The sequence below is a fragment of the Canis lupus genome, chromosome 17, assembly GCF_003254725.2.
Source record: "Canis lupus dingo isolate Sandy chromosome 17, ASM325472v2, whole genome shotgun sequence".
In the NCBI taxonomy this organism is placed as follows: Eukaryota; Metazoa; Chordata; class Mammalia; order Carnivora; family Canidae; genus Canis; species Canis lupus.
Genome location: NC_064259.1, coordinates 59,504,063 through 59,636,347, shown reverse-complemented (window position 1 = coordinate 59,636,347; position 132,285 = coordinate 59,504,063). Strand labels below are relative to the sequence as shown.

The following is a 132,285-nucleotide window of genomic DNA, read 5'->3' as shown; positions in this document are numbered from 1 at the left end:
AATGGATTTGTGTCTCCTGTCTCTACGACCTGTGCGTTTTTGGGTTTTCTTCTCCTCTACTCTTTTCTGTCTCCTCTGTGGTTGCACCCGACCAGCTACCTTATAAAACCCACAAAATATGTAATCTTGATATCAAAACCTGATCAAGACACTGTGAGGAAGGAAAATTACAGGGACAATTCATTCATGAACAGTGACGCAAAAATTCTAAAGAATATACCAGGAAGTTGAATTTAGGAATATGTAAAAAAGAATGTCATGCCCAGGTTGTGTTTATTATTATTTTATTGATGCAAGCTCAGTTTAATTTTTTTAAAAATCAGTTAATGAATTCACCATATCAACAAACCAAACAAGAAAAATCATAGGTCATCTCCATAGTTGCAAGAAAAATATTTAATAAAAAAACGGACATATATTTATGATACAAAACTCTTAGTGAGGGCACCTGGCTGACTCAATTGGTAGAGCACGTGACTGTATCTCGGGGTTGTGAGTCCAAGCCCCATGTTGGGGGTAGAGATTACTTAAAACAAACCAAAACAAAACTCTTATGAACTAGAGCTAGAAGGAGACTTTGTTAATATGATGAAGGATACTACAAGGTACCAGTAGCAAACATCATGTTAATGGTGAAATGTTGAAAGCTTTTCCTTTGAGATCAGTGATTTATTGCTGTGTGATTAATTACCTCAACACTTAGTGGATTAAAACAACACATATATATTATCTTATGGATTCTGTGCATTAGGAATTTGGAAGTGGCTTAACTGAGTGGCTCTGGCTCAGGGTCTCTCATGAGGTCACAGTTCCAAAGTGAACTGGGGCTATAGTCATCTGAAGACTTGACTGGGGTCGGAGGATCCCTTCAAGGCCACTCACATGACTGTTAGCAGGAGGCCACAGTTCTTTACTTGTTGGCTAGAGTCCTCAGTTTCTCACCACGTGGACCTGACCTCTCCTCACAAGATCATAGCTGGCTTCCCACAGAATCTCTAGTTTCCGGGTGAGAGAGGCAAATTCCCCCCATGTCTTTTATGTCCTAGTCTCAGGAATGATGTACCCTTCCATCTATTATGCTCCATTGGTCACACAAACAATATGAAAGGGGACTATGCTAGGGTGTGAATACCAGTAGGAGGTGTTTACATTGAGGTCCATTTGGAGGCTGCCTACTATACTCAGGAACAAGACAAGGTCAGGATGCCCTCTATCTCTACTTCCTGCCTCCCATTACTTGGAAGTCTGTCCAGGGTAGCCAAAAAGAAAAAGGAATAAAAGGCAAAATTATTGGGATACCTGGATGGCTCAGTCAGCAGAACATGTGATTCTTGATCTCAGAGTCCTGAGTCAAGTCCCACATTGGGCATGGAGCCTACTAAAAAGAAAAAAAAAAAAAAAAAAAAAAAGAAAGAAAAGAAAGAAAGAAAGAAAGAAAGAAAGAAAGAAAGAAAGAAAGAAAGGCAAAGGAATTTGAAGAAACAAAACTGTTGATATTTACAGAGATTGTGTGCCTAGAAAATCCCAAAGACTCTATAGCTAAGATGTACCTTCCCCTCTCACAACCAACCCAGGACGCCCAAGCATGAGTTCCCTTGTAGTTCTTCACAAGCCAATTCCATTGAAAGCATGTTCCACTGAGGGGGAGAGCAAGGTTGCTTTGAAAAAGTTGAAGCGAAGTCAAAAAAGACAGGAAAGGAGACGCCTGGGTGGCTCAGTGGTTGCGTGTCTGCCTTTGGCTCAGGTTGTGATCCTGGGGCCCCTGGGATAGATGCCGCATTGGGCTCCCTGCATGGAGCCTGCTTCTCCCTCTGCCTGTGTCTCTGCTTCTCTCTGTGTCTCTCATGAGTAAATAAGTAAAATCTTAAAAAAAAAAAAAAAAGAGGAAAAGATAAGTCTTCGGATTAAATAAAACGTCTTAAAATAAAAAAGAAGTAAAAGTAAAAGAGACAGTTAAATAAGAAAAAAACAAAACAAAACCAAGAATGGTGTGTGAAGACCACGTCAGAGGAAAGGAAGGAGGAGGGAAGGAAGACCCACTAGGGAACAGAGACACTGAAAATGAGGTACACAGGAAGTGGTACACAGGAGACAGGAAGCCAAATCTGGGGCATTTTGCATCAGTTTTTGATGGTCCTTCAACATAGTTTATAAACTGCTTTGTCAACGTACATTTTAGTAGCCCCAGAAATGGAAATTTTAGGGTCTTTTAGTAGCTAAAAACAAAGTTTTCAAGAAGGAGGAAATTCTAACTCATGATTTTCTTACCAATCTAGATAAATGTAAACTTCGTTTTTTATGAGGCTATTGATTTGTTCTGTATATAAATTAGGGGCATATTGGGAAGCTTGTGTGGCTCAGTGGATAAGTGCCTGCCTTCGGCCCAGGGTGTGATCCTAGAGTCCCAAGATCGAGTTCCACATCAGGCTCCTTTCATGGAGCCTGCCTCTCTCTCTCTACCTATGTCTCTGCCTCTGTGTGTCTCTCGTGAATAAATAAATACATAAATAAATAAACAAACAAATAAATTAGGGGCATATTGAATTAAGGGAGACTTTTGCCTTTTCTGTGTACTTTATATACACAGAATCATGACATACGGTCTCTTGACTTCTTTCATTGAGCAGAATGGCTTTGATGCTCATTCATACCATGGCATGTATCTGTATTTTATCCTTTTAATTGTAGTTCATTGTATGGACATACCACATTTGTCTATCTGTTCTCCAGTTAATGGGCATTTACAATGTTTTCAATTTGGTTCCCATTTTGGTTATTATGAATACGGTTGCTAAGAACATTTGTGTGGAAGGCCTTATGTGGATATGTTTTTATTTCTCTTGGGTAGATACCAGAGTAGAATTGCTAGGTCCTATGCTAAATGCATGTTAACCTTTTAAAAAACTGCCAGTTTTCCAAAGTGACCATCATTTTTCATTCCTGCCAGCAATGTCCAAGGCTTTCCATTTCTTCACACCTTGACAACATTTGTTATTGTCTGTTTTTGTGATTATAGTCACTTTGGTGGGTGTGACAAGGTTTGCATGTGGTTTTGATTTGTATGTCCCTATCATTAAGGATATTGAGTATCTCATAGTATGCCTATTAGCAATTTTTATATCTTTTTAGGTGAAGTGTCTATTTAAACCTCTTGCCCATTTTCTTGATTGGACTGTTTCTTTTTTTTTTTTTAATTTTCATTTATTTATGATAGGCACACAGTGAGAGAGAGAGAGGCAGAGACACAGGGAGAGGGAGAAGCAGGCTCCATGCACCGGGAGCCCGATGTGGGATTCGATCCCGAGTCTCCAGGAACGCGCCCTGGGCCAAGGCAGGCGCTAAACCGCTGCGCCACCCAGGGATCCCGGACTGTTTCATTTTTATTGAGATGTAAGAGTTCTGGTATTCTTTTCTGGATATACACCTATGTTGTTTTTCAGTAGAACTATCTCTCTCTTTTTTTGAGAGAGAGACAGAGAGAGAGAGCAAGCACAGGGGGAGGGGCAGAGAGAGAATCATAAGCAAAATCTATGCCCAGCGTGGAGTGCAATTTGGGGCTGGATTTATAACCCTAAGAACATAACCTGAGCTGAAATCAAGAATCAGATGCTTAACCGACTGAACCACCCAGTTGCCCCTAGAATTGTCTCTAAACACAACTACATTCTGGTCTCAGATCTCTCTCTCAGAATGATGTGTTATCCTTGACATCTTTGACAGTGGTAGATTAGTTTTTCCTAATACCTTTGGAAATGTGCTATGAAAGCCTGGAAATTTTTGAGTAGATGGTGTGTATATAATTACAATTTAAATTAAAATTTAGAGATGTTCCTGGGTGGCACAGTTGGTTAACCATTAGACTCTTGGTTTCAGCTCAAGTCGTGATCTCAAGGTTGTGAGATTGAGCCCCAGGTCAGGTTTGATGGTTAGTGCAGAGTCTGCTTAAGAATCTCTTTCCCTCTTCCTTTACCCCTCCCCATTATGCTCTCTATCGCTCTAAAATAAATTTAAAATATACTTTTTTAAAAAAAGATTTTATTGGGATCCCTGGGTGGCTCAGCGGTTTGGTGCCTGCCTTCAGCCCGGGGCATGATCCCGAGGACCCGGGATCGAGTCCCACATCAAGCTCCTGCATGGAGCCTGCTTCTCCCTCTGCCTGTGTCTCTGCCTCTCTCTCTGTGTCTCTCATGAATAAATAAATAAAAATAAAAAGATTTTATTTATTTATTCATGAGAAACAGAGAGAGAGAGAGGCAGAGACAGAGGCAGAGGTAGAAGCAGGCTTCATGCAGGAGCCTGATGTGGGACTCAATCCTCAGTCTCCAGGATCACAACCTCGGCTGAGTGCAGCACTAAACTGCTGAGCCATTCAGGCTGCCCTAAAATATACGTTTTTTAAAATTTAGACCAATGCTATCTGTATTCACTTGCTATGGCTGCTGTAACAAATTACTGTAAACTTAGTGGCTAAAAGGGGTGCCTGGGTGGCTCACTCAGTTAAGTGTCCAACTCATGATTTTGGCTCAATTCACGATTTCAGGGGCCTAGGACTGATGCATTGGGCTCCACTCAGCAAGGAGTCTGCTTAGGTTTCTCTCCCTCTGCTCATTCTGCCACTTGCACTCTCTCTCTCTCTCTCAAATAAATAAATTAAATCTTTTTAAAATTTTTAGTGGCTTAAAGCAATAGAAATTTATTTTGTTATAGTTTGAGGCCAGAAATCTGGAAGCCTGGAAGCCAAAATCTTACAGAACTAAAACCGAGGTGTCAGCAGGCCTGGTTCCTTCTGGAGGCTCCCGGGAAGAATCTTTTGTTTGTTTCTTCCAGTTTCTGGTAGCTGCTCACATTGCTCCAATCTCAGCTTCTATAGTCAAATACATTTGCCCTTTGGTTGACATATCTCACCCTGCCCTGCCTTCTTCTTATGAGGACCTTTGTGATTTACATTTAGTGTCTATTCAGATAATCCAATATAATCTTGTCTCAAAGTCCATACCCTTGGGACGCCCAGGTGGCTCAGTGGTTGAGCGGCTGCCTTTGGCTCAGGGCGTGATCCTCGAGTCCCACATCAGGCTCCCTGCAGGAAGCCTGCTTCTCCCTCTGCCTGTATCTCTGCCTCTCTCTCTGTCTCTATGAATAAATAAAATCTTTAAACACACAGAGAAAACAAAGTCCATACCCTTAATCACATCTGCAAAGTCCCTTCTGCCATGTAAAGGTAACACAGGTTTCAGAGATTAGGACTTGGATATCTCTGAGGGCTATTCTTCAGCCTACCACACTGTCCAATACAAATACAGTATCATGTGAGTCACAAATATAACCCACATTCATAATTCCAAATTTTTTGTAGTCATACTAAAACAAGTCAAACAAACCCACAGAATAAGAAAAAACACTAATTCAAAAAGATATATCCACTACTATGTGTATTGCAGCATTATTTATAACAACCACATTATGGAAGTAGCCCAAGTGTCCATCAGCAGATGAATGAATAAAGATGTACGTGTATGTACACACATACACACACACAGAGGACTATTTACCCTGACATAAAAACAGAATGAAATCTTGCCATTTAAAACAAGAAGGATGGGTCTATAGAGTATAATGCTAAAGAAATAAATCAGTCAGAGAAAGACAAACACCATGTAATTTCACTCATATGTAAAGTTTAAGAAACAAAACAAAGAAAAAAGAAACAAACCAAAAAACAGACTCTTTTTTCAAAAAATATTATTTTGGGGGGGTAGGGGCAGGAGGAGAGAGAATCTTTTTTTAATATTAAGCACCTTTTATTTTATTTATTTATTTAAAATATTTTATTTATTTATTCATGACACACACACAGAGAGAGAGAGAGGGGCAGAGACACAGGCAGAGGGAGAAGCAGGCTCCATGCAGGGAGCCCGACATGGGACTCGATCCCAGGTCTCCAGGATCAGGCCCTGGGCCGAAGGCGGCCCTAAACCGCTAAGCCACCGGGGCTGCCCTATTTCTATTTTTTTGTATATTTTTTAATTGGAGTTCGATTTGCCAACATATAGCATAACACCCAGTGCTCATCCCGTCAAATGCCCCCCTCAGTGCCCGTCACCCAGTCACCCCATCCTTCCGCCCACCTCCCCTTCCACTACCCCTTGTTCGTTTCCCAGAGTTAGGAGTCTCTCATGTTCTGTCACCCAGAGAGCGAGAATCTTAAGCAGGCTCCGCGCTCAGCACAAAGCCCAACACAGGGCTCAATCTCATGACCCTGACATCATGACCTGAGCTGAAATCAAATGAGACACTTAACAAACTAAGCCACCCAGGCGCACCCCCAAAAACCAGACTCTTAACTAACTATAGAGGACAAACTGATGGTTACCAGAGGGAAGATGTATGGGGATGGATAAAATAGTATACTTATCATGATAAGCAGTGAGTAATGTATAGAGTTGTTGAATCACTATATTGTACACCTGAAACTAATGTAACACCGTATGTTAAATACACTGGAATTTTTTTAAAAAAAAGTCAAATGAGACAGGTGAAAAGAATTTTAATAATCTACTTCATTTAACACAATATACCCAAAATATCATATCAACATGTAATCAACACAAAAATTATTTTTTAAAAAACTTTATTTATTTATTCATGAGAAACACAGAGAGAGAGAGAGAGAGAGAGAGAGGCAGAAACATAGGCAGAGGGAGAAACAGGCTCCATGCAGGAAGCCCGATGTAGGACTCGATCCCGGGACTCTGGGATCACGCCCTGAGCCAAAGGCAGACGCTCAACCACTGAGCTACCCAGTTGCCCCAACACAAAAATTATTAACAAGATATCTGAGATACCTTGCATTCTCTTTTTTCATACAGAGTCTTTGAAATCTGGTGTTCTTTACACTTACAAGACATTGCAATTCAGACCAGCCACATGTCAAGTACTCAATAACCACAGTGACTGGTGGCTATTCTATTGGACAGCATGACCAGCTACTAAATTAAAAAGTCACTGGAATAACTATTCAGAAAAAGATGACAACAACCTACGCTATTTTTATTTTTTTATCATTATTTTATTTTATTTATTTATTCATGAGAGACACAGAGAGGCAGACATAGGCAGAGGGAAAAGCAGGCTTCCTATGGGAAGCCTAATGTAGAACTCGATCCCATGACTCCAGGATCATGACCTGAGCCAAAGGCAGATGCTCAACCACTGAGACACCCAGGTGCCCTGGGCTTTCTATTTTTAATATTTATATAAAATAATTTGTACAGGCTATTCCTTTTTTTAAATTATTTATTTATTTATTTATTCATGAGAGACACAGAGAGAGAGAGGCAGAGGGAGAAGCAGGCTCCCTGCGGGGAACCCGACACAGGACTCGATCCCGGGACTCCAGGATCACACTCCACAAGCTGAAGGCAGGCACTAAACCACTGAGCCACCCAGGGATCCCCTGTACAGGCTATTCCTAACATTTAATACTGATCATTTACACAATAGCCAGGACACTCTTGAAAAAGAACTCAGTGGGAGGACTTGCCTTAGATAACAAAATTTGTTGTAAAGCTACACACTGGGGGGCGCCTGGGTGGCTCAGTGGGTTAAGTGTCTGATTTCAGCCCAGGTCATGCATGATCTCAGTGTCCTGGGATCAAGCCCTGCTTGTGCGTGCTCTGTCTCAAGTAAATACATAGTCTTAAAAAAAAAAAAAAAAGCTACAGACTGTGGAGGCTCTGGGATGGCTGAGTTGGTTAAGCATCTGACTCTTGATCTCAGGGTCATGAGTTCAAGCCCCCCACCATGTTAGGCTCCAGTGTGGAGCCTACCTAAAAATAAAAAAAGCAAAGCTACAGGCTGTGTAATATTGTGCAAGGATGAACAAGTAATATAACAGAGGGTCCAGAATTAACCCCTGCAAATATGACACTTGATTTATCACAGATATGGCTCTGTAGAGCAGGGGGGAAAAAACAGTTCCTCAACAAATGGTGTTAGGAAAGTGAATCTCTAAATGGAATGATATGTGAATCATGATCCTTATCTCCTAGTATAAATAAAAATCAACTCCAGGTGAATACTAGTTTTTTTTTAATAATAAATTTATTTTTTATTGGTGTTCAATTTGTCAACATATAGAATAACACCCAGTGTTCATCCCGTCAAGTGCCCCCCTCAGTGCCTGTCACCCAGTCACCCCCACCCTCCACCCCCCTCCCCTTCCACCACCCCTAGTTCTTTTCCCAGAGTTAGGAGTCTTCCATGTTCCGTCTCCCTTTCTAATATTTCCCACTTATTTTTTCTTTCCCCTTTATTCCCTTTCACTATTTTTTATATTCCCCAAATAAATAAGACCATATAATGTTTGTCCTTCTCCGATTGACTCATTTCACTCAGCATAATACCCTCCAGTTCCATCCACGTCGAAGCAAATGGTGGGTATTTGTCGTTTCTTTTTTCTTTTTTCTTTTTTTTTTGTATTTGTCGTTTCTAATGGCTGAGTAATCAGGTGAATACTAGTCTTAAGTGAGATAGGATGAAGGTGAGAGAAGATTTTTAAAAAAAATAGAGGGGTGCTCGGGTGGCTAAATCAGTTAAGCATCTGACTCTGGATCTTGATCTCAGAGCTCAGATCTTGATCTCAGAGTCGTGAGTTTGAGTCCTGAGTTGAGCTAGGACTCAGTGTGGAGCCTACTTTAAAAAAATAGAAAAAGGGATCCCTGGGTGGCGCAGCGGTTTGGCGCCTGCCTTTGGCCCAGGGCGCGATCCTGGAGTCCCGGGATCGAATCCCACGTCGGGCTCCCGGTGCATGGAGCCTGCTTCTCCCTCTGCCTGTGTCTCTGCCTCTCTCTCCCTCTCTCTGTGTGACTATCATAAATAAATAAAAATTTTAAAAAAATAGAAAAAGCACTAAACATAATTACAATGACATTCAACTAAAAAACATCTTTTCATCAAAGATACTGTTAACAGCATGAACAGGCAAGCCAAAAAGTGGGTAAGATATATATATTTCTAATATATTATCTGCCAAAGAGTTCTGTTTTTTTTTTTTTTAAGATTTTATTTATTTATTTATGAGAGACACAGAAAGAGGCAGGCAGAGACATAGGCAGAGGGAGAAGCAGGCTCCATGCAGGGAGCCTGATGTGGGATTCGATCCTGGGTCTCCAGGATCACGCCCTGGGCTGAAGGCAGATGCTCAACCGCTGAGCCACCCAGGCATCCCTACCAAAGAGTTCTTATCTGGAATAGAGAACTAAAAATCAGTAAGGAGAAGTCTAGTAGAAAAATATGCAAAAGATTCAAGGAGACATCTCACAGAAGATACCCAAATGGCCAATCAACATATAAAAAGGTGTTCAACTTAATCTATAGACATGGAAATGCAAATTTTAATCTTTTATTTATTCATGAGAGATGAAGAGAAAGAGGCAGACACATAGGCAGAGGGAGAAGTAGGCTCCCTGCAGGGAGCCGGATGCGGACTCTATCCCAGGACCCAGGGATCACATCCTTAGTCATCCTTGGCTGAAGGCAGACGCTCAACCACTGAGCCACCCAGATGTCCCTGGAAATGCAAATTAAACTCAATACAAATTCACCAGAATAGCTAAACAGACAACTGGAAGAGTTGGTAAGGATATGTAACAAAAACACTCAAACCCCAGTGATAGAAGTAAAAATTAGTACAACCACTTTGGCTTTATTTTGTTAGGCTGAAGAGACTCTATGACCCAGGCATTCAACTCCTAGCTGTACTGTATACACAACAGAATACATGCATTTTAAAAAAAATTTTTAGCGTATTTGAAATCGTCTAAAATTGGAAGCAAGCCAAATATCCAATAACGATAGAATGGATACTTGTGGTATATTTCTAAGATGGAATTCTATATGAAAATGAATGAACTATGGTATATGGAATAACATGAATGCATGCTTTAAAAGCCAGACATAGGGACGCCTGGGTGGCTCAGCGGTTGAGTGTCTGCCTTCAGCCCGCGGTGTGATCCCGGGACTCTAGGATCACACCGCGGGCTGAAGGTGGCGCCAAACCGCTGGACCACAGGGGCTGCCCTAAATAAACAAAATCTTAAAAAAAAAAAAGAAAAAAAAATGTTGCCTAATTCCATTCTTATAAAGTTAAAAAAAAAAAGGGTAAAATTAAGTGTCTACACATTCTCCATAATAGCCAAAAAGTGGAAACATCCCGAATGTCCATCAGCGGATGAATGGATAAACAAAATGTAGTATAGCAATACAACAATATTATTCAGTCTGATACATGCTACAACATGGATGGACCTTGAAAACATTATGCTAAAAGAAATAAGCAAGACACAGAAGTACTTCCAATTATTGAAGTACTTACATCAAGTTCCTAAAACAAGCAAATTTACAGAGACAGAAAGTGGATGAGAGGTTACTAGGGGCTGGGGGGAGGTGGGCAAGAGCTTTTTTTAAAAAAAAAAACAAACCTAAATGGTTGCTACATTTGTGGTGAGCACAGCAAAATGCATAAACTTGTCAAATCACTATGCTGTACACCTGAAACTAAAGTAACTTTGTGCATTAACTATTTAAAAAAGAAAGAAAAAGGTTTTTTTTAAAAGTTTTTTTAAAACCCTAAATGATTATTGAAAAAAACCCTAAAACCCTAAATGACTGTTTTTAGGATTCATATTTAGGTGGTAAAAATATAAAGAGAAAACAAGTAAACCTGAAGTATTTTAAAGCAGTGAAGTGGCCTGATAACATCAGTTAGCAGGTCATTCTGCCTGGAGAATGGATTGTACAGCACTAGGAAACTAGGGTTGGTAGAAGTTTGAAGTAAGTGGAGACTCTAGAGAGGTGAGGAATACTGTGTCCTTGGGCCTTGTGTTCATTTAACAACTCTGTTCAACTATATGCAGCACTATCTTTTTTTATGAAGTTAAAAATATCTTAACGTCCTACTGTTTATCCTGTTACATCCTGCAACCTACCATATACATATAAACTTGTACATACATTTTTTTTGTACAGAGTTATGTACACAAGACTATGGCCACTGTCTTTTCTGGATACTTTAAGAGATTTCCAAAGGTTATGTTAACTATGTAACTTTTGTCTTATGTACTGACTTTAGAACCTAACCTTGGGGGAAAAAAAAAGAACCTAACCTTGGTGTAAGGTACAACTCCACTGTTGATGGTTTTAAGAGATATTTAGGAGATTTGGTGACTCACTGGAATAGAAGGAAGAGGGAGAAAGATTAATTGAAGAATGATATCCTCATATCTCTTGCCTAAACAACTGAGTAGATGGTGGGTCAGTTTATTGAGATGGGGCCCACTGAGGTAGGAACAGATGGAGGGTAGAGATGATTCCTTATTTTTCTCAATATTTTATGAAAAATTTCAAAAATGCAGAGAAATTGACAGATTATATAGTGGACACCCACATACCTACCATCAAATTTCTACAACTCACTTACTGTTATATTTTCTTTTTTCATATCTTCCCACTTACCCAGAGGAATTCATTTTTGAATAAGTTGAATTTGTGGTATCTAAGAGGCTTCCAAGTATCATGTCTAGTAGGCTACTGATCTAGATAGAGTACAGAAGTACATTTAGAGAGCAGGCTGGGGTCACCTAGGTGGCTTGGTCGATTAAGCAACTCTCTTCAGCTAAGGTCACAGACCCTATGGATCTGGGATTGCGTCCACAAGGAGCTCCGGCTGAGGAGGGAGTCTGCTTCTCCCTCTTCCTCTCCCCTTCCCCATGCTTGTGCTCTCTGTCAAATAAATAAAATCTTTTAAAAAATAATAAAGAGGCTGCACAAGCTGCCATCTCTTCTTCACCTCCCATTCATATTCAATTCCCTAGAATTGGGTCTTAAAAAAAAAAAACGGTACTTATTTTTAAAGTAATCCCTACACCTAACATAGGGTTTAAACTCTTAAACTCCTGAGATCAAGAATCACATGCTTTTCTGACTGAGCGAGCCAGGGGCCCATAGAATGCGGCGCTTTTTTTTTTTTTTTTTAAGATTTTATTTATTTGCGAGAGAGACAAAGAGCACAAGCAGGGGAGAGAGGGAAAGGGCAGAGGGAGATGGAGATGGAGGGGTTCAGGCAGACTACCCCGCCCAGGAAGCCGGACATGGGGCTCGATCCCAGGACATAGAGATCATGACCCAAGTCCAAATCAGAGGCCCATCTGACTGAGCCACCCGGGCACTCCTAGAAGGTGGCTTTAATCTTCCTTCTTAAGGTGCTTTCACTAAAGACACCAGCTCCTGAAGATCCAAAACTGAACTCATTATCATCCTCCTGTTAAAACCTGCTCCTCCTTTCGTTCATTCTACCCAAGCCCTGATCCCTGGAACGAATTACTTCTTTGAACTCTCAGCTCACGAGGCTCACAGTCTAAGCGCCCAATACTCTTTCATGACCGCTGCTTCTGCCGCTCCCCCGGCTCCCTCTCAGTCCGTCCCTAGACTGACACCACTTAGGAGCTGGGAACATGGCCCTACCTTTCCGACCCCCCCTTCCCCCCCCGCCACGCAGCTCTTGGCACTGCGCCTTGCAAGTGCCGCCGTAAAGCATCTCCGAGAAGCTCCCGAAGGGAACGAGCCCTTTAGAGACTTCCCTGCCGGCAGCGCCGCCCTCTCCCCGCCAGCGCCAGTCGGACCCCCGGCCCGGTGCGCAGGCGTACCCGAGAGGTGAGGGGAGCAGGGGCCTGCCTCTCGTGCCTGGTCCCGGGTCCCGGAGGAGGCCGGAAGATCGCGAGACTTCCACGGACATCTGCGCAGGCGCAGTGACGCTGTTCCAGCGCGTGACCCCCCAGCGCTAAGGCCGCAGGGGCGGGACCCAGCGCGGCTCTCGCTCGCTGATTGGGCCTCGTGCCGACGGACAAGGCCACGGAGCGGCTGAGGCGCAGCGTGCCTAGAAGCAGTGTTCCGGCAAAGTATAAATAAAGTAGCTGAGAGGCTCGGAGGGAGCGGCGGGCGCCTGGGAGCCGTTGGGTTTCTGCCTGTTTCAGGGTGGGTCGGGACGGCGGTCTCTGCCTCACCCTCCTCCGCCGTGACTGGGGCCGGGAAAGCCCCACTTTCTGGAGTCTTCATTTCGATCCTTTCAGCTCTGGTTTCTTGGGGACAGCCTCCAGGGGCTGAAGAGTCCTGCCACCCTGTGGCCCAGCCCCCTCCCCTCAGGCAGGGGCCCGATACTTTCCGAGCTGGAGAGTTGGCTGGCTGTCCACTAGAGGTTGGAAAAGGCAAATCTGCTTGAAACCACCAGTGCTTCTGTGGGCGCCAAGATCCACTTTAAACCCTTGCAGATGAGGCATTCGTAATTACATCCTGCTTACGATGCCAGCTACATCTCCAGAGGAGGCCACCAAAGCCTCAGGTCCTCTCAGGCTTTGTGCTTCTCTGCCTGAATGGTCCTTCGGCCTGGACTGTCTCTGCCATTTGCACTTTGTACTTCTGGAGAAGCTCCGACCTCAATCCCACAGCTTTCCCCAGTGTACTCCTATTGCCCTCAGCCCTGCTCCCACTTCTGGACCATCTTATCTGGTGCCCCGAGAATACTGGCAATCTGACAGCCCTATACAACACACCTGCTAGGCTCCTGGGATTTGAGCAACTTGACAGAAGGAGCTGTTTTCTGGATGTATATCCTTTGGTCTAGCACAGTGCACACTAGATGTTCAATAAATGGATATCAAATGAATCAAGGCATGGACTATAAGGATCAAAAATGGAGATTTTAAAATGTTAGGCTTGGGGGTGCCTGGGTGGCTCAGTCCGTTAACCACTGGACTCTTGATTTCATAATCTCAGGGTTATGAGATCTAGCCCCACAACCAGCCTTGCTCTCAGCAGAGTCTGCTTAAGATTCTCTCTCTCTCTCTCTGCTCCTCCTCCCCCCAAGTAAAACAAAGTAAAAAATATTAGGCTGGGCTGTGGTACTTTTGGAGCTCACCAAAGACACAAAACCATATGTTTTTCTTTAAATGATGATAGCTAGCTAACAAGGTGGCTCTCCTTTTGAAGTATGTGAATAAGTTCAAGATGACAAATAGTGAAGTTAAGCCGTTTAGTTATGGTACCATCATAGCCTATGGAATGGTTCTGCTCAGTCAGTAGGGGCAGGGCAGTGGGCCTCAGGGGCCAGTCACTGAAGAAAATCCAAGCAGGCTTAGGAGGGTGTGTTTGTATGTGAGATGTTAAAGACAATGAGGATGCCAAATCCAAGAGGTGTTTACTGTAATGAGTGTTCAAGGAGGGTGGGGTTCCCCCAATCTGATCCTCCAAGGCTCTGGGGTGACTCATTCTTCTTTGGGCTCAGGGGTGGGGCTGATATTTCTTCCCCGAGTTGGCCCTTCTCCCCCTGACCCTTGGCATCCCCATTGTCTCCAGCCACTAGAGCCACATTCCTCAGATAATAAGTGTTGAAGCAGTTGGTCTGTTCATCTCCAGGATTCAGGTTACAGCAGAGGGCAGAGTCTCGCCAGAAGTTACGTCGGGAACCACACAAGTCTGCAATGAAGGCCGATTTCTGAAAGAGAAAAGTAAAGCAGAGATGATGGGGTGGGAGGTGTCTGAGGTCAAGCATCAATACTTCGGTGTTCAAAGTTCCCCTTCCCTCAACTTCTAGTGCTGCCTCCTTGGAGCCCAGAGAGAGTGCAAGGCTGCCTTGCACAGCTAGATTCCTTGTGACAGATATAAGGGCACATCTGGAAATGCCTGAAGCTTGAGGCCCAGAAAAAGTGTAATAAGAACCCAGAGGTGGGGAGCAGATCAGGTCAGGAATGAAGATTTCTGGAATCAAGAAAAGATCTTCTCCACTAGTTCTTTCTGTGGGCAGGTCTGAGGTATTAAAGAGAAGGGGTAGCCTGCAGTTCTAGCCTTCTCTCCCCACTCCTCTGCCTTTCTTTGGAAACTATGACCTCCTGCTGCCCCCACTCACCTCCTCCTCAGCACAGCAGGCCTGCTCTGGAAATGGCAGGTCACAGCAGTGGGCAGTCATGTTCCGGATCAGCCCAGGAATCTGTTTACTATATTGATGGGAAAGAGGAAGGGGTCAGGGTCTTTAGGCATTCCTAGGCATCAAAATGGTGGAGATTATGGTTTTGCTCCTAACAAGAATGCCCCAGAGGGTGCCCCAGAGGAGAGGTTTGGGGGAAGGGAAGAGAGTTGAGGAAGAATTGGGCAAGACTCACTGCTTGGTGAGAAGTCTTCCATTTCCACAGAGATGTTGCATGAGGTTGGGGGTAACCTGGCTGAAATCAAGGGTCAGGATGTCCCGGTCATAGTTGGGATATGGCGCCTGACGGGCAAAGCACTCATCACGGGCAGGGCTAGGAGGGTGGTGGCAACAGGAGTGGTGGTGGGTCTTTATAGCCTGTTCCCGATCACAGTATCCATCAAGGGCTTCCTCCCACTGTGGGCCAGAGAAAGGGAAGTCAGATGCCTGCACGCTTGGTTCCTTCTCTTCTGACCCTCTGCTCCCCTTACTGCCCTATGCTATGAGATGAGGGACCTGGCCACAGGTGCCTAAAGGGAAGGGCAAAGAACCAGAGGGCAAGGATTTGGCAGCTGTGGATGTATGGTGTTGGGGAGGCAGAAGGATGGAAGCACAAATGAGGCTTGGAGCTGACCACAGGAGATGAGCTGGGATGGTAGACAAGGGGGTCAGATAAACCAGAGCTGGATGGATGGGTGACACATGGGTACATGTGTAGGATCACGGGTGGATGAGGCCAGGAGTACAGGATGAAGGCTCAAGATGAACAGACTTAGATGACCAATACAATGGATGGACGGACACTTGCAAGAAGATGAACGGGCAGACGTGCTCACATGGGGAGGCGCATGGATGAACGGACCAGCAGGATCAGAAGTCGGAGACAGGCAGGCAGGCAGACAGGCTCTTGGGACTGGGACACCCACTTACAGCCTTCCATGTACAGGTGTGGTTGTTTCCCTGCCGACAGCAGCGCTGAAACTCCCCCTCTAGCTGGATCAATGTCTGCAGCTGTCTTTGGATGGGGTCAGTAGCTGGGAGGTTGCGTGGCACAGAACGGAAGCGTCTTAGGTGGCAGATGTTCTTGATGTTGTCCAGTGTGGGTACCCCCGGGGGGAAAGGCAGCTCAGGGCCCGAGGAAATACCAGGCTGGTGGCTGGGGCAGGCCCGGAGCTGGTAGTGTGGCCGGGGGGCTTCCTCCTGGAAGCAGGAGAATCGAGCCTCCCCCTGCTGTTTGCAGCACCGGTGGGGTCGGGTCTTGACCGAGAACTCGGCCTCACAGAATCGGGTCATTGCGTCCTCCCACTAGAGCAAGAGGGATGGATCAGCCCAGCAGCCCATTGTCCACATTCCTGTCTTCCTCCCAGGTTCCAGAAAAGGACCCTGGACAGGTAGATAAGAAAGACACAGAGGCTGTCCTCTGCCCTCCCAGCACACTGGGGAGGCCCAAGGGAGGGCCAAGAAAAGGGACCTGAGTTTCCTACATACCCAGGCCTAGGCCTCTAGTCCTTCAAACACACACATACCGTCTGGAGGTTAAAAGACACCCCTGGCATCAACAGCCCAATCCTTACCACGAGTTTTGCACAGTCCAAGCGGTTTGTGTGGCTGTGACAGCGGCAGCAGCGGGAATATCTAGTCTCCAGCAAATTGAGGGTTTCACCCTGGCGAGTAAGGTGGGAGAAGCCAGACTGTGGCAGGTTCCAGGGGCCATATACCACACGCTGACGATTAGGAAGGCAGATCTGGTCCACGTTGTCTGGAGATGGCTGCCCAGGGGGGAAGCCATCCAGCCGGTGGCCCCAGCCCCCTCGGGGTCGGCCCTGTTGGCAGTGTTGGGCTGGATTCCAAGACTCAGGCTCAGGAGAGCTCCAGTCCATGGGAGGAGCTGGCTTTTCTAGAACGGGAAAAACACCATGGAAAAGGGAATGAAAAAAAAAAAGAAAAGAAAAAAAAAGAAAAGGGAATGAGTAGGGAGGCAGAGAAAGTCTGAATGAGCTGGTAGGATTAAAGGAAATTGGGGTTAATGAGAAAGGGTTGGGAAGATATGGGGGAGAAAGACATAGAAATGAACTGGTGGCTTTAACCTTCAGAATGACTGATGGAAAGGAAAGAGAACTGGGGCAAGAAACATGTTACCTTTATAGCCCCTACAAGACACACCAGCTCCTGCCCTCCCTCCCCAGGATCCTGAGCACTAAAGCAGAGGGATGGACAGACCAGACAGGAGCTGTCACTCACCCTCTCTCTGCTTAGATGGGAAGGTCATTTCCTCTTGAAGTGGGAAAGGTGGGTCTACTGGGATAGAAGGGGATGTGTAAGCAGAAGCCAAGTTGGGATGGGCTCGAAGAGGGGGACCTGGCCAGTTACCACTCATGAAGAGGAAGTCAGTACAGAAGCAAGTGAAAAATAAATGCTACTTTTATGCCATTTAATCTCATAACTTTATAAAATAGGTCGTATTTCCTCATTTTTACAGATGAGGAAATTAAGGCTTGGAGAGGTGACTTACCCAAACTTACACAGCTAGTGAGGGGCAGAGCCTACAAAGCCCATGCTCGACAGGCAGGAGGTAAAGAGGAGAGGGAGTCACTTACTTTCCTCCTGTTCAACAGGGACCTGGGGACGGGGCAGCTCTTCTTGGGGGATGGCTTCCTGAGGGAGAGGGGGATCCACTACAAGACAGGAATGAAGGCACGAAGAAGCAAGGATCAGACTGAGGTCAGTAAGATGGTTGTGGGCTGAGAGGGAGGAAATGGGCAAGAACTCACCTTTCTTTTCCACAGGGAGCTGGCGAGGGGGCAGCTCCTCCTCTGGAGCACGGACAGCTTCTAGAGAGGGAAGGGGCTGCACTACAGAAGGGGAAGTGTGTGAGCAGACCACCCCTTCTTCTAATCAGGGCAAGGAGTGGGCAGGGCCTTCTCCCGCTCCCCACCTGGAGAATAGGAAGTGGTCCAGACTAGAAACCTGGGAGGGGTAACTGGAAAGGGTGTGAGGGTGCGTGCTGGACTTACCTTCACTCTGTCCCACAGAGTGAAAGTCATGCTGAGGGGTAGCAGGGTGATCCAAGGAGAGGGCTTGGGTCCGGGGTGGGGAGGGGGGTGCTGCATAGCCAACTAGAGGTAAGAGGGAGATGGTCAGAATTGAGCTTCTCCTGGTCCCCCATCCCATGCTCCCCCACACTCTTACCTTCTTGAATGTGATAGGCAAGGGGCTCAGGCCCCATCTCCCTCTTCCCTGGAGCCTTGGAGCCTGGGAGACGAAGGGTGAATCATGGGTGGTTTTGAGGAGCCCTTTCTTGGCTCCAAGCACAGGATACAAGGACAGTAGATGTCAAGAGTGTAGACAAGATGACTAAGACACCAGAAGCCCTTCTGTATTCCTCCTATCCCTTGTCTCCGGATGGATCCACTCCACCCAAACCGACCTAGGCATGACCAATCGGGTTCTGAGACAGCCTCACCTCCACCAGGCTCAAAGCCTTGGGTCTCCTGAGTCTAGACTAAAGGGAATGGGACATATTGGGTTAAGGGTAGGGGGTGTGGGGTGGTGGAGGCCCCAATCTCCTGTCAGTGTCTCTCCCTCAGGGCTTCTGGGCTTGCTTCCTCTCAGCCTCTCTCTGGACTTTGAAGTGGTTGGGGCTTCCTTTGCTCACCTCCTTAGGCCCTTTAAACATCTGTGGGCCTCCTGATAAGAAGCCCACCCTGAACTTTGTGCCTCCCCTACAGCTGGTCTCAGATCCTCCTTAGCTTAGGTCTCAATTTAGGACCTGGAGAGTGGGAGGACTCAGAATTTCTGAGGCAAATCGCCCCATAGCCACAGGGAAAGGAATCGTCTGTAGCTGATCTGTCATAGAAGACTAGCATGTAGGCGGGACAATGACACGGGTTTTACAGAGATACGGACCAAATATCAAGTTTCCCTTGGAAGCATTTTGTCCAGCATCCAGCAGAGGTGTCAGTGACTGCGTCTGATCCCCTGTGGATGGACACCCTCTCAACTCCTCTCCTAACCGGGCAAGGAGTCAGCCAAGGCTCTCTGGGTCAGTAAACCAGTTTTGAGCCGCCTGGGGGTCCCATTCCTTCTCCCTCCTCTGCCTGATGGCCCTGTATCTATCTTCCTGAGGCAGAACCTCCCTCACTCTGGGAATCCACCTGCCTACTGAAGAGCTGTCCATTTGACTTCAATTTCATGTCTCCCGGCAGCAATCTCTAGGAACTGCTCTCCTTTGGTGCACCTGCTCCCCTCCCTGGTTAAAGGCTCTAGGGCCCAGGCCCACCCTAAGTCTGCTCAGAAATGCAAGGCCAAGTATACAATCACCCTGCTGGTGATGAACCATTTAGGGGATGACTGGCCCCTGGCTCCAGGCCCACACTGGCCAGGGCCTCTTCCCAAGAGCTGGCTCCAACCCCAACTCACCTCCTGCAGAGGCTACAGAAGTAACAGCCAGACAGGCCAAGACCAAGGCTGCTCCGGACATGGTCCCCATCCTGGGGCAAAGACTGGCCAGTGGCACCCAGGAGGTGGGTCGTCTCAGGTAGATCTGGATTTGAAGGGCTGGGCTACTGGGAGCCTGCTTCTCCAGTTGCTGTTACGGCTGTTGTGAACCTTAGGGCTGGTTCCTTCTCCTTTTATACGGCTATCTGGGGATAACTCCCTCCCTCCTATTTCCTGCCATGACTCAGTCCCAGCTGCTCCTCCTCTGGCAGCCACTCCTCCCAAATTCACCCTGCAGCCTCCTAAGAGGACTGAGGAGAACAGAGCTGAGGGGAGGAGAGCATTCTTCTGATCCCCAGAGAAATGGATTCTGAAACTCATGGAGTAAGAGATGGTGAGACATGGGGCACCTGGGTGGCTCAGTTGGTTAGGTGTCTGTCTGCCTTTGGCTCAGGTCAGGATTTCAGCATGCTGGGATTGAGCTCAGAGTTGGGCTCCCTGCTCAGTGAGCAGTCTGCTTTCCCTCTGATCCTCCCCCTGGCTTGGGCACCCTCTCTCTCAAGTAAATAAATAAAATCTTAAAAAAAAAAAAAAAAAAAGATGTTGAGATGTCATTTTACGCCTCAGTTCCTCTGTGCATGCTGCCCGCTGTGGAGCAGTACAACCTGCTAGACTGGGGTTGAGGAAACAGGGTACGAAGGAGTCCAGGGTGGGGGACAGGACAGCTACCCCAAAAGCCCCCTACTGGTGAGAGGCCACGGCTACCTCCTCTCTGTTTCGCCAGGGCCCCTGGACAAAAGAGAGAGGCAGAGTTAAACTCCCTTTTATCCTCTGCTTAGGAGTCAGAGATGAAGATGAAGACACATACCTGAGAGCTTCAAGTTTATTCTTTATACTTTCACTCTCCCCACATCCAAACAGCTACAGCATTCCCCACATCAAATGACTTTCCAGGAGAGCAAACTCATGCCTCCACATGATTCTGAGGGGGTTTGGGGGGGGGGTGCCTCTAGATTCTGGCAGTGAGGTAGCTCTCCTGCATGGAGGGAGGCAGGCAGCTCCTGCCGCATCCATACACAAAAGCTCAGAACACTTCCTCAGCATCTGAGACCCTGGTGTTCTGGAGCTCCAGCAGCCGTTGCACAGCCTCAGTCAAGTCCCGCTCCCCGAGCTGGCGGTTATCTCGAGTCCGAATGTTCACTGTTTTCTTACTCTGCTCTTTCTGGCCAACCACTGCAGGAAGAGGGGAGGTTTGGGATTGTCAGGGTACACTTATCCACATGGAATATGCAAACATTCAAGAGACCTGAATCTTTAGGAAGAGTGAGAGCACAGCCCAGATATAGTTCAGGAAAAGGAGATACTTAGATGCCTCCTGCTCTCCAGTTCCCCGATCATCCTGATGAAATAAGGAAATGTTCCAGACATGCTCCACATGCCTTAGCACTTTTAGTAAGGAGCCTAGGGAGTACAGATAGTGGGGTAAGCCAGAGAAAGACAAACAGACCAAGAAGCAGACTCAGAAACTGTATGTTTGGACATTAGAGAGAGGGGAAGGTGGTAGGGGCACAAAGCTCAAGGCAAGTCCAGGGGGTAATGGGGCAACTTGCTCTAAGTGCCATTGGGTGAGTGAGAGTGTAAAACGAGAGAACTGAGTAACCTTAGTAAGAGGCGTTTCTGTTCCTTGTCTTCAAGACAGAGCTCTGAGTGGAGAAATGAAAAAAAGGAACAAGGTGGCCTGAGTTTACTCAAGGTCTTTCTCATCATTCCTTAGGGTTGACTCCCTCTGGGTGTAGAATAAACAAAGCTAACTAATTAACACCTTATTAATTTGTCCTGTCCCTTTCTCTGTAATGCTCCTTTGGTTAATTAACCTAACAGACATCAAAAGCTAGGATGAAAACTGTTTTCCTGGGATCCCTGGGTGGCGCAGCGGTTTAGCGCCTGCCTTTGGCCCAGGGCGCGATCCTGGAGACCCTGGATCGAATCCCACATCGGGCTCCCGGTGCATGGAGCCTGCTTCTCCCTCTCCCTGTGTCTCTGCCTCTCTCTCTCTGTGTGTGACTATCATAAATTAAAAAAAAAAATTAAAAGAAATCTTAAAAAAAAAAAGAAAACTGTTTTCCTGAAACCATAAAACTCCTAGAAGAAAACATAGGTGGTGATATCTTGGACACCGGCATTAGCAACTTTATTCTGGATGTGTCTCCTCAGGCAAGAGAAATAAAACCAAAAATAAATTACTGAGACCACATCAAGCTAAAAAAGCTTTGCATAGCAAAGGAAACTATCAACACAATGAAAAGGCAACCTATTGAATGGAGGAAGATATTGGCAAATGATATACCTGGTAAGAGGTTAATATTCAAAATATATAAAGAACTCCTACAATTCAACACCAAAAAACCCCCAACAGTCATAGTTGAAAATAGGCAGAGGGCCTAAATAGACATTTTTCCAAAGATGACATACAGATGGCCACCAGGCACTTAAAAAGATGCTTAACAACACTAATTATCACAGAAGTGCAAATCAAAACCACATGAGTTATCACCTCACACCAGTCAGAATGGCTAGTATCAAGAAGACAAGAGGGGCAGCCTGGGTGGCTCAACGGTTTAGTGCCGCCTTCAGCCCAGGGCATGATCCTGGAGACCCAAGATCAAGTCCCATGTTGAGTACCATGTCGGGCTCCCTGCAGGAAGCCTGCTTCTCCCTCTGCCTGCCTGAGTCTCTGCCTGCCTGCGCTGCTGCCTCTCTCTCTCTCTGTCTCTCCGTCATAAAGAAGACAAGAAATAACACGTGTTGGCAAGGATGGGGAGAAAAGGGACCCTTGGTGGGAATGCAAGCTGGTGCAGCTACTACAGAAAACAGGATGGAGGGTTCACAAATAAACAAATCTTAAAAATATATATTGCCAATATATGGAAGCAACCCCAAGTGGCCATCAACAGACACATGGATACAGCCAGGTACCCTGTATGATTTCACTTTTACATGGAATCTAAAACACAAAACAAATGAATACAAACACACTCTCTCCCAACAGAAACAGTCTCATAAATACAGAGAACCAAAAAAGTGATGGTTGCCAGAGGGGAGCAGGGTAGGAGCATGGGCAGAATAGGTGAAGGGGAATAGAGATATAAACTTCCAATTATAAAATAAGTAAACCACAGTGATGAAACATATAGCATAGAGATAGTCAATAATATAACATTATATGCAGATAGATGGTAGCTACATTTATTGTGATGAGCACCTAGTAATGTATAGACGCATCAAATCATTATGCTGCAAACCTGAAATTAACGTAACATTGTGTGTCAACTATACTACAATTAAAATTTTTTTAATTTAATTAAAAAAATAGATTAATGGGGCAGCCCCAGTGGCTCAGCGGTTTAGCGCCGACTTCAGCCAAGGGCGTGGTCCTGGAGACACGGGATGGGATGGAGTCCCACATCGGGCTCCCTGCATGGAGCCTGCTTCCCCCTCTGCCTGTGTCTCTGCCTCTCTCTATCTCTCAGGAATAAATAAAATCTTAAAAAAAAATAAGATTAATGTTAAAGTTACTATGTATATAATTAAGAATAACCAGCAAAATATACAAAAATTAAAAGGATAAAATGTGAGTCTAAAAAGAAATGCTATTTTTGCAGCAAAATGCTGATAGCTTTGGGCAATATCCCCAGAGCCAATGTGGTTCACACTATCCCAGCTCAAGATTAAGGGGCACTTTAGGGCAGTCCCAGTGGCGCAGCGGTTTAGCGCCGCCTGCAGCCTGGGGCGTGATCCTGGAGACTCGGGATCGAGTCCCACATCAGGCTCCCTGCATGGAGCCTACTTCTCCCTCTGCCTGTGTCTCTGCCTCTCTTTCTGTGTCTCTCATGAATAAATTAATAAAAAAAAGATCTTAAAAAAAAGGGGGGGGGCACTTTAGTGGAGATGTCTGAAAATATGGGCCCAGCAGGTAAAATTCAAATACTGGCTGGCTACATAAAAACCCCAGCCTTAGTCTTGAAGGTGCTCACTATTTACCATATGTTGTAATAACCTAAATCTCATCAAATGTTTTCTCAAATGTCTGTGATTTTATATATATTTTTTGTTCTGCTGAGAATATTCTATACTACGTGTTAGTAAAAAAGTGCTTTTCGTGCCTGTGACATAATTCTCTATGACTTGGCACAAATGCAAAGAATAAATCAGTAGTAGGAAAAAAGAAAAATTCTTCTGAGGATTAGAACTGGTTGCCAGGGCGGTGAAGGACCCTAGGGTCCAAATGGCTCAGGTGTCCTGAATCCAGTTCAGTAATTAACCCAAATATGCAGATGACCAAATTTAATAGGAAAGAGCAGTGCAAGAGGCCAGTGGGAGAGTGCAGGGCTCCGAGTGCATGTGCTGTTGGTTTCTTACCGAACTGAAAGTTGTAGTGGGCGAGCTGAGCCCGGCGGACTCGCCGGCTGAGGGTCAGTCCTGAGTCGGCGTCCAGGTCACAAACCAGTCCTGCAGCCTGTAGCCTCTGCTGTGCCTGGGGCAGAGAGGCAGAGGTTTGATGACAGGAACTGAAAGCTGAGGAGCTAGAATAGTCTAAAACCAATCTTCTCCATGCACTGGATCTGTTCCTCCGTCCTCTGCCTTAAGCCTCTCATTTCCTGTGGACAACCACTCCTTGTTCATCTCTACACCAAGGCCCCTCCCTAGCCCTGTAGTTTGGTCTGCCTCCTTCTGGAGGCAAGCTTGTCACCAATTCCCCAATTCTGCCTGCTGTAGCCACAGAGCCACCCAACCAGCTACTTGACTCTGGTACCATCCATATTCTTACTTCTCTCTAGAAAGCAAACACAAAACCAACATTTCTCTAAGCCCCTTTTGTGCCAAGTACTCTGCTGTCAGAGTTTAACATTTGTTAATTTGTTTAATTTTCACGGATCTCCACAGGCATCTCTCGATGTGGAATTTCTAGCATAAAGGCTGGCAACCATTTGAGCCCAGCCTTGGGCTCCAAGTGCTAGTCTGTGTGAATAGCCCACCCCGGCCTACCCATTGCTCAGCCCTGGACTACAGCTAGTCCTGCTTCAGCGCCTGTGCACACAGCCCTGCTTCCCCTCACCTCCCTGGCATATTCCTCTTGCTCAGCTCCCACGGGGATGACCACTACCTGGAACGGCGACAGCCACAATGGCCTGGTGGAGACAAGAGGAAGGCAAGCTATTTACTCTGGCTTTGACCATGAGTGTGGCTACAGAGTCGACTTGAGAGGAAAATGGAAGAGGGAGTCTGAGGAGACCAGGATCTGGAGCATGCACTAACAGAAATCTGGGGCCAGCGGTCTCACCATTTTCCCCCATAGCTTTCCGCCAGCACTCCCAACATCCTTTCCACAGAACCTAGCACTGCTCGGTGAATGAGGACTGGACGCTCCAGGACTCCCGCCTGCCTTGGAGGGAAAAAGGGAGATGAATGGAATAAAGAAAGTGCAGAAAATGTGCACCCAAAAGGTTTCCAAGAAATATTCAGGTTTCCAAGAAATATTCAGCTCCAGCAAAGGTGTAGAGGATTGGGGTTTCATTTTTGGGGAAAGTTGATTTCCACCTATTCTGTTGGCAGCCAAGGGAAAAGGAGATGGGGCAAGGTTCTGTACCCCTTGTACTGGAGGTCAAATCTCAGAGGCAGCTGGAAGTCAAGCTGGATTGTGCCACACTGATGAGGCCGGCCCAGGGCATCATGGAGGTGCACATCAATCTGGAAGAGACAGACGGGAGGGCAGAAGAGCAACCAGAAGCAGCATATACCCTCTACTGAATGTACCACCCACCCTCTACCTACCCACATCCCAGGCTGTTTAGGGAGACTTATCACACAGCTATAATATACTCTAATTCACTCATTGGGCACTCCAGCGGTGGCTCTTTCTACTCAGTAATGGCAGAACTTTAAGGGACATCAACACCGACATGAATGACCCACCCACACCCTGGCCTCTGAATTCCTTAAGCTTGTCATCTCAAAGATCTTCATGTGCACTCATGCATGGATACAGCCTTCATCTTGTCATTGCTCAGAATGGCTGCACCTCTGCAATAGTGCATCACACACCCTGCTCTGATTACTATCTTTTGGTCTTTTGGCTCTGACAATTATTCCTACCAATGGCTCTTCAATTTCTAGGTTCCTTAACTCCTCTTTTTCCTTCCCATTCACAGCCCCTACCCACCTTTCTTTCCGCATGCAGATGGAACCTGGTTCCCTTCTACCATTGTTCTCCTGTCACATCTCCATGGCAATACCCCAACCTGGTGGCACTCTTGCCTCCCACCTCCTTGGCCCTCCAACAGAACCCCTCAGAGCTGCCCAACATGTCCTATACCACACAAATGCATAAATGGGGACTGCTGCCACCATGCTAGTCCCTGTTTTGAACCTCAACTGGGCCCTCGCTATTGTTAGCAATCCTCTGCTGCCCAAGTCAGTTTTGTGTCCTGTTCTCAAGGATTTTCAAGCTTTCTCTTCTTCCTATTGTCATTGCCCTCACTGCCAACTCCCCCTCTGCCCTACTCCCATCTCAGCAAATGATCCTGTCTCCTATCTCACAGTGAAATCAGATAATGATGTCACGAGATGGAAAAATGTCTCCATTTCCTGTCACCACACCTAGACTTCCTTGCATGTACCCCCACCTTTCTTCCTGCCTCCGGAACAATGGCAAAGGTGGTCTCTTGAAGGCTCTCAATCCTACTCCTCAAGCCTCACCAGGAAATTCCCTCTACTGAAACCCCTCTACAACTTCTACTTCTCTTAGACCCAAACAGATTCTCTTTCATCTGAACACTTAAACATTCTCAAATTTCTCCCTTTATCAAAATCTCTTTTGACTACCCAGGCCCCTTTGGCTACTCTCCTTTGCTTTTTCAAGAGCCAAAATTCTCAAAAGAGTTAAGTTCATTTTTCACCTCTGACTCCCAACTCCAGCCTACTTTACCAAAAATGGTCCTTCAACATCTAACAGCCTTTTCACTGAACCTAGCAGACACTTTCCAGTCCTTTTTCCCCCTAACTTCTTCCAGCTTGCCCTGCAAGTTTTTACCCTGCCCTCAGCCTGCTCTGGAATTTCCCGTACCTGGCCAATAATGACCTTCCAGGTTATTATCCCGCAAGAAGCCTTTCCTGACCCTCCTGAGTGACATGCTTCCTTGATACCTATACAGTGTGGATTCGGTGGCCCCAAAATGCCTATTTACCTCCCACACCCTTCACAAGATCATAAGCTCCACGTGGGCAGGAGACATACTGCTCTTCTTTATATCCTAGACAAGTTTAAAAATACTCCTTTGTGCCTATTAAATATGTAATAAAACAAAACAAGAGATGAATAAATAAAACTCTTAGCAGGGTTCCCTACATACCTTAGGCCCATAAAATGCACCATCTCCAGGTTTGAGGTCCCAGGGTTCTCCAAATTCTTCCAGGGCCCGTTGAAGGACCTTTCAGAGGGAATGAGATAAGAGAGGAATGTGTCATCTTAGAGTTTATGAGCAATAGAGCCTTCCAGTCCCCAACAAATGACCTGCTTAGCATATGCCCCTAAGGAGGACCCTGATTACTATCTCCCCCACCCCTATGATAGAGTGGTTTATCTGCCTCTTCACCTGCTTACCTGCTCAGCCTGGTCCCAAAGGCAAGACTCTCCCAGGAAGCCAGACGGCCGGGTGGATAGTGCCAGGCGGAAGGAGAAGCCAAGGACAGCATAGACAGAACGCAGGAAATCAAGACAGCCTTGGATCTCTTCTTCAAGCTGGAGGCAGAAAAAACAGTGGGTGAGCTGTACACTACCAAGTGCAGGAATGATGGGAGTTTGGGGGAGGAAACACAAGGCAAAAACATAGAGAATGGTTAGGGCTCCCATGTAACCAAGTTGTAGTATACGAAGAGGGCGACTGGCAGTTGGGAATGTTGGCAGTTCGTACGGAACACAGAAAGTGGCTTAGAACTGCTCTGGTGGAGCTGGGGAAAGGTCACCTGATCTGGTGCACAGAAGATGTGAGCATCATCCTGCTGGAAGCACCGCAGCCGGGTCAGTCCCCCCAGACTACCAGAGGCCTCGGCCCGGTGCAGGACCCCAAAGTCTGCCAGTCGCAGAGGCAGCTCTCGCCAGGATCTGGGCCGGTGAGCGAACATCAGGCTAAAGATGGGGTATGGGAGGGTCAGGGCCACAGGAAAAAGTAGCCCCTGCAGACCGTCCCTCTATGTAATGTGCTTGCTTCCTCTCTCTGCCCCTTATTGAACAACCTCTCCAGCCTTGGCATGCCCTCCCACTGAGTCCTGTCCACCCCACTCAGCACAGTTTGAACCTGACCTGTTTGAAAGTTCATTTCTTAGAAACAACAGTAGCAGACCTCATTTACTGTGCTGCTATTCTGTTACAGCGACTGAGGTGAAAGAGGAACTTTGGACAGCAGTTCCAAACTCCAGACGTTACACAAAGGGACTAAGACTTAGGGAGGTAAGATGGTTTTCCCAACTCCACATGGTTAGCTGAAGGGCAGATTCAGAACACAAATCAGGTGTCCCAGGGCTCTGCCAAGGTGCTTCCTCTTACTTCATATTTGACAACTTGGTTGCCTATCCCAGCCCTGGGAGGACCTAGACCTCCTGACTCCTATCTCACCAATGTGCAGGGCAGTTCATGGGCTTGAGGGCAAGCGTGTCTGTGGAATGGCTGGTAGAGCAGACACTCAGGGAGCTGGCAAGCCTGTCAGAGCCTGGGGGCTGCAGGACAAACATATCTTCCTGATAATGTTCCCAGTGTCCTGACAGTTCCCAGAGTTTCGCCGAAAACAGTGTGGGGGTTTTCACTTCTGAGAAACCACGACGGGTGTACTCGGCCTGCAGAGGAGGATATAGACACAGGTCAGAGTGACTGGGGGAGGAGGCAGGGTGGCAGGGATATGATTCTCCTGAGATCTTAGCCACAATCTGTTAAGTACCATATTCTCTTTCTGCACTCCCATCCTGTGGACCACACATTCCTAGGACCTTGTTAAAGGTCACCTGCACTTTACAATGTTTATGTTTAATCTCGCTCTTTTAACACTTGCCTCTTCTGGGCCTCAATTTCCTCCCTGGACTTCCTTCTTCTCCACGTGGGTCCCCCTTACCCTGATAAAAGCCACCAGTGCATTATACACCCTTGTCCCTCGAGGCAGGAAGAAGCAGCTCCCGGGGCTCAGTTCATGAAAGAAGAAGAGCTCCTGTGCCTGTGCGCAGGAATGGCAGTGTCACTCAAGGGAGAAAGTGAGGACTTTGGAATCCAGAAGAAACTGATGGAGCTGCTCAATCTCTTGGATTTGGAATCTGCTCCCAACTTTGCCATCAGATTCCCTCACACCAACTCCCCTTCTCCCAATCTCTGTACCTTCCCAATGCGTCGGTGGTCCCGTAACTCCGCTTCCCCCTTCCATTCTTCCCAGGCCCTCAGCTCCTCTACTGTGGGAAAGGAGATCCCTGACACTCGTTGCAGTGTCTCTGGAGTACCCGAAGACCTCCACAGGGATGAGGAGTTCTATGAGAGGACACAGGGAGTCAAAGGGAAGATGGTGGGGGGGTGGGACTGCAGGCACCTAAGCTCTCCTTCAATGATGCTAATCTGATACTGAGCTTAAGCACAATTGTCCCGTCTCAGTGTTCACTCCGTTTCCCATTGCCTTCACCAGACTACTATCCCCCCAGACTCCCTGCCATGTTTATAGCCTTAGAGATGCTCCCGCATCCCCCAACTTCTAATCAGTGACTGCTCATGGGAGTAACTCTAAGCTCTGGTCAAATGTCCATCTATCCATCCACTTATCAATCTCCCACACTATGTCCTACTCTTCTTAGCCACATGAAATTCAAATGCCTCTGCTTGCTCTTTTCTTGAACAATTTAATAAGAAATTGCCTGTGTTTTATAGCACTTTTAGTTTTTCCTCACACTTTTTCCTGTGTTAACTGACTCTGTCTCAGTGATGTGGATTTATTGGCAGGAAAAGAATAACAATAACCTTATTTTGAGATGGGGAAAATGAGTAAGGAGATTCACCCAAGGCCATATACTTCACTGGTGGGAGAGCTAGGACTAAGCACAGATGGCTAGGTTTTCAGTCCAGGGCTTTTGGCTGTATATACCTGCCTCTCCCCTTGCTCCCAACTCCCATTCCACCTAATAAATAACTTGCCTGACCCAGGAACAGTATTTTCATAAAAAGCATGCCTTTAACTTACGGTATACTCCCTGCACCTTTCAAATGGTGTTGTATATACCCTCTCTCCACAGAAGCCTCCCCTATGTGACCTTGTCCAACTTGTTCACATATTCCCTCTCTATCTCCCTACCACCGAGGTCCAACTACAGAATGTGAATTGGCTTCTGGGCCCCAGCAGGGTGCCCAGCATCTGCCTTCAGACTGGGAGTTTGCAGAAGGTACGAATGAAAAATCTTTCTCCTTCTGGATTCCTCATTCAGCTATAAGAGGAAAGAGGGGCTAAGAGATCATCTTCCCTATTCCTCAGCTTATCCCAGTGAACACAGGAGTCTCAACCTAACCCTGCCCTCACAACTGACCGTTAGCAGCTTCAGTCCTCCAATCTGTCCAGTATGCCGAAGGTGGGGGCCCCGGCAAAGATCAACCAGCATGCCACACCTGGGAGAAAGAAGAGGCCACTTAGTGGTTCTCAAATTCTTGAGCTTCTAGTCTTCTCCCTCTCACGGCTTTTAGTAGACAGGAAAGAAAGTAAAGAACTATTCTACAGAGGGAGCAAGAACAATGGGAGATAAAATTATTTCTTGTTCCTATTCCTTTTCTGGAGGAACAGATTACTTTCTACCTTCTTTCCCTCATCCCATCTCTGGGCTTCTTTGGTGCATCCCGCCTCTCCCTCTTTCTGTCCATTTTGACAACTCTCACCCATATACTGTTGCTGTGGGACCTGTCACTTTCTCTTCAATCAGGCGAAGCTTAAAGGGGTTATCCTGGAAAGAGAGTGAGGATAAGTCTTTATTCCCATAAAGATGTCCTGGAAGAGAGCTACCTCTTCCCTCATGCTTCTGGATCTTCCTCCTAAATGTGTGCCCCTCTACCCTACCTTGAATAGCTGGCGAAGCTGATCCTGGGACACCTCTAACCTCCGGAAGGGGTGAGCAGCAGCTACAAGTTCTTGGCAAATCTGCTCCAGAGCAGGCAGCTCTGAGCCCCGGACTGTCCTGAAAAGAAGATAGTTGGTTGGCCTGCATCTGCTGAAAAGCATCACCTGGTGCCAAACCTGCTGATCGGAGGTGAAATCCTGCTCTCCAGAGACATTCAGAATTATTGGCAAAGAGAGACAAACTGAGAGAAAACATAATTAGGAAATCAGGTATAAATTTTCCAGCAGGAGCAAAAGCTCTATGTATGAAATTAAAAGCTGGACGCAGGCAATATGAATGGACAAAAATGGAGCCACAGTAATGAAGGATGAAGTAAAATTAAAGAATTCATAAAGACTAGAGAATTTCAAGCAGAGCTAGACAGGAAAAGAAAGGCACAGACCAGTGGAGAAAATGGCACCAATGTCACAGCTGAGGCCTTTAGAAGCCTTTCCCCAAACGTTCTCCTCCAAACTGAACATGCCTGACACCCCAGAAAAAGGGGGCAGAAACCACCCCTGTGAAAGGGTACACACTCAGTTATAAAATGAATCAGGTTTGAGGAGTTAATGTATAGTATGGTGACTATAACTGATAATTCTGTTTTGTTTATATATTAAAATTTATAAGAGTAAACCTTAAGCATTTATACATACACACACTTAATCAACCCAATTGTGAGAATCCTTTCACAATGTATACAAACATCAAATTATCAGGTTGTACACTTTTTTATATTTAAAATTTTGTTTGTTTGTTTGTTTGTTTATGTCATTTCTACACCCAACATGGGGCTTGAACTCACAACCCCAAAATGAAGTTACATGCTCTTCTGACTGAGCCAGCCAGGTTCCCCTCACATTGCACACTCTAGTATAGGTGCTATCAAAGTGAGCACTATACACTTTAAATATATTACTTTATGAATTATACTCTAAAAAGTTGAAAAATTAAATAAAACACAGTTAAATATCTAAAAAAGAAACCACCCCAGAATCATTCTCTTTTCTTGCACTACTCACCGCTCCTTTCCCAGGAAGAAATCATGGTAGAAGCCACATTCTGTACTTGGACCTCGGCAGAGGACAGCACCAAGGAGTTGTTCAGCTGCTGCCCCAAGGACGTGGGTGCTGGAGTGCCAGAACACCTGGGTTCACAAGTAAGGAATTCATACCCTCCTCCCTCAAGCCCTCAGAGAAGCTGGTGTGAAATCAGTATGGCTCTTCTACAGAAAACCCCCAGCGCCACTCCTTGGTGCTTCCCAGTCCTGGAGCTCAAAAGCACAAGCCGAATCTTCTTTTGTTGGTCCTATAACAACCCCCTTTAGGGCTTCAGAGTAAACTACCTTCTTAAGATAGGGCTCTGTTTGGTCTTTGAGTTCTATTTTTTTCTATCCCAGGAATCAGGTGTGATGCAACCCCTTTTCTATGGTTTGTCACCACTTGTAGGTGACAAAATTCCATTTTTCTGGATCCTAATAGATGAGGTCCATATTACCTAAGCTGACCTGAAGAAGACAAAGTGGGAAGGAGGTCAGCGGTGGAAGCCAAGTTAGAATTAAAAAATATATGCTACAGATAACTTATAATGTTTATGTCTATAAAATCAAATGGACTGAACTGGCATTATATCCTTCTATTTTCAGCTTATGATCCCTCCTCTCTACTAGCACAAATGATGTCTACTTAATAGACCCAGTCTGAAAACTTTCATCATAAGCTGTTTTTTAAGATTTTACGTTTTTATTTGACAGAGAGAGAGCGTGAGCAGAAGCAGGCAGAGTGGGGAAGGGGAGAGTAGGCTCCCTGCTGAGCATGGAGCCTGACTTGAGTCCTCAATCCCAGGACCCCGGGATCATGACTTGAGCTGAAGGCAGACACTTAACTGACTGAGCCACCCAGGCGTCCCTCATAAGTTTCTAGCTTAGGCAGGGCTAGTCAAGACAAGCTATCTGTGGTATGTCTCCCTCCTAATTGCAAATGGAGAAACTGAGGCAAAAGAAATACTAGAAATATGTCTACTTAAATATCACTTAGTTTAGGTACTCCTGAGTGATGCAGTTTGTTAAGTGTCCTATTCATGGTTTGGGCTCAGGTTGTGATCTCAGGGTCCTGAAATGGAGCCCTGTGTCAGACTCTGTGCTCTGCGCAGAGACTGCTTGGGATTCTCTCTTTCTCCCTCTGCCCCTCTGTACCTCCCCACATCTCTTTCTCTTTTTAAAATAAGTAAACCTTTAAATTAAAAAATACATATTGGGGCGCTTGAGCGGCTCAGTTAAGCATCTGCCTTCGGCTAAGGTCATGATCCCAGGGTCCTGGGATCAAGTCCTGCATCAGGCTTCCTGCTCAGCAGGGAGCCTGCTTCTCCCTCTCCCTCTGCCTGCCACTCTCCCTGCTTGTGCATGCTGTCAAATAAATAAGATCTTTAAAATATACACATATCCCTTAGTTTGGTTGTTATGGCATTCCCAAAAACAAAGAAACTTACTGCTTTGCCCTCTGCAGAACTAAATGTCAGAAATTTGAGGTCAGAATCTGTCTCCAAGGGTCGCTCCAGATCATAAAGCTCTCCATTCACCTGAGCAGCCACTACAGTATCTGCCACTGTTGAACTTGGTGGAAGGGAGGGGTGAGGATAAAGAAAAAGACATGGTTACAATCCACAGGGGAAGAGAGGGACTAATCTCTCAACAACTCCAAATTTGCAAATGGGGAAAGGTGTAACCAGAGCAACAAAATCTATAATTGCTTTTCCTGATGGATAATAAATGAAGGGTAGGCACTCTGAAACTAATGCAGATAAAAATGAAAACTCAGGAAAAGGCGATCTTGAGAAGAATGGAAGAGAAACAAACAGAATTTTCATTCCCCACTCAAGTCCTGCGAAGTACAGAGACAGGATACTCCTGGTGGGTCTGGTACCTCATCTGCTGGGCTAGTTGGTAAGGAGTCGTGTTCCATGCCACAGCGTCCACCTTTTGGCCTCCAGGGAGGGTTATCTTAATAGTCTGCCGTTCTTTCTGTGACCTGCTCGCTAACCTCTTCACCTGAGCAGTCCATAGCTCCTCAAAAAGGCCAAGCCGCTCTGCCAACCAATGTGGAGGGTTCGGCACCGTTGCCTGGAGGGAAAGATGCTAGGAGGTAACAGGGTCCATCATTCCTTTTTGGGCTTGGGGCTGGTGGGAGATGAGGGCATGGAAGTGGTCTTGGTCCCGATCCCTCGTCTGAAAGAGGACTGGGTGACACAGGGCTGGGAGCCCTTGTTCCGCCACCCGTTGACCCTAGGGAAAAGATGGCTGCACCTAAGGACTTGGGAAGCCCGTCCAGGGGTAGGGGTGTCCGGCTGGGCTGAGAGCCTACATCTCCAGCTGGGCTGGATTCGAGCGGTTCGTAACTTTTGGGTACCTCACGCACCGTGCGTAGCCCGCAGATCTGCAAGACCGGGAGCCGGAGCTGCCGCCACCTGCGATACAACCCCATGTTCCTTCAGACCGGTGCCTACATCCTTAAACAAATTGTCGCCGTTTCTCCTTCACCGGATTCCTCATTGGCTGCTGGCCCAACACCGCCCATGCCTATGGGCTCCTGAGGCTGCCACTCTAGTCTGGGCCCGCCTTCAGGAAATCCGCAGAGGTACGCCCCACACAGCGCGAGCCGCGGTGCGGGTGGTTCCGGGTGAGCGGAAGACCTAAACTGTTACACACACCCGCAATCCCGAAACCTGAAATCCCAGCCCAAAGTAGCAATAACGTATTCTGCAACTTTGAGGACAGGGGCAGGAAAACGCCTGAGAAATGACAGTGGGAGAAAAACGGACGGGAAAGAGGAGCTAGTCATTTCCTTTTAACCATAGGTTTTTACATAGTCTTTACTGGCAGGTAGAAAAGAGGTAAGAGCATAGTCCTTGGAACCTGACACTGTAAATCTTAGATCTGTCTGCCATTCACTGTGGAATTTTGGGTGGATTGTTTAATTTATTCTAAGCTTCAATTTCCTCATCTATAAAATGGGAATAATAATAAAACTTCCAACTGCTGAGGTTAACTTTATGGAAACCGTGCCTCGCCACAATGGTGACAAGCAATTAGAATAAATGAATTCAACGACTTTGGGGCTGGGGCAGAGAATCTGCGGGGGGCACTTGTTGGAATCTCTTCACAGTCCTAGTGTTTATGAGGGACCTTAAAGACCTCTTAATCTTACAGATGGGAGACTTTAAGGTCAGAGAAGATAAGTGACTTAAGGTCAAAGAGTAAGTGCTGGTTCAAGATTTTGAATCCAATTCGTACACCCTTCTATCACACCATGCTTTCTCTAACAGTAGGGTTGATTTCCAATGTACTCCCCATCACTTCAGAAAGAGATGCCTGACCCCAGAACCTCAGCTGTCTGCTTCCTGCACAAGACCTTGCCTCTCATTTCCATCCTAGCTCTCCACTTCCTTGATCTCTTCTCTTCCCACTCCCTGCAATATCTAGCACAGAGGACTAGGCATGTTTGATTTATTTTGCAAAGTAAAAACTGAAACACGGTCACATTTGTGGTAAAGTAGGAGGGGAAATGGACTTGGGGGGCAGCTGTAATGTTCTCAATAACTCCCCTTCATCCCCTCACCTGGGGGTGGGGATGGTTAGAGATGGTTCTCAAGTTTCCAGTGCTGATAGAATCAAGGATTGTGTTGGAAGAGCTGTCAGAGAAAGCTGTTTAATCTAGGCTTCCAGAGGCCAGAGGTTCTTTCTGGTGAAGGCAGCAGTTGACTTGAATCACAGGCACCACTCTGGATCTGGTTCCATCTGCTGACACCCTGTAATACAAAAAGAAATAGACAAGACTGTGGAAGAGGAAGATTACTTGTGTGTGGGAGGGGTGGTCTGGAGGGTTGGTAAAAGGCAGACAGGATTTAAAATGACATTCAGAAAGTGTAACAACAGGTAGAACTTTTCCGATGGCTTTGCACCCAAAAGAATGGGAATGTTATATTGCAGGTAACAAAGTGATAGGTTCTCAATAATTATTGAATTAAGAATGTAACAATAACTGTATTGACCTAAAACTCCAAAGGATACATTTACTGACACATACATTCTTTAATCATTGTCCTCTTTTAGGATAGTAGAAAGATGGTAGAATAAATAGGCTACACAATCATGGCAGCTCCCTGTACTCATCCCTCAAACATGTACTGACTTACTGTGTGCAATGTCCTGAACTGAGGGCTCATAGGATGCCCATCAATCAATGACTAACATCATCACCTATGTAACTTGTGTGGCAGTGGAGGAAGGAATGTTAGGAGTTATTTTATTCTTCTTGTAGCAACAAGCCAGCCAGCCATCAAGGAATAGCAAGCTAGCTACAGCCTATTCATTAATCACCAGTTCTTTTACAATTTCTGACTTCTCACTGACTATCATGTGTCAGCCTCAGGAATTTTAACCCATTAGTCTGTCTGGAAAACGTCTATCCCTAAAATTGCTCTTACCTTCCACCCAGAATATCACTGAACACCTACTATGTGCCAAGTGCTACACCTATCATATTTAATTTCAAGAACAACCCTGACAATAGCTCCTCCTATGTTCCCTTTAAAACATGGAAAATGATCCTCAGAGAAGTCAAATCCTAGCCCTAGCTCTAGCCCATCTGAATCCAAAACCTGCGTTATGCCATGCCACCTTTCAGCAACTGGAATAGTCCTAATGCATCGCAGAGCTCTTTTTCTGCAAGGTACGTCACTTGGAGGGCCAAAGAGGCCTTAAATATACAGGGAGAAGATAAGCCAAGAAAAGCATCTAACTAGATTTTCTCTAATCAAAGTTAAGGGAAAGTAAGTATGAGAAAATAATGCCAGCAGATTTCAGAGTCCAGAGAAAAGGCAATCCTCAGTTAAGGGTATCCAAGACCACTGGTCACATTTTTAAAAATTCTCAGCTTTACTCTTAGAATCAGCATCACAAATTAGCTAAAGCTTTGGTTGAACAAGTATTATTTTTGTATACCTAAACTATATGTAAGAATACTCTCCATTGAAGGTAAAGTCCAATTCCTCTTGTCATCGGCATATACCTCCAAGTCTATCTTAGCTCTTCGCAAAATTTCCCTGCACCCAAGAAAAGATACCAGAAGTGTAAAAAAAAAAAAAAAAAAAAAGGAAATGTAAGAGAGTCGAATATATAAAGAAAGGTTTATGTCATTGTCACTAAATACTTTTGAAGCCCAGAGAACTAGCCAAGTGGCTAAAAGTGCAGTAGGTGGTGTAGAGAGGTTAGATTTATTTAAAAGCAAAAAACACCCCCCCACACACACACACAAATTCCTTAGTGATGAGATGTAGGATGGGGACAAACTTTTAACTTTGCTTTAAGACGCCAAAAACAAACAAACAAACAAACAAACAAACAAAAGATGCCAAAAACAGTAAGTCCAGCCACATTTGCTGATAAAAAAGGAGGGTGAAGCTTCCTACCAAGGCACAGGGATGAGCCTTTGGCTTACCTAGAATCTCTACTACACCTTCCCTTCTCCAAGACAACTCTATTTGTCTGGCACCAGTGCAGGGATGTCAGCTTAGGTTGATGTTGAGATAAAAAGGCAAGCACAAAGTAATGTGAAAGGTCTTAGATACAACTCTATAAGGCAATGTACAACTAAGGCCCATTACCCAATAAAGTTTCAGATTAATCCTTTACTAATCTCTAGTGCCCATGACAATGATTGGCTATCTGGAAGATAGAGGATCTTAAGTGTAAAGGATTCCTAGCCAGGGAAGAAACAAGGAACTGGATGCTGCATCTCATTTCTTTCTACCCACTGCAACCAAAATACAGCTAGTAAAATGTAGAATGTTTCAAGTTCTCTGAGCTCCTTTTTCCCACAAATTATGCAGCAAAGGATTTGAGTAATTCACAAAAATAAAGGGGACAGAATGGGGATGAGGAAGTAAAGTTGCTGGAACATCGAATTTGCTATGACCCCAACAGACCCAGGGCCGACTGGTTTAGCCAGCACGCTTTTGAATCAAACAGAAACCTGCAGCCTGCACTTGTGTTTTCTGTTGGCCACTGCTCACTAGTCCCTCCACCCACATCTGTATTTTCAACTTTTGACTCTTGTTACAGTATGAACAAAGGGAGATAGAAAAAAGAAATAAAGGTATACGATAAAGTGCCATAAAGTAATTGCAGTATCAATTCCTAAATAGATCCCAGGCTTCTTACCGGCTTTCCTGCAGACTCTTAAGCATAAAATGTTTTCCTCTCCCCCTAACAGCCAGATGTAATTAGCACTTTGCTCCTTTCCTTTAAAGAGTGTGTGCTTCTCCTTACTTGTACAAGGGGGAAGGGAGAACAGGATGTTTACTTAAGAGCTGCTATCTCACTTGCAGGTGAATCTCTTGTGGCTTTGTCTATGAAGCCTTAATGAGTTATTACTCAGCAATTGTGAACAGCAGGGGATGGGACTCGTCTATACAGTTACTCATAAGCAAGTATGAGAAACGCCCCAATACCCCAACACCCATTTGGATGGTGTTTGTTACTGTCTACATACATGAGGGGTAACTCATCCCTCTTATGTAAGATTGGCTTAAATAAGACAATTTAGGGGGATGAAATTAGGCATTTTCAACACGCCCAGAAAGACCACTATAGAAGTCTAAAAGCTGTGGCTTCCTTGGAGATGGAGAAAGAAATCAGTTGGGCAAGTCAAGGTTCCAAGTGGGGACAAGAAAAAGGGTGAGCCAGATTCCAGAAGCAGCCAGTACAATTGTACACCCTATATATTGGGCGTGTTCCTAGGCTATTTCCTAAGTGTCTGGTGACACACACATGTAGCTTCATGTAACGAAGGCTGCTATTTAAAGCCTTCTACCCTGCCACTGACCCAGGTGGGCTCTAGATGTGGTGACTCTTTCTTTATCCTTTAACACCAACATTCCATTTATTAAACCTCACTGGGGTATGAAAAAGGGATGGGGCAAGAGAGGGGTTAAGTGTGGCTTATGTATGACAGATTGCCAACATACAGCAAGATGGGTAGATGTGGGCAAAGAATTGACCAGAAGGAACCCCTTACTACCACCACCCCTGCCAACTCTATGCGTGCTTTTAATCTTTTTTTTTTTTTTTTGAGGGAGGTGGGCAGAGAATCTTAAGCAGGCTCTACATCCAGTGTGGATCCCAATGTGCGGCTCAATCTCAAAACCCTGAAGATCATGACCTGAGCCAAAATCAAGAGTTGGACACTTAACCGAGTCACCCAGGCGCCCCTTCTATGCTTGCTTTAAAAATGCTTCTTTGCTGGCAATTGTACAACTTTTTGAAGACATACACAAATAATTATCCATACAGTATTATCCCGCCTCATTATCAACCACTCCTTGAACATGATTTCACCCCACCCACCATCCCTTTCCAAAAGTGAGTTACACAAAGGATCAAACAGAAAACCCACAAGGTCATGGAGATCTGAGAGGCTCAAATTGCCTTCAGGAACACTGAATGCTGAAGTCAAAGGGGACACCTGGATGAGATCAATGTGTGTGTGTGTGGGGAAGCCAACCACACAACAAAGGAAACCATACTTTATTAAACTGGAGAACAAAAACATAGTATTGGGGACAAAGATAAAAAAGAAAAAAGGAAGAACGGCTGGAAGAGAGGCAAGGTCACAAAGAAGGGACAAGGGTGGTCTGTGGTATCTGTGTGCCTCAGAAATGTGCAGGCACACACATGGTCCCCTTGATACCCCTCGCATTTAGATCAAAAAGCTAATACAATCAGATCTTCAGAGATCTATCCAGGCTTTCTTTCTGCATCCTGTTGTTGGTTTCACCTTCAGCCCTGGACAGTCATGTAGTAGGGTCTTTGCCGTAGAAAATTTAAATTTTCCAACCATAGGCCCGCTCCGCAAAGCAGCAGTTTCAGCTTCCGGAGAAGTTCCGTTCTAGTTGCACTCACCACAGGAGCCAGGAGCCCTTGGTCAAAGCCCCAAATCTCAAAGAAAAATGTCAAACCTTCAGAACTAGTTATTTTATTAAATGATATTAATACACATTTCAAAAGGATTTCATTGTTGTTGCCTCTAAAGCATGTACTTGTTTTGTTTTCCACACTGAACACGTCGAGAGTATCATCCAACATATCTAATTTTAATCTTAACAGGCATTCCCGCCCATTCAAAAAAGGGGGGAAGGGAGGAAAAGGGGGAAAAAGCAGTAATTTACAGCGGCTTCAAAACAATTAACAGCTGAAGCTTAATTCTGCATGAACCGGTAACTTCAGGCTTGATAGTGAATATTCTGCAATTAGGAAGTTTAGCATATTCACATTATCTAGATAGGTTAGCTGTACCATATATATATCACAAACATTGTATTCCTGGGATCGGAAAGGATCAAAGTCCTACTCTCTGATCATTTTACCTTCCCTGGCATCAAACCAAATTCTATTTATGCTCACCTTTTGGGAGGGGAAAAGGGAGCAGGGAGAGAGGGCTCTCATCTAAGCTGACTTAAGAGTAAACTCTTATACAATACTTAAGGACTTGATTTCTGATAGTATCACTGAGCTTTAAGTGGTACCAGTGTATTCACGACCCCCCGACCAATTCTCTGTCTGTGATTTTACAGTGAGCACCAAGGACCTTAGTAACAACTTTGCATATTCTGCTTTCATATATATCATGTCCTTGCCAAGACACACTATATTATGCTTTCTTTAAAAAAATCTTATTTATTACATTTTTAAATTCAGGTTGAAATACAAAAGTCAGAGCATGGGCATGGAGTTTTAAATCACAGACACAGAAAGGATAAAACCCCTTTGTTTCATGTTATGAATACCAGAATTGTCTTTTTTGTTTCACTATATCACATATATACATTGTCGTCTTCATTTACTGCTGTAGACAGACTTAAAGTTAACAGCTGACAGTCACATACAAATCCTCACTTCCATCCCGAAACAAACTCAATGAGGATTTTGTAGCTTAAAAAACAAAACACCTTGCAAAAAAACACCAACCCTTTAAAGTCCATCTTTTAAACTGTACAAGGTCTTCCTTTCCATGTATTAGTCATCATGCTTTTGAGGACAATTACCCTGCCCCAACATTCAGGAAGCCACTTTCCTGACATCCCCACATTTTCTGATAAAATCAAATAGAGAGCCTTTTCAAGTAAACACTACTTTTAGCTTAAACAAGAGCAGCAGAAGGAATTCACATTCTTTTATTCTAGAATGAAAAACATCCCACTTAATTTCTGCAAAAAAAGTTTCAGTTTTGAGTCAATTAGAACTCCCCTCCCCTCCCCCAACCTTTACCCTTATTCTCAATCACACTTTCCCCTAAACAAATGTCTCAGGACTCAAGATAACTATATTGTTTCTTTGCTTTGCTACACTATATACCCCATCCCACACATAAAGTCATGGTATCATGCATTTTTGTGGGGAGAGCTAAAGGGCAGAGAGGCTGGAGAGGGTCAAAGACAGAACAGTTGACTTAAGACCAGAAATGCCATCAGGAAGATGAAGGACTTGCAGCCTCCTGACCACAGAACACATGGCAAGCCCAAATAAATAACATGGAATAAATTACACAAAAACTCCCAAACTAGGACCCACAACTGGTTTAAGCTGCTATCTGAAACCAGGTTTATTCTGACACAAAGAATCATCTTCTGTTGCTGTATTGTCCACTCTCCCCCATCTTTAAATATTTCACTAGAGGAATCCAAAACAATCCTCATACTTCCTACAGTTAGTTCTATGCTCCCTTGGAAGAAAATATGAAACTTGCTAGGATTCCCTAAAAAACCCCACCACATACGGTTTTATTTATCTAGTTGGAGATTACCAGTGTGTATACCCTGGGGTAAGACAGTAAATAATACAAAATAATAGTAAAGCAATCTTTGCTTTTCAGTGTTCTTAAAGTTAACAGACACTAAAAGCATACTGATTGTCTTTTTTCCCAGTTTTAGTTGTAGAAATACAAAGAAGCCTTTCTGTTTGGGGAGAAGGAAAGCACACCCTTCTCGTGTAAAATGACTAAGGGCAGAAACATTATTTCCTATTGGGAGTGGAAGGTGAGGACAAGCCTTGAGCCTTAAAATGTGACAGATTGCTAGCTGTAGAATGGGGTAGTCTGGGTTTCTCAGGCCCTCCTGGTTCTCTGTAAAGATATGCATAGTAATACCCACTTGTCATTAAGACACACCTAAAGAGGTGTAAAGCACTGGAAGAGGCTATTGAACCTCCTCCTTTGAAATACGAAGAACAGGAGTAAATCCAGGACTAGGGCAAGGAGGAAAGATACAGACCAATAGTTCCTTTCCCCTAGTAGTTAACCTTTGCTAAAAATCACCAACAAATATCACATTAGGGAGGCACCATGATAAAAATGTCTACTTATTACATTAATAAAAAAATTAAGAATAATTTCAGTTGTGCCTCTGTATCAGTTGTCAACTTACATGGCTTTCTTTCTGGCCAAAGCAGAAATGAAAACTGAGAAAAAGTCATTCACAAAAAAAAAAAAAAAAAAGCAAAAAAACAAACAAACAAACAAAAAAAGCAGGAAGCAAGAGCTTGGTGCAAGACATGTCAAACTAACTCAGAGTTTCCCATTCTCATTTATGAGGGATGGGCAGGTCACATCACACGGTTGATGGTTCCTTTCTGTAACTCTGTATTGGAGTTACACCTTATTTTAACCTGGAGATTATATCCAGCCACCGCTCTTTCATTCCAAGGATAAAGAGGAATAATTTTTACCAGGATAGAATGAAATCTGTATCTCCTCAAAGTTAGTCACTGATGGTTCTTTAGAAGAAGAGGCTGATTTTTTTTTTTTTAATTGGGATTTTAGGAGAAAGGTAAAGAATCCAATTTCAATGTCTTTAAAAACAAAACAAACTTGACAGGTCTATGGTTTCCCACCTATCCTCCCTTGCAACATCTTTTGGCTTGTCAGCAGGGCACAGAGCATACAGGAAAAGGAGCCACACTGGTCACAGTAGTTACTTAATGGGAGAGAGAAGGGGACAGGAATCCTTCTATTGGCTACTTGATAAGCCAAGCCCAAAATAACATCCCAACATAGCACATGTTATTCTCTGTACTGATGGAAATTTTATTTCAAATGTAGTAATACTCTTCAATAAATGGGGCAAAATAAGATTTGTTCCCCCACCCCCACCCCTCAAACCCCCAGCCAATGAAGTGGCTTTGGTTGTGTTTCTTTGCCCGCCCCCCATCCCTTTAAAATACAAGTAGCTTGGGGAAGGTTGGTAAGTGCAGTGGGAGGGAGGACTGAATGGAATAGTGAAATGTAAGCATGTATGACTTTTTAATTTGGAAGGGAGGCCCTTTGTCATTAAAAAAAAAAAAAATCAAAGGTAGGAAAACAAAAACAACAATAAACCAAACTCCTACTTCCAATGCTCTCTAGACTGTTCAAAATGCTTTTCCCTTGGTTTCCATCAGTACCTGGGAGGGAAGAATGGGCGTTTTGGTGCAAAGAACGGAGGGCCCCTAGCAAAAGGTGGCCTGGGTCTCTTTAGACTGTGGAACGGGTCTCTGCTGAGAAAAGGTTCCCTAGGCCGAAAGTCTGGCCGGGGATTCCGCAAAATCATACCACTCCGGTTGATAGCGTCTCTGTGTGAGGGACCCAAGTGGGGGCCACTGCTGTTGTTGCTGCCTCCCCCACCTCCTCCTCCATGGGCTGGGCCCAGGTGTTCCAGAGAATGGGAGGGTAGGCTGAGGCTCTCTCGTACACGGCTAAGGCCAGGGCCGTTGAGGTCCCGTTGGGTGGGGCCCCCATGGTCCCTAGGTCCTGGGAGCACCCCAAAATGCTCAGCCAGGGTCCCTTGAAGGAGGGAACTATGGTCCTTGGGAAATACTGCCACAGCTCCCGCCACTCCGTGCTCTGCCAGTGGTGGGGCTGGGAAGGGTACAACCCCAGAGTGGTCAACAGGGGGTGGAGGAGGAGGTGGAGTAGAAAAGGGAACACCACTCCCACCGCTGCTGCTAAGTTCCCCAGGGGGTGGAGGAGGGGGTGGGGTGGGGAAAGGAACTCCGCTGTGTTCTCCAGGAGGAGGGGGTGGGGCAGCATGGGCCAGGGCCGCCTCCTTTGTGAAGGGATTCGAAAGATCCACAGTGGGTAGATGAGTGGGTGCATCTCGAGAGAAGATACCACCATGATCCTTAGGAGGGGCAGGTGGGGCAGATGACGGCCCCACTGGCTCTCTCTGGAAGGGTGTCCCATGTTCCAAGGGGGATGGGGGGAGATGATGCTCAAATGTTGAGTTGAAACTGTTGGAACGGAAGCTGCCGACACTTTCCTGAAATTGGGATGCCCGTTCCTTGTATGGTGCCGCTTTAAAGCCAGTGAGGCCTCCGCTGCCCCCACCCCCAAGGGATGCCAACTCAGAGGCACTTGAGGGGCCATTGTCAAAGGAGCTGCCTGAGGTGCTCAGATCAAACCAACCCACCCTTGAAGCCTCGCGCCCGTGTCCTCTATTTCCCTTCCCAGGAACTCGGACGGACTCTACGGTCTGTATGGGCTCCCCTGACATCCTCCTATTGGCTGCATTATGATAACCCAAGGTTTCTATAGGGGCCCCCTTCTCTTCGGTGCTATCAGGCAAGTCTAAGCAGGAGGACGAGACTCGGGTTTCTATGCGGTAGTGCTCTTCTTGTTGCTGCTGATCAGTGGCTGTCAAGCTGGGCTGGGTGAGGTTTGAGAGACCGCTACCGTCACTTGAAGTGCCCTTGCTGGGGGCCTGGCCAAAATGCTTATCATCTGAGGGCTTTCGGGAGGCGTTTTTAAGCATATTCTTAAACTCAATCGTCGACGTGGTGGAAATGGTGGGGGCCAGGACTTTCTCCACGCCTGGTGTGGGTGGGTGGCCCGTGGGAGCGGCAAGGGTATTCTGCGGAGAGAAAAGGGAACGATGTGGGACTGGGTGAGGAGGGTCTGGGTACTGCTTCTGTGGCAAACCGAGATGCCCAGTGGTAGACTGAGACAAGCTATTGTGGTTGGAGTCAGGGGTGAAAAATGAATCATTCTTACTCGGTGATGGCGACCGGTCAGCCCCCGGTTCACTCCCTCTTATGCTGAAGGCACCAAATAGCCCAGGGGAAGAGGAGAGATGGTCACAGTTCTCACTAGAGTCCAGGAGGGCCCTTACAGATGGAGGGAAGGCAGACTTTACCCCAAATTCTTGGGCCCTGTGGCTATAACTGGAGAGGATTGGCTGGTATTCGGTGGCATCAGAAAGCTTGCTTGACTTCAGGATAGACTTGGCTGGCTTCTTCTCTAGGTTCATCATGGCAGAGGGTGGAGGCCCTGAATACTCAAAATCTCGGTAATCCTCATCTTCCTGGAAAGAAGTATCTGGATAGAATTTTTCCTGTGAAGAGTCCATCAGGGAAGATGGTCTCTCCATTCCATCAGAAGGCTGCTTATAGGGTGATTCACTGCCCAAACCAAAAGGTCGATATGTAGGTACAGAATTGGAGAGTTCCCGGGGGTAGCTTTCCTCTCTCCCAGGGGGTGGTGATCTTGTACTGCTGGGTGTTGAGGAACCAGGGCTAATGATCTTAGAAAGCAGGGACATGGTGTCTACACTGCTGGATGTGGGCTTGTCCATCATCTCATCCTGGGTGGGTGTCCCACTCCTTTCATCCCGCACAGGGGTTCCATCAATGTTGTCGATTGACGTGCTAGTAGGGCCACGTTGGAAGTCTGAGGGGTGGCTTTCTGCTGGGGCACTGGACCCCAAGCTGCTCAGGATTGGGATGTTTAAGTTTAAGCCACTGAAACCAGGATTACCTTTTAAGAAGTTGTGGATCTTCATTTCCAGGCTTGGAGAGGTGGACTCGGACTCCAGCTTTGGCTTGGAGATCTCTGAAGATTGGCATATGGCAACTTCAGTAGGTGCGGCAGCCGGGTTTGCACTGTGGGTTCCTGTAAACCCCATCGAGTTGGATGGTAGCTTAAAAGTAGTGCTTGGAAGCCCTGGGCTTTGCCCAATTGAGGCCTTGCTGGCTGATGTTGAAGAGACTTCAGAAGTTGATGAATTAGGAGAATAGTTGAAGCTTTTGGGAATAAAGGATTGGGTATTGGAGGGCAAATTTCTTCCTTTTACACTAGAGACCGTGGTGTTGGCAGGGGAAGCAGAAGTGCTCTGGGATGCAGCTTCACTGGCTGGGACTGGGTTCCCAGTAACACTCTGAAGTAAAGATGACAGGCCTGTAGAAACAGATTAGAGGAGTTAAAAAGAACAACTGCCTACCTTATAATAAAAACAATGTAGGCTGATTAGATATTCTCATTCATTCCAGTGGGAACCAGACAGACATTAAAATATGAGGCCAACGGGAATCTAGACCAATCAACCAATGGTGAACTGTCATAGAAAATACTGGACCTATTTCTCAATATAAAGAGAGCAAATTATTGAAATGTTTGTAGTACAGCTATTAAGTAAGTTCAACGTGGCACAATAAAGGCAACAGGAAAGGGGAGATTTTCGTGTCAGAATCATTCATGTTTTAAACAAGACAAGGCAGGAAAAGAAAGGAGGCAAAATTATCCTTAAAATAACACTTTAAGCCAGTATTTCTTAATGTTTGATCTGTGGAACTGTTTCTCTAAGTGCAAATAGATATTCTGTCCAATCCTTCCTTTCCAGCCTCTGCAATTATCTCTAATAAGTTAATGGGCACTGTTGAGGGAAAGAGGGAGAGACCGGGCGGGGGTGTGTGGAGAGAATACGCATCACTGAAATTTATTTCATTTTTTTTAAATGTCTTTTTAAAAGATTTTATTTATTCATGAGACACACACACACACACACACACACACACACAGAGAGAGAGAGAGAGAGAGAGAGAGAGAGAGAGAGAGAGAGAGAGGCAGAGACACAGGCAGAGGGAGAAGCAGGTTCCATGCAGAGATCCCGACGTGGGACTCGATCCCAGGTCTCCAGGATTACACCCTGGGCTGCAGGCAGTGCTAAACTGCTGCACCACCAGGCTGCCCCTGAAATTTATTTCAATAGGGTCATTTTATTTCAAGTATCTCTTGCTAGACTTTGGGGAATCAATGCTTTTACCTATCATTTTTGGTTGTAAAATGTAGCAATAGTAAACATACAAACACACACTACAAAGAATTATAAAGCTAGACCACCTAATAGCTTAGAAAATTCACAAATTATTCATCTACCCAGGTTGACACTGATGAGATTCAACCCTACTCACTGATAAGACAAAACCTCAGAAGCTCTGAGAAAGAATTCTTTGGGGCAAAGGCTGAAGTCCCATCAAAGCAAACTGCTCCTGTAGAAAATTTTTTACAAAAATACTTGACAAAGTGTTTTGGAAAATTCGTATTTTGGAAAATTCACCCAATTTCTGGTTATAAATGAAAACTTTTTGTGCATACTTCACCAAAATTTATAGCTTTTAGTCATATACTAAAACTATTCCTTCATAATGTTATGGTCAAAGAAAATAGTATTTCATAGGATACTTTAATAAACAAAGAAACACTTCAAAATTTTAATTTTAATCCGATATTTACTAAGAGACTCAAGCTCTGAAGAATTCTGAGATCATTCCATCCTTGGAACAGTTTTTTTTTTTTTTTTTTAAAGGTTTATTTATTTATTTTAGAGAGAAAAAAAGGAGGGGCAGGGGGAGAGGGAGAGTGTGTGCTAAGTGAGGAGGCTGACACAGGGCTTGATCTCACGACTCTGAGATCACCATCTGAGCCAAAACCAAGAGTCAGACACTCAACTGACTGCACCCACCTGGTCGCCCCCAACCTGGGAATATTTTTTTTTTTTTAATTTTTATTTATTTATGATAGTCACACACAGAGAGAGAGAGAGAGAGAGGCAGAGACACAGGCAGAGGGAGAAGCAGGCTCCATGCACCGGGAGCCCGACGTGGGATTCGATCCCGGGTCTCCAGGATCGCGCCCTGGGCCAAAGGCAGGCGCTAAACCACTGCGCCACCCAGGGATCCTGGGAATATTTTTAACTGCCAACTACTTCTATATAATAAGTGCATGATTAGATATTCACTAATATCTGAATAATTGAAATATCGTTTATTTCAATTACCCCCAGAAAAAATAAAATCCACATTTCATTTCCAAAAAGTTCTCTGGCTATATAACTTTCCACCACTAACAGTTTCATTTAATTCTTAGTAGCCACTGTTCATACCAAAAACAGAAGTCCTCACGTACTAGAATGTGATATATGATGTCATATGATTTTTAAAAGATATTTTAGCTTATCTTTCGGATGTTGTGGGATGAAATCTTGTAAAGATAGACACTCTCAGATTTCTGGTAATAGGTGAGATAGTCTCTTACTACTAAATATTACTTTTCTTCAATCTCAATCATACTCTATGGACCTTTTGCCAATTGAACTCATTCTTTTGTATTAAGTATCTGTGAATAATAGCTGTGGGTGACACAATCAGATTGTAAGAGATCCCTTTTATAGTCTTTTAAGAATGCATCTATTTAAGCTGCTGGGCAAATTCTTTTAAAAGTCAAGAATTCTACTTTCCACAAGGAAATGAAAGGTGATGAACTATGCTGTTACTCCACAGAGGTTGTTTTCTGGGGTCTCCAGAAACACATTCTGTCAGAACACACCTAGTTCTGTTCAAATGTTGCCTGATGAGAAAGTCCATATAACACTGGTACAATAATCTACTGAAAGGAAAAGCTGTAAATATTATTATATCTATGTAAGAGGCTAATAAAAACAAATGAGTTCAACATTTTTACCATAACTGCAGGATGGTGACAGAAGAGGGCCTTGAAAGGAGAAATCAGAACCATGCCAATCCCTCAGACTAATTAACTCTAAAATTCATACTATTAGCTATGCTGTAGTACATCATTAATCCTTTATTGCTGGTGCCAATATATGGCAGCTGTGGATTACTAGTTAATAGTATTTAATTCTGTGTAACAGAATTCTCCAATATCTAAAGGCAAAGTTCACTATAATCTAGTGTGATCCATTTACAGAATGGATATATTTTATATTCATATAAAGCAGAGTTTTTCAACTTTAGCACTACTGGCACTCTGGGCTGGATTATTCTTGTTGTGGGGGCTGTTCTGTGTAATGCAGGATGTTTCATAGCATCTCTGGCCTCTACCTACTAGATGCAGTAGTACTCCCACCCCCACCCCAGCTGTGACAAAAGATGTGTTCAGATAGTGACAAATGTCCCCTGGAGGCTCCTGGATGAGAACCTCTATAGAGAGTTAAATGGCTATATATATATATATATATATATATATATATATACACACACACACACACACACACACACACAATACATATATATGTATACATATATACATACATATATACATATGTGTATACATGTATATATATACTGCTCTGCTATATGAAATTCATTACGTAATTATACTTAGGTGCTAAATAAAGATTATGTCGGTATTTGTAGGGTCTGAGAAGAGAGAGCAGATAAACTTAATGAAAAAAAGTTAGAAGCAGACAGTTTTAGACACAAAGTACATAATTAGCAAAGGTGAATAGAGAGGTTCAAATAAGGTAGATATTATAGGTAGGTGAACACAAAAAAGATGTGCTGTACCTATAATAGAGGCCTCTATAAAACATTAGGATATGAAAAAGGAAAGTCATGCCTTATATATTTTTTTTTTGCCTTATAGTATTTTTTTACATTTATTTGAGAGAGAGAAAGGAGGGAGGGAGAGAGGGGGAAAGAGGAGGGAGAGAGGGAAAGAAAAAAGGGTGGAGGGAAGAGAGAAAGACAGTCTTAAGTAGACTCTATGCTAAGTGCAGAGCCCGACACAGGGCTTGATCTCACTTCCCTGAGATCAAGTCATGATCAAAACCAAGAGTGGGACACTTAACAGACTGCACCACACAGGCACCCATGTCATAAGATTTTTGATAGTAGAGTGACCTTTTTAAACTTTCTTTAGATTTGGTTAACACTAAAAATGTAAATCTCAACATAGCTCCATAAGAGCTTACATAAATGCAGCCCCTGGGCAGGGGGGTGAGGGGTCATGCTGTAGGTCAAAGAATACTGTACTCCAGTCAAAAAACCTGGCTTTTAGTCTCAGCTCATCACTGAATAGATAAATGTGTGACCTTAAGCAGATCACATCACCTCACTAGCCTCAATCTCCTAACCTGAAAAAGAGGGGATTAGACTAGACAGTATTCTCTTTCAGCTTTGACATTTTCTAATTCTATCAATGCCATAATAAATATAAAGAAGATAATAAACGAACTGTACTATACATTTCATGGCTTTGGATTTTTCAGAAATGGAATCCAGGGTTAAGCCAAGCATTCACAACTCCAGTCCCTCTGGCCCATGTCAGTTTACCTTGCAGCGCAGGGGCCGACTGTGTCTGGGTTTTAGAAAGAGCAGACAGAATGCTCTCTGGGGTGATCTCCACCTTCGAGAGGATATTTGCCAGAGGGTTGTGAGATGTTGTTGGGGCAGGTGCAGGTGTTTTCAGGCCACTGCTGAGGTTGCTGGGACTTGTTGGAGTTCCTGGAGAAGGTCTTGATGCAGGACTGACCCCTGGTGGCAAAAAGAATAACTCAAGAAAATGCAACTCAAAATGACCATTAAATTTGTGATACTTTCCACTCACTCAAACAGGAATGCTTCTGTGACAGATCCACAAATAAGGCATATCATGGCTTGTACAAAGGAAAAACTGAAAATTAATTAAAATCTGCTCCTGTTGACTTGGAACACCCTTAAAATAAACAAGCTCTTTTCATACATATTTGTTTTAAAAGTCAGTAGAAAGAGACTAAAGGAAACTTTTCTTTTTTCTATACCAAGAACCTATACTTTAGAGGCCTATAGGAGCTCAATAAATCTTAATGGCTGATTATGATCAGAGCCATTACACCTGTGTAACTGAGTCACTGCATAATTCTATGTGATTAATAAGTTGTTTGCTTTTGAAATGACCTTTAAAATGAGATTATTATTTTTTTAAAGATTTTACTTATTTATTCATGAGAGACAGAGAGAGAGAGAGGCAGAGACACAGGCAGAGGGAGAAGCAGGCTCCATGCAGGGAGCCTGACGTGGGACTTGATCCGGAGTCTCCAGGATCACACCCTGGGCTGAAGGCAGGCGCTAAATCGCTGAGCCACCAAGGCTGCCCTAAAATGAGATTATATAAGCAACTTCCTTTACACCTTTACATTTTAATTTTTTTAAAGTAGGTTCCACACCCAACATGGGGCTTAAACTCACAACCTCGAGATCAAGAGTTGCATCCTCCAGGGACTGAGCCAGCCAGGCGCCCCTACATCTTTATATTTTAAAACACTGGGTTAAAATTTTTTTTAAAATTTTTTTCTGGGTTAACTTTTAATTTAGAAAAAAAAGGTATATAAAAAGATGAGAAAATATTTTTTGAGAAAATAATTTTTGAATGATCAAGAATATGAGCAAGTATTTCACAAGGAAAACTAAATGATAAATGAAAAAAAAAAAGTTTAACATCTTAATCAAAGAGAGAGAAATTAAAACAAATGATGTTTGGAGAGGGGACAAGAGAGAATCTTAAGCAAGTTCCATACTCAGCGAGGAGCCTGACATGGGGCTCAATCTTATAACCCTGAGATCATGACCTGATCTGAAATCAAGAGGACACTCAACCGACTGAGCCACCCAGGCGCCTGACTTTTTTTTTTTTTTAATTTATGATAGTCATACAGAGAGAGAGAGAGAGAGGCAGAGGGAGAAGCAGGCTCCATGCACCGGGAGCCCGACGTGAGATTCGATCCCGGGTCTCCAGGATCGCGCCCTGGGCCAAAGGCAGGCGCCAAACTGCTGCGCCACCCAGGGATCCCAGGGCGCCTGACTTTTAAAAGTAATCCCTACACCCAACAAGGAATTCGAACTCACGACTCTGAGATCAAGAGTTGCATGCTTGGGGCGCATGGCTGGCTGAGTCATGGAGCGTGTTACTCTTGATCTCCCCCATGTTGGGTGTAGAGATTACGTGTTTAAAAAAAAGATTTGCATGCTCTACCGACTGAGCCAACCAGGCATCTCCAAATAAATGACTTTTTAAGAGTGAAGTTGACAAAGTATTAAAATAAGACAAAATAGTGCTGCAGAGGTGAGGAACAATGAGAACTTTCATGTGTTTGGTACATAAAGTGGTACATTTTTTTGGTGATCATTTTAGTTATAACACAAAAAGATTAAAAACCTACATGATTTTTTGTCTCTATCTTTTAGAAAATTATATTTAAGCTTTTATAAAAAATGAAATTATAGGGATTTTCTTCCAAATAATCAAGATTGGGTAAGGCAGAGTAAAATAGGACTGGTCATGTGTTTTCTACTGTTGAAGATGAGTGAGGAGTACATGGAGGTCCTCTATTTTTGTATATTTTCATTAAAATTTTCATGAGGGATCCCTGGTTGGCGTAGCAGTTTAGCGCCTGCCTTTGGCCCAGGGCGTGATCCTGGAGACCCAGGATCGAATCCCACGTTGGGCTCCCGGTGCATGGAGCCTGCTTCTCCCTCTGCCTATGTCTCTGCCTCTCTCTCTCTCTCTGTGTGACTATCATAAATAAATAAAAATTAAAAAAAATTTTTTTCATGAATGGGGAGAAAAAAAGCCCTATATACTCAACCATTTAGGAAGGATTGTGCATAAAGTTTTAGCATCAAGGTTGTTCAATGTTCTTTATAATAGTGAAAACTGGAAACATACCAGATGCCCAGTAATAAAGGCTTAAATAAATTCATATATAGTATACTTAAATACTTCAATTATTGAAAGAAAAATTATTACAAATATTTAATCAACCCCCCCCATTCTCTCTCTCACACACACACACACACACACACACACACGTAATGTTAGGCACAAGTAGTGTCCTTTGGGGGTAGCAGGACTGCAGATATTTATTTTATTCTCAATTTTTCTACAATGATCATGTATTGGTTTGATTTTGTTTTTTTATTTTTTTATTATTTTTTATTGTTATTGGTTTGATTTTGATTTGAAAAAATACTTTTAAGAAAAAAAATCAACAACAACAAAAAAACAGACTGATGGTTCAATTAGAAAGATGGAAATAAGCTTTTTATTCTCTTTATGGAGCTTACTTACCAGTATTTTTCATGACTGATGTTAGGCTGCTAAGGATGGAACTGATCTTTGCCAGATCCACATTAGCCAGGTTTGGCAAAGCCAATGCTGGAGAAGAGGACAGGAGAGAAGTATTCACAGGCTTTGGAAGAGATGGGGTTGCTGTCATGGTCACAGCTACTGGGGTACATGAAGAGGCCTTTGAGATACTTTCTGTTGGCTTTGTAGGTATAGAAGTAGATACAGCTGACTTCTCCACAGGTTTTTCTTTCCTGTCCTCTACTGTTTAAAGAAAAGAAGTGATACTACATTATTGCTTTCCACACTCTGTTTCCAGGATGAAAGATTTCCTAATATTTCCTGATTTGGGGGTATAAAGCACTATGCTTTCAAGAAAAATCATTCACTTCATGATTTTAAAGAAGTCATACTCTTTATGTTCCTTCTCACCTTCAATATTGAATTAATTCATTCATTCATTTATTAAAAAGATTTTATTTATTCATGAGAGATAGAGAGAGACAGAGACAGAGACACAGGCAGAGGGAGAGGGAGAAGCAAGCTCCATGCAGGAAGCCCAATGTGGGACTGGATCCAAGGACTCCAGGATCATACCCTGAGCCAAAGGCAGACAATCACTGAGCCACCCAGGCGTCCCTATTAATTTTTTAAAAAAGATTTTATCTAATTCTTTGAAAGAGACAGAGCATGAACAGGGGGGAGGAGCAGAGGGAGAAGCAGCAGCAGACTCTCTGGGGCTTGATCATGACCTGAGCTGAAAGCAGTCAAACTTAACTGTGCCACCCAGGCACCCCTTAATACCTGCTTTAAATAAATTTTCCAGGGGCAACCCCGGTGGCGCAGCGGTTTAGCGCAGCCTGCAGCCCAGGGTGTGATCCTGGAGACCCGGGATCGAGTCCCACGTCAGGCTCCCTGAGTGGAACCTGCTTTTCCCTCTGCCTGTGTCTCTGCCTCTCTCTCTCTGTGTCTCTCATGAATAAATTCTTTAAAAAAATAAAAATAAAAATAAAAAATAAAAAATAAATAAATAAATAAATGAAATTTCCAAATTCATTTTTTTATCTTTTCAAAGATTTCTTTGCATTTTCTTACTGTGTATTAAATTTAGACATTTCTGGGATCATATTATTTGGTACACATTTGTATTCTTTTAGTAATGATATTTATAGTCATAAATTATCCTGTCTTTTCCTTTCATTAATCTTAAAGCTTTCTAAGACATAGGAACTGTACATACTTTACTGTATTTTCCTTTGACTTCCTGAAATTGACCTAATTGTGGGATACAATTATAAGCATTAACTTGAAACTGCAATAAATTGCCTTTGGAATATATTCCTTTTAATACTGTGGCTTTGGAATCTTGAAGGTCAAGAGTGACAGAGGTAAGGAATTCCAGTGTAAGTGCCCCTCTCTCCAGAACAGCGCTGTTCAACAGAAATGTAATTCAAGCCACACACATAAATTTAAATTTTCTAGTGGCTATATTAAAAAAAGTTATGTCCCAAATATTTTTTTCTTTCTTTCTTTTTTTTAAAATTTTTATTTATTTATGATAGTCACACATTGAGAGACAGAGGCGGAGACATAGGCAGAGGGAGAAGCAGGCTCCATGCACCAGGAGCCCCATGTGGGATTCAATCCCGGGTCTCCAAGATCGCGCCCTGGGCCAAAGGCAGGCGCTAAACCGCTGCGCCACCCAGGGATCCCCCAAATATTTTCACTTCAATATGTTACAAATACAAAAATAACTGAGATATTTTTACTTTTTTGGGATACTAAGTTCCTAGAATCCACTGTGTATTTTTATTTTTGAAAATATTTTATTTGAGAGAGAGAGAGAGAGAAAACACGTGACTGGGGGGATGGGCAGAGGGAGAGGAAGAAGCAGACTCCCTGGTGAGCAGGGAGCAGTCGATCTCACGACTCTCAGCAGAAGGCAGAGGCTTAACCAACTGAGCCACCCAGGTGCCCCTCCTCTATATTTTTTTAAATTAGAGCACATCTCAAGTTGGATAAGCCATATTTCAAATGTTCAATAGTCACACGTAGCTAGTGGCTACCATACTGAATAGAGCAAATCTTGAGCAATGATTCTCAGCCCATGTGGCATACCAAATCCTGAACCAGGATAATGATACCTTGCTCTTCTAATCTTATAAGGATTGATTTTTTTTAAACTTTTTATTTATTTATTCATGAGAGAGACAGAGAGAGAAGCAGGCTCCATGCAGGGACTTGTGGGACTTGATACCAGGGACTCCAGGACCATGCCCTGGACTGAAGGCAGGCACTCGACCTCTGAGCCACCCAGGCAACCCTGAACTATCTTTTAATACCAGCCTGTGATAGATTCATTGGTGGGAAAGCAAAATAAGGAGTAAGTTGCCTATTAATCACATAATGACATACCAATGATTTTTGACCCATCATCTTCCACATCTGAGAGTTCCATGTCTTCTACATCACGATTATCTGTGACAGGCTCAGGTGTGGCAGATTTCTCACTCTCCATGGCTGGTGATTGGGATTCCTCACCTCCCATTCCCTGAAAAGGAGACTCAGAACCAGTTGGAGAAGGAGCATCCATGCTTGGGGAAGGGACTGGTGATTCTTCAGGATCAGGAAGGGTTGACTTCAATTGATCCAGCTTTTTCTTTAAATTGTTCACTCGATTAGCGAAGGTCTTATATGCCTGAAAGAGGAAAAGAAGAGTTATTTCTCTGAGAAAAGGACAAAGATGCTATCATTCTGACTTTGACCAGGTTCTCTCTTTATTATTAACTATAATCTCTGGTAACTATAATCTCTGGTACAAAACAAAAAAATACCGTATCTGTCAAGCATGGAATAGCTTCCAATCTCTGCTTTTTGTACTTTCTGAATGAAGTATTACCATCCATGAAGTTGCCCAAGTTAGAAACTTAGATCCTTAATCCTCCTTGGCTCTCTTCTACCAATCTAACTAGCCCACTATTTAATGAGAGCCTAAATGTTTTAGCCCATCTTCTAGGTACTGGAGATATGGCAAGGAGCAAGCATACAGACAAAAAACAAATCCATAAATAAGGTACAGTCTGGGAAGTCAAATAGTATGGATTTTTTTAAAGAAATAAACTTTTGATTTTAGAACAGTTTTATATATAAAAAATTACTGTGAAGATTATACAGAGAGTTCCTAATTATCCCTTTTATTAAACTCTAACGTTAGTATGACACAGTTGTCACAATTAGTAAACCAATTTTGAAAATTATTAACTAAAGTCCATATTCTTCATGCAGATTTCCTCCGTATTATCCAATGTTCTTTTTCTATTTCAGGATCCCATGTGGAATACCACAGTACATTTAATAGTCATGTCTTCTTAGGTCTCTCTTGTTTGTGAGCTTGTTAGATTTTCCTTGTTTTTAATAACCTTGCTGGTACTGGTCGGGTATTTTGTAGACTGCTCCTCAAATTTGAGATTTGACTGATGTTTTTTCATGATTAGATTGGGGTTATAGGTTTTGGGGAGGAAGACCACAGAGGTAAAGTGCTACTGTTATCATGGCATATCAAGGTTACATATAATCAGTATGACATACCATTGCTCATGTTAATCTTCACCACTTGGCTTAAATCCTATTGATCTGATTATCTTAGTGTCAATACCTTAAAACTGTGTGTCTTTTTCTTTTGGTTAAGAGTCTTGGACCATTATATTGTGAAATCATTTTGGGTGGATGAATAAGAAACATTATTTATTATTTTAAAAATTATTATTATTATTATTTTTTAAAGATTTTATTTATTAATGAGAGACACAGGCAGAGGGAGAAGCAGGCTCCTCACAGGGAGCCCGATGTGGGACTCGAGCCCAGAACTGGGATCATGCCCTGAACCAAAGGCAGACACTCAACTGCTGAGCCACCCAGGCGTCCCTATTTATTTTATTTTTAAAGATTTTATCTACTCATTTGAGAAAGAGAGAGGGAGCAAGAGACAGAAAGCAAAAGTAGGTGGGAGGGGTTGAGGGAGAGGGAGCAGCAGACTCCCTGCTGAGCAGGGAGCCCAATGCAGGACTTGATCCCAGACCCTTGGGATCAGGACCTTGAGACAAAGGCAGACACTTAATCAACTGAGAAACATTATTTTAAAAAAGGAATGGAACAGGGCAGCCTAGGTGGCTCAGTGGTTTAGCGCTGACTTCAGCCCGGGGCGTGATCCTGGAGACCCAGAATCGAGTCCCACGTTGGGCTCCCTACATGGAGCCTGCTTCTTCCTCTGCCTGTGTCTCTGCCTCTCTCTCTGTTTCTCATGAATAAATAAATAAAATCTTAAAAAAAAAAAAAAAAAAGGAATGGAACAGAAAAGAATATACTAGAGTTGAGCTGTTATTTCTGGATATACTTGAGTAGCCTGAGGTAGAGCAATGCTCCCACCAAGAACAACTAGGAAAGCCAGGTATATAGACATACATACTTGCGTGTGCGTGCACGCACACACACATACATGCGCGTGTGTGCTTCAATGTGCTGGGTAGTGCTGATGCAGCCAAAACTTAAGTGGCAAATCCTACAACAGGGAGAAACCATGAGAAAAAAAAGCTAAGCTGACATTCTGCAGCTGCCTTTTCTCTCAGGGTTCTGCTGATTTAGGGAAGCCAGGTAAGAATCTGAGAATTCAGGTAAAGGACAAGGCAGAGGGCCACTACTAAATATGAAGAAAAAGGAGAACTTTTTAACAGTCTTGCTGGTCTATAGAGATAGAAATTAGAGACCTGAAAGGCCAAGATTCTAGTGAAAGAGAGAGGACAGAAATGGCTCAACATGTTACTTTATCCCTTCAAGGTATTTCTTGAATTCTGAAGAGGGAATTAAGAAGTTATGCAGAAAACTTCTGAAAAGAGTAGTTTAACACAGTCTCATGTACTAAGGAGACAAGGATTAGAGTTCAAATCATGCAGTAGAAGAGAGGTACTCTCTTCTCTCACCCCAGCCTCTCAGTCTTGGAAAACTCTTATGTTCTAGAAGCTGGGAAGAACCAGAAGACAAACTCATGCTCAGGGTACATACAATTCAGCCCAAGTCAGTTCAGTTTCAGATTGGATTAACATAATCAGCTCTCACAGATCTACACTCTAAAGGAAAGAGTTTTTATTTTATTTTATTTTTTTTAGGAAAGAGTTTTTAAATCATCCAGAGACTCTATAAACACTTTCATATACAATGTTAGCACTCGATACAAAATTAGCCAGCACATCAAGAGACAGGGTCAAATGACCTAAAAGAAAAAAGACACTGGAAACAGACTTATAACAAGTGAAGCCAGTATTGGAATTAACTGACAAAAACCAAATAGTTACGTTTCACATGTTCAAGAAAATAGAGAAAAATCCCTTCTTGAACACTTCACTCTGAAATTCATTAAGACTTGGTAGCCTAGAGCAAGATAATGGAGCCAAAATGGGGTGACGGAAATATATGCATGGCAGGAAGGCATTGCATGGGATGTTGAAGCCTAAGCAAGATACAAAGAAAGAAAACCCAGAGGTAGATAAGGAAAGGAAGTGCTAGGAGTCTGGCTACACACAGGGACTGATCAGATAAGTGATTATGTTGAAGATAGAGGAACAAGGTTGGGCAGCCCAGGTGGCTCAGCGGTTTAGCGCCACCTACAGCCCAGGGCGTGATCCTCCCACGTCAGGCTCCCTGCATGGAGCCTGCTTCTCCCTCTGCCTGTGTCTCTGCCTCTCTCTCTCTCTTTCTCTCTCTCTCTCAATTAAATAAATAAAAAAACCTTAAAAAAAAAAAAAGAGGAACAAGGTTTTGCATTGTTAGAAAAAGCAATTACAAACAGGGAAAGGGAGAAAACCCGAATGAATCCTGTGTGTTGGACTGGGATTGGAGAGAACAGCATGAACTCATGGTTTTCAATATATACATAGATACAGAAATTAATATAGATGTAAATGTGTATGTGCATTAACATATAGATTAAAACGTATATACATATATCTATTTCTTAGCTCTGTATATTGATATGGTCTGGCACCTGTGACATCCCAAGATCAATGAGTATACCTAATACTCAGATGATTTCTTTTTTCTTTTTGATTTCTTTTTTTTTTTTTTTTTTTTTAAGATTTTATTTATTTATTCATGATAGTCACAGAGAGAGAGAGAGAGGCAGAGACACAGGCAGAGGGAGAAGCAGGCTCCATGCAGGGAGCCCGACGTGGGATTCGATCCGGAGTCTCCAGGATCGCGCCCTGGGCCAAAGGCAGGCGCCAAACCGCTGCGCCACCCAGGGATCCCTTGATTTCTTTTTTTAAAAAAAGATTGAGAAATTAAATCATGGGTTTAACAACAGATAAGGTCTAGAAAAAGAGAGAATTAATGAATTAGAAGATTAATAAATAAATATTTATTTATTTTAAAGATTTTTATTTATTCATGAGAGACAGAGAGAGGCAGAGACCCAGGCAGAGGGAGAAGCAGGCTCCACGCAGGGAGCCTGATGTGGGACTCGATCCTGGGTCTCCAGGATCACACCCTGGGCTGAAGGCGGTGCTAAACCACTGAGCCGCCTGGCTGCCCTAAATAAATCTTAAAAAAAAATTAGTCTGGAGGGAAAAAAGAATAAATAAAATAGCAGAAATCTAATACCACATGAGGTATGTAATTAAATCCTAGAAAGAGAAGAGAGAACAGAGAAGAAATATTTTAAAATATAATAGTCCAAAATTATATGAAAGGTACCAAACTTTTTTTTTTTTAAAGATTTTATTTATTTATTCATGATAGTCACACAGAGAGAGACAGAGAGGCAGAGACACAGGCAGAGGGAGAAGCAGGCTCCATGCACTGGGAGCCCGACGTGGGATTCGATCCCGGGTCTCCAGGATCGAACCCCGGGCCAAAGGCAGGCGCCAAACCGCTGCGCCACCCAGGGATCCCGAAAGGTACCAAACTTTAAGATCCAAAATGCTCAGTGAACCCCGAAGCAGGGTAACTACAAAGAATACATCCAGGCACAGTTGAATTCCCATTACAAGGGAAGCCAGACAGATTAACATTTTTAGGTAATAAAAGAAAAAATGACCAATTTAGGATTCTAATCGAAAGAAAAATATTTCTCAGAAATAAATATTAAAAACATTGTCAGATAAACAAAATGTAAGAAATTCATCAGAAGTCTTACTCTATAACAAAAAATGCTAGAGGGAAATGATCCCAGATGGAAAAGTGGGTCTGTAAAATGGAATGAAGAACACCAAAAATGGGGCGGCCCAGGTGGCTCAGCAGTTTAGCGCCACCTTCAGCCCAGGGCCTGATGCTGGAGACCCAGGATTGAGTCCCATATCGGGCTTCCTGCATGGAGCCTGCTTCTCCCTCTATGTGTCTGCTTCTCTCTCTGTCTCTCATGAATAAATAACTAAATTTTAATTATTTTTAAATTATTTTTTAATTTTTATTTATTTATGATAGTCACACAGAGAGAGAGAGAGAGAGGCAGAGACATAGGCAGAGGGAGAAGCAGGCTCCATGCACCGGGAGCCCGATGTGGGATTCGATCCCGGGTCTCCAGGATCACGCCCTGGGTCAAAGGCAGGCGCCAAACCGCTGCACCACCCAGGGATCCCCAAAATTTTTTTTAATAAATAAAATCTTTAAAAAAAAAAAGTGTACTGTTTAAAAAATTATAAACTATATAAAATATATGTAAATAAAATGATAACAAAGCACAAAGACTTGGGGGGAAGGAAATGCTATTATTTTAAGGGTCTTCAACTGCATATGAAATAACAATATTAATTTAAGATATAATAATAAGTTAATATTAAATTAAGATAATCTCATTTAAGGAAATGTTCGGGATGTATATTATAGTCCCTAGAGCAACCACTGAGAGTGAGAGGTGAACAGGGAGGAAAGGAGAGCAGGAAGGAGAGAGAGAAAATAAGGGAAAGAGAGAAAGCAAAAGAAAGATAAAATCAAACCTAAACACTTGATTAATCGAAGAAGAAGAAGGAGAAAAGGTTTAAAAAGGAAGCAAAGGACAATAGGATAAATAGAAAACTAGTCTCAAGATGATAGACTTAAATTCAAGCATATCAATAAATGCCATAAACACTCCAATGAAAAGGTAAAGATGGTAAGATGTAATTACATTATAAAAATTAAAACACAACAATAAAAAACAGGATTAAAAAACAACAAAACAAAAAGAGGATCCAACTGCATGCTGTTTTTAAAAGACAGATATTTAAAAAAAATTTTTTTTTAGGTAGGCTCCATGCCCAACATGGGGCTTGAATTTATAGCCCTGAGATCAAGAGTCAAAGTCTCCAGCCAGCTGCCACCCCCCCAATCCCCCGTGACTCTTAACTATAGAGAACAAACAGCAGAGGTGAGGTGGTGGTGGTAGAGGGGAATGAGTGAGATAGGTGAAAGAAATTAAAGACTACACTTATCATGATGAGCACTGAGTAATACAGAAATGTTGAATCACTATATTGTTCACCTGAAATGAATAAAAAACTGTATGTTAACTATACTAGAATTAAAATTTACAATTAAAAAATTATGGGATACAGCTTAGAGGGAAATTTATTGTATTAAATACATGCATACATTTTTTAAAAGCTGAAATCAATTACCTAAATAGCCATCTTAAGAAATTAAGAGTACAGGAAATAGAAGACTCTCTCAATGTACTGAACAAAAAAGGGTTAAATCTTGTTTTATGAAAACTTCTGCTGTATATATGTACATGCATGTGTGTACAGTTCTCAGTTTCCATGTAAAATCTTCCCTTATTCTGGATTGTGATAAAAAATCTTTTCGAAAATACTGCATAGAGGTTTCAGCTTTTCAACATAAATCAATCTGGATTATTTCAATAACCTCCTAACTTGTCTCCCTGCTTCTAATACTCTCCTATTCTCCATTCTGTTCTCCTGATTCTAAAATGCAAACTTGATCACATCATTAGCAAAGTTAAAATCCTACAACTGCTTCTCACTGCTTTCAGGGTAAAATTCTAAGACCTTATTTTTTTTTTTTTTAAGATTTTATTTATTTATTCATGAGAGACACACAGAGAGAGGCAGAGACATAGGCAGAGGGAGAAGCAGGCTCCATGCAGAGAGCCTGATGCGGGACTCGATCACAGGTCTCCAGAATCATGCCCTGGGCTGAAGGCGGCATTAAACCACTGAACCACCTGGGCTGCCCGAAATTCCAAGACCTTAGAATGAATACACACCATTCAGCACGATGTTCCTAAGCAATGCTCTAGTTTTATTTATTACTTCTGCATACATGCCCAGCTATAAAAAATTACTCTCAGGTCCACCAATTTTGCCATACTCTTATGTTTGCATGTTTTCAACTCTACTCTTCAGAGAATATGGCCTTTCATTTTTTTTTTAATTAAAAGATTTTATTTATTTATTCATGACAGAGAGAGAGAGAGAGGCAGGCAAAGACACAGGCAGAGGGAGAAGCAGGCTCCATGCAGGAAGCCTGACGTGGGACCTGATCCTGGGACTCCAGGATCACGCCCTGGGTCGAAGGCAGGTGCCAAACCACTGAGCAACCCAGGGATCGCCGAGAATATGGCCTTTCATTTAGCTAATTACTGTAATTTCAGTATTTAGTTCCTCTGAGAAATTTTTCCCCATATCCTCCATCTTGACTCCCAAATTAAAGCACCTATTCAATCTATTCACAAAGCATCTTACAGGTACCTCTATTATAGCATTTATCATACAGAATTGCAATTATGTGTACTTAACAAATCCTTGCTGGATAAACCTATCCCAGCCATTTGTTGAAGATCCTCTAAAGTAGCCTAAATGATTTCCTAATTAAGAGATCACAGGTCAGTATTCAAAAATTATTAAGTGGTCTTCTGGGTCAAAATGGTGAACTGACCACTCCCATTCATTGTCTCTCCCCCCGCCAGGACTCTTATAAAACGAACAGTTAAAAACAAAAACATGGGGATCCCTGGGTGGTTCAGCGGTTTGGTGCCTGCCTTTGGCCCAGGGCGTGATCCTGGAGTCCGGGGATGGAGTCCCACGTCGGGCTCCTGGCATGGAGCCTGCTTCTCCCTCTGCCTGTGTCTCTGCCTCTCTCTCTCTCTATGTCTATCATGAATAAATAAATAAAATCTTTAAAAAAATTAAAATAAAATAAAAACAAAAACAAAGGGATAAACAGGGGATCTCTGGGTGGCTCAGCAGTTTAGCGCCTGCCTTTGACACAGGGCACCATCTTGGAGTCCCGGGATCAAGTCCCATGTCGGGCTCCCAGTATGGAGCCTGCTTCTCCCTCCTCCTGTGTCTCTGCCTCTCTCTCTCTCTTTCTATCATAAATAAATAAATAAATAAATAAATAAATAAATAAATAAATCTTTTAAAAAACAACAACAACAAAGGGATAAACAAATAACCAGAAGCATACCCAGGAAAAATGTTTCTATGAATTTTTAGAAGACAAAAGGAGGTTGGAAGAGTGAAAAAGAAGGGATGAGTCAGGGGAAAGGAAAATGAGGTTAGGAATGTACAGAGGGGGAGCTATACCTAAGAAAGCAGCTGATCTGACTTGCAGAATCCCTGAGCAGCTCTCATCTAAGGCATGATGAATATAGAAGGGTGGAGTGAGTGGTGGGGTTGAAATCAGGAAAATTAATTAAAAGCGTCTCTACCAAACAATACTACTTCTCTTGCAATCTCCACACTTGGCAGCCAAGGCACTATGCCTTGGGCAAAAACTGTGACTTTTCTAAAGAGTTAAAATAGTCTGGTAAGAAGACTCCAGCCTTCTTTTAGGGCTCCCTCCTGCCCCAAATAACGCTAGTTCCTCACCTACACAGACTTTACTAGTCAAACCCAAAAGTAAATAGTACCTACCTATGTACAGACAGCTTCTCAATTTTTTCATACCTCATTCTTAAATATGAGTGGACACAGATATTACGTAATTCTTAAAAAGATTTTATTTATTTGACAGCGAGTCAGGGAGCACAAGTAGGGGGAATGGCAGAGGGAGAGGAAGAAGCAGGTTTCCACTGAGAAGGGAGCCTGATATGGAGCTTGATTCCAGGACCCTGGGATCGTGACCTGAGCCTAAAGCAGACTCCTAACCAACTAAGCCAACCAGGGGCCCCCATTATCTGATTTTTGATGAAAGCCAGAATTATAAAAGCCAAAGATGGAGATAATGGGGGTGGGGGAGGAGGAAACCCTTAAGATCTTCCAGAAAGCAGTACAAAAAGATCAAAGTTGAGAAAACATGAGAACATAAAAGAGAAAGAAATTATTCCACAACTGAAGAACTTTTAGACAGAAAGCCCTCCAAGTAATCCATAATAAATGAAAAACAAAACCTCATATATAGGTACATCATGGTAAAAATTTCAGGACACTATAATGGGGTCCCTAAAAGCTCCCAGGCAGAAAAAAAAAAGTCACCTATAAATGATCTTGCAAAGATTTCACATCAATAATATTAAAGACAGGGCAGCCTGGGTGGCTCAGCGGTTTAGTGCCACCTTCAGCCCGGGGTGTGATCCTGGAGACCCGGGATCTAGTCCCACGTCAGGCTCCCTGCATGGAGCCTGCTTCTCTCTCTGCCTGCCTCTCTCTCTCTGTCTCTCATGAATAAATAAATAAAATCTTAAAAAAAAAAAAAAAGAAACTTAAAAAAATAATAATATTGAAGACAATGAAGTAATGCCTTTTAAGCTGTTAGGGAAAGTGATTTTCAACCAACTAAACTACAAAAGCAAACGTGAAAACAGAATAAAAAGATTTTGAGATCCAAGGACTCGGAAAATTTATCTCTCCCATAAGCCCCCTCTATGGGGAAATTAACTGAGAATGTGCTCCATCAAAACAAGAAAGAAAACCAATTAAAGAAGACCTAGACTCTAAAAGAGAGTACTCAACTCAATATCAATAAACAGCAGTCCTAGAGTGAGATCTAGACACAAAAGGCTATGAGAAGGCAAAAAAATTCTAGGAAAAAATAAAAAATTATCTAATAAAACCACAGCTATCATAAGACTGTATGGTGTTCAATGTTTACACAGTTGTACCATAAGCTTTGTTTATAAATTTTCAGCCTTTATTATTTTTTAAAAGATTTATTTAGTCATGAGAGACACACAGAGAGAGGCAGAGACATAGGCAGAGGGAGAAGCATGCTCCCCGTGAGGAGCCTGATGTGGGACTCGATCCCAAGCCCCAGGGATCACGCCCTGAGCCAAAGGCAGATGCTCAACTGCTGAGCCACCCAGGCATCCCAAATTTTCAGCCTTTAAAGCAGGAAGTAACATTTAATTATGATTATAGAGTGAAATATAAATATTGTCAACTTTGATGATGTAAAAGTACAGTTTACTGAAGTTGGGAAATTGAAGGGATAGATGAAAACTAATAGTAAAGGAGAAAGATGTAAATAACCTCATTTTATAAAGTGAAGAGTCTAGAGTTAGTGGTCAAAAAATATCAAATATAGTAATCAACAGATTTAAAATAGTTACATAAGGCTATTGGGAGGAGGAGCAAGGCAGTGGAGTATAAGTTAAATCCTCATTTGTCGTACCAAGAAGTTAGTAGATATTTCTTAAATAGGATAAATCAAGAAAGAAATATAAGGCATATTATTCAGAAATATGAAGGCTAGGGCATCTGGATGGTTCACTCAGTTAAGGCATCTGTCTTCAGCTCAGGTCTTGATTCCAGAATCCTGGGATTGAGCCCCACACTGGAATCCTCGCTCAGCAGGGAGTTTGCTTCTCCCTCTCCTCCTCCTGGTGTGCATACCCTCTCTCAAATAAATATAAATAAAATCCTTTTTATTTTCCTTAAGATTTTATTTATTTATTCATGAAAGAGACAGAGAGAGGCAAAGACATGCAGAGGGAGAAGCAGGCTCCTCACAGGGAGCCCGATGCGGGACTCAACCCCCGAACTGGGATCACGCTCTGAGCCAAAGGCAGACACTCAACTGCTGAGCCACCCAGGCATCCCAAATAAGTAAAATCTTAAAAACCAAACCAAACCAAACCAAACCAAACACGGAGGCAAATGCCAAAAAAAAAAAAAGGAGTTAAAACGGATTGCTTCTAGGAAGTGGGGCTGGTGGGATCTACTCTACCATCTGCTTTTATGACCATACACAGTGATTAAAACTATTATAAAAAAATCCAGAGTGCCTGGACAGCTCAGTCGGTTAAGTGTCCTGCTTAAGATTCTCTCTCTCCCTCTCTCTCTACCCCTCTCCCACCCACTCCTTCTCTAGAAAAATAAACAAAACTATAAAAAATTTCATTATAAAACAGTTCCTTTCTGAGCCCACTAGTAACAATGTTTCCATTCAGTTTTCTGGTAAGACAGTAAAGTATGTATACTTCTGCCTAATTCCCATATCCTGTAACAATAACCAGGCACCCTCTCTTTGAAATGCTATGACATAAGGCTTTAGTATAGATTAATGGTCATGGTACCCATGAGCTTTAGTGTCAAAAAGAGCCAGGTCTTAATTCAGACTCTTCCACTTGCTGGCTCTATTACCTTGTACAAGGCTACTTACCTTTAAAAGTAATTTTTTCATCCATGCCCTCACTGAGTTAGATAAATCATATAAACAGTCACTGATTTATAGTAAGTAATTGATATAAGATAGGTTTAATTATCACTTACATTGGCCACCACTTTTACTTCTTTGTACTGTGCTTCATAGAAAATTCCAGCATTTTCCAATGCTTCTGTTAGTGAAGGCCCATTTTTCACCTGCTTATCTAATCCATTCACAAATTCCTCAAGCTTGGAACTTGCCTCTTCAAATTCTTTGGAGAACTTCTTTCCACCTGTCTTATCTAAAATAAGAGGAAATATTCATTTTAGGATAAAACAAAATGTAAAAAAATTTAATGTTTTAAAGAAAACCCCTTTTACATAATCTGTGAACCTGTTCTTGCTGCCTTAGTCTCAGTTTCACCTTAAAGGAGATTCTCCAAGTTATAAAACCCACAAAACAGATTATTAAAACAATTCATGTGAATCTGCTAGGGTGCAGCCAATAGTATATCATGAAGTTTATCATTAAGGTAAAGAAAACCAAGCTCAACTGAAAGAAAGTCTATTAACTGGTTTTCTTCACAAATTGGATATTGAGCTGCTAATTAGGAGTAACAGGATGAGGTTCTATTCTGTTCCCTTAGATTCACGGTTGAATGTGAGAAAATGGGAGGTTCAGAAAAGTAAAGATAAAGTGACCTCTGTGTGTATCATACTCAAAATTCTTCTTTCCTCTCTGAAGAAGATCCCTGATAAGAATACAAACCATGAACGGTTTTTTCAACAATAGTGACATTACAAACTGTTACTTAACTCTCCCAAATATACATCTTTCCCAGTGACTACTGGATGTTAAGATGTGGGTACAAATTTTGGCTTTGCTTTTTATCAGCTGTAACTTGTGTAAGCTACTTATCTCTTTATGAAGCCTCAGATTTCTTATGTACAAAATGGAGGTCTTTAATATGCTTTTGGGTTGTTGTGAGGATTAAATTAGGTAAAAACTGTTAAAGTACGGTGCAAGAGCAAAACAGGCACCCAAATGAATAGCGGGCACCAAATGAATAGCGGGCAAATCGTTTATTCATGATTTAAAAAATATTTATCCAATGCCTATTAATGTATGTAGCAGGCATTGTTCTAGGTGCTAGGATACAGCAAGGAACAAATCAAGGTAATTTCTACCTTCATGAGATTTACATTCTAATAATTTATTGATACAATTATCATTTTTATTTTTATTTTATTTTTTGTTTTTAAAGATTTTATTTATTTATGATAGACATAGAGAGAGAGAGGCAGAGACACAGGCAGAGGGAGAGGGAGAAGCAGGCTCCATGCCGGGAGCCCGACGCGGGACTCGATCCCAGGACTCCAGGATCGCACCCTGGGCCAAAGGCAGGCGCTAAACCGCTGAGCCACCCAGGGATCCCCCAATTATCATTTTTAATTTACAATTAAGGACGAGAGCAACAAGCAAATTTTATAAGGCATTACAGTGATCTTATTAAAGAACATACCCAAACCACATTATCACACATGTGAAACACATCTGTCTATATGTAACCCAATACATTAAGAAAGCACTAGAAACAAGGAAAAGGACAAATTTGTTTTATTTTTTTTAGATTTTTAAAAATATTTTCTTCTGCTTTATTGAGATACAATCAACGTATAACATTGTGTTAAGTTTAAGGTGTGCAATGTGAAAGACAAGAATTTACTTATGAAATTTATATGCATGAAATTATGACCTGAAAAACGAGAAGTGCCACAACTGCTCCTAAAACCTAAGGTTCTCTTTATGGGAGAAGCCAGTCTGATGACTTAAAATGACAGGTCTGGGAAGAAAATCGGAGTTATTCTATTTAAAAAGAAGTATTACCTTTTAAACATTTGAGAGTTTCTGTGCTGCACACATCCACCCTCATGGTTGACAGCTGTTTCTCCTTCAATTCTATCTGATCTTCTGAGCGCTTGTACAGCAACAGTTCTTCAATGAGGGCCTGGGACTGAACACAGACCAGAGTCTTACTTTATTTTTGAAGTTATTCACTTATTCCATCATCCTCCGTTAACATAAAACATGTCTAAAACCTAGTAAAACCAAGGGGAAAGAAACCCTTTGCATTTCCTCATAACTGGGGATAGCAATATCAATATTCATGTCAAGACCATTGTTTTTAGTTACATACTTTAAAATATCCTTTCCTTAGTTACTCAAAGCTAATTGACCATATAAGGTTAAGACTAAGACAAAGATCTACTTATTCTTTAAATTTTAGTTAGATAAATATAGTCTAATTATGTTAACTCTAAGCAAGTTCTAATTTAGTAGGACTTCACAGAAGGATGAACATCTCGTTGGGGGGGGGGTGGTTTCAATATAGAACTTGGCGGGTAATAGATAATCTGGAAGAAGGTTGATTCTTCCCTTAGGGGAACATATAAAACTCCAAGTAATCTGTCTCAATCTGGATTCCTTCAGAATAGTTTAAAAACCTGTTTAAAATATAACTGATGAAGGGGTGCCTGGGTGGCTCAATTGGTTAAACATCTGCCTTTGGCTCAGGTCATGTTCTATTCAGGTCATGTTCTGTTTGGCTCCCTGCTCAGCAGGGAGTCTGCTTCCCCCATCTGACTCTCTCCCTCGCTTGTACTCTCACTCTCTCTAATAAATAAAAAAAACTAAACAAAAAAAGAAGTACTTAAAACCCATATAATTGATGTACAACTGAATAAAAATTAATCTTTTTAATAAAGATTTTATTTATGAGAGAGAGAGAGAGGCAGAGACACAGGCACAGGGAGAAGCAGGCTCCACGCACAAAGCCCGATGTGGGACTTGATCCTGGGACTGTGGGATCACACCTTGAGCCGAAGGCAGAAGCCCAACCACTGAGCCACCCAGGTGTTCTGAATAAAAATTAATCTTACTGGACTATACAGGGAACTATAACAAAAGGGATGGGTGAATAAAGCTTTGGCATGTTAAATGTATTCTATAACTTACTCGAAATTCTGCAACTATCTTAGACTTGAGAGCAGCTTTTGGATTCGTGGATGCTGTTGAATTAAACAAAAAGTCATTAAGAATAAAGATACACAAAACTGGCTAATATTCAGGTAATTTTTCAGCTCTATAGTTAACGTGAACACTTTGAACATATGTCAAATATGTACATTTAAATAATAATATAATTCCTAGAATAAATACTCCTATAATATGAAATTTAAACATTCCCAAGGGTGGCCAATATAAAAATATACTATTTAGATAGGTCTAACCTACTTACCTCCAAAAAACCCTTTAAGTCATCAAGTCCTAGAGTTACTGATTTGGAGATACTGAGATACATGAAGTACCCTTTTTTCCTAGTCTGACTGAGTTTAAGAAGATCTCAGTATCTCAAATTAAGAGTGTTCAGGAGCAGGGCATCCAATTAATCCTGAGCACTGGCTGAAGAAAATTACTTATAAACATCAAGTCTATTCCTATGATTTAGCTTTGGATTTCTTTTTTCTGCTGACTCAATTCACAGCAAAAATAGGCAGGGAAAGTTCTAAGTACATTACCACTGTAGTTCAACTTTGGCTGAAATGACGACTCTTGCTGTTCCTAAGCATGCAACTTACGACCAAAGGATGTCAGAGGACTCCCTGAATCATGATGAATATCATATGAATATCAAGTGTCTTGTTTTATCTCCCAATTCTCACTGTCTTCTACCTTGTTCCCTCCACACCTTCAAGTCTTTCTCAATATTCCTCAGTTTGGCCCACAGCAGCCTATCACATGCAGTATTCCACTCCCTTGATCTCATGCTGGGTAAACATGATAAACATAAAAGGAGCTCCTGTTAGAGAATGAGCTTCTGGCCAGGATTTGAGGCCCATGTCTAATCTGGTAGAGGGTATCCCCAAATCTGAAGGATTTCATGGCTCCCACAGAAATGCTTCTTAATGCCTAGTCTCCTCTTCAGCTCTGTTGTTTAATGTCAGCTGCCTCTAACTTCATATATATTTTTCAACCTAGGAGTTAGCCTGGGCACTATCAAGCATTTGTTTTCTTCTTTCAATCCCCCAACTACTCTTGAATCTTCACTCATTTAAACCCCTTTTCTGCATTTTCTTTGTTTAAAAGTAGGTTTTTTTTTTTTTGTTTTTTGTTTTTTGTTTTGTTTTTTTAAAGAAGTAACTCCATGATGGCTTGTTTAGTATAAGTCACTGGGTCACTCTCCCAGGCCTGGAAAACACAGGCTTCCCCATGGTTTATGCCAGGTACGATGTCAAATGGTCTACATTTTCTTCTGCTCCAAAAAGAGGAGGTAATTTTATATTAGTTGAGATTTTGTTCCTTACTTTGTGATTTCTTCCACTGCTTATTCGGTTGTTTGTTCAGATTTTCTTTCAGCTGCTTCTGAGTTTTGAAAGTGGTACCTGGAAAACATTTCAGTTTTTGCAATCTGGCATTATGGGAAGCTGTTTTGTCTGTCCACTTCAGTGTCAAAGTTGTAGCATTGAAAAAAGGCAATCCGAGACTGTGTGTTGTTTCTTTCTTTCCTTTTCTTTCATTTTTTTAAAAAAATAAAAACTCTCACCAGATCTAAGAAGCTGTCAAATAAACGTGATTTCTATAATCAATAAAACTACTGATTTTGAGAAGAACAGGGCAGGAAGCTTAAAAATACTAGTTAACACATTCAAAATAGAATTTAACAGCTTCTTAGAAGATGCTATTTTTAAAAGCTAATTTCTAGTCAAATAAGAGTCATGATATCACCAACTTATATTTAATGGCTCAACTACATGCATCTAATACATAGGAAATAAATAACTTTTTAAAAACAAGTACACAACTTACTGGAAATCTAAACCAAGAGATAAAGAATGTCAATATATGCTTAATATTAAATAACTTAGTGGAAACGGAAACCCCATTAAAAAATTCTCCAACAGTAATAGGACAGGGCAGTAATTATTAAACACACACAAAAATGAGTAGTTTAAAACACTCAAAGTAAAACAAATGCAGAAAAATAATCAGATAGCCACCATTCTTTAATATGCTTGACTTTCTCTAGTTAATATGAACAAAATCCAATCCTCCACAAACTAATTCTAATTAAATTTTAATTCAAACAGATTTTATAAGTACTTAATTTTAAATAAATAGGACCCAATCCAGAATTATATTTTTCATTATTAAGCAACAGGACCAGACCTATAAAAATATATATAAAGACTCAAGACTCAATTTTTTTCTTTTAGGAGAGAAAATACACTTACTCAAAGCTTCTCTCAATGCCATAATCATTTCTTCTGGGTACACATTTCTATCTTCCCAGATTTTGAAGATTCGTTCTATAGATTTAGAGACAGATGGATCCCTGAGGAGAAAAAGTGACAAAGACAATATAAAAATGTTAATTTATGTCTCAAACTAGAAATCAGAAAATAAAGTGGTCAATAAAATTATTTTCCAAATGTCTTCTGATGTTTAAGACTTTTTTCCTAGTGCCTAGCAGGACTAAAATCTTAAACACTCTTCTAAAAAATTTTTTAATTTAAAAGTTGTTAAATTGAAGTATAGTTGACACACTTTATTATTTTTAATTGAAGTATAGTTAACACTTTAGAATCTTAAATATTCTGGGGTGCCCGGGTGGCACAGTCAGTTCAGCATCACCCTCTTGGTTTCGGCTCTGGCCATAATCTCGGGGTTGTGAAATCAAGCACTGAGTTGGGATTAGCATGGAGTCAACCTGAGATTTTCTCCCTCTGCTCCTCCCACGCTTGTGTGCATGCTCTCACTCAAATAATACAAATAAATAAAATCTTAAACATTCTTATTTAATCCTCTTTATCAATGACATACATGAGGCTATGACAGCACACCAAGCTTTCTGATGTATATGAAGTTATGAGGGTTAGTCAATGAGCTCATTGATACAACTGGGATACCAAAAGGGAAGGTGAATTTAATAAAATGAAAAAAACTTTTAAATATTTTACTCATTTATTTGAAAGAGAGAGAATGCTCAAGAGAGAGCACAAGCAGAGGGGAGGAACAGAGGGAGACAGAGAAGCAGACTCCCTGCTGAGCTGGGAGCATGATGCCGGGACTGATCCTAGGATTTTAATTTTTCAAAACTGAAGTACAATTGACATATTCTATTAATATTTTTAATTGAACATTAAAACTTTCTTAAATGCTTCAAAGCTGTCAATTTACAGTTGTTTTTTTTTAAAGATTTTATTTATTCATGAGAGACACAGAGAGAGAGACAGACCAGAGGCACAGGCAGAGGGAGAAGAAGGCTCCATGTGGGGAGCCCAGTGTGGAACTCGATCCCAGACCCTGGGATCACACCACTGTGAGCCTGAGCCAAAGGCAGATGCTCAACTGCTGAGCTGAGCCACGTGGACGGGAGCTAAACCGTCCCACGGATGGTTTGTTTGAATCGGGATCCAAAGAAGGTCAACACATTGCATTTGGTAATGTCTCTTCAATCTCTTTTAATCTAGAGCAATTAGATTAAACTGTTCTCAGTTTTTTTCCCATGACATTCATTGATGTTACAGTCCAGCACAACATTCCACATTCTCCAGCTTTACTTATTTGCTTCTCTTGAGTCATTGAGCTTATTCCACTAATGCCTCAATTTTCCTCTGAAAATCAGCTGGATTTTCAAATTTGGGGGAGCAAATATTAAATAAATGATACTATATCGTTCATACTGCATCCCATTAGGACATACACAATCTCTTGATATCCTACCTTTAGTAACACTAAGCCTGATCAATGGAATAAGGCAGTACTTTCTCTTACGAACTGTGCCTATCTACTCACTAGCATGTTAGTGTTTATCTGAGGATTAAACAAGTTTTATACATAAAATATTATTTTGCCAACATCGCAAGTATCTTTTCTCCACTTTGCACTTTAATTTTTTTTTGCACTTTAATTTTTAAGTTACATTTTAAATCATATAATTTTAAAATGTAGCCTTGTTAAAATAAAAAGTGCTCTCTAGTGCCACTTTTTAAGTATAGGAAGCCTACCAGAAACTAAAAAATATAACTTATTTTCTTTTACTTTTCTTTTAATGATTAACATTTATAAAAAATTAAGTTGTGTAATTCATTTACAATCTACTGGGTACAGGGACAAGTGGATGGCTCAGTGGTTGAGCGACTGCCTTTGGCTCAGGTAGTGATCCCAAAATCATGAGATCGAGTCCTGCATCAGGCTCCCTATAGGGAGCCTGCCTCTTCCTCTGCCTGTGTCTCTGCCTCTCTCCATGAGTCTCATGAAGAAAGAAATAAAAATGTTTCTTTTAAATGAAATCTAGTTGATACAGAATGTAAAGCCAAACTCTAATCTAAACAGATTTCCTATTAATAGTTCCAATATCATAACTTCTCTTTTCCTCATTGATTTACTGCTTCCTCTAGCATATATTCAATATTAATCTTTTTCTAGGCTGTGAATTCTGTTCTATTAATCCATTTTTAAATTATACAATTGATCTTGAACAATGTAGGGGGGGTGGCTAGGGGCACTCTGACTCCAATCCCCCATAACTGAAAATCCACACATAACTTTTGACTCCCCCAAAACTTCACTAATAGCCTACTGTTGACTTACCAATGATATAAACAGTTCACGTGTTTTTGTACATTATATATTGCATTCTTATTAAACTGAAAAAAATATTACAATCATAATGAAAATACATTTACGGTACTGTGCCAAATAATAAAAGAAATCAATGTATAAGTAGATCTGAGCAGTTCAAACCCATATTTTCCATGGGTCAACTGTTACTGTATTATCTTCAAAACTGTAGCTTATCTTCTTCCCTCATTCCAATTGCATTTCAAAACATTTCTCATATTCTAATTTGCTTATTTTTCTACAGTAAATTTAGAATAACGGTAAGTTACAAAGAGGAAATTTTGGTATTTTTAATTTGGATTATATTAGGCTGATATATTAATTTGGAGAAAGTATTATCTATTAACATGATATAACGTATCACCACATTATCCTTCACTGCAGCAAAACACTAATATTTATGAATTTATATTCAACATTCCCAAATATAATTTATTCATATAGGTTTCAACATAATTCCTGTTAAGGCTTTTCCTAGATGTTTTATTTTACTGCCAGTTTGATTCACCAACCCTCCCTATTGCTAACTTCTCAGACTAAAACTGATTCAGAAGTCTGTTGATGGTGAATTATCTCAGCTTAGGTTTCTCTAAAAATATTTTTATATGATTTGAATGGTTCTTGAAAGGTTTTGCTTTGTATGCAAATCTATATTGACAGCTATTTTCTAGAAATGCTATGGAATACTTTTCATAACTGCCATCTGGCTTCCACAATTGCTGTTGAAAAGTGTGCTGTCAATCTAATTGCAGGTTTGTGTATGTATGTGATTTGTCTTTCTGTCTTTTCTCTTTGGCATTGCTTTTTATTTTTTATTATGGTAAAATAAAACGTGCCATTTTAACCCCCCCTTTTTTTTTTAACCATTTCTTAAAAGTACAACTCAGGGGTATTCATTATATTCACAATGTTGTACAACCACCACCATCTATTTCCAAAAATTTTTATTATCCTATACAGAAACTCTGTACCCATTAAACAATTAACTTGCCACTACCACCTCCCTCCAGCTCCTGACAACTTTTCATCTGCTTTCTATCTCTATGGATATATACATTCACATACAACATTCACACTGTTGTATAAGGACTCTCCACAATTCTCTTTACCTTGCAAAACTCAAACTCTATACCCATTGAACATCACCTCCCCCATTCCCCTACAACCACCACTATACTTTCTGTAAATTTCACTACTGTAGTTTAAGCAGAATCATACAATACTTACCTTTTTTGCGACTGGCTTATTTCACTTACATAATGCTTCAAGGTTCGTCCATGTTGTAGCATATACCAGAATTCTTTCCTTTTTAAGTTTAGATGATATTCTATTTTATGTATATAGTACATTTTACATATCCACTGCTCTAAAAATTGGTACTTGGTTTGCTTCTACCTTTTGGCTATTGTGAATAATGTTGTTCTGAACACTGGTGTACAAGTATTTGTTTGAGTCCCTGCTTTCATTTCTGGGGGTACATACCCAGAAGCTGAACTGCTAGATCATACAGGAATTCTACATTTAATGTTTTTGAGGAACCATCAAGTTGTATTCCACAGCTATGCTACCATTTTACATGCCTTTCAGAAACAGAACTTTCCCCTCATCCTAACACTTGTTATTTTTTGGTTTGGTTTGGTTTTGTAATTTCATTACAATGATTAGGTGTGAATTTCTTTTTAAAATTATCCTGCTTAGTACATGTTGTGGTTGCTGTAACTGCAGATTCATGTTTTTCATCACCTTCAGAGTCATCAGCTATTACCTCCTCAGACAACCTCAAAGGTTCTCTCCTCCTGGAAGCTAATTTGATGTTAATTAGGCCTCTCATTCCAATCTTTTTTTCACGTCCTTCTTCCTAATTGCTGCATTCTAATTTCTTCAGAACTAATTTCTAGCTTAATCTTTTTTCTTTCTTTCTAGAATTTTTTTTTTAAGATTTTATTTATTTATTCATGAGAGACAGAGAGAAAGAGAGAGAGGCAGAGACACAGGCAGAGGGAGAAGTAGGCTCCATGCAGGGAGCCCAGTGCGGGACTCAATCCCAGGATTCCAGGATCACGCCCTGGGCTGAAGGCAGGCGCCAAACTGCCGAGCCACCCAGGGATCCCCTCTTTCTAGAATTCTTGTTGGTTCTTTTTCAAATCTGTCCAAACATCCATTGTTCATTTTATTCTATTAATCTCTTTAAAAGATTTTATTTATTTATTCATAAGAGAGAGAGAGAGGCAGAGACATAGGTAGAGGAATAAAGGGGCACCCTGTGGGGAGCCTGATGTGGGACTTGATCCCCGACTCTGGGATCACGACCTGAACCAAAGGCACTCAACCAGTGAACCACCCCAGTGCCCTTTTCTCTTTTTTCCTTTTTTTTTTTTTAAATATTTTATTCATTTATTTGAGAGAGAGAGAGAGAGAAGCAGAGGGAGAAAAGGATAAGCAGACTCTGTGCTGAACACAGAGCTTGATGTGCGACTCAATCCCACCACCTCAATATCATGACCTGAACCAAAATCAAGAGCCAGACACTTAACCAACTGAACCACCCGGCACCCCTCTATTAATCATTCTTTAAAATTTCTTATATAGTTGTTTTATATATTCTGATAATTCTAACTTCTGAATCTCATGAGGGTGGGGGCAGATGAGCTAAATCTGCTGATTCTCCTTTATGGTGGTTTGTTTTCCAATGTGTTTGGTGATTTTTTTTATTGTAAGCACATATTTGTTTGATCTGGTGGAATTCCAGGTGATCTAAGTAGGTAATGTAGTCCTTGTGAGAAAATTTTATCAGAAGCCAAGGGGTTCTTATGACTCTGAGGAAACCCTTTTCTCCAGTCTTAATCTAACTGCCAGACCACAGTAGTACCACATGGTACTACTGACATAGGCATATTGGTTAATGTCATTCTTTTTTTTTTTAAGATTTTATTTATTCATGAAAGACACAGAAAGAAAGAGGCAGAGATATAGGCAGAGGGAGAAGCAGGCTCCATGCAGGGAGCCTGATGTGAAACTCGATCCCGGGACTCTGGGATCATGCCCTAAGTCGAAGGCAGAAATTCAACCACTGAGCCACTTGGGTGTCTCTGGTTAATGTCATTCTAGTATGTCCACTGTTGCTGGTGCAGCTTATTATTTTGTCAAGAATGTAACTGGGGCGCCTGAATGGTTCAGACAGTTAAGCGTCTGCCTTTGCCTTAGGTCATGATCTCAGGGTCCTGGAATCAGCCCTTGCATCAGGCTCCAGCGTGCCTGCTTCTTCTCCTCCCTCTGCCTGTTGCTTCCCCAGCTTGTGTTCTCTGTTAAATAAATAAAATCTTAAAAATAAATAAATAGTAACTGAATAAATGGCAGCTGGATCTTGTTACTGTCAAACCAAACTATTCTCTGTGTCCTTAAGTAAAATATGCTGGAAAAAAGAGCAACTGCTAGAAATTAATTCTAAACTCTATTGTTGACCTACAAATAACAAACAATTGGCTGACCTTGGAGAATTGCTAAGATATTCAATAGATGCTTCCTCAGCTAGCACCCCCGCCCCTTTACCTTTAAAACAGCAAGGTATTAGCAAGTTATTTCAAAGAGTAAAGCTGATGAAGAGTACAAGAGGAGGTGCTCACGTATCACTGTTAAAATAAATAGAGCTAAACAGCATAAGCTCATGCCTCACTCAGGGGAATAACTTTTCTTTATTAAGATCTTATTCTGGGATTCTTACTAAGTCATGTGCTAAGTCTTATAGATTCTTAGTAAATATTTGCTAACTAAATGGAAGACTAAAAAAATAAATAAATAAATGGAAGACTAAATAATAGGGCAACTTAAGGAAATAATCAACATTTAATAAAAAACCTTGGAGCTCAGAAATTGGATAGATTTTTTTCTCTAAAAACTTGCTATTCTGTGTCTCCTTAATAGTTCCTATTTATACAACTTTTCTTTTTCATTTGCCTATAACAAATATCTTCCCTAGCGTGTTACCTGTCTTTATTTTATGGTGTTTTCTATAATGCAGAAGTCTAATTTTGATGTCATTAAATCTGTAAGTATTTTCTTTATTGTACTGTTCTTTGTGTCTCTCTAAGATTTTTTTTTTTAAGAGAGGGAATGCAGGGAGGGACAGATGGAGAGGAGAGAGAATCTTAAGGGGCTCAATCTCACAACCCTGAGATCATGATCTGAGCTGAAATCAAGAGTCAGATGTTCAACTGACTGAGCCACCAAGGTGCCCTTTAAAAGAGTTTTTAACCCTTATAGTCATAAAAACATATTTGTTTCTAACATTTAAAAAATTTCGTTTTATACACTAAGTAATTTATTTGGAATATATTTGTGTGTATGGTATTGAAAAACATTTAACAATAAATTGTGTTTTTTCTGGACGGAAAGCATATGTCCCAGACATCTGTCCCAGTTCATCTTTTCCCCCAGTGATTTGTAATGCAACTTCTCCCATATATGTATGGGTCCATTTCTGGGCTTTCTCTGTTTCTTAAATCTACCTTATACTGATACCAAATTCTTTTATAATTACTATAGCCAAATAATAAATCTTCATGTTCATAGGTTAGGTTCTACTTACTGTTTATCAAGTAGACTTGGCTACCTGGCTACTCCTAGACACTCTTTTATATGAATTTTTTAAAAAATATTTTATTTATTTATTTATTTGAGAGAAACAGAATGGGCAGAGGCAGGGAGACGGAGAAGCAGATGCCCCACTGAGTAGGGAGCCCAATGTGGGGCTCAATCTCGGGACCCTGGGTTCATGACCTGAGCCAAAGGCAGATGCTTAACCAACTGGGCCACCCAGGTGCCTCTTCTATATGAATTTTAGAATCAGTATAACAAGTTTCTCAAAATGTCTTGTTGGGATTTTTATTAAAGTCCACTATGTTTACATGCTAGCTATTACCTTTTTTGTAACAGTTTGTAATTTTTTCCAGACAGATCTTTTTTTTTTTCCAGACAAGTCTTAATATGCTTTTATTCTAGACACTTTACTTTGCTTTTGTTGTTACTGTTAATATCTGTTCTTTTATTATATTTTTTGATTGGTTATTTCTGGTGCATGGAAATGCTCTTAATTCTTAGACGTTGATTTGTACCCCGCAACCCCGTTAAATCCTTTTTAGTCTGAATTCTCTGGGGTTTCCTATGAAGATGATTGCAAAATCTCCATATATCTTTTTACCCTAATAGGATCCCACTGATTACATTCTATAGTTCTTCAACAACTACAAACTAGAATTTACTAATTAAATATAAAGCAAATACCATTCCTACTGACATTAAAGGGACTGACTTTGTTGAAACAAATTATAAATTACAATGTGAGCAAGACAATGTATACATTGCTTTTAATTTACCAACCCTTACTATTCAATTATTTCACCATCTGAACTACTGGAAATATTTTCCATAGTGTATGGTGAAATCATTAATGTTTTCACTTGATGCAAACAATTATGTATATCTGTCCTCATTAGTTTCTGATAAAATACTGCCTCATGCCACAATGCAATCATAACAAAACCCCCAAAAACCAAAGAAAAAATGCAATCACAAATACATTAATACAGCCACTGAAAAGGAGTTGCAGAACTGTTCTGTAAGATAATCATACAGCTGATACTAAATATGCTTATAATTACTTTTGAATTATTACAAAATAAAATTTAAAAATTTCTTTCTCATAGACTAAGATATTTATAGACTACATCCTAGGAATAACAGGGGGGCCTGTAGTTAAAGACACAAGGCTTTTCAGCACTCCACAATATCTCCATCCCAACCAATCATCATCAGTCATCCATTTTGCAGGCATTTACCAATCACCTAGGAAGTGCCTGGCACTTCTATGAGCAGAACCTCAAAGTCAGAGGAGCATAAACTGGTGATAAAAAGCACTTGTATCAATTATAATGTAATATGTTAGGTGCCAGAATAGAAGAGACAAGGTATAATGGTAGCAAAGAATAAAAATTCCTTAATCCAGGGCAGCCTGGGTGGCTCAGCAGTTTAGCGCTGCCTTCAGCCCAGGGCGTGATCCTGGAAACCCAGGATTGAGTTCCATGTCGGGCTCCCTGCATGGAGCCTGCTTCTCCCTCTGCCTCTCTTTCTCTCTGTGTCTCTCATGAATAAATAAATAAAATCTTAAAAAAAAATTCCTTAATCTAGACTGAAACAAAGAAGTCAGGAAGGGAAAATTTCTTGATACTGAATCTCAAGGAGGGATGGAGTGAGTAAAATCTCACAGAGTTTATCACCTAAGTAGGAATACTGTACTGCTCTATGGGTTATTATATAATTTGTACTTACAGGTTGCCAATCCAATTTTTAAAAGGAATCAACTTATTTTATTTATTCAATATTGCAATTTAAAATTCATGTTTAGGCTGTAAAAAAAAAATCATGTTTAGGGACGGCCTGGGTGGCTCAGGAGTTGAGCGCCTGCCTTTGGTTCAGGATGTGATTCTGGAGTCCTGGGATCGAGTCTCACATCGGGCTTCCTGCATGGAGACTGCTTCTCCCTCTGCCTGTGTGTCCCTGCCTCTGTGTGTCTCTCATGAATAAATATCACATATGTCATACCATACCATATATGTATTCTTTTATACTTGAAATTAATAATTTGAGATTTATCTATGTTGTTGCATATAACTGAAATTAATATTCTTTGCTGTCTGATTATTCCAATATGCCACAACACACTGATTTTCTTAAAGATTTTATTTATTCATGAGGGACACAGAGAAAGAGGCAGAGACACAGAGGGAGAAGCAGGTTCCTCGCAGAGAGCCCAATACGGAACTTGATCCCCGGACTGGGATCATGCCCTGAGCTGATGCTCAGCCACTGAGCCACTGAGCCACCCAGGTTTCCCAACACATTGATTTTAATGCAGAAAAACATTTGGATTGTTTCCAAATTCTTATTACCACAATGTTGCTATGAATTCTCTACCAGTGATCTTGCTCTATGAATGCAAGTTTCTCAGGAGCAAAAGCCTCTAGGTAAAATACTAAGATCACAGTGCATAAATAACAAACTTTTCAAAAAGGAGACTGTTTTATACCAATCATATCTTAAACCAACAGTATACGAGAGCTTCCACTGTGCCACAGTCTTGCTAATGTTGGTATCGGTAGACTTTAAAATGTATGCCCTATCTGGCAGCTGTATGTGCCGGTTATTAATATATTTCCTCTCAGTTCTAAACCCACCCTTCTTTGTGATAGATGAGCCAGACTGCAAACTCTTATTTCCCCTTGGTTCAATGTTAATCTCTGCCAATAGAGGTCCCTGGAGCCACACTGACAGGCTGAAAGAAGTGGTTGGGATTCTTTTTGGTGTTCTGTTCTCAAATGGATCATCATATAGGCATCCTGGCTGGATCTGAGCACAGTGCAGTGTTGTTGTTCTTGCAGTCAGTGATGAGGGCTCCCCAGCCAGTCTCTGCTGCTACAATGGCAGGTAGCATATTCTTGCAGAAATCCACCCTTTCCTCAGGTCTGAATCTCAGTTGGCAGCAGAGGACCCTTTCTTCACTTTCCCCTCAGGTCCAGAAGTAGCAGCTGCTTTCAGCACATACTATCCCATTACACCTTAGAGTTCTCTTATTCCTTCTAGTAGTAATTTACATTTTACCTACTTAGCAACTCTCTGTATTAAAATTTCCTTGCTTGGGACGCCTGGGTGGCTCAGCGGTTTAGAGCCTGCCTTCGTCCCAGGGCATGATCCTGGGGTCCCCAGATTGAGTCCTGTGTCGGGCTCCCTGCATGGAGCCTGCTTCTCCCTCTGCCTGTGTCTCTGCCACTCTCTGTGTGTCTCTCTCATGAATAAATAAATAAAATCTTAAAATAAAATTTCCTTGCTTAAATTACTGGGGTGTCATTTCCCTCTCTCTCTTTTTTTAAAATAGATTTTATTTATTCATGAGAGAGAGAGAAAGAGAGAGAGAGGCAGAGACATAGGCAGAGGGAGAAGCAGGGTCCATGCAGGGAGCCTGACACAGAACTCAATCCGGGGACCCCAGGATCATGCCCTGGGCCAAAGGCGGAGCCAAACTGCTGAGCCACCCGGGCTGCCCAATAAAATCTTAAAAAAAAAATTTTATCTTAAAATTTTTAAAGATAGATGATTTTGCTGTTTAAAATTGCCCCAAGAGAATATAAAAATTAGTGAAAGGGAATAAAGGGAAAGGAGAGAAAATGAGTGAAAATACTAGTGAGGGTGAGAAAACATGAGAGACACCTAACTCTGGGAAATGAACAAGGGGTAGTGGAAGGGGAAGTGGGTAGGGGGTTGGGGTGACTGGGTGATGGGCGCTGAGGGGGGCACTTCGCGGGATGAACCCTGGGTGTTATATGTTGGCAAATTGAACTCCAATAAATTTTTTTTTTAATTGCCCCAAGCATAGTAAAGTTCTTCTGTCAAAAGTTCCTTAAAAAAAAAAAGAAAGAAAGAAAAAAAAAAAGGTTTTATTTATTTGACAGAGAGAAAGAGAGCACACAAGCTAGCACAAACAGGGGAGGGGGAGAGGGAGAAGCTGGCTTCCTGCTCAGCAGGGTTCAATCCCAAGATCCCAGGATCATGACCTGAGTCAAAGGCAGATGCTTAACTGACTGAGCCACCCAGGTGCCCAGGTGTCCCTTCTGTCTAGAGTTCTAAGCATAAGAAGGCTGTGATGTGCCCTACAGAAAACATACATGTATTAGATAAACTTTGAGAATTATGGTGCTGTTAGCTATGAATTCAATGTTAATGAGCCAAAAATATGTTAATAAATATATATTAAATAAGATAGCTGTATATAGAAACCTACATTAAATAAGGTTATGTACTGATCAGTTGATAAAAATATTATGACCAGGGAGTTTGCAGGAACCTAACTCTGTATCAGCCCCAGGAACAATGATTCAGTATTCACTGATTCACTGGGCAAGGCAACTTCATGGAACATAATTATTGTGAATAATAAGAATCAACTGTATCTCTCCCCCACCTCCCCAGTATAAAGAATTAAGATTTTTTTTTTTAATTTTCTTACTTTGTTTCTGGTATATGTCTAAAATAATTATCATTGATTTGTGTTCAGCAACCTTGCTCATCATATTATCTGCAGTTAATGACGATTTTCGTTTTTTCCTTTCCTAATCCTTTCTTTACACACTTTGCTCCCTCCCTCTCTCCCTTTTGCCTTACTATTCTGGCTAGGAATGTCATGACAAAGTTGAACAGAAATGTTGATATTGGGCATTATCCTTGCTTTGTTCCTTATATAGATAGCATGTTTGCTATAGGTTTTTATATTTGGAAGATACATGTTACTAGACTAGAAAAATCCCTTTTGGGGATCCCTGGGTGGCTCAGCGGTTTAGCGCCTGACTTCAGCCCAAGGCGTGATTCTGGAGTCCCGGAATCGAGTCCCATGTTGGGCTCCCTGCATGGAGCCTGCTTCTCCCTCTGCCTGTGTTTCTGTCTCTGTCTCTCTCTCTTTCATGAATAAATAAATAAAATTAAAAAAAAGTTCCTTTCTATTCCTGGTTTTTATATGAATGGACTTTTAATTTACTTTTTCTGTATCTTTTGAGATCATCATGCAATTTTTCTTTTTATTTTTAAGCACAGTGAATTATGATGAATTTATTTTCTATATTAAACCATGCTTCCATTCCTGGGATAAACCTCACATAGTTATGATGTACTATACTCTATGTTCCACTAGACTCAAGTTGTTCAGTAATAAGATCAGTTTATAATTTTCTTTCCTCGGGGATCCCTGGGTGGCTCAGTGGTTTAGCGCCTGCCTTTGGCCCAGGGCGCGATCCTGGAGTCCCGGGATCGGGTCCCACGTCGGGCTCCCGGCATGGAGCCTGCTTCTCCCTCCTCCTGTGTCTCTGCCTCTCTCTCTCTCTCTCTCTCTCTCTCTCTGTCTATCATAAATAAATAAATAAATAAATAAATGAATAAATAAATAAATCTTTAAAAAAAATAATTTTCTTTCCTCATATTTCCTAGTTAAACTCTGGCATCAAGGTTATGCTAGTCTTATTAAGGTAGGCTAAGGAACATCTTTTTCTTTTCTCTGAACAAGTGTATGTAAGATTGGAATTACTTCTTCAATATCTGGTGAACTTGTTGGTGAAGCATCTAGGTTAAAGATTTTGTTTTTCTCATTAAACTGTTTTAATGGGTCTCAAAATTCTGTGACAGATTTTTTTGGTCAGGTTGTTCCCACTGAAAAGTACCGATTTTGAAAACTAGTAACTTAAAACTGCCACACACAAAACAAATTGTCTACAAAATATTCTCCCTTTATTCTGAAGGTTTTATGATCTACTGTTACCATTAATCAGTACTTTTTCTTTTGTCCTGTCTTTTAGCTTTTATTAACCATATAAGTGATAATTTAATTTAATAGACTTTAAAATTTTTATTTTATTTTTTAAAAGATTTTATTTATTCATGAGATACACAGAGAGAGGCAGAGAGACATGGGCAGTGGGAGGAGAAAGCAGGCTCCATGCAAGGAGCCTGATGTGGGAATGATCATGGCCCGAGCCAAAGGCAGACGTTCAACCACTGAGCCACCCAGACGTCCCTAGACTTTATTTTTTAGAGGCATTAAATATTAAATTATTATTAAGCTTGATGGCCAGCTGAGACAGTTTTTTTTTTTAAGATTTTATTTATTCATGAGAGACAGAGAAAGAGAGAGAGAGAGGCAAAGACACAGGCAGAGGGAAAAGCAGGCTCCATGCAGAGAGCCTGAAGTGGGACTTGATCCAGTTGAGCCAAAGGCAGATGCTCAACTGCTGAGCCACTCAGGCATCCCAAGACAAACAGTTTTGAGAAAGGTTTTCTACCACTGATTAAGAACAGGGTGGCACTGGGATGCCAGGGTGGCTCAGGTCATGATCCCAGGATCCTGGGATTGGGCCCCTGTGTTGGGCTCCCTGCTCGGTGGGGAATCTGCTTCTCTCTCGCTGTCTGCCCCTCTCCTGTTCATGCTCTCTCCCTCTTTCAAATAATTAAAATCTTAAGAAAAAAATTAAAATCTTAAAAAAAAATAACAGAGGGGCAGATATTAGGGATAATATTCATTTAGCCTCCTGAGCTTTCTAGACAGAGCAGACTGGTGATCTTGCCAGTTCTGGCAGCCTTCTTGTTCACTGCTTTGGTAACACCCACCGCAATGGTCTCATACCACAAACAGCAAAACAACAACAAAGACTATCTCAGAGGAGGATAGCCAGAGAAGCTCTCAACATACTGGGCTTGCCAAAAATAGTATCAACAATTTCAAGAGTTTGGGTCCATCTTCCAGCTTCTTACCAGGATGGTAATCAATCTTCTCCTTCAGCTCAGCAAACTTATAAGCATGTAAGCTATGTGACAATCTGGCACTAATACACAGCCAGTTCTGATTTGGACCAGATGGTTTGGAATAACTATGTGAGCCATGAAAAACATCTCTGACAGGCACATCCTTGACACTGAACCCCACACTGTTCCCAAGAAGAGCTTCACTCAAAGCTCCATGGTGCATTACAAAAGATTTTACTTCTGTAACACTGACCAGAACCAAGAAGACCACTATGCTGGGTTTGAGAATACTAGTATCTAGTTGGCCAACTGGGAAAGTATCAATACCATCAATTTTGTAGTCACCCTAGAGTGGCAGACAAAGGGCTTATTAGTTGGACAAGCTGTGACAGAAGACAATCCACAGCTTTAAGTTGTGTGGTTCCACTGCATGGCCATCTTCCCCAGTGACTTTCTATCCCTTGAACCAAAGCGTATTAGTACTTGGTTCCAGCATATTGTCACTATTCCAACCAGAAACTGGTACAAATGCTACTGTATCAGAGTGGTAGCCAATTTTCTTAATGCAGGTGTTGACTTCCTTAATGATTTCCTTGTATATCTTCTAGCTGTGGTGTGGCTTGATGGAATCTATTTTATTAATACCAAGAAATAGTTGTTTCATATCCAGTGAGCAAGCCAAAAGGGCACGCTCATGAGTCTGCCCATTCTTGGAGTTACCTTCTTTGAATTCAACAAACACCAGCAGTAATAATCAGGATAGCACAGCTGGCCTGAGATGTACCTGTAATCACGTTCTTGATAAAGTCTGTGTCCTAGGACATCACTAAGGGTCACATAAATTGCTGGTTTTTAATTTCCACAGGGAGATATCAACAGTGATACCATGCTCACATTCAGCTTTCCAAAACCCAGGCATCCTTGAAGGAGCCTATTCCCACCTTGGCAGCCACCTTCTCAAATTTTCTGATCCCATCACATTTGTGATCAAATGGCAGTGAGTGGTGGACTTATTTTCCAATGACAATGTCGATATAAATATTTTCCTTTATGCTCTGGTTTGGCTTTAGCAGTGACTTTCACAACACTTGTGTTCTGGTGGCAAACCCACTGCAAAACAGGGGGATTTTTTTTTTTTTTTTTTAAAGATTTTAATTTATTTACTCATGAGACAGAGAGAGAGAGAGGCAGAAACATAGGCAGAGGGAGAAGCAAGTTCCATGCAGGGAGCCCGATGTGGGATTCAATCCCGGAACTCCAGGATCATGACCTGAGCCAAAGGCAGATGCTTAACCGCTGAGCCGCACAGGCATCCCCAGGGGGATGTTCTTATGGGAAGATTTCTGATGACTGAATGAATTTATTCAATGGTTATAGGATTATAAGGTCTGCAGTTTTTAATTTGAGCCATTAAAAAAATATATTTTATTTATTTATTTATTTATTTATTTATTTATTTATTTATTATTTTTTATTTTATTTTATTTATTTGACAGAGAGAGAGCCCAAGCAGGGAAGGGGCAGAGAAGCAGGCTCCCTGCTGAGCAAGGAGCCCAATGTGGGGCTTGATCCCAGGACCCTGGGATCATGACCTGAGCTGAAAGCAGGCGCTTAACTGAGCCACCCAGGCACCCCTAGTTCGAGCCATTTTAGTTACTTATATTTTTGAGGAACTTTACCATTCTGTCTATATCTTCAAATTTATTGGAATAAAGCTGTTTATATTATCCTTTCATAGTCTGCAACATCTGTAATCACTTCTACCTTCTACATTTCTAATACTGTTTATTTATGCCTTCTTTTTCTTGGTCAAACTCATCTAAAGTTTATCAATTTTATTATTTCCTCAAAAAAGAAAAACAATAAAACATTTTCCTTTGTTGAACCCTTCAATTGTATGTTTGTTCAGTGTTGTGGTTATGGTTTTTCCCCATTTTTCTTTTTAATGTGGTAAAAGACATACAAAATTTATTATCTTAACCATTTTTAAGCAGCTTGGTAGTATTAAGTATATTCATATTGGGCAACCATCACCACCATCCATCTCCAGGCCTCTTTTCATCTTGCAAAACTGAAACTCTATAACTATTTAACAATAGGTATTAAACTCCCACTTCCCCTCTTTCCAGTCCCTGGCAACTACCATTCTGCTTTCTTTACAAATCTGACTATTCATTGTGTGTTTGCTTTTTTTTTTTTTTAATTTCATGAGCTTCTGCTCTTATTGTATCTTCTTCCTTCCTTTGTCTTATTTTGTTCTTCTTTTGTGAACTTCTTGAGATACATACTTAGAGCTCACTAATTTTTGGAGCACTTTTGTGATCTAGATACTTTTAGAAGTGCTTTCCATATATTAGCTTATTTAATCCTCACAACAGTCCCAAGATACAAACTGTACTATCATTTTCATTTATAGGTGAGAGAACTAAAGCACAAAAAAATTAAACAGTTTAACATGTGGCTAACAAGAATTTGAACCTAGGCAACCTGATCCCAAAACTTGGATTCTTCTAAGTTTCACTGCTTCTCAAGAAAGGAAAAATATTCCAAGAAGAAAAATTCCCAAGCACTTGTATTAAGACACATTGTATGAGTGTTTGGCTGAGCAATGGTCATTACTGGAACATAGGAGAGCTGGTGACAAGGATATGAAGTTGACAACTGACTGTAAAGGGTTTTAAGTGCCTTCCCAAGGAGCTTGGAAAACGGGACTGCCCAGTAAAAAAACCCTACTAACATGATCTCACTCTTTCTTATTTTTTTAAAATGTTCAATTTCTTGTCTTGAAGTATCTTTTTGTCATTTACTTTATTATCAGTATCCTTATCTGTAAAATGAGAATAATATTCTTTGCCCCTACTTATATTATATAGTTGGGTTTGACAGTCAAACAAAGTAACAAACATGGGGGATGCCTGGGGTGGCTCAGCAGTTGAGTGTCCATCTTTGGCTCAGGGTGTGATCCCAGCATCGAGTCCCACATCAGGCTCTTTGTGGGGAGCCTGCTTCTCTCTTGGCCTATGTCTCTGCCTCTCTCTCCCTCATGAATAAATAAATAAAATCTTTTTTAAAAAAAGAAAGAAAGTAACAAACATGGAAAGGAATTTGTTAAATTATATAGTAATATAAAAATATTTTTAAAAGAATGATCAGAGCAGTGATTTGGTAACATTAACTTGTTAATAATAATTGTAGGAGTAATTGTCATTAATCAACCTCATTATCACAGCACCAGCTAACATTTATTAAGTACTCATTATATGCCAGTTGCTGTTCTAAGCACTCATTTTATCTTGTAGTATTAACTCATTTAGTAGTTCTTAAACTCTGTGAGGTGGGTACTGTAATAGCAGATATTTTTTTTTAAAGATTTGATTTATTTAGAGGCAGAGACATAGACAGAGGGAGAAGCAGGCTCTCAGGAGCCTGATACGGGACTTAATCCCAGAACGCTGAGATCATGACCTGAGCCAAAGGCTCAATCATTGAGCCACCCAGGTGCTCCTATTGGCAGATTTATACAGATTAAAAAAAAAAAAGCTAATTTAAATTGTCTAAAGTTATATACCTGGAAGGTGGCAGAACCGGGATTCAAACCCATGTACAGTGGTGCCAGAGCCTATAATCTTAAATCATCATATCTCTAAACATCAATGTGTACATAGCCTGAAGTGAATGAAAAGGATATCAGACTATGAGAAAGTAGTTAGAAGCTATCTTAATAATATAAATATATCAAATAGAAATGATAATGGGAAATTTAAAAACAGAAAAAAAGAGGAAGAAATAGGCAAAGAATCAGCTTCTGCTAAGTGACTAAGAAATGAAGGGACAAGAATTTAAAATTACCTAGCGGCCATTTTAAGATCAAAACTGTAAATTAAGTTTAGGCAGACTCTATTGTAAAACAGAAATAAAAAAAAATAAATAAAAATAAAAAAATAAAACAGAAATAACAGGAGACTAAGAGTCAGAAAAATCTTAGTTCTATTTTCACCTCTCTTTTGGTATTTTACTTTGGGCAATTTCTTTTTTTTTTTTTTTTTTTAAAGATTTTATTTATTTATTCATGATAGTCACAGAGAGAGAGAGAGGCAGAGACACAGGCAGAGGGAGAAGCAGGCTCCATGCACCGGGAGCCCGATGTGGGATTCGATCCCAGGTCTCCAGGATCGCGCCCTGGGCCAAAGGCAGGTGCCAAACCGTTGCGCCACCCAGGGATCCCTGTTTGGGCAATTTCTTAATTGCTCTGGGCTTCAGTTTTCTCATTTTGTAAGAAGAAATAATGAAATTCAATTTGCTTACCTGCAAAGTTGGTTACCGTGGGTTTCATATAACATTTGTATAACAATTTCCCATTTATAACCTATTTTCGCATAAACTGGGGAACAGGGCTTTATATGAATGTAAGATATATTATTGTAGATGTTCTAAGCCGAATATCATCATATAATAATGAAGCAGTAATTCACAAAAAAGAGACTGAAGACATGGTCAAGGGGGGGTGGGCACATGGCTGGCTCAGTTAGTAGAGGCAGGTGACTCCTCATCTCAGGGTTCTAAGTTCGAGTCCATGTTGGGTGTAGAGACTAGGTAAAAATAAAATCTTTAAAATCATAACAAAAGGGACACCTGGGTGGCTCAGCGGCTGAGTGTCTGCCTTTGGCTCAGGGCATGATCCTGGAGTCCCGAGATCGAGTCCCACATCAGGCTCCCTGCATGGAGCCTGTTTCTCCCTCTCTCTCTCTGTGTGTCTCTCATGAATAAATAAAATCTTAAATAATAATTTTAAAAATGAAAACAAAACAAAATCCCCAAAATCTAGATAGAGAAATATAGTAGTTATTAGTACATGAGTAAAAGTTAAGTCCATGAGCAGATAAATCTCCAAGAGAATGTGTACAAAGAAAGAAATTGCAGCTGTCAGTTTAGTTAGAAAAATGGGGTGGCTCAGTCAGCTAAGTGTCAGATTCTTGGTTTTGGCTCAGGTCATGATTTCAGGGTCCTGAGATCAAGCCCCAAGTCAGGTTCCCTGCTCAAAAAACAGTCTGCTCGAGATTTTCTCTCTTTCTCTCCCTCTGCCCCTCTCCTCACTCACACCCACATGCACGTGTGCTCTAAAAATGAATGGGTAAATCTTAAAAAAAAAAAAAAGAGACAGAGAGAAAGAAATAAAACTGTCCAAATTCAAACTCCCAAGTGGTTTCAAGACTTTCTTCACTAACCAACAAGTAGCCATAAAGTCATAAGAAGCCCTTCTTATGGTGCTTTATTTCAAAGTACCAAGCTCACGGTTTCTCCCAAATATGTTATGACATCTTTTCCCAACAAAGGTCAGACATACATGCAATTTTCTCTACACCCTGAGAGTCAAAAGATATCATTAAACTTTAATAATAATTAGTATAAATTCATTTTTCAGTTCAATTAAGAAGAGAATTTTAAAAAACAAAAATAACTGCCTTTTATGAAAGCTTGGGATAGAAATAGGACTTAGGTAAGCTCCATCCATATCAAAGATATAACCCACTTTCACACGATCCTGGCGTAATACAAGTGGACCTTCAGTTTTTATAGGGATTCATCTACATATAACATGTATGCACACACACACATGCACATCACTGCTGGCGGCAGAATAGGCTATAGTTTTCCAACTCAACTCTGACATTCATAAACACTCCCTGTGCTTCAAAATGAATTTTCTACTGCTCTGTTCCATGATGTACATGTTCAGATGAATGGTATTTTTGTCCTTAACTGGGAGCTCTAGGACACAAATGGCAAAGCAAATACCATCAGGTTGGTTTACCTTCATTTATGTCTGGCCCTCTCACATATAATTTTCACTAGAATAATGACTAGTATGTCCAAAACAAAATCTCCAGGTTCTCGCTCTATGGAATTTCAGACCAGTGAGGGAAGAATAAACTGAAATTTAATTTAAAAAGAGCTGGAATAATTAGATAATTATTTGGAAAGAAAAAGTTTCCTAAAAAAAAAAAAAGTTTTTAACCCATCTGAAAGCACTAATTTCCCTCTTTGGTCATCTCTCTTAACATAAGGCAGGAGTCTATTCCATACCAACTTTCAGTCAGGTGAAACCAAGGAATCCTTAAAGCGATTAAAGAAATAAAATGAATGCCTTAATGCAGAAGTCTCTAACAGGCTGCCTGTTGCCCTAGTCAACAGATATGTTTTGTTTGGCTAGCAATAACTTTTTTAAAAAGGTAATTCAGATTCCCATGTTTTAAAAACTGAAAGACGGGGATCCCTGGGTGGCTCAGTGGTTTAGCACCTGCCTTCGGCCCAGGGCGTGATCCTGGAGTCCTGGGATTGAGTCCCACATCAGGCTCCCTGCAGGGAGCCTGCTTGTGCCTCTGCCTCCCTCTCCCTCTCTCTCTGTGTCTCTTATGAATAAATAAAATCTTAAAAAACAAACAAACAACAATTGAAAGACTTCATATAAAACTCCAGATTTTGACCTAGCTTAAAAAGTGAAAAACTCCTGGGGCACGTGGATGGTTCTGTCGGTTGAGTGTCTACCTTTGGCTCAGGTCATGATCTCAGGATCCTGAGATCCAAGTCCTGTGTTGGGCTCCCTGCTTATTGGGAGGTCTGCTTCTCCCTCTCCCTGGGCCCCTCCTTCTGCTCCTGTGCTCTTTCTCTCAAATAAATAAAGAGAATAAAATAAAATAAAAAGTGAAAAAGTCCTTGGAAGGTTTAGCAGTACGTGTTAACACTGAATTCCTATTTCTTTATGGCCACGGGCTAGGCCTGAGTAGCGGCTGCTCCATTTATGTGGGTTCTTCGCATTCAACCCACCTCATTCATCTATGTGACCTGCCTGAAACTTTTGGTCATTTGCTTCTCCTGAATTAAAGGGATTAAAACAATAGCCTTAAATTAGGGAGAGAATTCACAAGACAAATGAATCTAGAGTCTGTGAATAGAAATTTAAAGAGGGTAGTAGTGTTTGGGATGGGATGTTTATGGAATACTAAAGCTCGTATCTTACAATCTCATCATATACTGTGTAACTAATTTCTTTATAAGCAAGACTATATTGTTTCACTGACACAGTCTTCTGCTTCTATTAGTTTTAAAGTATATATTACTAACTGATAGGGGAAATCTAGCCTTACTACTCTTTATAACAATTATCTATTTTATCCTTCCATATTAAACCCTATTGAGATTTTGACTGGGATTACGATGAATTTATAAATTACATACTGGGAATCTATTTTTTAACAATACCAAATCTTCCTTCAAAATGGTTACATATGTATCTTTTCATTTATTCAAATCTTTAATTCCCTTTCGTAAAATCTAAAAGCTTTCTTTATAAAAGCCTTAACATACCTCTTATTACCTTCACTCTTGAGTGGACTCTCTTTTATTCTGGGGCGGGGTGGGGAGAGTCCAGTACTTTTGTTACAAAAGGAATCTTTTCTCCTAATTACATTTTTAAATTGGTTATGGCTAGCACTTAAACTTGAATCTGACTATTTAACTTACCTCTCTTACTAGTTGATTCTGTGTGGGCTGGGAGTCAGCAAACTATGAACCACAGGCTGGCTGCTTATTTTTATAAATAAAGTTTTATTGAAACACAGTCCCATCCATTTGTCTACCTGCTATCTATAGCTGCTTTCATGCTAGAATAGCAAAATTAAGCAGTGGTGTGCTCACTTCAGCAGCACATATACTAAAACAGAATTAAGCAGTGGCAACAGAGATCCTATTGCCTACAGAGCCTAAAATATTTGCTATTTGCCCCTTTACAGAAAAAGGTTGCTCGCCCCTGATGAAGGTAATCATATTATCTGCAAATAATGAAAATCCTCTCTTTTTAAATGTAGTTTTTGTTTATTTATTTAGAAACGAATGGGGGGCAGCCCCAGTGGCGCAGCAGTTTAGCACCGCCTGCAGCCTGGGTCGTGATCCTGGAGACCTGGGATAGAGTCCCACGTCAGACTCCCTGCATGGAGCCCGCCTCTCCCTCTGCCTGTGTCTCTGCCTCTGCCTCTCTCTCTCTCTCTCTGTGTGTCTCTATGAATAAATAAAGTCTTAAAAAAATTTAAAAAAAAAAAAAAGAAAAGAATGGGATCTCCAGCATAATAGCAAATATGAACGATGTCAGAAGGCATCCTTGTCTCGGAATGCTTTTTCTAGTTCACTGTCAAGTCTTATGTTTATTCCAGGTTTCTGAAGGTACTCTCATTGAGCACTGGGGACACCTCAGTTGGCTGAGGATCTGCCTTCAGTTCAGGTCATTGTCTCAGGGTCCTAGGATGGAGCCCTGTGTCTGGCTCCATACTCAGCAGAGAGTCTCTGCTTGTTGTTCTCCCTCTACCCCTCCTCCCTCTCAAATAAATAAATTCAATCTTTTTTTTTTTTTTAAAGGACTGATCTTTATTCTGAGAATATGTCCTTCTCAACCTTTTTCTGGAAATCAGTTATAGTAAAACAAAGCAGTTGTTTTATTTATTTATTTATTTTTTAAATTTATTTGTGATAGTCACAGAGAGAGAGAGAGAATGAGGCAGAGACACAGGCAGAGGGAGAAGCAGGCTCCATGCACCGGGGCCCGACGTGGGAATCGATCCCAGGTCTCCAGGATCACGCCCTGGGCCAAAGGCAGGCGCCAAACCGCTGCGCCACCCAGGGATCCCAAAGCAGTTGTTTTAAAAAATATCTTTACCTAGTAAAGTAAAAGCTGACAACCCTATATTAATCCATGAACTAGGTCACAAAATCTAAGTCTAGGAAACAGTAGGTTAAGTTATAAAAGGACTATAGTGGTATTTATAGCAGAAACTTTAAGTGGAAACCATCGCATACTGCTTTTCTTACTCAATATTATACTGGGTTTATATATATAAAGAAACAACACAGATTGTGGTTAAGTGGCAAAGAACATGGGTTTTGGGACCTAGACAGGCCTAGGTGGGAATTCTGCTCCCTCCCTACCCTCCCCCCAACCCTGCCAGCTGTGAGAACTTAGGCAAGCTACTGAATCTCTCTAAAGCAGTTTCTTCCTCCTTAAATGGGGACAACAGTAGTAGCCACTTTAAAAAGTTGTTTTCAATGGGGATCCCTGGGTGGCTCAGAGGTTTGGTGCCTGCCTTTGGCCCAGGGCGCCATCCTGGAGTCCCGGGATCGAGTCCCACATTGGGCTCCTGGCATGGAGCCTGCTTCTCCCTCTGCCTGTGTCTCTGCCTCTCTCTCTCTGTCTACCATAAATAAATAAATAAATCTTTAAAAAAAAAAAAAAGTTGCTCTCAAGATTCAATGACTTAAAGCAGACAAAGCACTCTATATAGCATCTGGTCAATTACAAGTGTTCAATAAATGCTAAGTGTACTTTTTTTTTAAGATTTTATTTTTAAGTAATCTCTACACCCAATGTGGGGCTTGAACTCACAACTCTGAGATCAAGAGTCACATGCTCTACTGACTAAGCCAGCTGGGTACCCTTATTTTATCTTCTTCGGACATGCGTGTAAATCTTTTAGCACATTCATGTAGTACCAAAATAAACACAAGTTAACAATCCAAAGGAAGGAAAAAGTATCATTCAGTTTTGTTTTGTTTTAAAACAGGATTTTATTTATTTTATTTATTTATCATGAAAGACACAGAGAGAGAGAGGCAGAGATACAGGGAGAGGGAGAAGCAGGCTCCATGCAGGGAGCCCGATGTGGGACTTGATCCTGGGCCTCTGGGATCACACCCTGAGCTAAATGCAGACACTCAACCACTGAGCCACCCAGGTGTCCCGGTCATTCAGTTTTGAATGGGTTAATACTAACAAATGGATTGATAATGTGTAATGTTCACATATTTATATAAATAAATAATATGTTAATGAGTTATAATTTGAGGAAATACTTAGCAATTTTGATTGTTTACAGAATTGTCTATCCTCTAATTTTGTGTGTATGTCTCTCGTACCATCTAAATAACTTGCAAATATGGATGAAAAACAAGGAAGACACTATTAATACAGAGTAAAAATAACATCAAATATAAGTAATCTAGCACTTTGAGAAATGATAGAGAAAACCTCAAGGATGAAATAAATCAATATGAAGTTTGCGGGACGCCTGGGTGGCTCAGTGGTTGAGCATCTGCCTTTGGCTCAGGGCATGATCCCAGTCTGGGGACAGAGTCCCGCATTAGGCTCCCTGTGAGGAGTCTGCTTCTCCCTCTGTCTATGTCTCTGCCTCTTCATGAATAAATAAATAAATAAATAAATACGAAGTTCAGGATGAAAATTTCCATTTCTTTTTAATTAATTATACAGATGTCATAGAGGGGGCAAGATTTCAAGAGGACTGAAAAAAGAAAGGAAATGTATTAAAAAAATATGAAAAACAGAAGTAGTAATTGGAACAAAGTACCAACAAAAAAGAGTATAACTAGGAGATATATATAGTCAAGGTAGGAGAGAAGAGACAGAGAGTAAATAGCAAGCTTTCAAAAAGAGAATAAATAAAACCTTATAAGAGAGAGAAGTATTTTTTTTTTAAATGATAGTCACACAGAGAGAGAGAGAGAAAGAGAGAGGCAGAGGGAGAAGCAGGCTCCATGCACCGGGAGCCCGACGTGGGACTCGATCCCGGGTCTCCAGGATCGTGCCCTGGGCCAAAGGCAGGCGCCAAACCGCTGCGCCACCCAGGGATCCGAGAAGTATTTTTAAAAGAAAAAATGTGTCTATCAGTGGGAAAATTATTTTTTTTAATTTTTTTTATTTATTTATGATAGTCACACACACAGAGAGAGAGAGAGAGAGAGAGAGAGGCAGAGACACAGGCAGAGGGAGAAGCAGGCTCCATGCACTGGGAGCCCGACGTGGGATTCGATCCCGGGTCTCCAGGATCGCGCCCTGGGCCAAAGGCAGGCGCTAAACCGCTGCGCCACCCAGGGATCCCCTCAGTGGGAAAATTAAATGAACAATTTGGACAAAATATCCTTGGATCTTCAAGCATGTATAACTGTTAACAGTTCTTACTGACAGGTAAAAAAGGAAAACTAAAATTCCTAATTTTCTAAGCTTAGCTTCCCCCAAAGCAGTAAGAATGTACTTACTTCACTAAAGCAGCTGCTTCAGGAAGGACATCAGCAAATGATTCACGAAAAATGATTGCATTTTTCCTTTTGCAGTTCTGTATGACATCATTGGCGAGGTAAAAGAGATTCAAACGGTGGGGATAGGCAGCTAGAGTTGATAAAACAAAATAAATAAAACCAAATGAGTCAAATTATACTGAATTCAGTTTATTCCAAATAAAATGTTCTCTAACTGTGTAACCACTATTACGTGGGTGGAGAATAGGCAAATGAACTAATGGATCAATTTATTGAAACTAAAAAATGTTCGGTTAATTTTCTGTTCAAGGTGCTCCCTGAGTAGATTTCCATCTCACTTTACAGATATTTGGCACTAAAAAACTTATTAACTCTAGAGAAGCTATAATAAAACAAAACTGTTTTCCCAAACATTTGTAAAGAAAAACTGTTGAAGCAGCTCAACTCATCGTGCAAACACCAGGGTTAGTGGAAAGAGCAGAGGTTTTCCAACCACCAAGAATGTATGACCTTAGGCAAACTGCTTAACCTCCTCTACATTGCAATTGTAGATAGACTCTTTTCATCAACTAGACCAGATACTCCTGGGGTACACCTAAATCCTGCCATCTAACTGGAAGAGAGGATCTGCTCCCTACTCTTAGCACCAGGTCCTGGGAAATAAGTAATTTGATCCCATATGCACAAGGAGGTGAAGTTTTTCAAAGGCCCATGACGAGGCCCAGTCAATTTGCTTTCAAGCAAAACCACCCCAAGTTTCATTATATCCTGGACAATTTTAATGTCCATTTGGATGATCCATCACATTTTTTAGTCTCTCAGCATCTTGATCTTAAATTCGGTGACCTCCAAGAACCACTGCTCTGTACATTTTAAAATCTCCCTTTCTGACCATAGCCTCTGTTTCCCCTTACATTTGTCACTGTTATCAAAATCTCAGTTCTATATTTTTTCTAACTTTACAGTCACTTTTATTTTATTTTTTTTTACAGTCACTTTTAGTACTCAATTTTTTCCTCTATCAATTCCACAGTCTTTGATTATTATTAAAGCCACTTTTTTTTTTTTTTGAGAGAGAGAAAGCAAGCAGGTGAACATACATGCAAACAGAAGGAGGGAGAATCCTAAGCAGGCTCCATGCCTAGTGCAGAGCTCAACATGGGGCTTGATTTTACAATCCTGAGATCATGATCTAAACTGATATTAAGAGTCAGACTCAAAACACTGAGCCACCCAGGTGCCCAAAAACCTTCGGGTTTTGTTTTTTTTTTCACCTCTCCCCTTATTTAGCCTTTCTATCACACGCATTCGACAAAATCCTAAATCTGGATCAACTTAACTGGATACCTTTACTGCATCTTTATTTCTGCTCCTGGGTTCTGCTGAAGAAAAATCATATCAAGAGAATTGAAACCATGTAAGTCTAGTTCCTTTAGCTGGGCCCTCATCAATATAATGCTACATTATACTGTTCCTTCTACATATTCTCTCTCTCTTTTTGGGTAAGATTTATTTATTTTAGAGAGAGAGGAAGAGCATAGGGGGAGGGGCAAAAGGAGGAGAGAGAGTCCCCAGCAGACTCCCTATGGAGTGTGACGCCCAACACAGGGCTTGATCCTAGAACTCAGAGATCATGACCTGAGCCAAAACCAAGAGTTAGAAGTCCAGTCAATGAGTCATCTACATACCTCTTTTCTGCAGGTTCTGTTCTTTTTTAAAAAAATATTTTATTTATTTATTTACAGAAAGAGCACAAGCAGGGGGAGCTGCAGTGGGAGAGGGAGAAGCAGACTCCCCTCTGAGCAGAGAGCCTGACACAGGGCTCGATCACAGGACCCTGGGATTATGACCTGGGCAGAAGGCAGATGCTTAACTGACTGAGCCACCCAGGCGTCCCCCACATGTTCTTAATCAGCATCCTCTCTCATCTGCAGTAAGAGGGATCTCAAATTTTGACCACTCTTATCAAGTCCCCTATTTCACCACATTCCACATTCCTTCTCACTCTCAGCAGAGATAAGCTTACATGCTATTTCACAGAGAAAGCAGAAATCATTAGATGGAAATTCTGTTCTCTCAATAAAAATGTATCCATTATTTATATCCAACCAAATCAACTTACCTGAGTTAGTTAAGATCCTTCAGATTCAGGTATCTGAAAGAGTTCTCACTGTCTCCACTTTAACTCTGATTAACTTCATAACTGTAGGAACTACTATTTCCCCCTGTACTTAAAATACGCAATCTACTATGCTCAAGAGCTTTATATAAATTATGCCATCTCATTTATGTTGCCACCACTCCACTCAAACAAGGAATTACCAATAAATTCCAACTTATTAAATGTGATGAAATTTAAAAAAAAATTTTTTTTAAGATTTTGTTTATTCATTTGAGATAGAGAGCATGAACAGGGGCAGAGGGAGAGGGAGAAGCAGAGTCCCCACTGAGCAAGAGTCTGATGTGGGGCTCGATCCCAGGACCCCATGATAATTACCTGAGCTGAAGTCAGATACCCAACCAAGGGAGCCACCCAGGCACTCCTGATGAAATTTTTTTAAATGTTATTTCTTTGTGGCTTCTGGCACACAGAATAATCTGTTATGGTAATTCCTCCTTCAGTTTGTCATAACCACTTTCCTAGTTTTCCTACCTCTCAGATTCCTTCTCTACTGGGTGGGCATGTGTAGATAGGAGATGTGACCATCCTCCTTTAAATGTTGAAGCTCTCCAGCGTTCTCTCCTAAGCACTCTTCTCCATTCACCCATGGCATCATGTTTAAGATTTCAGGTGTTTTTTTTTTTTTTTAAGAGAGATTTTATTTATTTATTTATGAGAGACACACAGAGAGAGGCAGACACAGGCAGAGGGAGAAGCAGGCTCCACGTAAGGATCCTGACGTGGGACTTGATCCCGGGTCCTCAGGATCACGCCCTGGGCTGAAGGCGGCGCTAAACCACTTAGCCGCCTGGGCTGCCCAAGATTTCAGGTTTTAAGTTAGTTTGTTCCATTCCTGACTGTCCCTTATTAGCTTTGGGGTTTTATACACTACTTGACTCTTCTATATGACACTTTTTTTTTTGTTGTTACAAGAATTAAATGAAACAATGTATATAAAGCATTCAGGCCAGTGCTTAGCAGAAAATGAAATGCTATCAGCATAATCATCCACTTAACTCCTAACACGTATACATCAATGACTCCCATGTCTATAGATCTATAGATACCAAGCCTGGATTTCCTTTTCATCAGTTAAGGCACACATCCACATCCAAGTCTCAGAGGCACCCTGAACTTAATTTTTCAGTATTAGTAACTGTCCTCCTCTTCCATCATTCCTGCTCTTGTATTTAGTCAGAATTTTAGCAATCTTTTTTGACTCTTCTTGCTCCCTACCTGACCCTCTTCACATCTGATACATCTCTAAGTCCAGCCAATTTTGTCTCCAATAATATCTGTCAAATTTATCTCGTTTTCCTTCTCTTCTTACTATTGCTCTTTGCTTGGTTCATCATCTTTGACCTAGACTACTACTGGAGTACCCTCCTAACGTGATCTTACCTCTTGACTTAATCCCCTCAGTTACTCTCTAAATTTCTAAATTCATTTCTAATACACAAATATTATCCAATTTGTTTCTCATATCAAATCCATCAATGATTTCCAAATGCTTACTGGGAAGTGCCTAAACACCTTAGTCTCCATTTATGATCTGCATCTTACCTTCTCTTTTAGTCTCATCTTTTCGCTTTCAAAGTTCTATCTTTAATGAAGTATAGTTAGCAGAAACCTTGCATGTGCACTTTCTCTCTGAATTTTCCTTTTCTAAGATATCCCATCCTGAATATATTGTGTTTTCTACTCATTCATAGGAAAAAGTCCAAAATTGTAAATTAAATTCATGTCAGATTTTGCTCCCATCTTATCACTACTTCTTCTCCAAACAAACTACCCCCAACTATTTTAATGCAACTTCTTCCCAATGCATACCCTATACTCTATAGTCAAATCACTATAGAAAGTCAGGAGGAAATGAAAAAAATGGTGAGGTTGTCTGAGACGATGTCTAAAAGCAATGGGATTTAAGAAGACCCATCATGAATGCTTTTCCTCTGCAACCTAGTTCTTGCCTACGTGTTTAGCTTCAACTTTAGCTACTCTTCCTTAACAGCTGCAGTTTAGTGAGCTATACTTTGTTCTTAACATCAAGCCCCACTTCCTTTCCTTATCTTGCCACTTACTTCAACTGGCTAATTCTTTCTTCCTTCAATTCTCAGCTTATATATCACATCTTCCATGAAGCTTCCTGACTCCATAAGACAAGGCCTTTAGTGCATCCTGAAAAAACACATATCATATACTTATCACACTATAGTGTACTTGTTTGTATCTTCCACTAGAGTATAATCTCCTTAAAGGCTGGAATTCTGTCTTGTTTACTGCTATGTCCTCAATGACTGAGTATCAGACAGGAGCTCAAATAATATTAGTTAGGAGCCCTGGATGGATCAGGCAGTTGGCCTTTGGCACAGGTCATGATCCCAGGTCCTAGGACACCTGGGTGGCTCAGCAGTTGGGAGTCTGCCTTTGGCTCAGGGTGTGATCCTAGGGTCTGGGACTGAGTCCCAAATTCGGCCCCCTGTGAGGAGCCTGTTCTCCCTCTGCCATGTCTCTGCCTCTCTCTCTGTGTCTCATGAATAAATAAATAAAATCTTTAAAAACAAAACAAAAGGGACACCTGGGTGGCTCAGCGGTTGAGTGTCTGCCTTTGGCTCAGGGCATGATCCTGGAGTCCCGAGATCGAGTCTCACATCAGGCTCCCTGCATGGAGCCTGTTTCTCCCTCTGCCCGTGTCTCTGCCTTTCTGTCTCTAATGAATAGGTAAATAAAATCTTTTTAAAAAATTAATAAAATAATCCCAGCATCCTGGGATTGAGTCCTGGACTGGGCTCCCTGCTGAGCAGGGAGCCTGCTTCTCCATCTTCCTCAAATAAATAAATAAAATGTTCAAAATAATTATAATAATAATAATAATAATAATAATAAAATGTCTGATGAAGATGTTAAATTTTTGTAGACAGGAACAAAGGGGAAGAGTACTCCAGCAAGAACAAGTCATGAGTAAAGGTGCTGAAAACGATTATCCAATGTCTATCTTTGGTTTTACAGAAGGGAAAAATTTAGACAAAAAAAATTTTTTAGGATTTTATTTATTTGGGCAGCCCGGGTGGCTCAGCAGTTTAGCACCGCCATTGGCCCAGGGTGTGATCCTGGAGACCCTGGATCGAGTCCCATGTCAGGATCCCTGCCGGGAGCCTGCTTCTCCCTCTGCCTGTGTCTCTGCCTCCCTCTGTGTGTGTGTGTGTTTCTTAAGAACAAATAAATAAAATCTTAAAAAAAAAAAAAAAAGATTTTATTTATTCATGAGAGAGACAGGGTGCGGGAGGGGTGGCAGAGACACAGGCAGAGAGAGAAGCAGGCTCCATGCAGGGAGCCCGATGCGGGACTTGATCCCGTGACTCCAGGATCAGGCCCTGGGCCAAAGGCAGGGACTAAACCGCTGAGCCACCCAGGGATCCCCTAGACAAGATTTTTAAACTTATTCAATAATACTCATAGCATTTTCTATGTGCTAGATACTGTTTTAAAGATGATACAAATATTAACTGATACCCTTACAACAATGCTGAGGTTAATACTGTTATATCCATTTAAGAGGTGGAATAATGGGGATCCCTAGGTGGGATAACTGGCAAAATTCAACCACAGTCGGTGCCTGGGTGGCTCAGTCGGTTAAATGTCTGCCTTTGGCTCAGGTCATAATCCCAGGGTCCTGGATCCGAGCCCCACAACCAGCTCCCTGCTCAGTGGAGAGACTGTCCTTCCCCCTCTACTCCTCTCCCTTGCTCATGCTCTCTCAAATAAATAAAAATCTTTAAAAAAAAAAATTCAACTATAGTCTGTAATACTGTATCAATGTTCATTTCCTGCTTTTGGTAGTTGTTCCAGATATTACAGAACCACCATTGCAATGTACTAAACTGTGTCTCCCCAAAATATTTATGTTGAAGCTCTAAACCCCAATGTGACTATATTTGGAGATAGGGCCAATAAGGAGGTAATTAAGGTTAAACGAGGTCATGACGATGGGGCCTTTAAGAAGGTAAGAGTGTTTTTATAAGAAGAGACACCAGAGATCTTTGCCACCACCAACAAACACCCTTGCCCACCACGTGGCCTCCTATAGAAAGAGGCCTTCTTCATTCAGGAAGAGAGGGACGCCTGGGTGGCTTAATCAGTTAGGCATCTGATTCTTGTTTTGGCTCAGGTCTTGATCTCAGCATCGTGAGATCAAGTACCCTGTCAGGCTCTGCACTCAGCAGAGTCTGCCTGAGATTCTCTCCCTCTGCCCCTCTCCTGATCGATGTATTAGTGCCTATGCTCACTCTCTCAAATAAATAAATAAATGAAATCTCAATATACATATGTGTGTACGTGTGTGTGTGTATATATATATATATATATATATATATGTGTGTGTCTCTCATGAATAAATAAAATCTTAAAAAAAAAAAAAAGTGTTTCCAATCTGCATGGTCTTTCCATTACAGAGAATAAGCATTATGGTATAATGGAAAAGGTACAAGCATGAGTCAGAAGACCCAAACTGTAATACTTGAAAAGGATTTTCTTTTTTCTTTTAAAAATTTTTATTTATTTATTTGACAGAGAGAAAGAGCACAAGTGGTGGGAAGGGCAGAAGGAGAGGGAGACGCAAGCTCTCCACGGAGCAGGGAGCCCGATGAGGGACCTGATCTCAGAATCTCAGGATCATGACCTGAGCCGAAAGCAGATGGTTAACTGACTGAGCCACCCAGGTGCCCAAAAGTATTAATTTTCATTATCTTTAGTCTGACTTATTTTGTAAAATGAGGATGTTGAAAGGAAAAACAGGGGTCCCTGGGTAGCTCAGACGGTGGAGTGTCTGACTCTTCAGTTCAGCTAAGGCTGTGATCTCGGCATGGTGGAACCGAGTCCTGTACTGGGCTCCATGCTTGTTGCAGGGCTGCCTGCGAATCTCTCCCTCTGTCCCTCCCTCTGCTCACTCGCCCTCTCAAAACAAAATAAATAAAATCTTTGGGACACATGGGTGCTGCAGTCGGTTGAGCAACCCACTCTTGGCTTTGGCTTGGGTACTACCACAGGGTAGTGGGATTGAGGTCAGCATGGAATCTGCTTAACAATTCTCTCTCTCCGCCCCTCCTACCACCCTGCGTGCCAGTGCTCTCTCACTTTCTCAAATAAATAAATAAATCTTAAAAAAATTTAAATAGGGCAGCACCAGTGGCGCAGCAGTTTAGCGCTGCCTGCAGCCCAGGGCGTGATCCTGGAGACCCTGCCTGGATCGAGTCCCACATCAGGCTCTCTGTATGATGCCTGCTTCTCCCTCTGCCTGTGTCTCTGCCTCTCTCTCTCTGTCTCTATGAATAAATAAAATCTTTAAAAAAAAAAATTAAATAAATAGAATCTTTAAAAATATATCTATTTGTGAGGAGGGATGCCTTGGGTGGCTCAGTGGTTAAAAAAATATGTATTTATTTGTAAGGATACTTATTTATTATATTTATCCTATTATAAGGATTTTATTCACTTATTCATGAGAGACATACAGAGAGAGGCAGAGAGATAGGCAGAGGGAGAAGCAGGCTCCCTGCGAGGACCCTGATGTGGGACTTGATCCCGGGACCCCGAGATCACGCCCTGAGCCAAAGGCTGAGGCTCAACCACTGAGCCACCCAGGTGCCCCCACTCAACTGATTTAATTTCTGAATGACTAACTGTATGGAATTATACATAACCCATTACAGTATTCATCATATATATATATATATTTTTATACAAGGTGTTTACAAAAAAAACCCATGAATATTGTAATTAATGAAAAATTTGAAAGCAAATCCTTTTCTCTTAAGTACTGATTTTAGAGCCTGAGTCTTGAATAAAATGACTTGAATGTACATTGAAAGAGCCACATCTAAACTAAAAATTTCAAAGTAGTCTCTTAATATTCATAAGGTATCCACTTAGTTCTTTAAACAATTTGCCACTCAGGATGTGTGTTAAATATCATTATACACAATTATCTAGAAATCTACTAAATCAAATCTTCTCTAATCCTTTTTTTTCCCAAATTAAAAAAAAAAAGGATTTTATATATTTATTCATGATAGACACAGAGAGGTAGAGACACAGACATAGGGAGAAGCAGGCTCTCTGAGGGGAGCCTGATGCAGGACTCCCTCCCAGGACCCCAGGATCACGACCTGAGCCAAAGGAAGAGGCTCAACCATTGAGCCACCCAGGGGCCCCAAACCCTCTGTAATTTTTTTTAAAGATTTATTTATTCATTTATGGTAGAGAGAGAGAGAGAGAGAGAGAGAGAGAGAGAGAGGCAGAGACACAGGAGGAGGGAGAAGCAGGCTCCATGCAGGGAGCCCGAAGCGGGACTCGATCCCGGGACTCCAGGATCGCGCCCTGGGCCAAAGGCAGGCGCCAAACCGCTGAGCCACCCAGGGATCCCCTGTAATTTTTTTTAAATAAAGATTTTATCTATTTATTCATGAAAGAATGCAGAGAGAGAGAGGCAGAGACACAGGCAGAGAGGGAGAAGCAGGCTCCATGCAGGGAGCCCGATGTGGGACTCAATCCTAGGACTCCAGGATCAGGCCCTAAGCTGAAGGCAGGCGCTTAACTGCTGAGCCACCCAGGTGTCACACTTTCCATAATTCTAAACAGAAAACTGTTTGGTGTTATCAATGATCTATAAAGAGCCAAAAGAAAATTAGAATCTAAATATCCACCAAGAGTGGAATTGGTTTATTAAATTAACAAATTGATGGAACCATTAATCAAATATGAAGACCATACGAAAACTGTAAAATGGTTTAATAATGAATGTGAAAAACAAAAACGGTTTGCTGATCTTGACTCTTACTTCCCCCTTTTTTCTACATCTAACTCCTGTCAATCCTTCCTCCTTTTCACTGTATTTTACTGAATTTATGATACCACTGTTTATAACATGCACCATTTTATAAACCATGAAGAAAATTACAAAGTACTTCCAAATAACTCAATGAAACTATTGACTATAAAATACACACTGATTTCAAACATGTTAAAATGTGGGGAAAAAATGTGCAGCTTAGAATTGATAGAATCCATGATTTGTAATTCATTCTCTCCCTCCCCACTCCTTTTGCCACTGACTTACTTTAGTATTTCATCATTAATACTTCCTAATAAGTGATGTCTGCCTCTAGTTTGACCACCCTTCAATCCATCCTCCACATTACTGGAGAATTCATCCCACAGATATGCTTGCCCCCATGCACAAACTTCTGTATAAAAATACTCTCTGCAGCGCTAATTCCAACAAAAGCCTAGAAATATCTTGCAAGTCCATTAAAAGAAGATTGGCTAAATCCAACTAAATAGCACATAACTATTAAACACAAGTTTAGAATCTTCTTCAAGATATAAAGTGAAGGGATCCCTGGGTGGCGCAGCGGTTTGGCGCCTGCCTTTGGCCCAGGGCGCGATCCTGGAGACCCGGGATCGAATCCCACGTCGGGCTCCCTGCATGGAGCCTGCTTCTCCCTCTGCCTGTGTCTCTGCCCCCCCCCCTCTGTGACTATCATGAATAAATAAATAAAATCTTTAAAAAAAAAAGATATAAAGTGAAAAGCACAATGGTGAAGTATGCCACTATAGGTACACAAAAAATACAAACATATATTTTATATTCATAGAGAATACCTCTGAGAAGATAACAAACTGTTAATAATAATGCCTCAGCATAAAGAAACCAAGGGACCAAGAGAGGCAGGAGCAGTTAAAGTAGAGGAATTCATTTTTTACTATATACTTTTTGGAATTTGATTTGGGAATATATTTATTTACTTATTCAAAACAATACATTAAAAATAAAATGAAAATTCCACTATGTTGCTACACTTCATGTTCTTCCTTAATACTGCTTAAAACTTGTGCACAGATATGGTATTGTTCACTTGGAGTTGAAAATATTCATTAACAAATGTCTCCCCACCAGACCAAGAGATCTTGAGCACAGTGGCTTTGCATCTCAATGCCGATCAACTACTTAGCAGGTATACAACACTTTCGATTGGATAAATACTTACCAAGACCTCCCTCTAAAATCACCCCCATTCATGGGCAGCCCAGGTGGCTCGGCGGTTTAGCACCACCTTCAGCCCAGGGTGTGATCCTGGAGACCTGGGATCGAGTCTCACGTTGTCGGGCTCCCTGCATGGAGCCTGCTTCTCCCTCTGCCTGTGTCTCTGCCTCTCTCTCACTCTCTGCATCTCTCATGAATAAATAAAATCTTTAATAAAATAAAATCACCCCCATCCAGGCATCCTCTTCCCTTCTGCTCCAAACTATCTGCTTCTCTCTCCCAGATTTTCAGGGTTCCCCTAGATGACACTAAGGAATGACCTAATATGAAGGAGAAGGAATCTTTTACTCCTGTCCCTTGTTAACCAACTCCACCTTCTATGTCTGTTATTATAGAGTCTCAGATAATCTGCCCCAGGTTCTTTTAAAACATTTACTCCTGGGCAGCCCGGGTGGCTCAGTGGTTTAGAGCTGCTTCAGCCCAGAGCGTGATCCTGGAGACCAGGGACCGAGTCCTATGTCAGGCTCCCTGCGTGGAGCCTGCTTCTCTCTCTCTGCCTGTGTCTCTATCTCCCTCATAAATAAATAAACAAACAAATAAATAAACAAATAAATAAATATCTTTAAAAAATAAAACATTTAAAAAAAATAAATAAAACATTTACTCTTTCAAAGTTTGACCTAATTTTTCACCATTATGAAAATGATAATGAAAAGAGGAGTATCAAATAGTATCAAATAAGTAATGTAATCTGTCCCATTTTAAGTGCTAAGCATAATCCTATCTCAAATCCACATATCAGAATTCTCATTCCTTTCAGAGAATGGCTTTGGAAATTAGACGCAGATAGACATTAATTCAAACTGTACCTCAGTAACTACTAACTGGGTCATGACCTTGACTAAAATGACATGTCTCTGAGCCCTAATTTCCGTATCATCTTTTTTTCTAAGGATTTTATTTATTCATAGAGACACACAGAGAGAGGTGGAGACATAGGCAGAGGGAGAAGCAGGCCCCCTGAGAAGCCTGATGTGGGACTTGATCCCAGGACCTTGGGATCACATCCTGAGTCAAAGGCAGATCCTCAACCACTGAGCTAATTTCCATATCTTAAAATGAACACAATAGGGGTAGCCTGAGATGGCTCAGTGGGTTAAGTGTCTGACTTTGGCTCAGTTGTGATCTCAGGGTCCTGGAATTGGGCCCATCAGGCTCCTTGTACTCTCTCTCTCAAATAAATAAATAAATAAATAAATAAAAAAAAATACTTTAAATGAACGCAATAGTTCAAAATACTTTTGGAAGGAATAAATAAATAATATATGTGAAATATCTGTCTGTAGTACCTACTACTGTTACAGAACAAGTTAAATACTTCACTAAGTGTAGTTGTTTTCTCTCAGTTTTCTTTCTAGGTTGGTATGTATCAGGTAAGTATATGAAAAAGATGCTATCGAATTAAACTAAGTATGTATGACAAGTTTCTTACTTCTAACTCTGGCCTCTGAAAATGGAAAGAAAAAGGCTTTATGGTTTTTACCTCCTCCAATCCTACAACTCCCTTGCTCTGTTCTGGCTCTTGAAACATCTAGGCTGCAAAAAAATCAGAGGCCCAATCTCCTGGAAACTCTCATCTTCAAAGAAGTCTTAGAGCTTCAAGTCAATGGTCTTCTCAGGTGACCTCAAAAATGTTTGGTCTGCCTTGGTCTGCTATAGTAACACTAAATACAGAGATTTACATGAGTTATTTAATTACTTATACCTAATAACCACACAGAATAATAATTATGCACATATCATTTAATCAGCAAAATGTTTTAAAAAGTTGATTATAACCCAAACTCTGCTCATACATGATTCAATGTTGGTTAATCACACAGCTGAGCTGTTTGCTCATGGATTTAAAAAATTGTTCTGGGGCAGAGAACACCTGGGTGGTGCAACTGCTTGAGCATCTGAGCTCATGATCTCGGGGTCATGGGATCGAGCCCTACATAGGGCTCTGTACTAAGCACAGAATCTGAGTCTGTTTGAGATTCTCTCTCCCTATGCCTCCTCCTTCCCCCCAACCCCTGTGTGCATGCATGCTTTCTCTCTCACATACACACACAAAATAAGAAAATAAATCTTTAAAAACCATTCTGCAGCATCTGGCTGGCTCAGTCAGAAAAGCATTCAACTCTTGATCTTGAGTTTGAGCCCCACATTGGGTGTAGAGGTATTAATTTAAAATAAATAAATAAATATTTTAAAGTTCATACTTTTCTCTCCATCTAACATGACTTAGAGGGAGCACTTCGGTGGCTCAGGTGGTTAAGCATCTGCCTTCAGCTGGGTCGTTCGTGGTCCTGGGTCCTAGGATCAAGTCCCACATTGGGCTGCTTCTCTGCCTTTCTGTCTTTCATGAATAAATAAAATCTTAAAAAAAATAGCTTTGCTAAGTATACAATTCTCAATTGATAGTTGTTTTCTCTCTGCACTTGGAAGTTTTATCTTGTGTCTTCTAACTACTACTGTTGCTATTGGTCTATCTTCCTTTGCAAGCTATTTATTCTATCTGTTTTTAAGGGCCTCCCTTTGACTTTAGTATTCAGTTTAGCCACAGAGTGTGTAGGTATGCATTTCTTTTTATTTAATCTCCTTCATAGTCATTCTGCTTCCTGTACATTCAGGTCTTTCACTAATTCTTCAGACCTCTCAGCATTATTCCTTCAAGTATCACCTGTTCTCCACTCTCTCCTTCTAGGACTTCAATCACACATATGTTAGATTCATTATCATTCTTATCAACTTATCTTTCAACATTATATTCTGAGAAATTACTTTAGATTTTTCAGTCAATTAATCCATCCATTGGGCTTTTAATTTCAACAATTATATTTTTCATTTCTTTTTTTAAAAAGATTTTATCTATTTATCTGAGAGAGATGGAGAGCACTCATGATGGGGGGGTGGTGCTGAGGGAGAGGGAGAAGCAGACTTCCCGCTGAGCAGGAAATCCAATGCAGGGCTCAATTCCAGGATACTGAGAACATGACGTGAGCCCAAGGCAGATTGCTTAACAGACTGAGCCACCCAGGCACCCCTATATTTTTCATTTCTAACATTTCACTTGGTTCCTTTACAAAATCTATATAACCAAGTCTGAGAGTCTTTCATTTCCTACAGTATTTTAGATTCTACCTTTTATTGATTTAAACATTTTATATTTTATCATTCTAATAGTTTAAATCTTTAGGGGTTTCTTTCTACCAAATCTCACTCATACTGGCTTATTTCCTTGTGTTTGGTAGTTTTTATTATTATTATTATTATATTTTTTATTTTTTAATTTTGAATTTATATTTTGTTGAATTTTATCTGTGGTAATTCAGAGCTTAACCAGAAAAGGCTATTTCTCTTGGGGTTGCCTGGGTAGCTCAGTCGGTTAAGCATCTGCCTTCAGCTTGAGTCATGATCCCGGAGTCCTGGGATCAAGCCCTGTGTCAGGCTCCCTGCTTTGAATGGAGCCTGCTTCTTCCTCTCCCTCTGCCTGCCACTCCTCCTGCTTGTGTGTGCACGCAAACTCTCTCTGTCAAATTAATCAATCAATCAATCAATCTTTAAAAAAAAAAAGAGAAAAGAAAAGGCTACCTCTCAAAATGTATTTGCACTTGCTCTGGTGAACTGAGGATGGAAACTAGTCCTTGGTCCAATTTAGCATCCTTCTCAGAGGGTTCTTATATTTGCTACGGGCCAAAGACAACATCTCCCATTAATGCTAATATGGGCATCTGCCCTGGAGGCAATCTTGCCTTTTCTGTTGGCTCACTGTTCACTGTCCTGTTTTAGCGGATTCTTCACTCTTATAAGTGAGAACAGACCCTTACAGAGCATCCTTACTTTTTTAGCATGAATTAAAAACTATGAATGAATGAATTAAAAACTATGCATGGAACCAGTAATGAATTAAAAACTATGCATGGAACCTCCTATATAGAAGAATTCCAGGGATCCCTGGGTGGCGCAGCGGTTTGGCGCCTTCCTTTGGCCCGGGGCGCAATCCTGGAGACCCGGGATCGAATCCCACGTCGGGCTCCTTGCATGGAGCCTGCTTCTCCCTCTGTCTGTGTCTCTGCCTCTCTGTCTCTCTCTGTGTGACTATCATGAATAAATAAATAAAATCTTAAAAAAAAAAAGAAGAAGAATTCCAAATAATTTACATAGATACTGCCTCCTCAAGGAGATGAAGCATAACTCCCCACTCCTTAAGTGTGAACTGTGTACAGTGACTTCTTTGCAAAGTATACAGTATGATAAAAGGGGAAAAAGAATAACTTTACAGTGAAGAAACCTGATAAACACTGCCTCAGTCAAGGTTAGCATCATCAGTGATAAGTCATCTTGTAGGATACTCTTGATATGGTGTGAAGAAAATAGCACTTTACCTCTGCATTCTTCTTCTCAAGAACCTATAACCTCAGCTAATCATGAAGGATGCTCCACAAAATAGCCAAATAGTACTGCTTAAAACTGTTGAAGTTTAAAGAAGCCTAAAGAAACATGACTAAATATAATGCAGAATTTTGGATGGGAGCCTAGAACAGAAAAAGACATGAGGCAAAAAGTACAGACTCTAGTTAATAATTATGTATCAATATTAAGTCATTAGTTTTAACAAAGACACCATACTATTTTAAGATGTTATTTTTTTTTCTATTGTAAGATGTTAACAAGAGCAGACACAGGTGATACAACCTTTATAACTTTTCTGTAAATTTTTTTAAAAGATTTATTTATTTATTTATTTATTTATTTACTTACTTACTTACTTACCTATGAGAGACATGGTGGGGGGTAGGGAGAGAGAGGCAGACACAGGCAGAGGGAGAAGCAGGCTCCATGTAGGGAGCCCAACGTGGGACTCGATCCTGGGTCTCCAGGATTACACCCTGGGCTGAAGGTGGTGCTAAACCGCTGAGCTACCCTGGCTGCCCTTTTTCTGTAAATCTAAAGCTACTATAAAATAAAAAGTTTACTGGGGCACCGGATGCCTCATCAGTTAAGCATCTGATGCTTTATTTTTGCTCAGGTCATGATCTCAGGGTTGTGGGATCAAGTCCTATACTGGGCTCTGTGCTTAGAATAGTCAGCCTGAGATTCTTTTCCCCTCCTTCTTCGCCCCTCCCCCTGCTCACATGTACCTGCTCTCTCTCAAATAAATAAATAAAATCTCTTTTAAAAATAAAATTAGGGGGCAGCCCTGGTGGCTCAGCGGTTTAGCGCCGCCTTCAGCCCAGTGTAATCCTGGAGACCTGGGATCGAGTACCACGTTGGGCTCTCTGCATGGAGCCTGCTTCTCCCTCTGCCTGTGTCTCTGCTTCTCTCTCTCTCTCTCTCTCTGTGCGTGTGTCTCTCATGAATAAATAAATAAAATCTTTAAAAAATATAATTAAATTAAAAGTTTATTTAAAAAATTATATTTGGGGATGCCCGGGTGGCTCAGCAGTTGAGCCTCTGCCTTCAGCTCAGGGCATGGTCCGGGATCTGGGATCGAGTCCCACATCAGGCTCCTTGCAGGGAGCCTGCTTCTCCCTCTGCCTCCACCTCTCTGTGTCTCTCATGAATGAATAAATAAATAAAATATTTTTAAAAAATCGTATTTGTTGCAATTTATGCAGGATTTAGTTGTTTTGTTGTTGTTGCTTTTAGTGGGAAGATCCTACAAAATCTAATGTCACGTATCACCAGAAATAGAGGTCTTTCTATTTACCCTTCTGCCCAAAATAATCATGCTCCTTCCCAAAACCATCTCCACCAAAATTCCTCTGGCAAACTTTCTTTCCTTAGTTTCTGAAAAATCACTTTGTTCTGATCCTCTCACACCTACTTAGGACAACTCTTTTTCTGCTAACTTCTGAAACTCTGGTGTTACCCAAGATTTTTTCATTGGCCGTATTCTCTTCTCAAACACTGTTCCTTGAAGTGTTCATTCGTTAACTACTACCAATATGTCTACAACTCCCAAGTCTGCAACTCTAGTTCAAATCTCCCCCCCCCAAATACAGTAAAGTGGTTATGAACATCTTTCTTGAGTCAGAACCAGTTTCAAAGCCCAGCCCCATTTCCAACTGAATAACCCATTCTTTTTTTTTTTTTAAGATTTTATTTATTTATTCATGAGACACACAGAGAGAGGCAGAAACACAGGCAGAGGGAGAAGCGTTGTGGGACTCGATCCCATGACCCTGGGATCACGACCCAAGCCAAAGGCAGACACTCAACCATTGAGCCACCCAGGTGCCTGTGTGTGACCCATTCTAAACAGTGCTTTCCTCATACACAATGGAATAACAATCGTACCTATCCATTCAAAGGTTGTCAAGATTACATGACATAATACACATAGAATTTCTAGGACAGCATCAAGCCCATAACTATCAATAAATATTAGCCAATACTAGGATTATAAGCACCATTTATATGGCTAATTATCTACCAAACAACTCTTCTCAGATGCTCTCCAAACATTCCCAAATCCATATACTCAAGCCTACTTTTATTATCTATCGCTTCCTCCCAAATTCCCTGCCATCCAAGACAGAATCCACAGACTCTGTCTTCCAAGCTTTCCTCTTATCCCCAACATCCAGCTGGTCAGCCAGTTCTATCAAATTCCACATTTTAAATACCTTTTAGATCTTTTCTGCCTTCCCCATTACTGCTATACTAATTCGAATCTTGGTCATTTGTTGGATTTTATAATGGACTCCTGACATTTTTCCCGAAATATATTATTTATTTTTAGTAACTATAATCAGCTTCAGGTATTACAGTTTACTGTGCTATTTTAAATCCCAAAATACAACACTTTTTGTTGGCATTATACAAAAGCAGCTCCATTCATCTTCCTTGGTTATCTTTCCCTCACCTACTCATCCATCACCACCCCTCTCGCTTTCACCACAAACTCATTACCCTATTTACTACCTAGCTCAGAAACTCCCTGGGCTCAGTCCCCTCCACTCTTCACACCCGCCCCCCCACTTATAGGGTGAGTCTGCATCTCAGGGAAAGAACCCAAAGGAAAGATCCTTGGGGAAAGAAAGGATTTAGATCTCCACTAGGTTAATGTTTCCAAAGTTGGTTAAGAAAAAAATTAAAACTTCAGCAATTTTGAACTACTGAACAGAGACAGATGGTTCTGAAAGCACTAGTCAGGGTAATTAAACATGGCAAAAAAGGTGCTTAAGTCCAATCTAGCCACCTATATCACACAGGGCAATTATAAAGGTGACTCAGGCAAAAAGACCAAAGTCAAAGGAAGCAGCAAAGCCAGGAGCTGCTAATGATTTATATTAGAAGATTATCTATATTTAATATAGTATAAATTTATATTTTACTTTATGTTTTAATGATAATATTAAAAATATGAACTATATTAAATCTCTGGCTTCACGGATTTGATTTCAATTTTTATTTTTATTTATTTACTCATAATAGACACAGAGAGAGTCAGGCAGAGACACAGGCAGAGAGAGAAGCAGGCTCCATGCAGGGAGCCCCAAGCGGGACTCGATCCTGGGTCTCCAAGATCATGCCCTGGGCTGAAGGTGGCACTAAACCGCTGAGCCACCCAGGCTGCCCTAGAAAAACTTTCTTTTTTTATTATTATTTTTATTTTTTTTAGAAAAAACTTTCTTAACAAAGTTTCCCAAAATGTGTTCCATGGAATACTAATCACGTGAGATGGTTAAAGAAGAAAGATTCCATGGTCAAGTAAGTTTGGAAAATGCTGAATATCTTTATCCCCTGCCTCTTGGAAATTCATAAAGCACCTTATTAACTGCACTAACACTCAGCAGCACGAAACAAGGTTTAACATGATAGTTCCTAAACTCTGATACTGACATGTAAATATCACTTTTGGGGAAATGCTACAGTTTGTAAAAAGTACAAATTCAGGGATGCCTGGATGGCTCAGCAGTTGAGCATCTGCCTTTGGCTCAGGGTGTGATCCCAGAGTCCCAGGATCAAGTTCTGCATCAGGCTTCCTGTATGGAGCCTGCTTCTCCCTCTGCCTCCTGTGTTTGTCTCTCCCTCTGTGTGTCTCTCATGAATAAATAAAATCTTTTTTTTTTAAATAAAATCTTAAAAAAAAAAAGTACAAATTCATACTCTTATTTCTGTTCACTGTCATGTTTTATTTTCTCTGTATCTTTTCTTTTCTTTTTTTTTTTTTTTTAGGATTTTATTTATTTATTCATGAGAGACAGAGAGAGAGAGAGGCAGGGACTTAAATAGAGGGAGAAGGAGGTTCCCGGCAGGGAGCCCGATGCAGGACTTCCAGGATCACTCCATGGGCCAAAGGCAGGCGCTAAACTGCTGAGCCACCCAGGGATTCCCTGAAATACATAAAATCTTAAAAAACACTAAAAAAAAAAGGTAATTATGTGAGGTGATATGTTAACTAACCTTACTGTGGTAATTATTTTGCAATACATTTGTGTGTCAAATATCACAATATATACCTTAAACTTACACAATGTTATACATCAAATATATCTCAATGAAATTGGAAAAAAATAAGCACAATGCTGTTCGGAAACCATTACACCATATATAACATACTGCCTATGGAACACTACAAAATACCAATAAACTTGGAAAGAAGTGGGAAGCAATCTAGCACGATGGTGGAGTATACACTCTGGAGCCAGACTGCTTAGATTTGCGGGCTCCTGGGTGGCACAGGTGGCTAAGCATCCAACTCTTGGTTTCAGCTCAGTTTGTGATCCCAGGGTTGTGGGATGGAGCCTCATGATGGGCTCCACACTCAGTGAAGCATCTGGGTAGGTCTCTCTCTCTCTCTGCTCCTCCCCCAACCCTACACCATGCCTACTTACTCTCTCTCAAATAAATTAAAAAAAAAAAAAAAAGATTTGGGGCCGCCTGGGTGGCTTAGTGAGTGAAGCATCCAACTCTTGATTTTGGCTTAGGTCATGATCTCAGGGTTGTGAGATTGATCCCTATGTGGGGCTCTGCACAGAACATGGAGTGTGCTTATGTTTTCCTTGTCTCGCTCTGCTCCTATTCACTCCTTAAAGAAAAAAAAAGGGGGATGCCTGGGTGCCTCAGCGGTTGAGCGCCTCCCTTCAGCCCAGGACGTAATGCTGGAGTCCCAGGATCAAGTCCCGCATTGGGCTCCCTGCGTGGAGCCTGCTTCTCCCTCTGCCTCTCACACTCTGTTTCTCATGAATAAATAAATAAAAATCTTAAAAAAAAAAAGTCTGCTTAGATTTGAATCCTAGCTCTACTGTTTACCATCCTTGTACCTTCAATTTATTTTCCCTCACTAAGATATGAAATATTTCACTTATCATTTATATTATTTTGCCTGTCATCAGTGTAGTTAATTGTACACTTACACAGTTATAAAAATTACACAGTACCTACCTCATGAGTTTTTATACTGAAGGAGATCACATAAGAACTTGATATATGTAGGCCACTTCTTTTAAGATTTTATTTTTAAGTAATCTCTACACCCAAAATAGGACTTGAACCCACAACCCTGAGATCTCAAGAGTTGCACATTCTAGTGTACCATTGTTAGCTATCATTAAATTTATTAGTGACATTTGTGAAGTTGACTATATAAATGACTGGAAATTAAATAAAGAATGTTGCTAAATAATAACAAAGTACTTGTAAGTAACTCAGGCTTTGAATCCACTGCATTTCTTTTTTCTCTCACTTTAACCTTCTGCCTATATAAAACAAACAAATGAAAATTAGCCTTACAGCTTAGCTACTCTGAAATCAGGTACGGTTTCCTTTTCCTTTTTTTTTCTTAAGATTTTATTTATTTATTCATGAGAGACACACACAGAAAGAGAGAGAGAGAGAGAGAGGTAAAGACACAGGCAGAGGGAGAAGCAGGCTCCATGTAGAGAGCGGGATGGGGCACTCGATCCCAGGACTCCAGGATCACGCCCTGGGCCGAAGGCAGACGCTAAACCGCTGAGCCACCCCGGGATCCCTGGTTTCCTTTTTCTATGCAATAAATGTTCTGACAATTTCCTCAAATAACCAATTAACTTTCCTCAATTTGTAAAATATTAAAGTGGGCGCCTGGGTGGCTCAGTGGTTGAGTGTCTGCCTTTGGTTCAAGTCATGATCCCAGGGTGCTGCGATCAAGTCCCCCATCAAGCTCCCCAAGGGAAGCCTGCCTCTCCCTCTGCCTGTGTCTCTCCATGTCTCACTGATGAATAAAAAAATAAAATCTTTTTAAAAAAATAGATAAAATAAAATTTTAAGGTAGGGTCAATTCATATCTTGCAAAGCTGATGTCAAGATTATAGGTAATACCTATGACAACTTCACCCCAACCAAAAAGTGATACTCCCTTCTAAAATGTTACAGCATATAAAAACCTCATACTATCAGACTTCCCAGAACCAGTTATTTTTGTTCAATTCCTAAGTTACTAAGAATTAAGTTCCTTATAATTCCAATACAGAGTTTTCCACAGAGCAAGCACACAGTATTTCTAACTTCATTTTCTAAATCCTCTGTATTTGGACATAGGAACACACTATAAAAGAAACCTTAATAATTCAAATAATGACTGCCCCCTGGACACAGAGATCATCATTTTAAAATAACGCATTATGCTACAATTTTTAAATTAACCTGATGGTAAAGGGAACACAAAAACAGTACAGGGTCCATTCTGGTATTTTTAAAATAAAAACTGGTGGTTGCTAACCCAGCCAGAGGAGCATACGACTCTTGATCTTGGGGTCGTGAGTTTGAGTCCCACATAGGGTGTAGAGATTAAATAAACTCAAATAAATAAATATTTTTTCAAAATGGTAAGCTCTAATTTCTAACATTAAAAGGTCTTTTCTGGGACGCCTGGGTGGCTCAGCAGTCGAGTGTCTGCCTTTGGCTCAGGGTGTGATCCTGGGATCCTAGGATCGAGTCCCTCATCAGGCTCCCTGGGAGGAGCCTGCTTCTCCCTCTGCCTATGTCTCTGCCTTCTCTCTGTCTCTCATGAATAAATAAATAAAAATTTTAAAAAATAAAAAAATAAAAGATCTCCCTGTAACAGTGCTACTAAAGGGTAATAAAGAAACACACTGTCTTTGCTAGTGGGTACCAAAGAACTATAGAGTCAAAGTGAAACTAACCACTAGAGAGTGAAGGAGGAAGAGAGGAGGGAAAGATAAAGGCCACAAACAAAATAAACCTAGCACACTGAACACTTTCTTTCATCAAAGACGCTCTATTTCAATGTTTGTAAGAATCAAAATTCATTTTTTAAAAAACTGTCTTATCTTAGAAAAACTTTCATGTTCCAAAGTATAGATGGGATTGTTGCCTTTTTCCAAAAAGAGTAACTAGGTTCTACTGCTTTCTCTACAAGATGTGCATTCCTCCAGTGTTCTATAATTAAAATCTGTGGGAGCAGTGGGATCTGAAAGCACTACAGAACACCAACTATTTCTTGTTTCCTTGACAAATGGATGAGAAACTCAGTCTAGCTGGTTTGTATAACACTATTAAGTTCCTGAGTAATTTTTACTAGAGTCTCTGAACTTCTTCTAGACATTAAAAAACCTCTTATATCCTTACTTCTCAGATAGTTGAAATATATTTTTTAAGATTTTATTTTATTTTATTTTTTTAAGATTTTATTTATTTATTCATGAGAGATACAAAGAGAGAGAGAGGCAGAGGGAGAAGCAGGCTCCTCTCAGGGAGCCCAATGAGGGACTCGATCCTAGGATCCCCAGATCACACCCTGAGCCAAAGGCGTCTCAACCATTGAGCCACCCAGACACCTCAGACAGCTGAAAAATTTTTTTTATTAAAGATTTTATACAGAGAGAGAAAGAGAGAGAGAGAGAGGCAGAGGGAGAAGCAGGCTCCATGCAGGGAGCCGGACGTCGACTCGATCTGGGGATTCCAGGATCACACCCTGGGCAGAAGGCAGGCGCTTAAACTGCTGAGCCACCCAGGCTGCCCAGATAGTTGAAATTTTAAAACAAATATAACTAATTGACAAAAGCTTAGGAGAAAAACTAATTTGGATGCATCTATTATTTATTAGTTTATGAAAAGCAGGAAGCCAATCACTAAAAATAAAATCAGTAACCCTCCACTCCCTAAGAAATTGTACACATACAGGGGTGCTTAGGTGGCTCAGCTGGTTATACATCTGACTTCAGCCCAGGTCAAGATCTCAGGGTCCTGAAATCTAGCCCCAAGACCCTCTGTGGGGAGTCACCTCCCTCTCCCTCAGCACCCCTTCCCCAACTCATGCTCTCTAATAATTAAAATTTTTAAAAAATTATACACATATACACACTTACCCTTTCTTTGCAGACAAAACAGTAATTTTGGTGTGACCTATTTGAGCAAATATTAATTAGCATTTTTCCACTGCCAATGAAATTTTCCTTTCCGTAACAAAGAATAATTTGAAGTTTGTCAATATTGTTTCACACTTTTAGTTAAAGGAATGTTTACTTGCTACATAATTTAACATTTAGCTTACTATGGAATATATAACAAAATTATGTTATATACAAGGCTTCAAACCCACCTAGGGCCACGTTTGTATCATCACCCTTCTGCAGTTGAGAGACAACCCAGCTAAATGAAGAATATAATGACTGATTATAAAGTATCATAATCCAAGTAAAAAAAGCTCATTTAGTACATACCATTGCAATAATTATATGTCATAATTAGGTAGTTCATGTTTTCAAACACTGTCAGGAAACATGGAAAATATAATCTACATCTCTATGAATTTAGGGCAATAGAATGAAGAAGAAGTGATCTTAGCATCCAAAGGACAGAGAGAGAACCAGTTATGCAATAATTTTATAGTTGGTAATTATGATACAGCTACTGCCTAACTAATCCATAAGTGCTTTTTAGCCTAAACCAAGAGTAGAAACATTCAAGAGCTCAAAATAGATTTATTACTTCTTTGGGGAACTAAAATAAGGTTTACCTTAAACCTCAAAAAGAATCTAAGCCAAGAACACATTAGACTAAATAAGCAGAAAGAGGGATCTGAAATACTGAATGCTCTAAATCCTTCTCTCCGGACCTCTTCTCTATCTACACGTATTACTCTATCTATACTTAATTCTGATGTAGATCTCTTCTAGCCCTGCGGCTCCAAAGACAACCTATACATTAAACACACACACTGTGGTGACTGTTGCCTAATTCTGTGAATATACTACAACTGAATTGTACACTTTACATGAATGAATTTTATATTTGTGAATTATATCTCAATGAAGATATTTTAAAACATAGGCAATCCAAACCTAACATTCAAAACTAAATTTCTGGGCAGCCCGGGTGGCCCAGCGGTTTAGCACCGCCCTCGGCCTGGGGTGTGATCCTGGAGACCCAGGATCGAGTCCTGCATCGGGCTCCCTGCATGGAGCCTGCTTCTCCCTCTGCCTGTGTCTCTGCCCCGCCGCCCTGTCATGAATAAGTAAATAAAATCTTAAAAAAAAAAAAAAAAAAGGACTAAATTTCTGATCTTCTTACCAAAATCTGTTCTACTTACAGCCTTCCTCATATTAATAAATATCAACTCTTTCTAGCCAGGCAAAAAAAAAAAAAAAAAAAAAAAAAACGGTCATTCTGGATTACTTCCCTCTTACCTGATGTTTAATCCATCTAGAAATCTGATTAGATCTACATTCAAAATAGATCCAGAATTAAATCACTTACACAGGCCACAACCTGGTCCAAACCACTAACATCTTACTCCTGGATTACTACAACAGATACCTAACTGGTTACTACAACAGACACCTAATCGGTATCCCTGTTTCTGCAACAATCGGAATGACCTTTTAAAAACATAAATCATGGGGGGTGCCTACTTGGCTCAGTTGGTAGAGCATGAGACTCTTGATCTCAGGGACATGAGTTCAAGCCCCACAGAGGGCCTAGAGCTCACTTAAAAATATTTATCAGTTCATATCACTCCTTTGCTCAAATAGCTCCCCATCTCACTCAGAATGAAAGCCAAAGTCCTTAAAATACCTATAAAACATTGTGATGTGCCCCTTCTTCCACTATCACCCACCATAATCTGAGTTCATCTGCTAAACTACTCCTTTTTCACCACAAAAGCTTTCTTGCTCTTCCTTAAACTCCCCAGGCACATCTCAGGACCTTTGTATTTTTCTGTTCTTTTGTGTTAGAACATTCTCTCCTCACACTCTCATTATCTATATTGCTTAATACCTCATCTGTCTGCACAAATATCACTTTCCGAGTAAGGCCTTCTCTTAACCACCTAATTTAAAACTGCAAACTCCTATAACGCTCTGTATTTTCCTATCCTGCTTTATACTTCTCTACAGTACTTCTAATATTTTTACTTTCTAATATATTTTACCTATTTATCTTGTTTATTGTCTCCCCTTATTGGAATATAAGCTCCAAAAGGGCAAACATATTTCTCCATTTTGTTCACATGCTGTATCCCCAGTGCTTAGTACAACAGGTATTCAACAAATATTCGTAAAAGAACTGAATATAAGCCCGGGACTTATAAGTAAAATTCATCTTGATACTCAGAGTTAGACTTCGTATCTAGTCCCCCTGTATTACTCGTTCATATACATATGACATGTAATTAAAAAGCTTTACACCAGGCACCTGGGTGGCCCAGTTATTAAGCATCTGCTTTCAGCTCCAGATCATGATCCTGGAGTTCCGAGATTGAACCCTACACCAAGCCCCCACCAAGCCTGCATCAGGCTCCCTGCTCAGGAGGGAGTCGGCTTCTCCCTCTACTCCTCACGCCTCTCATGCTCTTGCTCCCTCAAATAAATAAACAAACAAATAAGATATTTTAAAAAATAAAAAGCTTTATGCCTATGACAATGTTGTTATATATTCTAAATATCTAGCCTACATACCTGCTACAAAGGTCGGATTACAAAGAAAATAAACAGTTAACTATGCCAGCTGCTTTTAGGCTTTTGCATTTGTTTTCTGTTTTTAGGCTTTTGGATCACAGCATAGAAACTCACAACTATTACCCTGTGACTTATTAGGTAGATACAGATATTACTAAGTAGGAAACCTAATATACTCAGTATCTGGCACTTGAGATATTGCTTTTTATTTATTTTTTTGTAAAGATTTTACTTATTTGTTTGTTTATTTATTTATTTTTATTCATGAGAGACGGGGGGGGGGGGCAGAAACACAGCAGGCAGAGGGAGAAGCAGGCTCCATGTAGGGAGCCCAATCTGGGACTCTATCCCGGATCTCCAGGATCACGCCCTGGGCTGAAGGTGGCGCTAAACCGCTGAGACACCCAGGCTGCTTATTTTTTTTTTTTTTTTTTTTAATATTTTACTTATTTATTTGACAGCACAAGCAGAGGGTGCAGCAGGCAGAGGGAGAGGGAGATGCAGGCTCCCCACTGATCAGGGAGCCCGATACAAGGCTTGATCCCAGGACCCTGAGATCATGACCTGAGCAGAAGGCAGATCTTAACCGACTAAGTCACCAAGGTGCCTCAAGATACTGCTTTTATTGTTGGAGGTCCATATCTGTGGTTGACCTCTGTTGTTGTTTTTAAAGATTTTATTTATTTATTTAAGAAAGAGAGAGAGCACTAGCCGGGGAGAGGAAAAGGGAGGAGAAAACTCCCTGCTCAGCAGGGAGCCCTGTGCAGGGCTGGACACCAGGACCCCGAGATCATGACTTGATCCCAGGGCAGATGCTTAACCGACCAACTGAGCCACCCAGGCATCCTGGCCTCTGCTGTTTGAAGAAAAAAAAAAAGTAATAAAAATTCTAAAATCTGTGCCCAAAAAAAAAAAAACAGTAAATAAAGAAGTAACTACATTTCAGAAACCAAAGCAGCAGAAATGGTCCCAGACCCTCAGATTTGTGGAATATCAAATAAACAAAAGCAGACCACACTCCCCACTTATCGGTATTGCGCTTCAAATTTTTTTGTCAAGAAAACCCTTTTATGGGGTACCTGGCTTGCTCAGTCTGTATACTGTGTGTCTCTTGATCTTGGGGTCATGAGTTCAAGCCCCACTTTGAGTGTACAGATTACTTCAAGAAAAAAAAAAAAAGAGAGAGAGAGAGACACCTGGGTGACTCAATAGTTGAACATCTGCCTTTGGCTCAGGTCGTGACCCCAGGGTCCTGGGACCGAGTTCCACATGGTGCTCCCCGCAAGGAGCCTTCTTCTTCCTCTGCCTATGTCTCTGCCTCTCTCTCTGTGTCTCTCATGAATAAATAAATAAAATCTTAAAAAAGAAAGAAACTACTTTTATTATTTAATCCAAATGCACCTCACATTTAGAAATTTTTATCTAGTAATCAGGTTTCATAGCTAACAAGTTTTCAACCAAAAACAAAAATGCCTATCAGAACTCAAAATTCACACAAGATAATCAGCTGTGCCACAGAAAACAAAAACAAAACACCCACAAAGATTTAAAATCTCAACATTCTGGTTAATCTATATGGCCTTCTCTTAAATAAATGAGCAAGTAGTCTAGAGTTCTCTACGTGGTATGAAATATTTTGTGAATCAGAATGGCTGTATAATATAGTGGCTATACACACTCTAAATCCAGAATTCCTGGATTGAATCCTAGCTCTATCATGTAATAGTTCTGTAACCACTGGCAAATTAATCAATCTCTTAGTGTCCCTGTTTTCTTATCTGTAAAATGCAGATCATAACACCTACACTTCAAAGAGCTGTGAAGACTAAAATTAATTAGTATGTATTAAATACTTTGAAAGGTGCCTGGCACATAGGAACCACTGGATAAAAGTTAGCTATAAAATTATCACCATCTTCAGGGTCTATCTAAGGATCCCTGAGGCCCAAACTGAGAAACCACTGTCATAAATTTAAAAAATGGTAACACACTTCGTAAACTTTCTGCAACAATTTAATCCTGTAAAAAGATAATTTTTTTTTTTGCTAGACTATTTCTATATAACAACTTCTTTTGCGGGATGGGCAGGCCAGGTGGCTCAGTGGTTTAGCACCGCTTTTGGCCCAGGGCCTGATCCTGGAGACCCGGGATCAGGCCCTGGCCCACGTCAGGCTCCCAGCATGGAGCCTGCTTCTCCCTCTGCCTGTGTCTCTGCCTCTCTCTCTCTCTCTCTCTCTCTCTTTCTCTCTCATGAATAAATAAATAAAATCTTAAAAAAAAAAAAAAAACAGACTGTACTGAGAGTTCCTTCAAGTGAGGGGGAGGGGGAGGGTAAGGGGAGTAGAAGAAAAAAAGATTGGTCATTAAGGTGATAACTACTAAAATAGGATACTCAACAGAAGGTCAAGGTTGGGGTGTAAATACTTAAAGTTTGTATCAAAAATAACTGAAGGGACTTAACAGATTTTTAGCTCTACAAATTATACTACTCTCCTATATCTCCATTTTCTTCAAAAACTCACTTAAATTCTCATAACACCTTCTAAAACAAACCAACTCATTCAAGGGTTAGAAGACATGGAAATTTAACGAACACAGTAATTTCGATTTTGTCCTACTAGTTCTTCAGAGTACTTGCTAATTCATTACAGAGTCTGGTCCAATCCATCTGCCCCTAACTGGGAATTTCCAGCACTATACCCAAAACAAAGTTCTGCTGTAATTATTCTGGATACTCAGGATTTTAAGACAATCTTTATCTGTATTATCACTGTCATTATAATAAATACTCTGAATGTTTTTTATATGTTACGACCTATTTTCATTTTTTTTTAAGATTGTATTTATTCATGAGAGACACAGATTGAGAGTTAGAGACATAGGCAGAGGGAGAAGCAGGCTCCCCATGGAGCAGGGAGCCTGAAGTGGGATTCAATCCCAGGACCCGGAGATCATGACCTAAGCCAAAGGCAGACGCTCAACCACAGAGCCACCCAGGCACCCCTCACCCAGGTATTAAATGAAGGAACTAAGGTCTAAATATAGGTCTAATTCTTATGTCTGCATTTTTCTACATTGATTCCTATTTCACATTTTAAAATGAGAAATAAATGAAGTAAATGAAACGAAAATCTGGTCAACTGCACATCAAGTCCAAAAACAGCCATATCTAGAAAACAAATAAACAAAAACAAAACAAAAAGAACCATATCTTGAACCTGACAACCATAATTAACATTTCTTTCACTGAATTACAAACATTTCTTTCTGATAAACAGAAATTAAAACAATGCAAGTTCTTGATTAATACACAAAATTATGCTGACAAGTATTTATTGACTGCTTACATTGTGTTAAACATTGTTCTAGTTGCTTGAGGATATAGCAGCAAAGAAGACCTAGCTCTGTAATCTGGTGGGGAAAAGATAAACAAAAAAAATATAAACAAATAAACAAGTAATTTCATATACTGAAAATAATGTGAAGTGACGGAAACCAAGTGCAGGGACCACCTGGAATAAGGTTAAATAAGAGAAGGGCCTTTCTGAAGGTAATACACAAGCTTGCATCTAAATGATGCAAAAACAGAACTGGAAGAAGTCTGAGAGGTAGTAGGCAGGGCAGGTGGTGTGGGAACTTGTAAACCACAGTAAAAGAAGTTTAGATCTTGGGACACCTAGGTGGCTCAGCGGTTGAGCGCCTCCCTTCAGCCCAGGAAGATCCTGGAGTCCTGGGATCAAGTCCCACATCAGGGTCCCTGCATGGAGCCTGCTTCTCCCTCTGCCTGTGTCTCTGCCTCTTTCTCTCTCTCTCTCTCTCTCTCTGTGTCTCTATGAATAAATAAATAAATAAAATCTTTAAACAAATAAAAAATAAACACAATTCCTAAGTAATGGATGCCAGAACAAAAAAGAGAGGCAAAGTGACATTAGGAAAACGACAAAGTCTGGGACCATAAGAGAGACCTCCTTCACAAACTTGCCTAAAGCTGACTTAGAAACCAAACTCAAACTAAAATAATCCCAACTGTAAAGAAATATGAAACTAAATGAGGCTTAATGCATAAACTATTTTCACTGTGCCCTTCATCACTCTCCTGAAATTTTATCTCAAAAGGCTTTATTTACCCTGAGATAGATGTTCATTAAATGTAAAGACAAAATGACTACAAATAACTCTTAACAGTTTAGGAAGTTCTATTCCACTAAGGAAAAAAAAGAATCAAGTTTTTAGAAAGCCTAATGCATTTACCTATACAAATTATATATAATGCACTTCAAAATGAAGTATTATCTAACTACAGCAATCACTTTTTCACTCAAGATATCAATACAAGGGAAATAAGCTCAGGCAAGATATCAACAATAGTAGAGGCAGAAAACTTCTGGCTCATCTCTTACTGCTAACTAGAAAAAAACTCTAATTGTCATATGAAATCCCACAAGACAGGTACAGGGACCAACTCAGTCTTGCAAATGATGTAACCATACAGTTAAAGCACCAGAACTCAAAGGTAGGAAACATTAAATGTTTGTATAATTTAGTACTAATGTTTTAAAAAAAAGAGAGAGAGAGAGAGAGAGAGCATGTTCTCAGACTCACAGGAGCATTTGCTACCACTAGTGTGTCAAGCACATTAAAGAACAATCTTTTCTTTTTTTTAATCTTGAAACCATGATTACAAAGTTAAATGTGGTCACTGTCATCTGATATGGTGGAGTCAAATCCTAACTTCACCCTTTTTCTGTGTAACCTTAAACAATTTACCTAACATTTCTGGGCCTTAGTTTCCTCACCTGTAAATCAATGATTTAAAAAATCTACCTCTGGGGGCGCCTGGGTGGCTCAGTCGTTGAACATCTACCTTGGGCTCAGGTCCTGATCCCAGTGTCCTGGGATTGAGTCCCGCATCAGGCTCCCCTCCCCATAGGGAGCCTGCTTCTCCCTCTGCCTATCTCTCTGCCTCTCTCTATGTCTCTCATGAATAAAGAAATAAAATCTTAAAAAATAATTTAAAAAAATAAAAATTAAAAATCTACCTCTGGTGCCTGGGTTGCTCAGATGGTTAAGTGGCTGCCTTCAGCTCAGGTCAGGATCCCAGTATCCTGGGATGGAGCCCCATGGGGGGGAGGGGAGGAGAGTCTGCTTGAAATTCTCTCTCTTGCCCCCCCCATACCTCTTCCACTAGTGCTCTCACTCAAATCAATAAAATCTTTAGGGATCCCTGGGTGGCGCAGCGGTTTAGCGCCTGCCTTCAGCCCAGGGCATGATCCTGGAGTCCTGGGATCGAATCCCACATCGGGCTACCTGCATGGAGCTTGTTTCCCCCTCTGCATGTGTCTCTGCCTCTCTCTCTCATGAATAAATAAATAAAATCTTTAAAAAATAATAATAAAATAAAATAATAAAATAATATAATAATAATAAAATAAAATCTTTAAAGAAAGATAAAAAATTTAAAAATCTACCTCTTAGAGTTATTTTAAAATATAATGAAATAGATATATTGTAAATGGCAATACACATAACAGATACTTAATATGTGAGCCTTTAATGACTGTTACCGTATTTTATATTGTATGTTCTTTTCCTTTTTTTAAAAAAAGGAGAAGTAGGCTCCTCGCAGGGAGCCCGATGCGGGACTAGATCCCGGGACTCCAGAATCACGCTCTGGGCTGATGGGAGGGGCTCAACGGCTGAGCCACCCAGGCTGCCTATATTGTATGTTCTAATTTTGCTTCTTGGAAAGTAAATATAGGTAATCTTGTCTTGGTCCTACAATCTTTTCAGCATATATTCAAAGTGGCACAAAACATCTCCACCAATAATAACTTTATATACACAAATAGTTTGAAGATTGGGGCCTATGATTTTGTAAGTTTTATCCATCTGTTCCCCAAGACACACAAATCAAAACATTACAAAGACAATGGTAGAAGTGGAATAAGAAGAGTAACTGGATGATGGGTCTCACTGGTAACATGCCATAGGCAAGAAGCAACAAAAGACCTTAAAGTCAAATAGATATATATGGATTTAGGGTTAACCCCTCTTCTCAGCAGGAAACAACAATGATTTTTCCAACACTTACTGCAAAGAGATTTGAAATGTTTTGGAAACAATCCCTGCTTCCTGACAGTTTACTATACCTCCTTTCTGTAGTAAAGAAGCAAAGTGGAAAAAAATCTCTGATGGATACAAAAAAGCAGTAACTTGGGGGGGGGGGAGTACTATACAGTCAAAAAGCCCATTTCCTGATTTCCTGTTTTACCTCTGAAGGCAAACCCATTTCTTTAAAAAGGTATTTCAAGTGACTGAAAAGTAGCTGGACATGTTTTCATTCTAAGGTACTAATGATGATACCGACTACAGTTATTTCTGGCCAGTATCAAGAAGCCCGTATTTATTTGATTGCAGCAAACTCAGGTACAAGGAAACCTCCCAGGTGGTCGGCTCAGTTCTAAGTAGAGCTCCTGTTACTTCGTAACATTCATCCAAGTAAGGCCCTTCCTATAACACCACGAGTTTTAGGTCAGCGTAAAACAGAGCGGTCCAAAATATTCCAACCAAGTGAGTGGCTCTGCTATTGCTTGAACCATAGCTTGTCCATCATCAAGAAAACCAGAAATTAGCACGTCAAGGCCTCTGTGAAATAAACGGACGCGATAATTTCCGCGAAGGTTCACTAAAGAGAACAGCACCTTAAAAGGCTCTGAAATGAAATAATACCTAAATTTCTAAAGATCTGGGCCCAACGGCCCAAGGTCACACACACCAAGTCAGTTAAGTAGCTGATAAAAAAAAAATTCAAGAAACGATGAGCCTCCTGCAGCTCAGGACAACCCTACCTAGGAATGGAGTCTGGGTTTGGGAACACTCGCGTCAAAGCTTTAATGTGAACAAGGCCAACCGAATGCAGTGGCTCCGAGGGAAAACCCCAGGCGTTTCGGGAAGGATTTCCTCCCATTTCCCCAGTCTCCCCTTCCCTAGTCACCCCCGACACTCACATCTCCGGAGCCACTTCATCCAATGGTAGACGATAGTAGTGTGGTGTTTCTTGTTCTCTATACACCAGGACGACAAGCCTTGAATAGATTCCATGGTGTTAGTTACCGACTGGAATTTTCGATCCAACGAGGACTCCAGAGCCCCTGCCGAAGAGGCCGACGAGGAGGAGGCCTTACTGCTGCCTCCGCCGCCGCCGGCCGCCATCTTCCCGGTTTGCACAAGCGCTGCTGCTCCTCTGGCGGCGGCGGCGGCGGCGGCGGCGGCGGGGCGGCGGCGGCGGCGGGAGCGGGAGCCGGAGCGGGCAAAACAATCACTGCGAGTGCGTGAAAGCCGCAGGTGGGGAGGGAGGTCAGGGGGTGGGGAGGGTACACGCGCTAGGCTCTTCTGGAGGTAGGTGGGGAGGACCAGCTGCTGGGCACGCTGGTGACTCCTACACGCTGTAAGGAGGGGCTGCGGGCATCGAAGGTTTATCAGAATTGTTCAAGGGGTTGTGTTTAAACCAGTCAATAGTCACGGAAGAATTGCGCAGAAAACAGATCCTGCAAAGCCTTTCAAAACGCCTGGCCCCGAAACTAATGGTTTTACACTCTTCAGCTCTCAAAGCTAAGGCTCGTCCCCACTCCTATCGCCACACTCCTGTAAGGGTAGGCGTTAATACCTTAAATTTAATACTATCCGATTGCCCCTTCAGTTGCAGAATCTTTCTCCTTTAGGTCCTCTAGCACAGAAAAGGCCCAAGGCTACCTAGTCAGGATTTTTTTTTTTGCAACGCAATAGCAGCAAAGGGACAGCAACAGTATCGCGCACGCGCTGCTTCGCCCCGCCTCCCCGCTTCCTTCACAACCTAGAAAGCGGAGGAGGCGTGATGGCGGGGCGGCCTGGCCAATCAAAGGACAAGAACGAGAAGCGCGCGCAGAAGGCTGCAAGTCCCAAGGACCAAGGAGGCGCTACGATTATTTGTGCGCCTGCGCAGCAGACCGGCGTGTAGCGGGCTAGGAGGAAAAACCGGAGGAAGGGTGAGGGAATTGGTCAAACTTAGGAGAGGTTGGGGGAGGGGCTTCACCGCTCTGTCCTGCCCTTAACTTCCTAGCGAGGTCCCCCTCTTGGGGCTGTCCAGCTCCCACAACAGGCCGGGAAATTCCCACCGCTCAGAGGTTACTGTTACTTTCTGGTAGCTGCCGCCGCCGCCGCTAACTCCTTGGGGCACCGACGCGCGACAAAGTGGCTGGCAGCCATCTTGCAGTGTCTCAAAAGGTGCGCATGCGCCAGCTCCAGTGAGCCGTTCACTACGCAGACTCCCAGACCAAACAATATTTTACACTCCCCTTGGACGATACCATTCATAGCCAGTAGGTTCTTTAGATGTGGTAAGAGGAAGTAAGTGAAGCGAAAAATTTCCTAGCAAAATTTTCGAGACGAGGAAAGAATAAAAAGCAAGATGTGATCTCACCTTCGCCGGTCACTATGGCATAATACATTATAGTTTACAAGAGTCCTGGCTATTCTATTGATAGGCACAACCTGGATGAACAATTCCATCGTATCTGCCTATGTAAATCCTCTGGACAGATTTGGAGGCTCATGTGTTCCACTGAGCACATGCAATTATTTAAGTCTTTTACCTCTCCCCGATGGATTCATCGCTTCTTGAGGCAAGGAACATGTTTTGTGAAGCTCATCTCTAGTATTCATTCATTCATTCATTCATTCATTCATTCATTCAGATAAAAGTTCTTGAATGTTTTGTGTCAAGTACAGTTCTAGACATTGGTAAGTATAACAGCAAAACAAAAATCTCCCTGTGGTGCTTAGTTGCAGGAGGCCATAAGCAAATATGTATCAGGAAGTAACAAGTTCTATGAAGAATTCTGAAGCAGTGTAAGGAAGAGAGAGGATATTGTGTGTGTGAGCCTATATGGGAAGGGAAATGGTTTGGTGATCCAGCAAGGCTTCTGGAAGGAAATGACAATATCTGAACGCTGAGAATAAGATAACCAACCAGGTATGGGGAAGGGAGAGAAGAAGGAACAGCAGCTGGCAGAAGGAACAGCCAAGGGCAAAGGACTTAAAAGTATATCTTGACATATTTGAGGAAGAAAAAGGAGACTAGTGTGCCTGGGAAAGAGTAAGAAGGGGCACAAGTAGCAGAATATGAGGTCTGAGGTGAAGAGGGAGAGTTCGTGTAAGACCTTGCAGGCCACTGTAAGGATTTTGGCTTTTAAGTTGGAGATGGGGAGACCCTTTAAGCAGTGGAGTTTTAAGAAAAGTAACAACGCGGGGATCGGATCCCTGGGTGGCTCAGCGGTTGAGTGTCTGCCTGCAGCCCAGGATATGGTCCTGGAGTCGCGGGATCGAGTCCCACATTGGGGTCCCTGCATGGAGTGCATGGAGCCTGCTTCTCCCTCTGCCTGTGTCTCTGCCTGTCTCTGTGTCTTTCATGAATAAATAAATAAAATCTTTTTAAAAAGAGAGAAGTTACAAGGCCGTGTAATTTTTTAACTGGTTGCAATGTTGAAAACAGATTTAAGAGCCACCAGTCAAGGAGGCTATTGGAATAATCCAGACAAGGAAATGATGGATTGTACAAAAGTGGTAGCAAAAAGATAATGAGAAATGGTGTCAGATCCTGGATATATTTTGAAGGTAGAGAGTCGAAAGAATTGCTCATGGGGACACCTAGGTGGCTCAGCGATCAAAGTGTCTGCCTTTGGCTCGAGGCCTGATCCTGGGGTCTTAGGATGGAGTCCCAGGATCGAGTCCGCATCAGGCTCCCTGCGTAGAGCCTGCTTCTCCCTCTGCCTGTGTCTGTCTCTCATTAAAAAATAAATAAAAATCTTTTTAAAAATTGCTCATAGATTTAAGATTATGAGAAAAACAAATTGAGTCAAGTATGATACCAGGGTTTGTGACCTGAGCCATTAGAACAGGGGTTTCTCAGCCTTTTTTCATTATTGTTATCCCTAAAGTTCTTTTTTAGATGTTTTTTCCTAATCTTGCAGCCTACAGTGAATTTAAATGCCACAGATACACTGTTTATCTGTTTATGTGCTCTATGTTTTAGTCCATGCAAAGATAAGAAGTACTAAAATCTTTAGGGTGCCTTGGCTGGCTCAGTTGGAAGAGCGTGCAACTCTTTATCTTACGTTTGGGCCCCATGTTGAGTGTAGAGATTACTTAAATGAATACTTTTATACTAATATTAATATCTAATACTAATACTAATATCTTTCAGTTAAAAATTAAAAATTTTATGGGATGCCTGGGTGGCTCAGCAGTTGAGCACCTGCCTTCGGCGCAGGGCGTGATACTGGAGTCCCGGGATCGAGTCCCACATCGGGCTCCCTGCATGGAGCCTGCTTCTCCCTCTGCCTATGTTTCTGCCTCTCTCTTTTAAATTTTATTTTTAAATAAAATCTTTTAAAAATAAAAAAGTTTAAAGATATTAATATTTAAAATCTTTATAACTGCATTTGCTGAGTAAACTTTGTTTTTTTTTAAATATTTTATTTATTTGTTTGTTTACAAGAGACACAGAGAGAGTGGGGCAGAGACACAGACAGAGGGAGAAGCAGGCTCCATGCAGGGAGCCCAGTGTGGGACTCAATCCCCAGACT

General features: G+C 41.4%; 3 protein-coding genes, 1 long non-coding RNA gene and 1 other non-coding gene across 14 annotated transcripts; 2 read left to right on the top strand and 3 right to left on the bottom strand.

Annotated features, from left to right (window-relative positions):
* Positions 1-14,069: 14,069 nt before the first annotated feature.
* Positions 14,070-20,169, bottom strand: ECM1 (extracellular matrix protein 1). The gene is given in 11 exon segments (XM_025453138.3): positions 14,070-14,365; positions 14,368-14,545; positions 14,957-15,044; positions 15,210-15,430; positions 15,944-16,318; positions 16,588-16,910; positions 17,611-17,688; positions 17,785-17,865; positions 18,028-18,129; positions 18,203-18,265; positions 19,433-20,169. Coding segments are annotated over 11 exon segments (1,629 nt in total). The 5' UTR covers positions 19,503-20,169; the 3' UTR covers positions 14,070-14,315.
* A 146-nt stretch (positions 20,170-20,315) lies between these two features.
* TARS2 (threonyl-tRNA synthetase 2, mitochondrial) lies at positions 20,316-34,178 on the bottom strand. Of its 3 annotated transcripts, none has more exons than XM_025453137.3 (18): positions 34,030-34,178; positions 33,538-33,734; positions 33,104-33,227; positions 31,639-31,763; positions 30,577-30,694; positions 30,399-30,463; positions 30,056-30,134; positions 28,869-29,015; positions 28,612-28,710; positions 28,122-28,339; positions 27,473-27,635; positions 27,111-27,248; positions 26,860-26,937; positions 25,098-25,198; positions 24,792-24,893; positions 24,567-24,639; positions 23,870-23,984; positions 20,316-20,683 (listed from the first exon to the last, which is right to left on the bottom strand). In XM_025453137.3, the coding sequence occupies exons 1-18, from the start codon at positions 34,093-34,095 to the stop codon at positions 20,535-20,537; spliced, it is 2,157 nt and encodes a 718-aa protein (XP_025308922.3). In that variant the 5' UTR covers positions 34,096-34,178; the 3' UTR covers positions 20,316-20,534. The 3 variants fall into 3 exon arrangements, 2 of the variants coding, with proteins under 2 accessions (XP_025308922.3, XP_048951851.1); XM_049095894.1 differs by having other exon boundaries at positions 34,021-34,168; XR_007403135.1 differs by lacking the exon at positions 20,316-20,683 and having other exon boundaries at positions 23,917-23,984; positions 24,792-24,889; positions 34,021-34,170.
* Positions 27,478-32,233, top strand: LOC112664011 (uncharacterized). Of its 3 annotated transcripts, none has more exons than XR_004806365.2 (4): positions 27,478-27,619; positions 27,880-27,956; positions 31,653-31,775; positions 32,098-32,233. It is a non-coding gene; the product is annotated as an uncharacterized LOC112664011 (long non-coding RNA). The 3 variants fall into 3 exon arrangements; XR_007403136.1 differs by lacking the exon at positions 32,098-32,233 and adding an exon at positions 28,260-28,363 and having other exon boundaries at positions 31,653-31,969; XR_003139466.3 differs by lacking the exon at positions 32,098-32,233 and having other exon boundaries at positions 31,653-31,969.
* A 5,004-nt stretch (positions 34,179-39,182) lies between the features above and the next one.
* On the bottom strand, positions 39,183-129,930 carry RPRD2 (regulation of nuclear pre-mRNA domain containing 2). Of its 6 annotated transcripts, none has more exons than XM_049095891.1 (12): positions 128,671-129,930; positions 96,508-96,637; positions 71,685-71,785; positions 70,758-70,835; positions 69,409-69,461; positions 68,281-68,407; positions 66,519-66,694; positions 55,234-55,516; positions 52,822-53,082; positions 50,049-50,249; positions 44,692-45,873; positions 39,183-44,551 (listed from the first exon to the last, which is right to left on the bottom strand). In XM_049095891.1, exons 1-12 carry the CDS (start codon positions 128,873-128,875, stop codon positions 44,463-44,465), a joined length of 2,886 nt encoding a protein of 961 aa, XP_048951848.1. In that variant the 5' UTR covers positions 128,876-129,930; the 3' UTR covers positions 39,183-44,462. The 6 variants fall into 6 exon arrangements, with proteins under 6 accessions (XP_048951848.1, XP_048951849.1, XP_048951850.1 ...); XM_049095892.1 differs by having other exon boundaries at positions 45,454-45,873; XM_049095893.1 differs by lacking the exon at positions 70,758-70,835 and having other exon boundaries at positions 45,454-45,873.
* On the top strand, positions 120,611-120,683 carry TRNAK-CUU (transfer RNA lysine (anticodon CUU)). The gene has a single exon. It is a non-coding gene; the product is annotated as a tRNA-Lys (tRNA).
* Positions 129,931-132,285: the final 2,355 nt, after the last annotated feature.

What these genes read in the sequence shown, in the direction of transcription:
- TARS2 (XM_049095894.1), bottom strand. Translation starts at nt 34,095, where the DNA reads ATGGGGTTGTATCGCAGGTGGCGGCAGCTCCGGCTCCCGGTCTTGCAG. An exon ending in GAGGACTGAAGCTGCTAACG is followed by an intron (nt 29,016 to 30,055) that starts GTCAGTTGTGAG and finishes GTCCTCTCATAG; the next exon opens with AACTCCTCATCCCTGTGGAG. An exon ending in GTGCATTTTATGGGCCTAAG is followed by an intron (nt 25,199 to 26,859) that starts GTATGTAGGGAA and finishes TGTCTCTTCCAG; the next exon opens with ATTGATGTGCACCTCCATGA.
- RPRD2 (XM_025453133.3), bottom strand. Translation starts at nt 128,875, where the DNA reads ATGGCGGCCGGCGGCGGCGGAGGCAGCAGTAAGGCCTCCTCCTCGTCG. An exon ending in AGATAGTTGCAGAATTTCGA is followed by an intron (nt 68,408 to 69,408) that starts GTAAGTTATAGA and finishes GTCTGTGTTCAG; the next exon opens with TCCCAGGCCCTCATTGAAGA. An exon ending in AAGTAAAAGTGGTGGCCAAT is followed by an intron (nt 55,517 to 66,518) that starts GTAAGTGATAAT and finishes TTCCTCTTTCAG; the next exon opens with GCATATAAGACCTTCGCTAA.